Genomic DNA, 118,796 nt, shown 5'->3' with positions numbered 1-118,796 from the left:
ATAATGATTTTTTCAACTTATAAATAATTTGTTGCTTGTCTTCTTTAAAAAATCCTTAAAATTGATCAATGTAGATTTCTTCTTTTAAATTTCTATTTAAAAAATCTATTTTCACATCTATTTGATGTCAAGTCTATTGTTGTATCTATTATTATAATAGTTGTAATAGTGGGGAATTTGGCCATAAGAGCAAATATCTCATTGAAATCAATGCTAGCAACTTGTAAGAAGCATTTGGCAATTCATTAGCCTTATATCTCATAATATTATTCAATGAAACTTTTTTAATTATAAATATTCATTTACAACCAATTAAAGATTGATTTGATAGAAATTGAATCAATTTCTATGTTATATTATTTATGAATGATTTATATTCTTCTTTTATAGCATTCTCCTACTTCATAGCATTTGTGGACTTCATTGCATTATACAAACTATATTGATTAGCAAAGAGTGCAATATTAGCATGTTTTATACTTATTTGAAGAAAGATGTGGTTCTTCTATCATTCACCAAGTTGTTTTCTATCTTTCATAAGATATCTCCTTTCACTTCATGAAGATTTACCTTCATGTATTCTAAGATCTCTTGCAAGCTTCTTCTCTCTTAAAATTTATTTCTTCACATTCAAAGATTGATACTCGTCATCATCAATATTATTTTTAATATCTTCATAATTTTTTTTATTTTTTTTAGTAATTATAGACATACTTTGATCTATTTTTTTTAATTCTTCATCTTAATTTGTATTTCTATCATCTTTATTATTTTTATTTTTATTTTTATTTTTTTTCTAGAATTCAAAATGTGTCTACAAATACACCATTACTTTCACTTGATATATCTTCAAGTGCTTACAAGTACTCTTATTCTCCAAAAATTCTACATCACAATTCTTAATGATCTTCTTGGTTTCTAAACATATTAGTCTACATGTCTTAATACCTTCACAATATCCAAATAACAAACTTTTTGTATTTTTTGCATCAAGTTCACATCTCATATAATTTGTACTTTTGCATAAGAAATGCATCCAAAAATCTTCATGTATGAAACAAAAGTTTTTTTGCCTTTCTAAGCTTCTTATAGAGTCATTGATGTAAATACACTTATAAGACATTTATTCCTTGTATATATTGTTGTAACCACAACTTTTACCCAATATTTATGCCCAAGATTTTGTGCATGCAGTATAGTCCTTGTCATCTCTACAATGGTACAATTTCCTCTTTTAATAACTCTATTTTATTATGGAATGTAAAGAGTACAATTTTTTCTTATAATGCCTTGAATTTTCAAAAATTCATAAAAATGCTTTAATATATACTTCCACTGTTTATGCACAATATTTTGACATTACATTCATATTGCTTCTTCACAAGTATTTTAAATTTCTTAAAACTTAAAAAACTTTCCTCCTTGGTTTTAAAGAGGTAAATCCACAACTTTCTTAATAAATTATCAATAAATATAATAAACTACCTTATTTTTTTAATTCATTGCATCTCTATTGGTCTACAAATATCAAAATGCACAACCTCTAATAAATTACTAGAATGTATTGCAATTCTTTTTGGAAATAAAGTCTTTTATTGTTTGTCTTGTATACAACTTTTATAAATAAGTATTATGGCATTTTAGCTAAATTGACTAAGAACTTTGCCATTTACCATGGATTAGAATTCCTTCATGCTTTTGGCATTCAAATGACCAAGTTAATAATATCAAATTCTAACTTGTCTTGATTTTGTGAAAAATCAACAAATGTTGTCACTTCAATTCCATTCACCTTCTTATAATTGATGAAATAGAAGTTGCTATTTCTAAGGCCTTTGGTAAGATGTTGTCCATCCAATTTCTTCACAAAACATCCATTCAAGTCAAATTGAACCTTATAACCATATGATATAAGTTTCTTCATGGAAAAGAGGTTCTTCTTCATCTTTTGCATATGTAAGACTTCCTTCAATTTGATCTTCTTGATGCGGTCCTTCACAATAATGTCTACAATAATAGAGTCAATTCCAATCACTTGCACTATGCCATTATCTCTTAACCAAATTTTTGTTGCTGAAATTGCTTCATAAATGTCAAATAAATATTTTTATGATATTATGTGTTTAATAGTATCCAAATCTATATTCCACTTTGATATAGGAGCTATGGAGGCTCTTTCACTTGCTATTAAAGTATAATTGTTTCTACCAAAACTATCACAAGTATTGTTTGTATTCTCTCTATTGTCTTTCTTGGCCTTTTAATAATTTTTTGCGAAAATGCCTAATTTTTTATAAATATAGTAATCTTTTTTAATGAAATTTTAAATTATTATATTGGTGAAAATAGCTAATTTTTCTTTGTCTTGAAAATAGAGCCAAATCTTCACTTTGAAGTTTTTTTTTTTTTTTTTTTTTTTTTTTTTTTTTTTTCATGACTTTATATACAAATCTTGATGTGAGATAATTTATAGTAAGCTCTTTCATGTTGATAGACTCTAATGCCACAATGAAGTAGTTGTAGGATTCCAAAAGGCTCATGAGCAATGTTAATACAATTTCTCTATTATCAACTAATGTATCAACAATTTCTAATTAGTTTGCAAGTATTTCTATCTAGTTGACATGAGCCATGAGATCATCTCTTTCTTCCATCATTAACATTAAGAATTTCTTCTTTATCCATAGAATATTGGCAAGGTTTCTACTTTCATAGATGTTGCTAGACTAATAATAATGTAACTAATATTATCAAGGACAAGAACTCGATGAAAAAATAGTTCAGACAAGTAAGCCTTCACTCAAAGAAAAGTAACAAAATATGAATAATAAGTATGTATATTGAAAAGAGAAACTAGAATGGCTATTGCTAAAAGACAAGAAAACTAGAGACCCTTGAAACTAGACTAGAAGCAAGAAAGGACTTGACAAGAGTGAAGAAGCCTTCACTCTTGTCTCTATATATACTATCTAATTAGGAGCTACGTGGCGACGTTCTATAGGACCTCCAATATGTGTTGACTTTGTAGGACACATGCCTTGACTTACAAGATAAGTTTTTCTACGTGTGGGCCACATAGTTAGCTTGATCTTCAAGCTAACAACATGTGTGGCACATGGCCAACTTGTTGACCACGTTTCTAATCCAAAAAGTCAATTAAAGACACCTATGAAGTCAAAGCAGCATCTAGGAAGTTTCTAGGAAGCTTTTATCTTAAATATTATAGAATTAACTTACTTTTATCTACTTTTACTTACTTCTACCTATTTCTATATGTAATTATTAGCTTACATGATTATGGTCGTGACATTACCCCCCCTTCTAGAGACGAGTTCCACGAGGAGCGGTCATCATATGTTGAGGAAATCTATGATGCGACGAATTGTATTCGCCACATACTCTGATCTCTGTTCTCTTCGAAGATGATTGATAGGGCCTCTCAACCATCGGTAGTGTCCCATACCAGGGCGGGAAGACCACCCAGTTATTTGATCATTGTTGAGGCCTTCGTAACTTCCTTCGAATAGAATATTCGGAACACCATTAGGAGTTGTTCCTACCTCTAATAAAATCACCAAACATCGAGAGTCCCTTCCCAAATCGTAATACCAAACGCGTTGTATCTCACCATCTATTCGAGGAAGAACATGTCGTTCTTGAAGATCTTCATCTCGATTACGTCGTCTTGAAGGTTGTGACAATCGTAATGTCTCATCCGGTAGGTCAGCAAACGAAGGTTCTTAAGTTGAATCCGCTGGTTGTTGGCTCTCCATCTAATTAGCGTCACAAATGCAAAGAAGTTACAAACAAGGATAGAAAATTGAATGTTATCTTGCCTCAATCTTGTCTCTTTTATAAGAGAGATTTTCATCTTGGTTTTGATGGATGTCGTTGATGAAAAACTTTGACTTTAGCTGATGCATTTGCTAGATTCCTGGATGGCCCCCATGTGCGTTCACTAATATCATATCCACGCCAATGAACAAGATATTCCAGCTTATTTCGGCGCCGCCTTGAGTCTAATATCTCTTCCACCTCAAATTCTTCATTATTATCTACTTCTATAGAAGGCGGTGGCATTTGTCTTCTTCCTTGTATATCCACTGTCTTATATGGTTCAAGAAGAGACACGTGGAATATAAGATGGATCTTCATTGACTCCGGTAGATGTAACCGATATGCAACTGGGTTGATTTGTTCAGAAACAGAAAAGGGGCCAAGCCTACAATAGTCCAACTTGTCACAAGGTCGAGTAGTCTTGATATTGCGATGAAGTAACCATACCTTATCACCCACGTTGATTTGTGGTTGCTCCTTACGATATAGATCTGCGTTTATTTTTTGTCGTTCTTGAGCTTCCTTCAATTGCGTCTTCATTATTGCATGTAACTCTGACAACCGATTTGCCATATCTTCTGCTGCAAGATTATCAACTTTTGAAAAATCAAAAGTATCAAGTCGTGGATGATAGCCATAATTGGCAAAGAAAGGTGTTTGTTGCGTGGAAGAATGTACCGTATTATTATAAGCAAACTCTGCCAATGGCAGAAAGGTTGTCCAATCATCTTGTTGATAGTTGATAGTACACCTTAAATATTGCTCCAAGACTTGGTTTACGCGCTCTGTTTGTCCATCAGTTTGAGGATGGAAAGCCGAAGATAGGTTTATGTCCACTTTTAAAATCTTGAAAAGGGTCTTTCAGAATCTTGACACAAATTGAGTTCCCCTATCCGATATGATATCTTTAGGTAATCCATGATAGCGATAGATATTATCAATGAAAAGCTTAGCTGTTTCTTCACCTGTGATAGATTTTGTACATGGCACAAAATGTGCCATCTTGGTGAAATGATCTACTATCACAAATATAGAATCATAAGATCTTGAGCTTGGAAGATCTGTGATGAAATCCATAGAAACAGAAGACCATGGTTGTTCTGGGATAGGTAATGGCTGAAGAAGTCCGTAAGGTCGATGACGAGGAATTTTTGATCTTGAACAAATATCACATGATTGTACAAAGTCTTTGACTGACTTCCACATTTGTGGCCACCAAAAATCTCTTGATATGAGTTCCAAAGTCTTATTATATCCAAAGTGCCCTGCTGCTGGAAAGTCATGACGTGCTTGAAGAACACGTAAACGTGCTTCTCCTTCTGGAACATATAGGCGTCCTTCAAAATATAATAGATTATTCTTGAACTCGAACTTAGAAGGATCATGAGACTTGGAAGAATTATTCTCGATATCATAAACAAGAGGGTCTGAGGACATACTAGACTGGATTTGCTTGAGAAAAGTTGAATCAACCGTCAATGTTGATTTCATTGCTTGGAGATGAAATTGCTCCGGTTTCAAGAGGACCGTTCTTTGTTGCTCAAAAGCTACATCTCCTTCTTTTGGTGCAAAATAAGAACGTCTAGATAGGGCATCGGACAAACCTTGTTGTTTTCCTGGCCGATAAGTGATAATGAACTCGAATCTTGACAAAGACATACTCCAACGAGCTTGACGACGATTCAACACACGTGTTGACATGAAATACTCGAGGTTCTTGTGATCTGTATACACAGTGACTGGACTAGAAGCGCCTTCTAGATAATGACGCCATTCTTGAAAGGAATCCACGATCGCAAGAAGTTCTTTATCGTGGATCTCATAATTGATCTCGGCTGCTGAGAATTTTCTTGAATGAAAAGCTATCGGATGAAGTTTGTCATCTGTTCCTATTTGTGATAAAACTGCACCCAAGGCAAAATCTGATGCATCTGTTTCCATAAAAAATGCCTTGGAAAAGTCAACACGATATAAGACTGGTGAAGAGACAAACGATGTCTTCAAGGCTTCAAATGCTGCTTCGGCTTTTGATTCCATTGAAATTTATCTTTACTAGTCAAGCGTGTAAGTGGAGCTGCAACTCGTGAGAAATCTTTGATGAAGATCCGATAGTAATTGGCAAATCCCAAGAAACATTGGACATCTCTTACCATCCTTAGAATCTTCCAATCCATGATTGTTTGGACTTTCTTAGAATCCATCATGAGACCATCATTTGAAATGATGTATCCTAAAAAGTCAACTTGAGTAGTGTGAAATACATACTTTTCCATCTTGGCGTACAATCCTGCATCTCTAAGTTTTTGTAATACTTGACGAACATGTATTTCATGTTCTTCGACGTTCTTAGAATAGATCAGGATATCGTGTAGATAGCAGACAACAGAATTGTCTAAGAATTCACGAAATACATCATTCATGAGATGTTGAAAAGCAGCTGGTGCATTCGTGAGTCCAAAGGGCATGACATTATATTCGAAATGTCCATACCTGGTTCGAAACGCAGTCTTCCATTCATCTCCTTCTTTGATCCATACTAGATTATATGCTCCTCTTAGATCTATTATTGTATAGATCTTAGCTTGATTCAACTGGTCAAGGAGTCCTGATATCAAAGGTAATGGATACCTGTTCTTGATTGTGATCTTGTTGAGTCCTCGATAATCAACACACATTCGTAAAGATCCATCTTTTTTCTTTACGAATAGAATTGGAGCTCCTGCTGGAGATTTTGAATGGCGTAGGAAATTCTTTGCTAAATTCTCGTCAATATATGTCTTGAGTTCAGCCATCTCATCTTGCGATAAACTGTAAATTGGTCCAAATGGTGGCTGAGTTCCTTCCTTGAGGTCGATTGAACAATCATATGGGCGATGTTCAGGAAGAATATCTACATTTTTTTTCTCAAAAACGTCTTGATACTCCTGATATTGACTTGGAATGCCACTTGAAGTCTTTACGTTTTCAGAAATAGGTGCAGCATAAATAGCAAAAGTTGATCCTTCTTTTGCTGCGTGTATAAATGCTTTTGCACCTATCAGTACGGGTTTTATTATACTAGACTTATAGTTTTTTACTTGGTTGATAGAACTTTTAATAACGCTGTGGGAAAAGTCAAGTTTACGCGAATTCCAATCTATTCGAGGGTTATATTTTTCTAGCCAGGATAAACCTAAAATAACTGGATTGAACGGGGATTTAATTATGTTAAAAGCTATGTAGCTATCATGACCGTCTATTGTTACTTTTATAGGATGAGTTTCATGAGCGACATCTCCAGAAGACAAGGGACGACCATCTATGACTTCTACATGTACTGGTTTAGGTTTCTGTACAAAAGGTATTTTACGACTTTTAACAAATTATTCATCTAAAAAACATGCTGAGGCTCCCGAATCTAATAAAGCAGAGGCTTTGTAATTCTTAGGTCCTAAATATAAGTCTATTATAAAACAAGGAGAGGGTTCTGAGGAGAGGATAGGACCTTCATTAGGAATTGTACAAGGTTCCAGCTGCACGGTCCCTATTGTAGCTGGACGAATCCGTTTTCTGACATGTTGTCTTCTTTGACTGTCGTACCCCTCATTTTATAGTTGCGTCGTTTCTTTGGACAATGTTGAGCAGTGTGCTTAGGTTCTCCGCAATATAAACATAATCCTTCTTGACGACGACGAATCTTTTCTTGCTCAGTTAGGGGTTTAAAACGTACCGCGTGAATTTGCATGTCTCCTACTTTCGAATGTACGTTTGGCAAAGATGTTGATGTTGCCATTGAGTAATAACGTTGAGGTTCCCGTGAATGATTCTCAGATCAAAATTTGAAAAGTCGATTATCACATTTTATCGCAAAATCGATTGCTTGACTCAAAGTTTGAGGATCAGGTAAGTTGAGCATCAATTTCTTTACTTCGTATTGCAATCCATAAAGAAATTGACTAATGAGTGCAGCATCATCCCACTTGATGTTAATTGCAAGTTGTCAAAATTGTGAAGCATACACTGTTACTGAGCGATTTCCTTGTCGTAGAATTCGGATCTTATTTGTTGCAACACGAGTTGCATCGTGTTCACCATACATAGATCGAAACTCTGCCAAAAAAGCTTCCAAATTGTCCAATATTGGATTTCGTTGTTGAAGAAAAGACGAAAACCACGATAATGCAGAACCAGAAAGTAGAGTGCCAATAAACCTGACTTGTGATCCTAGAGTTGGATAGCTTTGCGGTTGAAGTTCAATTGCCAATTGTACTTGATTGATGAATCCTCGAAACTTTGATCACGTACCATCAAATTTCTCGGGTAAGGCAATTCTTGGTTCTCTAGTGCTTATAGGGTGTTGTACAATTGGAAAAGGAACGTGATTTGTTGTAGATGTTGAAGCAGCTCTGATCATCTCTATATCCCCACTTTCTGCTATTCTTGTTCTTTCATGTGTTGGTGAATTGAGTTGATGCATCGCAAGCATTAACTCCCTCACTTGCTCTTGCATTTGTGCCATTGCACTCTTCATTTCAACAAGCTCTGCCATAATGACACTAAGAAGAAAAATTTGTTTGATACTGCTCAAGACAAAAGAAAAGAAAGACTTGATAACAAAGAAGATACTAAGAACAATATCAGTTTAGAAGTGGATAATCCGTAAACTTCTAATACGCTTATGCCTTGTCAAGAGAAAGGGGTAATCCACTCTTACTCAAGAAAAACAAAGCTCTGATATTGTAAGTGCACTCTTGTCAATCTGTCAAGGACAAGAACTCGATGAAAAAATAGTTCAGATAAGTAAGCCTTCACTCAAAGAAAAGTAACAAAATATGAATAATAAGTATGTATATTGAAAAGAGAAACTAGAATGGCTATTGCCAAAAGACAAGAAAACTAGAGACCCTTGAAACTAGACTAGAAGCAAGAAAGGAGTTGACAAGAGTGAAGAAGCCTTCACTCTTGTCTCTATATATACTATCTAATTAGGAGCTACATGGCGACGTTCTATAGGACCTCCAATATGTGTTGACTTTGTAGGACACATGCCTTGACTTACAAGGTAAGTTTTTCTACGTGTGGGCCACATAGTTAGCTTGATCTTCAAGCTAACAACATGTGTGGCACATGGCCAACTTGTTGACCACGTTTCTAATCCAAAAAGTCAATTAAAGACACCTATGAAGTCAAAGCAGCGTCTAGGAAGTTTCTAAGAAGCTTCTATATTAAATATTATAGAATTAACTTACTTTTATCTACTTTTACTTACTTCTACCTATTTCTATATGTAATTATTAGCTTACATGATTATGGCCGTGACAAATATAAAACGTGAGTATAAAAAAATCTTTTTGATATATTCAAAAAAGCACAAACTTGATTTAAGATTATAAATAGAAAATATTTATATATTATAATATCAAGATCAATAAATCATAAGATAAGTTTTAATTAGAAGAATTTAAATTATATTTTTAGATATTATATTTAATTAAATTATTCAACTTATTCAAAGTATATTTTATTTTATAATTTATTTTTAAAATTTTAAAAAAATATTTATGTATTCCAAAAAGAAAATTCTTTTCTTTTTATTAAAAATATTCATTAATTTAAGAATTTAAAAAAAATAACTTGAATTAAAATTATTTATTAATTAAATTAAATTTCTTGTATATTTACATAAATATAATATTATTGAGTATATGTGGAAGCCATTCAAAATTCATGCAAAGGAGTCTAAATCAATCTATATATATATATACTTTAAAAAAATCATCTAAATAAGATCAAAAAGTAATTATAATAATAATTTGGTACAAATAAAAGAATAAAAATTAAAAATAATTTCTTATTTATGAATACTTATAAATTTTTAGTAGATTTTTTTTTAGTAAAATCAATAATTAATAACTAAAATGATTATTTCAAAAATTATAATTTGAATAATTACTAAATAAACTAATTACCTTGTTACAACCTTCACATTATTAAAATTAAAATAAAAACTTTAAAAAATAATTTATGTTTTTAATAGATGGTCAAATTTATTGTATTTGCTATTAAAACTTAGAATTAAATTTTTATGTAATTGTTGATGTTTATAGAAGCAGATGCTAAATTAAGTAATATAGTAAATATGTCATTATAAGATAGGAAATAGTCTTTTATTAATAATTAAAGAATCAAATGGTATTTTTTTCTAAATATGAAAAACTATTAATTTTTAAAAGACTTACTAAATACTCTAGAATATAAATTAAGATTAATTTAAAATATGATTTACTAGATTTTTAACTTTAGTAGTTTAATTAATAAATTAAAATCTAATTAATTTTAAAGAATTTCTTTTAAAATAGGAAAGAATATATTTTGAATACCTACTTTGTTTAAATAAATTAAAATAGATAATAATTTTTATTTTTTATATTTTTTATCAAATAATTATTTCAAAACTAAATTAGATATAAAACTAAGATATATGGCTATAATAAATTTTCTATAAAGCTTTTTATTTCTTAGAAGCTACTATATAAAAATCTTGTAATTAAATTATTTGTTTAACAAGCCTTGTGGTCCTTAAAAAGTTTACATATTGTCTTTTTATTAACTAGTATATATAAAAGTAACTTAAGGCCATCATTAGTCTTATATTTTTAAAATATATTACAATCTTAATTTAATATTTTTTAGTTTCATCTTACTTAGCAATAACAATTCTAATAACCTAATATTTTATAAATTATTTTAATCTTTTATTATATTTTTTACTTACATATTTTTATATTTTCTTTTCACATGTTTATCGCAATATATAATTTTGACTATACAAAATATTTTACAACTTGGATGCATGTTATACAAGCATTGTCATTATTAAAAAATATTCTATATGATGTTTTAATTAGATAATAAAAGCAAGTTGAGATCATCTTTAATTTTTTTATTACTTTTAATTGTCTTATTTTATATTTAAGATTTTTTTAATTTCTATGTATTTGAAAACACTTATTTGAATATAATATGAATATAGAATTATATGTCTTAGATATATATATATATATATATATAGATATATATATAAGAACATAAATCTATATAAATCTATTATATATATATATATATATATATATATATATAGCACATAATTATAAATAACAATAGAAAATATAAAAAAGTTTGTAGAATTAAAAGTAATACATTAAATTTGTGTATAAATTAGGGAGTTAATTTTTGACAAAAAAATATTTCCTTAATAATGCATTTAAGTTGGAACTACCATCCAAAGCTTAAGTTGATACTACAAAATTTTATTTATTTTAGAATAAATTATGTTTTTCTTCAAATTTCAAATATTATTTTTTTAAATAATTAGTTTATCATCAATTGATTAGATAATTAGTCAAAGACATATCAATTCAAATAAGAATAAAATAAATTGATTATAATTGGTAGAATGATTATTAATATTCTAAATATAAAGTGAATATAGAATAATTCTAAAGAATAATTTTTTACATTTCAAAGGTATCATGAAAAAATCTTCATAAGAATTTATTTATTTATTTATTATAGATTTTTTTAATAAAATGATTAAAAATATAGTTTCTTTGTATTTATTTGATAATTATACATTAATATAATAATAAATATAGATGCCATTGTACATTAAGTGACATTGAGAATTTTTTTTCTAAATTTTGAATGAAAATATGAAAAAATATGTAGATAATGTGGTTTTCTGTGAAATAAAAGCCTATTATTTATTAACATAAAAGACCATCAAATAATTTTTTTTTAGAATTCAAATTTTACCATAATAAAAATTATATATATACCAAAGGCAATTATTCACCCTTAAACAAGAATATAACTGTGTGAATTTTGGCCATAAATTAAAAATGTACTCATAGCTAATGGATTTATAAAACAACTACTATAATTCAATGTATTACTAAAGTTATCACAAAAGAAGTAAATGAAACTTGGATGGATATCATGTAAGTGCACAATGGGGGGATGAGAGAGAGAGAAAGAGAGAGAAATAAAGTAGGCATTGGTATGAATTTTGACATTTGTGATATAATTATACACATATAATTTATAGAGAAGAATGTTAAATAGGCCTAGGTTTTTATTAAATTTATTTATCCATGATGAAGAATATGGAAATCATGATGAATGTGGTTGGTTTTCATTGGTTTCAAATCTGGTAGTGGAGAAATGAATCTAGAGATAATTTTTTTCTCTCATGATGGTTAGGATGGATTGATCAATTTAATAAAAGCCTGAGTCTATGTAACATTCCATTTTAAAATATATATAATGAGAAACAACAGCTAGAAAGCTCAATGAGACAGAAATGAGACAGAAATAATGATTCTAGGAATATCGAAGAATAAGGTAATGACCTCCTCTATCCTCGTCCCTGATCCAGGGAACATGAGGAACGGGTGGGGAACCCTGGAGAGAACGAGGCTCCACAAGACTCCAGCACGGGAAAGAGCTTGTGCTACTGCTGAGGAGAGGCTGGAGGAGCACCATTTCTCGTCCTTCACCTCCATCGCCACTTTGCCTGCCGTGTTGCATGACTTGCCCTCATTCTGCCCAAGATCCATACCCTCCCGCTCCTCCCACCCTGCCTTCCCTGTGCTCATCGCCGAGACCATCTCCTTCTCGTCATTTCAAGGTACGTCTCTCGCCATTTGGTTTCGTATCGAGCTCACAGTGCGCACAACTCCACGCGGGGGTGTTTTCGCGGTTTTGGTATTGCGGATGCTGGGTGGGTGGAGAGCGGATTGAACTGATGAGACCTAGTTTTTGTGTTATGGTGACGGAGTAGATTTTCAGTATGTGCCCTTGGGTTTTCTGTGCTAGGGGTTAGGGCTTGCGGTGAGTGATGATGCACTGTTTCTACGGATCCTGGGAGATTTTTTGTGGAGAGGAGGTAGGGCTTGGTGTGAGGGGTTGAGATTTTAGGAGCAGTTTTTGAGGTATAATAAAGCTGGTATGTGTTTAAGGGTTGGTGTGATTGGAAGTTATTCTTGCTTGGAATCCTATTTGTTTCTTTTCCTTGAGGTGTTGTGTGTGCGAGTTACTTTAGGTCATGTTTAGGTCTGAGAACTCCTATTGTTTCCCTTGGCTGAGTTGGTACTCTGGACTTTACTTGGAGTCTGGCGTTCAGGATTACCAAGAAGGCTTGGTTTAGAAGAGACGTGGAGACCGACGAGTGATGCTTGTAATGTGACCTACCAGTGCTACAACACGCTCGCTGTCTCACTGCCAATAAGCAAATTTCAGCATTCAAGTGTATCAGACATGGCGAATGCGTACAATGAATATGACAATAAGATAGACTATGTGTTCAAGGTGGTACTGATTGGAGACTCGGCAGTCGGAAAGTCACAGCTGCTTGCTAGATTCTCTCGCAATGAGTTTAGTCTTGAATCTAAAGCTACAATTGGAGTTGAATTCCAGACGCGTACCGTTGTTGTGGACCACAAGACTATTAAAGCCCAGATCTGGGATACAGCAGGACAAGAAAGGTGCGCTCTTATCTCTCAACCTCAGAAATAATTCCTTGACTTATTGTAGTGACAAGGTCAATCGTGCGTTTCTTTGAAGGCATTGTTGCTTGTTCATTAGTTGTACGTGCAGGTACCTGTCTCAAAATCACTCTTATCCAGTGTATATCTGAAGCGTGTTGGAAATCTAGGACGAATGCAGCATGCAGTAGTTTGATCAGCTACTTACCAGACTTTTATAGAACTTGAATTTGTTGTCTGAATCGCTTGTACGTTTCGATGAATGAACTTAGAATCTTTTAGAACTACTCTGTTTACTCATCAATTACTGTGTGGAGCAGGTATAGGGCTGTCACAAGTGCCTACTACAGGGGTGCTGTTGGTGCAATGTTGGTTTATGACATCACAAAACAACAGTCTTTCGATCATGTACAAAGGTGGCTAGAAGAACTTAGGGCACACGCAGATGCTAACATCGTGATCATGTTGATTGGTAACAAGTCCGATTTGAGCAACTTGCGGCAAGTGGAGACCGATACTGCAAGGGAGTTCGCTGAGAAAGAAAGCTTATCTTTTCTCGAGACCTCAGCCATGGAATCTACGAATGTAGAGACTGCCTTTTTCACAGTTTTATCAGAAATATACAAGGTCGTCAGCAAGAAAGCTCTTCTTGCAGATGAGAATCAAGGAAACTCCCCACTTCTTCCTGGCACGAAAATCAAGCTTGCGGACAAAGACGATGTAATTGGAGCCAAGAAAGCAGGGTGTTGCTCAAGTTAATTGTCGTGAACATTGTCTTTTATTTATTCCAAGCTTAGCTTATGTACAGTTCACAAACTATAAGGATAATTTGTTTTACTGGCGTAGTTCGATGCAGCTGTATGAAATGCAATTCGGCTTCAGGAAGGCCTTTCGAGTGAGTGGCTAGTTTCTTCAATAGCTTGAGTGAGTAGGAGCCTTGTTGGATAGGAAGTAGTTTAGCAAGCCCAAGGGCATTGAAGTTGGAATGATGGCTTTCATTCAAGCAACCTGAATCAGGTTCACATCTGCGAATGTAGCGGAACAGCGGTGTTCAACAGGCAACGAATTCTGGTTCTCTCTCTCAGATTCCTGGATCATCTTCAACAACGATCTTTATTTCTCACATATCCTATTTGTCGAAGACACATTTGGATGTCTATCTTTGGCTTTTGGCTCCTTTTTAAGCACTTGGAATTTTCAATAACTATGTTTGCAGTGATTTTGGACGCAGTCAATGTTGTATCCCCTGATTCACGAGGATCGCTTCACGCCTTGTGTGATATAGTTTATGGGGTCCATCTAAAAATATCACAGAAATGTGGTTGACTTGTGAGATCTGTGTGCAAATGTCTTTCTCAAACTCAATGATGCTGCCCAAGGCTTGATACTGTCTTGTTTTGGGGATTTTCTAAGAGCCCTCTTAGTTGTATGGTCACTCATTTAAATGTTGTTCTTTGATGAAATACAAGAAGAACGTAAAATAATAGAATAGTTTGTTCTAAACAACCTAGAGACCAGATATATACATCATAAGATCCTTAAAATAAAAAATTTTGAACTAAATATATTTATGCAAAATATATATTTTAAATTTTGTAAAAATGATTTGAAATAAAATGCTTATAAAGATCCAAATTTGATTTAGGCACCTGAGTAACAAAAGATTACATTTTTTTTTTTTTTTTTTTTTTTCAAATTGATGTAAATAATTATATAAATGTATTTGATAAGCTGAGCATAATAGATTGTATCAATATAGCAAAATTTATTGTAATTTACAAAAATAATACCAAAAGCTTCAAATTAGTGCTCAACCAATCTATTAACAATACATGACATATGCAAATTGCACACAAAATAAGTAAATAAATATTTATAGAAATAGATGGGAAGTATATAATAATTATATATTTTGGTGTAAATACTAGAAACATCTAAGGTCAAATTTTATTATTTCTTTTTTATTACTTGTTTGTATTTATAAGATTACATATGTACATTGTGAAAATATATTTTACAACATCTTATGGTTTTTATTATATTTGTCTATTCTTAAAATATAATAGATTTAATACGAATAATAACTAAGTTTATATTTGAAACCTTAGATTTTATATTATAAATTTAACAATATATTTTCTCAAATATTTTATAGATTTAAAAATACATAAAATTAGTAAAAAAAAATATACTTAATTTGAATATTTTCTAGAAATTATCAAGAGCATTTAAAATTTTTAAATATAACCGTTCATATTTATGTGAATACATCAACATATAGTATCAATAATCATACATCTAGCATTTATTGAAAGACTCAACACTTCCACAAAAATGCATCAGAAAGCCATCCATCCATCCATCCCATCTTGGGTAATAACTTGGAAAGAAAACAACAGCTCTAGATACGTAACATTGCCAAATATACATAACAAATACCAATCGTGCTTAAATACGAAAATAATACATACAGGGTATCGAAGACGTCGAGACCTTTAAAAAGAGGGCCAACGCCTACCCTGAGATCGGGCCTCGCAATCGAAGGCTGGAACGGTGACACCTCACCTCAAGTGTCCAGGTTGTCAAGCGGGCCGGGTCAGAAATGTCCATCTGGCTCCGAGGTGGAGATCAGGCGATAGAACAGACGCACCGTCACAATCACATCCACAAGCTCATCATCTATTATCGAACATCCATCCATGGCCCTGCAAGGCGGAGTTGGCGCAGGGTTGGGCGGCGGCAGGGAGGCGGAGCGAGCGGGCGAGTGAGTGAGTTACCGACCACCGAGCGGAGGAACACCGCGTGGGGAGATGCGTAGAGTGCCACGATTCAGAGAGAGAGAGCGCGCGAGCGAGGGAGGGAGGGAGAGGTTGGTGCTTATTTGTCGCTCCGATCGGACCTGCACATCGATCCATCCATCCATCGATCTATCGAGTGCGTCTGCTGGCTCGGCTTGAAGTGTGTTGTGGAAGCGAGAGCACGGGGGATTGTTGTGGCGTGGGGATCGGTGATAGTCCGGCACACTGACTGCGCTTCTTTCGTTAGCTTTTTTGGTCCTCTCGTTTTCTTTCTTTTTTGATTAGAAGCGGAAGCGAGCGCTCATCCCTCCGTCCCCTTCCCTTTATTAGGAGCGCGAGCGTTGGAAGGATGTCGTATGCGTACCTGTTCAAGTACATTATCATCGGAGACACAGGTTTGTGATGCTTCGATGAGGTCCACTGTCGTTGTTAGTGGTGATCAAGTTTCTGTTTATATATATATATATTTTCGTGTAGGGGCGTTTGCTGTCGTTTTTGTTTTGTTTTTTTGTTTTTTTTTCATTTTTTATGTAGTTCCCTTCGCGCTGTGGAAACGAAGGTGGAAGTGCGTGGTTTTGTGCGTTGTAATCCGGATCTGATTTTACTGGGGTTTGTTAGAGTTTCTTTGGTTAAAGAGGGGAAAGTTTGGAGTCTTGTCCATGGGCTGCGAGGTTGAGGAATATTGCGAGCCGGCTACGGAGCATTTCATTTTGGTGGTTGCTTCTCGTTTGGGTTGACGAGATGCTCGTTTCAGATAATTTCTCAGAATTTTTAAATTTTGGGAGAAATTCGATAATTAGTCCGAGACATGTAATTGTTGTGTATGTAGTGTCTCATTTTTCACGCACCAACAATAAATGACGATGTCGTGACGTCCACACTAGCGTTGTTTTCACCCTACGAGTCCCTGCTATTGAGTTTAATGTGTGAAATTTGGAATTCGGATAGTTAATCTGAACACGGTACTTTAATGAAGCGTATACTGTACTACGTCAAGGTTCGGTGTTGTTTAATAGTAATTTGACGAAGAGTAGCATTCGGCCGAAGTTCTGTTTGAAGTGCTAATTCATCATGTCGTCTATCTTTATTTTTATTTTTATTTTTTAAAACTAATTAAATAAGATTACTTGGTTTTTTTTTTTTCCTTTTTTTTTTCCCCCTTTTTCGTAGCTTCGTAGTCACTAACTGCAGTGTTAGGTGCTTGATCAGATTTCAGGAAGACCGAACGAAGCCGTCATTGTCTTGCTTGGCTCTGACGATGGTGTCACTCTAACTAGTTCTTTGTTGGCGTTTTGGAATTTTGACCTTTCTCTTGTCTCTGAGGAAATTATCTTGAGTAATTTTGCCCCTAAGCATTGGTTTGTATGTGAAATTCAAAATGTATAGGTACTAGCCAGAGCAATGTTGACAAGTGGCTAGAAGTTTCGAACGTTATAAACCACTTTATGTACAGTTGCATTTCGCAAGTTTAGTTAATTGAATTCATAATTGATGCGAATTTAGAGTAAGGCGTTATGAGTCCATGTCACCTCTCGCCAGAGTGATGGCGCATTTTTTTTTTTTTTTTTTTTTTTTTTTTTTTTAGTTCCTTTCTCCTTTTTCTTATCATTGTAAGAGTGTGCCTGTTGGGTTGGTGAGGTTCCCAGTTTACTTTAGTTGCTTTTACAATGTATACTGTGCACATTTCATAGATTATGGATTTAGGCTGTAGTCGTTAATTTTTTTTGTCTGATGGTGCAGGTGTGGGAAAATCATGCCTGCTTTTGCAGTTCACTGACAAGCGGTTCCAACCTGTTCACGATTTAACTATTGGTGTGGAGTTCGGGGCTCGGATGATCACCATCGATAACAAACCTATCAAGCTTCAGATTTGGGATACCGTATGTGCATATCTTGGTTTTTTTCTCTGTTTTTGTCGGGAGTCTGATTACACACCTTAGTTCTGTATAGTTTGTAGTTTTATCTGTATAGAACTGTATACCCAAAGTAAAAAAAATATTACGTAGTATTTACATTTCACAACTCGTCCTACTTTACTTATGGAATCTTAAACAATTGTAAATGTTGCTTGAATTTATTCAGGCCGGTCAAGAATCTTTCCGTTCCATCACTAGATCGTACTACAGAGGAGCAGCTGGCGCGTTGTTGGTGTATGATATCACCAGGTATCATCTCAGTTGAATCAAGATTTATTTCGTTAGTTTGTTTAGATCATGCTTGCTACAGTTTACACCTACATCGTTGGCAGTGTGCAGGCTGGTGCATAATTTCTTAACTTGTTTTTGTAGGAGGGAAACTTTCAATCACCTTACAAGTTGGTTGGAAGATGCACGACAACATGCAAATTCTAACATGACTATCATGCTAATCGGTAATAAGTGCGACCTGGCACATAGAAGAGCTGTTAGTACCGAAGAAGGTGAACAGTTTGCCAAAGAAAATGGTTTAGTATTCATGGAGACATCTGCGAAGACTGCCCAAAATGTTGAGGATGTGAGTAATTTCTGCTGAAACACGTGGCATCTCGGTACCGTAGTATCTTATTATCATGTTTTACCGTGTCTTTCAATTGAAAATATCCTTATTATTCCATCTGGTCAATGTAACAGGCTTTCATCAACACAGCTGCTAAGATCTATCAGAAGATTGAGGAGGGAATTTTTGATGTTTCCAATGAGGTTAGTTCTGCCAAGACTGGACTACATCGAGCGACTTCTGTGCATGCACCTAAATTTTGAATATTTATTTGGTTGCACGCTGGAGCTGTAGTGTGAATATGTGTGCATAACATCCATGCTTGCTCACAAATTTTAGAATCAAACGTTAAGTGTACTTGAGCGAATTCAGCGGTTATGCATGAACTATATGGAAGAGGTCAGTAACAACTATGCGTGAGTAAAAAGAAGTTAGATCAATGTTTGAATTGAATTCACTCTTAGTTGGAGCTTGGCATCTGACATGACGGGTGGAATGGCAGTCGTATGGCATTAAGGTTGGCTACAGCACATGGACCGCTTCAGGAGGTACTGGTGGGGGGAATACATCTGCTCAATCGGGTGGTTGTTGTTCGTGAAGCTTTGTTTGACTGAGGTATTGACTGGTTGATAACTTTTGTTAGCCAGTCAATTTATGCACCGTTTGGGGATATCTAGTGAGAAGAATGATGAAACTGGAGCGTCACCTTGTTGTAGTGTCCAGGAGAAAATTCAAAAATCTCGTCTTACACTTCACACCAGACTTATAGAGGTTTCAGGAATTATAGAGTTAGCAGAAGATGGTTGTGTGGTATTGAAAAATAATGACTTAGTTCTAGCTTCACGTTTCAGTTATTTGTTTGAGTTTTGCGCCCAGTTTCTGAAACAGCAGATATCAACACTGTACAGTTAATTATCATTCTCACAAGCATATACGATTCTTTTTCTTATTTATTCTGAAAAGAATATATAGATTTGTTTGGTCTGATTTACTTATAATGAATCTTCCAAGTGAAGTGACTATATTTGTGATTTGCCTCGTACATCCTCAAATTTCAGCCATTTACCGTTCCAAGTCAATGGTTCATTCTTTTCTACAATATGTGCAGATTACACTAACTCATGATCAGCTTTCTCATCATACCAATAGTGCAGGATGAGACATATCAACTTGGAGTGGCTGGTGTGAATGTAATGTAGGCAAGTCCTTACATTTAGAAGTTCGAGTTAGGCATGTGGTATCCCTATTGGTGTTCAACTTGATTTTCACGAGTTTCGTTCTGTGAGGTACACGACGGATTTAGAAGAAAACAAAATGTGTGTGAAATGAAGTAATGAAGTCATTGTAAACGTTGTACTTTTTGTATTCACAATGATGTAGGGGCATTCTGTGGGCGTAATAGCGGTAATTGAGATCCAACGATATGTAGATGTGTTTTACAACGAGGCAACTTAAATAAAGTGCTGATGTGGGAGTGAACTCAATTAGTTAAAGGGGTGAATACTTGTTTATATGTGGGACCAATGACTCATGTCATTATCGTTGTGAACTGGACAATTTCATATTGTAATTTCAATTCTTCAGCTTTTTCATCTTCTCTGATTGTGCAATCTTGTTCTAGTTTGAGCACCTCGCGTGAAAGTTTTCGGATTTACCTGTAAGATTTCATTGTCAACAAGTCACAACTAAACTGTACCTCATCTATTTGATAACATGATGGTTGTGACTCATTACTTTTGCGTACGCAGTATTTTATGTCCCTGGAAAAAGGCTTGCGACCATGTTACTAAAGCACACAGCATCTATCACGGATTATTTACACGGGCTATTGCAGATATAGTTCTCACAGAAAGCATTCAGTCAAGACCAGCATCGAACAAGATCAAGATCGACAATCGAACTTAAAGTCATCAAGGAAAATTCCGATTCATTGGACAAAACAATGAGAATCAGAATACCAATTTTTTTTTGTTTAATTCAGTTTATTACAGATGAGTCAAATGAGACTCAGTCACAGTTCAGTACTAATTCTACAATATGGTATTCCATATCAGATCTCCGAGGAATCGCTATACAAGCGCAGAGCTTCAGAGACTGCTTCAAAACTCCAACATCACAATACGAGTCCTTCATATCCTCAAGTCGACAAAACCCAAGTCATCTACCTCCGGACGAAATGTACATAACACAGTCCACGAATGTCTCCAAACTCCAGAGCAGGAAATTGAGCTTAGATCGGGAAGCAGGCGGAAACACGGGGGTAGACAACAGCGGCGGGATGAGCCATGATTCGCCGTCCCTTCAAGTGACGGAAGCAATAAACAAATGCACCAACGGGCCACTCCACCACTGCAGCCACAGCAAAGGCAACAAATCCTACAGTTGGGCCCAGAATCCGGCAGTGGCAGGGGTTTCGGCGAGTGCCGCACTCGAAGCAGAGGGGCACAAACGGGCAGCAGGGAGGGTCAGCTGAGCCAGCTGCCTGAGCTGTGATAGTATCCATGGTGATAAAAAGAAAAATACACACCAAAACGACAACAAAATCTGACAACAAGGAGCTAGTGACAGCTGCTGAGTGATCAGAAAACCAAGCACCACAGATTTGCGATCACGAGCTTGGGATGCAAAGGGAAGGCAACTGACAGGACCTGATCAGCACAATCATCAATAACTGAGTAAGCACAGACACCGGCGATCAGTCCGACAGAGCTATATAGGCCTCAAAAGGGAGCAGGACTCGCTCTCGAAGCGCCACGTTGATGACAACACACAGGAGGAGTGCACCGGCAGGTGTAGAAGCCATTCGAAGATGTGGGTCACAGTGGAACTGCAAGTGTGCGGGTGTATGACCGGCTCAGCAAGAAAGGGTCTTGGATCATTTTCCCCGCCGGTGTAGCAGATGCGCTGGCACGCCGCACCTTTCGCTTCCTGTTGTTGCTCAACGTGTCGTCTATGGAGGATCCTCGGCGCCGGATGCAGTGTCGTCGTCGTCGTCTTCGTGGTGGTGGTGGTTGTATTGGTTGTTGTCGTTGTTGTGATGTGAGCGTGGTTTTCCCGCATTCAGATTCTGCTTTGCTTTGCTTTGCTTCGGTAACCGCCTCATCCCCACCGCCAGGTGCCATTACGTCGAGCACTTGCGATTTATCTCCGACTTCTACCGACTGTCGGTAGCGACGTTGAGTTCGCGGTTCAAGTGACCAGTTTTTGGTAATTAAGTTTTTTTTTATAAGGTTGAATTTCGGAATACCGAGGGATTAACCTCTTTGCTTTACGAAGTTGCATTGAAATTTAACATGGTTTTTGGGTCTTTATACACATCTTAATTCCCTTTAATTGAAATTATAATTAGCAACCACAATGGCAAGGATAAGAATGTTTTTATCTTTGGAAGCAATGAGCTCCAAAGAATTTGTTTTATAAACAAGTAAATATTTTTACACAAGAGTGATAATCAATTGAAAGTTTTAATCAACGTCTAAAGCCTATCAATAAATAAGAGACCTATCTACTAATATTATTTTTTCAAATATTTTTTTATAGATTAGCAAGGATCTCAATAAAAAGAAGATTTCTACTAATATACTTTAGAACTTTGAATGCCTTAGAATAAGACTCCATTGATTTAATTTGATCAATTATCTTTAATCTAAGAGACTATCATATAAAAACATATAATTAAACATGTGACAATAAAAATTATTATGTTTATTTCCTTTGTCATCAAATTTGTGTTTATCATAAAAAAGTATATATTTAATTTTCAAAAGTTAAGATGTAAATTATTCTTGCATGGTGTCAATATCATTAATTAAAGTTATACTTCTGTAATTGGGTTGTTGATGGATTGTGTAAATGCATCTAAAAACGATAAAATCATATCATTCAATTGATTATCTTAAAAAAACAGAAGTTTACACAACACTATTGAAATAACAAGTGTAAACAATATTATTTTTGTACCACATCTATATCTCTTTTTTAAGAATTGTTTTTGTAGTTAGAGCCTTAATGTCTCCAACTCCAGGTTTATTTGCAACATTGATAGTTTTTATCGCAAATTTTACAAAAACTACATCTTTGACAATCAGTACATTCTGATTCTTTGCTAACTTTTGGAAATATTTTTTAAATAGATTGTTGATAACAATTAAATTTTATCAAAAAATATATATGTTATTTTTATGGTAAATAGATATATTAAAAATTTAGAGAATGGCTAGGTGCACACTCTCTTCAAGCATGTGAACACCCCTTGCAAACACACAATCAAACTTTTATTCACACAAAAAAGTTGTATGGTAAATTTACAATAAAATATTTTTATGTAATGACTTACATTTTTTTTCTTTTTTCAAAATGAATTTAATAATATTCCATTATACATCTTATGTAATCGTTTAATCATCTTTAAAAAGTTTATTGATTTTATTTTTTTTAAAAAAATTATTGTAAATTTATCCTAAATCTTTTTAATGTAAATAAGAGTTTTATAATGTGCATGTGGGGGTGCATGACACTGGGGATGTCCACCCATAAATTCCCAAAATTTATTGAGACATATGTGCATATATGCACCATTTATTTATTTATTTTCCATTGAATATAAAGCTTTAGGAAAAAAGTTAAAAATATATGTACATTATGAAGCTTTTTTTTATCTTTTGTAGAATTGTTGAATGCTACTTACTTCAATGCCATCAGATTATCATTATCCTTCAAAAGAACTAAGAGATTAAATGTATGATTGAATAAAAATATTAACATGAATTTTTAATTTTTGTATGAAATTTTTATGTAATGCTGAAAAATTGAAAAAATATCCAAAAGAATTTGATCATCCTTTAATATTTAAAAAACAAAAAAAACAAAAACAAAAACAAAAACAAACTTTTTATCTTAGTGTTTATTTGTTTTGTAAATCAATGAATTATTTTGTGGTTTTTTTTGGTAGCAATGGTTAGATTTTTATATTGCCTAAATTATTTCTTTTGCAAATGTTTCATATTAAAAAAATAGAATATAAACACTTTATTTTTTATATAGTTTTATAAATCATAAAATGTGTTCTAGAACAACAAAAGATTTAAGTTTTGATAGAGTGAGGTTTTAACACTTTTATCATCTGAAGGTATCAGGTTTTAGTAAAGATCTTTTTTTATTTGATAGAATAATTGTTTGTATAAATAATCATTTTTCATTCATTCACATGTACTTGCAGTGAAAATTTTATACAAACAAATAAAATATTGCTATATTCCATTTTTTACAATTTTACATTATTTTTAAACTTTTTGATTTGATGTAACTTTTTTAAATGCTCAATTTTGGAAGTTTGCAAATTTAACATTTATTTTAATAAACACTGTTACATATAGTCATAGTATTATCTAAAATACTTGTAAAGAAAGATTATCCACAAGTTGTGGATGGATGAATAAAATCTTTTCCACATAAATAGCCAAGAAGACGAAACTAATTGTTCACCAACAGATCACACAAGTTGGATTTAGCTACTCCAAGGAATGAAAGAACCCAAACTAGAACGAATTGAGCTGAACTGAACAGTACCAACTACAAGATATTAATGAAACGTTCAGTACTAAGAGTTGTCACCATTATCGCACACAAACATGCTAAACTAGAGTGCCTCATGTACTAATTAATCCAGTAAATGAAAAAAAAAAAAATCTGTAAACATCTCATCATGAAGAAAACGCTGAGAACAACATCCGATTTTAAACATGCATGTCAAAGCAATAGAGCTAGTTATGGCGACATCCACCACACCGAACAAGAGTATTATCACACAGAATCTGTTGTTTACTGTACATTCAAAGTCATCTCAACTATATGTACCAGAATGTCGATGCATTCACAGACACAACGCTTCAAGCAACTCAGATGGAGGAGTTCAAGTGTTACACTTTCTTATTGTAAATCTGCTAGCAGGTGTTGCACAATTTGAGGTTCAGGCTCGTCTCCGCAACGTGCTAGTTTCTAAAATATCATACTTCTAGATATTGAGTACAGTATTTGGTCATGGGGTTTCGCTTCATGTACACTCGCTACGGAAATATACACACTGGGGTTTGTTACAAACGCGTAGCTTACAAGTTGAGAGAGTTGTGGATGAAGCCGAGCAACGGGCCCTTGAGGTAGATGTTCTCAGTGACGAGCAGCGCCACGAGCCCGATCATGGCCGCGCGCCCGTTCCATCGCTCGTTTTGCGCGTTGAAGGGGCCGCTCTCTCGGCTGTCAGGAGATTCCTTGTTGTACATGGGGATCAATGTGGCTCCGATGATGATGGGCGCCACAAACAGGAACCAGATCAAGCCCCGGCCCTCGGTGACTTGCTCCCACACACTCTGCCCAGTCAGGATTTCCGCGACCAAGGCCCAGGTAATGCCGAGCATGGCCAGACGGCTGTTGATGGTTTCGGGCGCGGGGCCGTCGAACTTCATCAGGCTACTGGTGCTGGTGTTACCGTCCTCTGGGCGGCGCTCCTCCTCGGGGCGGTAGAATTTCTCCACGGGAGAGCCCTCGAAGATACGGAGCGGATCATCCTTCTTCTCTGGCTCACGCTTCGTTCCGGGCTGCAGAAATTCACACAGACTTATCATCAACTGTTTCCACTCCCCAAATCGCAGCAACTATCTCACCCACAGCAAATGCCACCCATCACAACAAGTTCCAAAGTCCTAAAACCCATGACACATTCGTGTTTCAAGCAGTAAAACGTCAGACTTACAAGTGGAGTGTCATCAGTTTGCTTCGCAAATACGACCAAGTTTCGTCGTTCCTGGTTCAACCCCGGGGTCTTCACCCTCAGTCCTCCGAGGAACGCAGCGTTGGCATTCTTCAGCTTCGAAACTTTCAACGACGGAACCCCTGCAATGGTTCCAAGACAACTAGCTCGGCTCAACATTGTAGACACTGCCATCTTCAGAAAAACCAATATCTCTCTCTGTCACCACCTAAACGTCCACTAGAACAGTCCTGCTACAAGCTTGTTTTACGATAATCTCCTTTGAAAACCAAGTGTATTCGACGAATTCAGTTCACAACATGGGCACTAAGAATGTCGAAACCAGAGGTGGTACGCAAGAATTTAAGGCCAAATGAGAAGGGGAAAAGGCGATGTTGGTCTGTCGAGCTCGCGTGCAACGAAGCCCATGAGCCGCGAAGGCGGCTGCCAAGTGTTGCCGACGCTGTGGGCCTTACATCGCGACGAATTTGCACCCTCCGATCCTCGCCACCTAGTGACCGTTGGATTCCAAAATACTCAAGCCGTCCGATGGTGCGCTTTCTTCACCCCCTGGACCACGTCAGCTGGATTTTCACAGTCCAGCTGGCGAGTGGCGATTCTCGTTCACACTCTGTTTGCTCCCATTTGCTGCCATTTGGCCGAAAGTTTGATAATACTCTTTGGTGGATAAAGCAAAAAGTTTTTCTCAGTTCTACTGTTGGAAAAATGGGGCATGACTTCTCCGGTGGAGTGTAATTTAACCCACGAAGCCTTCTTGGTAATGAATGAATTGGTAATGTTTAATCTCTTTACTGATTTACTTGAGTGGAACTGTCAAATTTCATGAAGTTGCATCTGGTGTTTAGTGTTCTTTTTACTTTAAATTCATCAAACCATGATAAGCTCCTTACTTTGTCTTTTCTTTCTTTTTTATTAAGAATAAAACATTCACATTTGGGTCTATATAATGCTAAAACAATCTCTTATATAAAACATCTAAGGAGAGGGGGGGACAAACCAAGGGGATAGACAAGAGGAGACAAACTCCCTTTGTAATAGGCTGGCTGCATGTTTTGTTGTTTTTATCAAAAGTTTTCACAAAAAGTGAAACAAAACTAGAATTCATAGGGCCTTAAAAGCACCTTGAAATGTCTAAGAGCAATGAAGACACACGCTGCAAAACTTCATGATTGAAGTTGTTTTTAGTGAACTCCAGCTCAATATTTTTCTATAATACTTTGAAGGTCGTTCATAAAGCATAGGAAGGTGTCTAATTGTGACCAATCTATGTGGAGAGTTCATATTGTTGCAACATAATCCATAAAAAAGAAAAGAAGGATGTGTCAAGGATATGAACTAAAAGATGATGCATAAACCAATGAAATCCTTGTCAAAGAAAGAGTGAAAAAATAGAAATAAGAAAGTACATATATTAAAAGAAATAAGAAAGGCTTATTGCCAAAAGATAATAAAACTTGAGACTCTTGAAATTAGAGTAGAAGCAAGAAAAGAGTTGACAAGAATGAAGAGGGCTTCACTTGTGTCTTTATATATATTATCTAAATAGGGGCTATGTTGTCGTGTTGTGGTTTGGCTACCATGTGAAAATAATGTGAATATGTATTTAATGTACAATTTACTTAACAACATGGTGAGAGCTATGTTACTGGATTTTAGTTGGTTGAAGAGTATGATTAAATTACTACTTTAAAAGGAAGTTATTTAAAAGGATTATTATTAGAATTTATATAACTTTATTTTCTTTTGATACTGGCTTTTGAGATTGATTTTTTTGGTAGTAACTTTAAACATATAGGATCACCTTTATTAGACATTGGTGACCCTTGTTTTAGTTCTTTAATTTGGTGTTTAGGGCATATATTGAGTAAATCTTGTAAAGAAAAGAATTGAAGAGGGATTTTGGTAGCAAAAAGAGAGTTCAGGGCATCCATATAGATAAATGGAGATGGACAATGAAAATCTCAATTCCTATTGGTCAAAAATCATGAACAATGGACTTCAAGGAGGCTACCCAAGGCCATATTAGAGATTAGGATTAGTTTTTCGGGACCATTTGAACTTTGAAGACTAAGATTAAAGTGCTCAAGTTTTTGGCTATGGTTTTAGTATAAATCTTATATGATTTGGAGTTTATATGAAGGAGATAGAGGCACTCAAAGTTAAGGTGTTGATTTAGGAGCTATTGTCACTTTTTTTAATATAACGCATGTGTATGGAAGGAAATTGAGAATCGATGACCGCGGCTGGAGAGAGCACTTTTGTGGCTACACTTTTTGCATACTACTTGCTGGATTCCAAGTTGGAATGAAGGAGATATTGGATTTTGAAGTCAGTATATTCAATCTAAGGGTAGTAAGTGACCCGATTTACTAGTGGTTGCATCTTGAGTTATATTTTGAGTAGTTTGACAAGGTTTTGACTTAAAATTTCAACGAATGTGAATATTCATATTAATAAATTTTGTACATAAGTTTGATGACATTTGAGTATTATATTCTTGAGATATTAAGAAAATAGTGCTTAGGTGCTTGTAAATTAGGGTTTAGAGCATCTACTATGATTTCTTAGATGCCAAAAGATTGGGAGTGAATTTGTGGTTGGATTTTTTGTAGTAAAACTTAAAGGTAAATTTTACCTACTATATAAATTTGACACAAACTAAATGGTTAGATCAAGAGTAATGAATTTCTAAAGTTTGAGAAGAAAAAATCCTTCGCGGAAAAAATATGTTTTGAAGGGATTTTGCTATATCTTATATTTTATTTAAAATAAAGGGGTTTTGAAAGCTAAGATAAGATACATATAAATGTTTAAGCTAAAATCTCTAAAGTTAGATACCTGATGTATTCCCAAATAGCAAATCATAGAACACGACAATGTGACGATGTTCTATACGATCTCCAATATGTGTTGACTTTATAGGACACATGCCTTGACTTACAAGGCAAGTTTTTTTACGTGTAGGCTATATGGTTAGCTTGGTCTTCAAGCTAACAACATGTATAGCACATGGCCAACTTGTTAAGCATATTTCTAATCCAAAAAGTCAATTAAAAACACCTATAAAGTCAAAGTAGCATCTATAAAGCTTCTAGAAAGCTTCCATAGAAGATATTATAGAATTAACTTGTTTTTACCTACTTCTACTTACTTCTACCTATTTATACAAGTAATTACTTGCTTACATGGAAATATCCATGACATTACATGCGTATGTCCATGACATCATATGTTGAAAATTTTTATGATGTGACAAATTATATTCACCACATACTGAAATCTTTGTTCCCTTCGAAGATGGTTGATAGGGCCTCTCAACCATTGATAGTATCCCATACCAGGGCAAGAATGAACAACTAGCGGATTTGACTGAAGAACCTTTGTTTGCCGATCTGTCGGATGAGACATTACGATTGTCACAACCTTTAAGGCAATACAATCAAGATGAAGATCCTCAAGAACGACATATTTTTTCTCAAATAGATTGAGAGATACAACGCGTTTGGTATCACAAGCTTGGAAGAGACTCCCAATGTTTGGTAATTTTATTAGAGGTAGAAACAACTCTTGATGGTGTTTCAAATATTATATTTGAAAGAGGTTATAAATGCCTCAATAATGATCAAATAATAGAATCTAGAACTTCTTTCACTTCAAACTCTTTATTATTGTCCACTTCTATAAGAGGAGGTGGAGCTTGTCTTCTTCTTGATATGTCCATTGTCTTGTACGGTTCAAGAAGAGACATATGGAATATATGATGGATTTTTATTAACTTTGGTAGGTGTAAACGATATGCAACTAGATTAATTTGTGCAGAAATAGGAAATGGTCTAAGTCTATAATTGTCCAACTTGTCATAAGGATGAGTAGTCTTGATATTGCGACAAAGTAACCATACCTTGTCACCTGTGTAGAATAGTAGTTGTTCCTTTCGATAGACATTCACATTGATCTTTTCTTGTTTTGGAGCTTTTTTTAACTACGCCTTCATTGTTATATATAGCTTTGATAAATGATTTGTCAAATCTTTTGATATAGGATTATAAGCTTTTGAAAAGTCAAAAGTATCAAGTCATGGATGATAACTATAATTGGCAAAAAAAAATATTTATTTTGTAGAAGAATGTACCATGTTATTATAAGCAAACTTTATCGATGGTAAAAGAGTTTTTTAATCATCTTGATGGTAGTTGATGGTACATCTTAAATACTGCTTCAAAACTTGATTAACATGCTTTGTTTGTCCATCAGTTTGAGGATGGAATATCCAAAATAGTTTTATATCTACTTTTAGAATCTTGAAAAGAATCAGCCAAAAACTTGATACAAATTGAGTTCTCCTATCCAATGTAATATCTTTAGGTAATCCATGATAGCGATAGATGTTGTTAAGAAAGAGCTTAGCTATTTCTTTACTTGTGATAGATTTTATACATAGTACAAAATATGCCATCTTCATAAAACGATCTACTATCATAAATATAAAGTCATAAGAACCTGAGATTGGAAGATCCATGATGAAATCCATAGAAAGAGAAGACAATAGTTGTTTTAGAATAGATAATGGTTGAAAAAGTCCATAAGGTCGATGACAAGGAGTTTTTGATCTTGAACAAATGTTGCATGACTGAACAAAGTCTTTTACACCCTTTCATATTTGTGGCCACCAAAAATCTCTGGATATAAGCTCCAAAGCCTTATTCTATCCAAAATATCATGTTGCTAGAAAGTCATGATGTGCTTGAAGAATATGTAATTGTGCTTTTCTTTTTGGAACATATAATTGACCTTCAAAATAGAGTAGGTTGTTTTTGAACTCAAACTTAGAAATATCTTGGGACTTAAAAGAAGGATTCTTGATATTATGAACAAGAAGATTAGAAGACATACTTGATTGGATTTGTTTCACAAGGATCGAATCAATAGTCAACGTTGATTTCAATATTTGAAGATGAAAATGCTTTGGCTTCAAGAGAATTATTCTTTGTTAATCAAAAGATGCATCTCCCTCTTTTGGTACTAGATAAGAACGTCTAAAAAGGGTGATTGACAAACCTTGTTGTTTTTCAGGTCGATATGTAATCTTGAAATCAAATTTGGATAAGGACATGCTCCAACGGTCTTGGCGACTATTTAAAACATGTGTTGACATGAAATACTCTAGATTCTTGTGATTCGTACATATGGTGATTGAATTAGAAGCACCTTCTAGATGATGATGCTATTTTTGAAATGAATCCACAATTATAAGAAGCTCTTTGTTGTGGATTTCATAGTTAATCTCGGCTATTGAAAATTTTTTGAAATAAAAAACTACTACATAAAGTTTATCATCTGCTCCCATATGTGATAATACAATACTTAAAGCAAAGTCTGATGGGTCTGTTTCCATAAAAAATGCTTTAAAAAAGTTGACATGATACAAGATTGGTATAGAAATAAATGCTAACTTCAAAGTTTCAAAAAATGCTTCAGCTTCTTTAGTCCACTCAAGTTTGTCTTTATTAGTCAAACGTGTAAGTAGAGCTACAACTCAAGAGAAGTCTTTGATGGAGATCCGATAATAGTTGGCAAAGCCCAAAAAGTATTCGATATCTCTTACCATTTTTAGAATCTTTCAATCCATAATTATTTGAATTTTCTTAGTATCCATCATAAGTCCATCATTTGAAATGGTATATCCTAAGAAGTCGGCTTCAGTAGTGTAGAATACATACTTTTTTAACTTGGCATAGAGTCCCACATCTCTTAATTTTTGTAAGACACAACGAACATGAAGTTCATGTTCATCTGTATTCTTAGAATAGATCAAAATGTTGTCTAGATAACAAATAATAAAATCATCTAAAAACCCTCAAAAAATATCATTCATTAGATGTTGAAAAGTTGTAGGTACATTTGTAAGTCCAAAAGGCATGACGTTGTATTCAAAATACCCATACCTAGTTTGAAACGCAATCTTCTATTCATTTCCTTCTTTAATACGTACTAGATTGTATGCTTCCTATAGATCTATTTTGTGTAGATTTTAACTTGATTCAGTTGATCAAGAAGTTCGGATATTAAAGGTAGAGGGTACCTATTCTTGATGGTGATCTTATTGAGTCCTCCTTAATCAACACACATCTGTAATGATCCATCTTTCTTCTTCACAAATAAGATTGGAGTTCTTACTAGTGATTTGGAATGGCGTATGAAATTCTTAGGGATATTCTCTTCAATATATTCCTTGAATTTAGCCAATTCATTTTGTGATAAACTATAGATTGGTCCAAATGGTGGTTGTCCTCCTTCTTGAAGGTCAATTGAGCAGTCATAGGAGTGATGTTCTGAAAGAATATGTATATTCTTGTTTTCTTTTGAAATTCTTGATAATGGTTGGAATTGCTACTTGAAGTCTTTGCATCATTAGAAACAGATGTGGCATAAATGACACAAGGTGATATTTTTTTTGCAACATGCAAGAAAGCTCTTGCACCTACAAACATAGGTTTAATTGTACTAGACTTATGACTTTCTATTGGATTAATTTTAATCTTAATTATACTTTTAAAAAAGTCAAGAATACAAGAAATCCAATGTATGCAAGGATTATACTTTTCTCACTATGATAAACCTAAAATAATTGGATTAGAAGGAGATCTAATTATATTAAAGATTATGCAATTACTATGACCATTTATTGCTACATCTATAAGAAGTGTTTTATGAATAACATCTCCAAAAGACAACAAACAACCATCTATGACTTCTACATAAACAAGTTTGATTATTTGTACTAACGATATTTTATGACTTTTAACAAATTCTACATCTAAAAAACAAGCTGAGGCTCCTGAATCTATCGAGGTGGAGGCTTTATAATTATTATGTCCTAAATACACATCTATCATAAAATAAGGAGATGGTTGTGAGAAGAGGATAAGACCTTTATTAGAAATTGTATAAGATTCTATCTGCATGGTTTCTATTATAGCTAGACAAATTTGTTTTCCAACATATTGTCTTCTTTGATAGATGTGATCCTCATTTTGTGATTTTGTTGCTTCTTTAGACAATATTGAGCAATGTATTTAGGTTCTCCACAATACAAGCATAATCCTTCTTGACGACGATGAGTCTTTTCTTATTTGATAAGAGGTTTAAAATGTATCGCATCAATTTGCATATCCTTTGCTTCTGAATGTATGTGTTGAAGAGATATTGGTGTTGCCATTGAATTGTAGTAATGTTGAGGTCCATTTGTGTGTCTCTTTTTATCGAAATTCAAAAAATCGATTGTAGCATTTTACAGCAAAGTCAATTGCTTGACTCAATATTTGAGGATCAAATAAGTTGAGCATCAATTTCTTTACTTCATATTATAATCTATAGAAAAATTGGCTAATAAGTGTAATATCATCCTATTTGATATCAATTACAAGTTGTCAAAATTGTGAAGCGTATAACATTACAAATCAATTGTCTTGTTGCAAAACACAGATCTTGTTGATTGAAACATGAATTGCATCATGTTCTCCATACATGGACTGGAATCCTACCAAAAATGCCTCTAGATTATTCAATATTGGATCTCATCGTTCAAGAAAAGATGAAAATCATAATAGTGCTGAATTTGAAAGAAGTGTGCCAATGAATCTAACTTGTGATCTTGGAGTTGGATAGCTTTGAGATTGAAGTTCAATCACAAGTTATACTTGATTGATAATTCCTCAAAATTTGGATCTTGTACCATCAAACTTCTCAGGTAAGGCAACTCTTGGTTCTTTATCACTTGAAAGATGTTCCACCATAGGTAGAGGGATTTGATTTGGTGCAAATATTGAAGCAGCTCTAATCATCTCTATATCTTCACTTCTTGCCATTCTTGTTGATCCTTATGGTAGTAAGCTAAGTTCATGCATTGCAAGCATTAACTCCTTCAATTGCTCTTACATTTTTGCCATTGCACTCTTCATTTCAACAAGCTCTACCATAATAACACTCAAAAAAATATCTAATACCACTCAAGATAAATAAAAAAAAAAGGATTTGACGACAAAGAAAATACTAAGAACAATATCAATTTAGAAGAAGATAATCCGCAACTTCTTATATGCTTATGTCTTATTATGAGAAAGAGAAAATCTACTCTTAATCAAAATTAGATAAATTTCTAATACTATAAGTGTATTCTTGTCAATCTGTCAAGGACATGAATTAAAAGATGATGCATAAACCAATGAAATCCATATCAAAGAAAGAGTGAAAAAATAGAAATAAGGAAGTACGTATATTAAAAAAAATTGGAAAGGCTTGTTGCTAAAAGACAAGAAAACTTGAGATACTTGAAACTAGACTAGAAGCAAGAAAGGAGTTGAGAAGAGTGAAGAAGGCTTCACTCTTGTATCTATATATACTATCTAAATAGGGATTATATGGCGATGTTTTATATGAACTCTAATATATGTTGACTTTGTAGGACACGTGCCTTGACTTACAAAGCAAGTTTTTTTACATGTAGGCCACATAGTTAGCTTGCTCTTCAAGCTAACAACATGTGTGGCACATGACCAACTTGTTGACCACATTTCTAGCCCAAAAAGTCAATTAAAGACACCTATAAAGTCAAAGTAGTGTCTATAAAGCTTTTAGGAAGCTTTGATAGAAGATATTATAGAATTAACTTGCTTTTACCTACTTCTACTTACTTTTATCTATTTATACAAGTAATTATTGGCTTACATGCATATGTCTATGACAAGATGTTGGATTGGCTTTGTACTAGAGATGTGCAATAGAATTGTGATTGCATTAAGTTGCCAAGGTGCACATATATTTTGCAAACATACCATCTACTACTCTAAGTCTTTACAAAGATAAAGAAATCTCTCTTGTTTAGTAGTTGCAGGCTTTAACGTCGGATAATCAAACATCTCTTGATATGTATAAGGGATTGATTAGAAATTTTAATTTAGTTGAAAAAGAGAATTTGAAAGATAGTCCTAACAAAAGTAATTTGCAATTGGTAAAAAACTTTGTAGTAGTTTCTAAAACTTTTGTTGTGATGCTAGAACAATTGTACACCAGGAAAGAACTTATGTCAAAGTTACTTTATTTTAAGAATTGAGGTTAGTGTTTCTATATTGATGCATTTAAAATATTATTTTTTTATTAGAAATAATAGAAATATTATTTCTTTTATCAAAAATAAGAAAAATATTGGAATAACAAATAAAAACATGTATAGTAAGGTTTCATGCACTATCTACTACATTGGGCACCTAATCTTTTATTTTATTTTTGCAATGGCATTAGTACAATTGTTGTATTTTTGAGAAGTAGATATTGTAATAGGTATCTCACGTCTTGATTCACATACTATGTTTCCTAAGCTTAATAAGAACTCTTTATAATCAAAAATAATAAGTAAAAAGAGGAAATTATTACTAAATCTTAACAAAGAGCCAATGAAATATAGTGGTTCATGAATATAGTTATTCTTCTAGCTTTGCCATAATGCTACTATATAATTGATAATACTCTAGCACATATTCATTCTATTGAAAGAGCTTGATATATTTTCTTCTTATTTTTAATGCAAGATAACACATCGCAATGCATTTTGATAAGTATTAGAGTGAGGAAGCAGCAAAGAATATTGCAAAATTTGAAACTAAGATCGGCTTTGAATTTGGAGTAGGAGTAGCTTTTGACCTTCTATTAGGGAACAAGAAACTACTACCAAAGCAATCACTAAAGAAGAAAATGAGTAAAATTGTTTAACTTACTAAAGAGCCACCTTTCAAACTTGATCTTAAATCTTTAGAAGAAAAGAAAAAAAATAAGAAGAAGATATCTTTGTTTAATTTGGTCTTGATTTTGACAATAGTGAGTAATCTTCAATTGCTTAAGAACCTTGAACATAATGAAGTTCACAAGATCTATCCTTCTTTTTGTTTAGATGGGATGTCTTAGAAGAGATGGACTAAGAAGTGAAGTAGTAGAAGATGGTATGGTTGTTTCAAACATCACTCTACAAAAAAAAAAAAAAAAAAAAAAAAAAAAAAAAAAAACTTTAAGAAGTTGTGAAATTAGAAGAACCATGATAAGTAGAAGGTGAAGTGATTGTGGATTCATACACCATAGACTATGTACATGCATATGTTTTAAGATTCACCATGTATTGTAATTTTGTCTAAGAGATTATACAAAGAGAAGATTAGAAAAAGAGAAGATTAAATAAAAACAAAGGTAGTGAAATTGCTATGATATCTTCTTCCAAATGCTATTATACAATTTAATTGTTTGAATCTATTGTGTGTTTATTTTTCTTTTTGTTTGCTAATGTAGGTGAATTTTTTTAAAGCTATCAATTTTCTCTTATCTTTCCATATTAATATTATTCTCATTAACATGATTTTCTATTATAAAATAATTTATTGTAGAAAAACTAACATATTGTATTAAAACCAACATTAAATTGTATGCAATGACATGGATTCAGCTAGTTATGAAATAAAAAGAGAATGTAGATATAAACATTGAATTAAGCTTAATATACTTTTAAACAAATATAAGTGATTAACAACCATGATGCTTATATTAAGAAATTTTCAACTATTTTTATTACACACAATATGAGTACATATAAAGAAGGATTTTTTGCAATTATAATGAATAATCAAACAATTAAAACTATCCAATTAGTAGATTTTATTTTAAAGGTTTTTAGATGTAAAATTTCAAATTTTGTGATTTTAGTTATTTATTTATTTAAAAACTTAAAGAAATGAAGTGTGAACCCAAATAATGATTTTACATCAATAAAATGTGGTATGTAAAAAAAACTAATGCATAAATTGATTTTTTTGTTTGCAACTTTAATTGGAAAGAAATTAAATTTTATACAAGAATCTCAATACATATTTGATAAAATTTATAAAAAAATAATATAGATTGTATTTATAAATATTTTTTATATTTTATACATGGTTTTATATTTTAGAATTCAGAGGGTTTTTTGTGAATAAAAGCCCACTGTACAAAAGCCTTATAATAGTCTCCTGCTTGGTGAAGAAAAAACTCTTATTTAAATTTTTTAGCTTTTAGAAATAATATAAAGTAGGAAGAAGATAAATTTGAAACTCATCTCTTCTGAAAAATAGGTCAAATTACTTCTTTATTATTTGTCTAAATATATCAGCTTATATCTTGATTCTAACAATTGTAACAACACAATTAAGTTCTTATTTTTATTTTCATATATATTTTTTAGAAATTATTTGCACAATTTCTCAATTTTTTTTGTAAAGACCATATCTTAAGGTGGGCTTACTGAAAATTCTACAAACAACATTCTTCATGTGATGTAGAAAGAAAGAAAAAAATGCATTCTACTTCATCTTTTCTTTTCAAAACTATTGGAATAATTTTTCATAATAAAAAGACCTCATTATTCACTAACATGAACTCATTAAATTCTTGAGTAAAACATTTCAAAATTTATATTACTATAAAAATGCTAATAAGTTTTTTTAAAAAACATTGATAAATTATATATCCTATGTAATGATTTTTGTGACAACATGTACTAAATTAAAAGAGATGAGTTTCAAATACTGAATCTTAACCCCATCTAGAATTTTCAAACTCATATAGAAGATCTTTGAAATTCTCTAAACAATTGATAATAGAAAAAATTAAGAGAGCTCACAGGCGATGAAGAAAAACCTCCTTCATTCATCTAATCACAGAACCTATCCACGAGGATACAATCCCCCTCAGAACATCATCCACGACATCCATTCTCATCCTCATCATCCGAAAGAAGCTCTTAACGGGCGACGTGTCGACCTACCCACCCCCCCCCCCCCCTCGGAACTATCGACCTACCAGGCACACCGACCGCCCTAGCCAGAGGTGGAGCTGAAGGGAGGGTGGTTAAGATCGCCGTGAAGGAAGTGCTAAGGTCTTGTTGTTGATATTCATTTCGGTAGCAACACGGATTTTTGCAAGGGTTTATCCGCATCCGCATCTCGCTATGGCTGCCTGCACCGGAATTCTCGTAAGCTCCTATCCTCGTTTCTGCTCTTCACGCTGAACTCAATGCGGTTGCGCAGACACTGGCTCCTCTGGTTGTAGGGTTGTATTGCTCTTGTATTTTCTAGTTTCGTGGTTGAAGAGGCGTACTATGTTTTTGTCGCGAGGATTCGAAGTTTTTGAGGTGGGTTGTTTGAGTTTTCTAATGTGATTATTTGGGTTTTTGCCAATTTTCTAACTTTTGAGAGTTTGGCCCCTGTTGTGTAGGGCAATGTCGCCTCTCAAGTGTCCCTGCAGAGGACCAATGTGGAAGCGTGTGCCACCTCCGTGAACCCTGCGGGTTTGAGCGTCAAGCGCCATGTGCAAGTGGGATTCTCGGCCAGCGCCTTCGGAGCTTCCTGCCAGCGATTGCGCGTGGAGTCAACCCCAGTCTCGTCCAGGAGGCAGTTCGCTGTCAAGGCAATGGTACGCTGTTTGTGCTGTTGTGTTTTTGTGGGTTCGTTCTCGAATCCGGTGTTCTGCGGCATCGTTCTATCTCTCTTAGTTCATGGGCTACTTCTTAAGGATTTTTCCTTATTTTGAGCTGTCTTTGGTTTAACGTTCTCGAAGCCGATTTGGTTGGGTTATGGCAGGCTGAGGTGAAGACCCAAGCTAAGGTGACGAAGAAGTGCTACTTCGATATTGAGATTGATGGCAAGCCCGCTGGTCGCATTGTCCTCGGCCTCTTCGGTGATGTTGTCCCCAGGACCGTTGAGAACTTCGCCGCACTCTGCACAGGTCTGTAAGCTCCCCATGGTTAGTGACTGTCTGGTTCGCTCTTGTTTTCGAAGAAATTAGGATATGGTATCGTATCCTGAACTAGTTTCTTCCTTGTCTGTCCTGTAGCATAACGTTATCTAGTTAGTGGAATTTCCTCGCCACCTGGCAATGGCGTCACTGGTGTGGAGTGAATCTTAATGTCTCGTGCGAATTGAAGTCGACTTGCCGTGATATTGAACCCACCAGAACTGTTGATTGGTTTTTCAGGCGAGAAGGGATTCGGTTACCAGGGTTCTGCTTTTCACCGTGTCATCAAGAATTTCATGATTCAGGGTGGTGATTTTGACAAAGGCAACGTGCGTCTTGGCTCTCGTTGCTTTCATTCATCTGACATGGAAACATCCTCTTGAAAGCTTTGAGCACTGTTACGATCGATAGTATTTTAGTGACGTCTAATTTGATGTCTTTATATGCCAGAATAGTTCTCATGACTCGCCACCTTTTCGCGATGTCCGCTCTGGCGGCCCACTAACTCCGCATTTGCCTATCGTCTGCAGGGTACCGGGGGTTACAGTGTCTTCGGCACAAAGAACTTCAAGGATGAGAACTTCAAATGTAAGTCGTGGTTAAGTTATCTCACTGTTTTGTGTGTGCTTTCTAGTTTCGATTACACAGACCCTAATTTATTCTATGGTTTGAATCGATGTGCAGTGAAGCACACTGGAGAGGGAATCTTGAGTATGGCCAATGCTGGGCCCAACACCAACGGAAGCCAGTTTTTCCTCTGCACTGTCCCGGTACGCTAGTGTTCTTATCTCGTGTTGATGCAAGAGTAAAAATTGAAGTCCTATCTTAGTTGGATGCCTGATTTCGTAATCGCAGTGGGCAATACAAGGGGATTGTTAGATTATTCCATGTAGCTTACTTGTAGTTGTATAAGAAGTGACACCTGACGCAGTTTCTCCCAGCACATCTTTCCATACTCATGAAGTTGTGTTCGGCAGACTCCCTGGCTCGATGGCCGACACGTTGTGTTCGGACAAGTGATTGAAGGTATGGATGTGGTGAAGACCATTGAGGGTCAAGACACAGACCGCACCGACAGGCCGAAGAAGAAGTGTGTCATTGCCAAGAGCGGTGAGTTGTAGGTAAATTCAGGCGGTGAATCACTTTCTTAGCTACATTGGCTTCAGTTGCAATGAGCAGCTCTGGTAGATGTTCTTAGTAGAGGTTGAGAAGGTATCAGCAGAAGTTATTAGCATTGGACTGTCGGGACACCTTTTTCTGTGCACTGCTCCATTCAACTTCTGAGGGCGAAAAATGTACTGGATTCACTACTTTTCTTGGAGTATCATTTTCTTTCAGCTCCTTCTGTCATACTGTCTGAGTACTATTTTGTGACACGTTTTGCATTGGATCCCACATGTAAAATTATGTCCTTTTGTACAAGAACAATATATCTGGCATATACTGCGTCCATTTGATTCCATTAGGTTTTAAAGTTCTAGAACATTTAATGTCATAGCAACACGGGGACACATTTTAATGAAAACCTTAAATACACCTCTTATGTAACAGAAGGTGATGTTGCAAATACAAGTCCGATATGCTGTCAATTCAAGAAATATTGAGAGAAGTATATCAACTAGAAATGCAACAATCTCATAATGAACAAATAATCAAACCATACGTACAACGTTTGCATTCCAAGAAGAAATGATCTAATTACGATGATAGCCACAGGAATGAACTTCTGCGTGAGAGAACAGATAATAACTGCCATGGCGTTTAGAACGATAGAAAGATTACAGTGCATGTATTCACAATAAGTGTTGTATTTCAGGAATACAGAAAGTGTAACACACAGAAGAACTAAATATGACAACGATTAGAGGTGTCCAGCACTTCACTCCAGTGTCAGAAATAAATGAGTGACCATACAACTAAGAGGGCTCTTAGAAAATCCCCAAAACAAGACAGTATCAAGCCTTGGGCAGCATCATTGAGTTTGAGAAAGACATTTGCACACAGATCTCACAAGTCAACCACATTTCTGTGATATTTTTAGATGGACCCCATAAACTATATCACACAAGGCGTGAAGCGATCCTCGTGAATCAGGGGATACAACATTGACTGCGTCCAAAATCACTGCAAACATAGTTATTGAAAATTCCAAGTGCTTAAAAAGGAGCCAAAAGCCAAAGATAGACATCCAAATGTGTCTTCGACAAATAGGATATGTGAGAAATAAAGATCGTTGTTGAAGATGATCCAGGAATCTGAGAGAGAGAACCAGAATTCGTTGCCTGTTGAACACCGCTGTTCCGCTACATTCGCAGATGTGAACCTGATTCAGGTTGCTTGAATGAAAGCCATCATTCCAACTTCAATGCCCTTGGGCTTGCTAAACTACTTCCTATCCAACAAGGCTCCTACTCACTCAAGCTATTGAAGAAACTAGCCACTCACTCGAAAGGCCTTCCTGAAGCCGAATTGCATTTCATGCAGTGTGCCGTTTGCCGTTTTGCAAATACAACACGTTCAGGTACTTTTTTGGTAGTACTCACTTAGCATTTCACCTGTCTCGGGTCTGTACGCTTTATGCAACTCAATGATGCCGTTTGCAACTCAATGATGCGGAATGTGCAATAATCTGCTTTTCTGTGGCTACTGTGTGATGGTCTTACCTAGCACAATCCTTCTTCTGAAATCTACATACTCAAGTTTTAGGAGTTGAGATGCATTTGACATGCAAAGCTTGCAACATTAAAACAATCGATTCTCCAATGCAAACACATGCACTACTATTGTTTTATGTATTCTGTGTTTCATTTGTTGCATCTTTGATTATGAGATATTAGAAATATCCGCGCAGGTTAAGTTCCTAGCATGACGATGCTTCATCCTCTCGACAAAACAATTTTGTGTACATTTGTTCCAACGAAAAATCATATTTTCTTATCCAATATGTTTACTGTTTTTGAGATTATACAATAGATTAATTTTCATACAAAAATACTCGAAATTTTATTCATAATAAGTTATGGATGTACTTCAATCGTAAATAAAATGTAATGATCAAAAGGGATTTTAAAAGTGTACATATATTGAACATAATACTTATTTATTTATATTTGTTTGAAACCTGTTTATGTCGAAATCCATCAAGCGTGGTTAAGATTTGCAGCTAGAAATTAAACGATCATGTGATGTGTTTCATTGTTTTAGTCATGGTGCCTCTCCAGACAGATTGTTCGCCGTAAAGGCATACACCTAGTAATCAGAATCCCCTTCTCCACCAAGTGGCCAAGGTCTTGTGAAAAACGTCAGCATCGATATAATTGACAAAATTGAAGGAACTAAAATTGGAGAAGCCTGTTTCCCTGTGATTAAACTGCAAAACAACTTCTTGTGTAAGAACAGCATCAAAGTCCATGAAATAGGAAGAATTCAAATTGTAAATCATGTTCCGAACAAACAGAAATTTGATACGACGCTTTGAAGCGTAAGAGTGGGGTTCGTGCCAGCTGTGTCTAGAAACTTAGTTGGATGCAGGCTGGAACTGTACATTGAGGGAACCTTGCTCCAGTTCCATGTGTTCTAGCCGTTTTCGGAGCCCCAACTCCGTGATCTTCTGCAAGACACTGTCTTAGTCTGAGCTGTAAAGTTGACACGAACCTAAATATCTGAGAGATGATGTTCGAAGCAGTGACTTCTTGAGCAACATAAACCAGATCACTTACGATTCACAATAGTTCAAAATTGAAGCGGACATTATCACCGAAAGTTTAGTCCACAGAGTCGAGATACATAAGACCATTTCTCTTTGGTGACAATGATCGAAAAGCCTGCATCACAAACCCCCAAAAAAATTTAAAAATGAGGTTGCAGTGGCTACAAACAAGACTATCTCATTTGGATATTTTATGGCCATGATGAAATGGATACCAACACTAAGCAAAGCAACTAACTTGGACTATTCAGAAAATAATGAAGCATGTCCAGACTTCCTAGATGCCTTCTATAAAGCACTTGACGATACTTGAATCCAGCAAAATTACCGTGAATGCGGCAAGCCGTCTTGCAACAGTAGGTTCATAATGCTTAGAGTTGGCAACACAAATTTGGTTTATATAAACCCTAGCTTCCACAGCTCCTTCCAGCTGAATAGTTTGCAACTCCAGCTTGAGGTCTTGCTTGTGGCACAATGCCTCTAACAGGCGTCGTGGATGTCGCATCACTGTCTTAGGTGTGGCGAGGGGACTAAGCAATGGTTTAAGTACCTGTACGAATTTCGTAAGAACTGATGTAGAACTCAATCTATCATGCATGACACAGATACATTCAGAGCCTTGAAAAACACCGATGATTTCTAGGAACATCATAAGCAAATACAACGCTCCAGGTGGGCATCCACTTCTGAAGTATCAGACCGATTCTGCAAACCTTAAATGATACATTTGTTGCCTTACCTTCCAGACGAGGTCATGATCAAAATTTGAGTCGAGTAGTATAGAACCAGCCAAGGTCTGCATCAAATCCCCAATAGCCTGCATGTATACAATCCTCACCCGGTTCTCACAACATTCTTCCACATATCCGATGTCCGCAATAGAAGAGGAAAAAAGTTTTAAAAGGGAAATTGACTGAGATTTAGCACTCACTGAACATAAGAAACTAAAAGCCAACTTGTTAAAACCAAGTTTAACTCATAATACATACCTACAGTCACTGTAATCCACATGCAAGTTGAACTCGAACACACACTCAGTGCTCACATGTCAGAGATGTGCCCTGCGGGTGAGTAAACCAAGCAATAATTGGTCAACAAGAACCAAAGAGGTGACAAAACAAACTCACTTTGGGAGATGCTCGACTTGGTATACCAAAAGGGCTGCCACCTTCCCTATGAACTGAAGCTGCGTACAATTCAATTTCGTCCCGTAATATAGGGGACATCCTCTTTAAGTAATGATGAAATCCGTGACGAATCGCAGTGCATGCAAAGTTTTCACTGTTCACAGTTGCCTGTCGCAAATCATTCAGCTGCTCCGGATTAAATGCAGAGTAAAGCTGCACAAAGTGCCGCATAATCAAGAAATCAAGAACGGAATCTCCTGCAAAGAAATTCCGTCAAAAAGTCAAAAAGAGCAAAGGAAGGTGGTCATTCATCGATTTAGAAGATTTAGAAGATGTATTGTGAAGACATAAATTACTCGGTATGTCTCATTGCAGACTTGGTTTAAACTGCGACAACTTTTTTAAAGTCAACTTGAAATTACTACTCGTCACCTCGTTCAGATAACTCACATTAGCAACCGAGGACCAGAAAAGCACAAATGTTCAACTTTATGAAGAGCTCACCTAGGAATTCTAGCCTCTGAAACTGAAAACTTCCTCTTGGTACACCGCTCTGTGTGAAGGTGACTTCGTCACCATAATCAAAAGCTGATAGCAAAAGACTTTTGCATTTAAACTGGTAACCAATTTTTTTCTCAAGTGTTACTATGTCATGATCTTTGAAAGTATTCCTAGCTTCCATTAGCTCCTGTATGTCAGCAATAATCACTTCAGGAATTTTTTCAGGAAAAGGAATTGGCACTTGCAGCCAAACCATTGTCTTCACTGCAGAGTTTAAGTCTCCATGTAAAAACGTAACCCCTATCAGGGCCTCAACGACATCCGCAAGGGTTTTGAGTCCAATGACTTGCCCATCCTGCAATTAAAGGCGTCTGTCAATAAACAAGCATATAAGAATTCATTAGAAGATATGGTTCAGCAGAGGACTGCAATATTGGCATAAGTGGGTAGTCAAGTCGCCCAAGTAGACCAGCTTGGAGGTTATAAATTTTGCAGAGCTGTCTGAGATTATCCATCCTAGGAACTGAAAATTCAGGATACTGTGATCGCAACAAGAAGAATACATCACGACCAAATGCTCAAAGGATTCATCTCACAGGCGATTTTTGAGGGAGGTCTTCCAGAGCTGGACCCGGTGGCACCCACGTCTTGGTATTTAGCAGTTCAGCAAAGATGTATCCAGGAAGTCCACAAGCAAGTCCACACTTGTACAAATTCCTGTTACTGACTAAATCATGACGGTATGAATGAAGCAACTCGCTGGTACAAGAAGGGAAATCAATGTACATGTGGACGCCTCCAATAAAATTGAGAACACTGTCCCCCAAAAGTTCCAGAGTCTCGTATGAGTGGTTCCCTTCACATGCCCCCGATGTCAATGCTTCCTGGACCTGCGTAAGAGCCCCACTTTTAGGCCTTGAGGATTCGCTGTTCTGTGTGGGTGTATGCCAAAACGCACGAGTGAATTATACTGGGGTCCAATCACTGCTTAGACGCACGTTCTATACACTTTCACTTCACTTTCAAGTGCTTGAAGATGGTGGCATACTGATTCTCGTATAGAATTGTCCTAAAGATACACCAAACAATTCGAAGTGTAAAACAACCGTTACAGATTAGAGCCTAGAGCAGACAACATAAACAACAGCAAAGTGGAACGCATCAAAATCATTTTGAACCACTGTGCAAATCTACCTTAAAACAGGACAGAGGGGAACCTATGTTGTTTCGAAGCTCCGCAGCCACCAGTGACATTTCTAAACTGTGAAGTATAGATGGAAGACGCATACCCCCCCTGCAAAGCTTCCCTTTTAGCCCCACATGCAGTATGCAAACTTCAGGCGGAAGCTCCATTGTTTCCCATGGCTTCACCGAATCACCTGATAAGTCCAGATAAAGCATTCATATCCATTAGGACGAAGACAACCCACTGGAGTCGGAAGCCTTCGTGTCCCAGCATCCCATACGACATATCCTTTATGTTTAAAAGAATTTTTATTAGCTCCACAGAGTTCATGAATAAGGTCAGCATAAGTGCAATCGTCAACTTCTATGCTGCGAATGTTGTGAAGACGATAGACAACGATTCTCACTACGTTTCTAGAAAAAAGAGAACAATTCTCGCCCGTCGAAAGCAAATCATTGATTCCGAACCATTTGATACTGCAGATGTTCGCCGTACGTAGTTGCCAGCTCGTACCAGTCGATATCCTTTAAGGAGAGGCTGGTCGGGGTATTCTAGTTTGTATTTGCACCTGCCACAGCGAATTTTACAATATATGATCAGCACGTGTGATGCTCATCACAACAGATATATATCCTGAAAAAAGATAACAAGTAGGAATAGTGGAATTAAAAATTGTAAAAATAAGTAAACACTTAGCATAAAGGAAATAGTCTCGTTCTCTTTGTTTGTTTCCGAATGCAAAGTGACTAGAGATAGAGGTCAAACAACAAAGCCATACTCATGAAAGTAGTAATCCGAATAGCTGATCTGTTTGCGTCCGGCAGATTGAGAACAAAAACTGCTGCCCGAAAGATCGTGCAAGATACCAGAAACGAAGCAAGGTAAACCATTGTTAGCACATGTAACAACTGCATCCTCGAGGTCATGCTCCTGAAATATGCCGTTCCGCATCCTCAGCCCACCACCATCGAGTGCTTCGTTACTTTGAGTATTTTGACAGTCTAGAGTAGCGTATCCTCCGAAAAAAGGTACTTTTCTTCTGTACAGTAAGCTCGAAGTAATCGCTATCTCCACGACATGCCAATCAACCAGCTCTTCTGGGCTTGGAACCGTGTCACCTGTGATAGGCTTGCAAGGTAAAACATAGTAATTCTTTTTTCCTTCGCCGGACACTTTCGGTAAGGCGAAGCACTTTCCCATTGCTAAATGAAATAACCAGATGTTAAACTTCTTCACAGTCTCCACCTGTCCACAATCGTTCCGTGCACAATTCATATTTAGACAATGCTTAATATGTAATGTGATCGATTACTAAAGCTGACACTAATTTAGTCACTTACAACGTGTTATTCAGTGGAACACAGGGATTTGCACAAAACTGAGGATGTTCACATCAAGAGGTCGTAAACTTACTTTCTCAGGGCTAACATTTAACACTCCGCAGTAGTTTAACTTGGAGTCCACTGCAGCGAAGGCTGGAAGATTAAGATGCACACTAATACTCGACACCTCTTCGTCAAGCAGTTGGGGAGATAAAAGTAGAAATTCGGAGGCTGACTGCTGTATTGGATCCGTTCCTGCCTTGAAATTTAGAAATCGAATAGTATATGTAAAGCATGTCCATCCTGCAGAACCGTCCTCCGAAGTGAATGGCAGACGGAACTCCTTCGGTATTACACGCTTGTAGCGAACGTGTCTAGAATCCATGACCATACTCTTCAGATAGCCTTACAACACGAAGGAAAAGCTCGTAAGACATACAGGCCACAATTACTAAGAGAACCGAAGCTTTCCATACAGAGTCTTGAAAGTTGAAGAATGTCTGGAAGACTTGAAATATTCAATGATGATACAGGGGTGACAACGGGACACGATATCCGAATGCAGAAAAACTAATTCATCTCGCTCGCAATCGATGAATGTGCAAACGAGGAAGACAGAGTAGTTCGACATTACTGGATAGAATTGAGAAATACCGAATTACTTGTTTAAACTCCCGCATCGACCTCCGGCATCCCCGTTCCTGCCCTACGACGAAATCACTGTGGCTTCAGACTATTCAACAGAGCTATAAATCCAATGGGAAAAAACGAAATCCCGGACGTCAACAAGTCAGAGCGTCGTAATCTGTAGACTAACCCGAAAAGAAACTAACAGAGACCGAGACTAATAGAACCAAAAATCTCCACAACAGATAATTCCAGCATAACAAACAATGTATACCTCAGAGTCTACACAATCTTACACACAACCGCAAGCCAAGAAGCAGACTGCAACCAATACAACCTCGCTCCCAGCGTTCTTTCCACACTAAGGCTCCCAACCGCGACCAAATGCACAGCACGCGCGACTCACCGGAAAGGCAGAGAACGAGGCTCGAATGTGATCTGCAGAAACATAAGCGGTGCGAGAAATTCCAACAGCCGGCATTCCATAGCCCCTCGCAGAAGCAACAAGAAAGGAGAGCGAGAAGTGGCGTTCAAAAGACAAGAAGGACGGGGAGTGAGAGTTCAAGAGGCTGGGAAGGAAGGCAGGAAGGAAGGCAAGATTAGTTAACTAATTGATTAATCAGCACCCCTCCGACCCCCAAATTAGTTTGTTGCGACCTCACTAACCATGTCACTCATCCCGCCGCCAGTTCCCTATTCGCGGGTCCCGGATCCCGGGTCCTCCACAGTGTCCAGTTTCTATTGGCCCCCGGGGGTCACTGTCATCCTGCCCCATCCCTCGACCTCATTATTCCATGATGACTTCCGGTTTTGCAATTTCTGGCGGCTCTATTGATGTTCGCATTTATTGCGAACGTGCTGTCTGACCAATTCGTTAGCCACGGAAATTAGCGTTATGGGTTCAAATAGTGTTGGTGTAATTAATACACATCTGGCGTAGTTCTCATCTCGTTGGAGGTTTAGCTACTGGAATGCGGACATGATATCTTCGTAATTTGGATGCCTTTTTGTAATGTCCTCTTTTTCAAACCTAAAGGAATTGATTTCTGTGTTTATTGGATTGTGGTTTAGCTAAGGGATCTATTCTGTTTGTAGGCTCTTAAAAATTATACACAATTTTACAATCATATTCTTAAACTTATGCAAGGAATTATATATATATATATATATATATATAGAAAAATAACTAACAGTATGGAAACTTTTATACCACTCAAATTATGAAAAAATAATAAAAATAATAAATGGTTTTTCTTTAAAGATTCAAATTTTAAATATATTTAATCATAATAAGCATATATAAATGAGAAAAAATATCTGTGTTTCATAGTTTGAGAAGAATGTATGCACTCTTTTAATAATGCTATTAGAATATAAGGTAATGCTACCTATAAAATAGGATATATAAACATATTGAGGAAAAAATTATTCACATAAATTTAAAAATTATTTAGTAAAAAACAAGTAAAATTTCTATTATATAGTTAGTCTTGTCTTATTAGTTAATAAGATCAATGGAATAAATAAATTCAAATTAATTTAAATACTTTTGAATATATGTAAAGATTAATTCTTTATGTCCTATTATTATGAATTTTTTTCTTTATTTTTAGTTTATTTTAAGTGTTACTGAAAATCGATACTTCTTTAAAATATTCTGAATTTCTTTAATGTGTTTTTTTTAATTTATTTTAATTAGAAAATAAACAAATAATTATTAAGGAGTACTATTTATTCTGAGTAGGCTAAAAAGACCTAGACAAATCAATATCAACAAGTTGCAATTAAAATTTAGAAATAAATATATTCTTACTTGTAAATAATTTTAAAACTTACAGCCATTCAATAATTTTTTTTAAAAATCAATAAACACACGATCTCAATCTTCATAGAAGATATTTAATAAAAGTGAATACATAGAAAATCTTAAAGGCTATATTACTGCAACAACAACAAGAATTAAAAAGTGCAAAATTAAAACTTCTAGCCACTATTTTTTTATTTTATTTTTTATTTTTATTTTCGACATTCTTAAGCAATCTTGTATAGTATATTACAAAAATAATAATTTGGCATTTACAAGACTCTTTCAAGGATAGACTATTTTAGTTTGAATTTTTTCTAAAGTCCCAACTTCCATAAATCCTAGTTGCCATGTAATTTCTATCTTGTACTTGTTCCAATTGCCATAAACCATTGATGCCTTTTGCCCACAACCAATCTATCTTATAAAAATATCTATGTATTAACAAGACAAGAATCTACATCACATATTGAGTCTCTCTCTCTCTATATATATATATATATATACATACAAATAAATATATATATATATAATAAATTTATGCACAATCAATCCATGAAAATTTGACATTCAAATTGTGTATTAAAGTAGAATATATATATATATATATATATATATATATACAATCACTTGGATATGTTATTTGGACATTTCAGTACTCAATAATGTATAGTTCAAATTTCACATCTGCATTAGATCTAAATAAATCATTAATGAATCCATGTAAAAAAATGTGTATATACCCACAAACCTTGTAAACCATGTTAAAGTCGATTTTTAAAAACATTACACATTGTATTCCTAGTCTAAATTTAATGATTAATTTTTTAAAATTAAATTGTAAAACAAATTTTAAAATATTAATAAAATATAGAAACATCAAAGATCTTAGAGCATGCCATCACTTAGAATAAATAAATTCCATGAATACTTGTTTAACATATATTATTTGAAATTCTAATATATATGCCAAACATGTATTTATGAAGCCAAATACTGTTCAGGCATTTTAATCATGTGAAACTGTTTTCCATGACTACATCATTTATAACTTCATATTTCTTAATAACTCAAATAGATATTTATTTTATTTAATCTATTTTTATATTTTTATATTTTTATATTTGTAGACAAATAATAGAAGAGAGTTTTATTTATTTATTTATTTCATGAACAAGAATTTAAAATTCCAAAAATTAATCATTTATTGTGTTTGTAGGTGTAACTTCAAGAAACATGATAATATGATGTGGACTCTTGAACTCACAAGTATAGATAAAATTCTCATATTCAACAAAAGCAAAAAATAGTGTAAGCTAAAAAAATAGTTTTAAGATTTTCAATCAAGTATCTTGTTCATTTGCAATATTTTAATACTATGTGTTTTTTCTAGAGTTTTGCTTATTCTGATGTCCACTTGATTGTAACATTTTTTCAAATATAAAATAAAATATTTTGAATATGAATAATATTAATACTTGCTATAACAACGTGATAATTTAATAATTAGTATCTTCATGTGTAGTTTGTAAAGAAATAGATGCCCATTAGTAGATAGATGTTTTAATAGTACGATTATATATATATATATATATATATATATATATTTTAATTTCATTTATTTTCTTGCTTGATTATTTTTTCTTTTTGACTTCCTGTTATTCTACCAAATCTTCATGAAGCACTTGATCTATATATACCACATCTAATTCATTGTTTTGATATAAGTCATATACACTTATTAGTACAAATATTACTCAAAAAAAAAATATATATATATATATATGGAGATAGAGGTGTGACATTTGTACTCTCATTCTATACATAGAAATGATATCCACATTACTTTTGCTATTGTACATAAAGTAAAAATCAAAATCAAGTTCATGATGGATATTAGTACAAATTGGACTATTAAAATATAACAAAACTTGTGTACTATGGGCATTAAAAAGGCAAGAAAACAGAAAAATTGTCCCAACTAAAAAATGCAGAGTACTTTGATAATGTCAAAGAACAAGTGTTTGCATTAACTTTTCTAATGCAACTAAACATATTGCAAGTTAAGAGATGTGGCCTCAAATATTTCTAAAAAATCAAAACCAATTTAAAAATTAATCAAATAACAAATATATGAATGAATGAACAAAGCACATACATTGAATGGTGGTACTTCTTGAAGATATTAAAGTAAATATATAATAAAGTGATTATTGTGTTTGACATCTACTCTTCTTTGGGAAAATGTGTGTTTTTAATAATAAAATAAAATAAAATTTAATCTCTTTTACAATTGCATTTCAAACAATCATTACATTGCATTTACCAAAAGAAAAAACGTTTTCCTAATTACACAGCTTCAAATGAAAAATTGAATTAATTTTATAATATTACATGAAGAATTGTACATTTGTTTGTGATATCAATGCATACATGAATAATGAACCATAATTTGAAACATAAAAGAGAATATAAAAATCTGAACTCAAAAATGGATATAAAATTTGTAGAAACAACCCTGTGACATACAACAATTCATTTTTACCATACTAAAATGAACCAAATTCCACAAAGAACTTAATATTCTTGATAATACATTAAAAACACAAAAATACGAAAAAAAATAATAAAAAAAATCAAAACATAACTAAGATGACTGATAAGAAAAATAGAAAGGAAATTCATTCGTTTATTTATTTATATAATTTTTCAAAAACAACACACACACACACACATATATATAACTCAAAATTTATTTTAAGGTTTGAATTTTCTCTTTTATAAAAGTTTATGCACAGGGCAGAATTCAAAACTCAGAATAAATATGAATCAACACTTTTCACATGAGCAGCATAGTTGTATCTATGCTCCATGACGTTATCAAACACAAGTTTTCACATTTTTTGATGCCGTTTGGTAACACAAGGAGCATTGAGAAAAGTGTAACTTCTGGAAGATTGTGGGGTATGACATTCATATTACTCTCTTGTCCAGCCCAATGCCACCAATAGACAGACACCTCATCCACTTCACTAATGTATCCCTCAAAGCTTAAAAAGAAATCTAGCTCTGCATTCATTAATTGAGACCAGAGAATGGAAAGCAATAGCTTAGGACTGAGTTTACCGATACAGAGAGTCTAGTGAAGCTCCTGAACGCAGCTTGGTCAGAATCCTCTTAAACGTTTGCTGTGAATCTCGTAAGGCTAATTTCTCTGAAATGAGGGCTCTCAAGGCCTGCTTTCTTCCCCACGGCAATGTCTGCCACAATGTCCAACGAACATCAGACGTGTAAAAGCTGGAGAAAGACTGATGCACATAACGAGATCTGATATTATTTGTTTATCGTTTTAAAAATAAATAAGATCTGACCCATGTTGCAACTAAGACTTCACAGAAAACAGCGAACTCTCCACTGATGGTGTAGTGTGCAGAGGTTTGCATTACCAGGCCTGGCCTTGCCAACATATCCATGTCCTGCTCATACGTGGTTGGATACTTTTGCAACAGGAACTCACAAGTCGACAATAATCTTCGCAATACCTGTGTACAAAAGAGTGGAGCAGTAATAGTGAGCGTCAAAATGAGACATTTGACGAGTGATTGGGAACTAGGAGATTTCAGACTCTTTCTAAGATAAGACGACAGTCGCATCAGTGTGAATGCAGAGGTGAGGAATTCTCCATCTCTCAAGGAGGAAAATGGCACCATTATCCAGAAGTTGCATGTGCTGAACTACTACGTACGATAACATTGTCGTAAGAAAGCTACATCGAAGCTGTGAGAACACGAGCGATTTGGGGGAGTTGGACCTGTCACTACCTCACTTTCATTATCACGATTAATGGGAGTTGAGAATCGGAACATCACTGTGGCTGCACTAGGATACCCTGCTGCTCTTTCCCGGATACCTTCTTTCCAGCCTGCATCGTAGAGCTCCTGTCTTGTGGCAACTGCAACCCTTGTCCATGCCATCACGCTCTCGTCGACCCCAGCAGAGGTCAAAGAGAAGATTGCTCCATCTGCATCACATGGCGAGGCATGTCTTATCCAATATAGTTTGACAGATTGAAGGTGAAATCACTGTAATCAGTATCTTCGGTATTCAGCTATCTATCTATTTATTTATCTACCTATCTATATATCTCAGATTCAATGCATGATTCCTACAATTTTGAGTCTAGGAGATGGTTGAGACTGTGACTGGATTGAGAGGTTCACCTAAAGGAAGCCCCATTGCCTCCAGCAACAACTCGTTTGCTTTGCTATTTACAGGCCCTAATACGGACGCCTGTAAGAGTAAAGGCTGTATGATTAGTTTCACGACGTGCAAGAGTTCAATCTGCAGGGATCAATGCTTCCTATACAAACAGAGAGATAGGGAGCTTCTTCTTACCGGCAAATCCACGGAGTGATTCGTATTCTCTTCATCAACAAAACCGTAGTCAAGAAGTAGCCTCGAAGGTGAACAACTGGGTCCGTAAGAATCGAAAACTTGCTCGCCTTCTGAGTATGTACGATGAGCCTGTAGAGTAGCCACACCTGATTTTTGGTCGTATACCAGGCATGACTCCCTTCCAGCTGAGCTACTGTGGTTCAGCATATCTGCCCACGGGACCAGTGCAATTGTATCCTCTGCAAAACTTCCTGGCCGCAATTTCTGCAACATAACGCCGACAGATGGAGTAAGGACGCTGACTTTCAAAGTGATAAAAAAACGGAAGCCGTTGCAACCAAGAACTGAGAACAAAGAATTGGGCACCTGAGTTTGAAGATTCAGAGAAAAAGACCGACTCAGCAACATGGTGGCTGCCCATTGAACCGCTGTCTCTGTGATGGATATTGGCTCGCCCTCATTTCCCCTTGGAGTCAACCTTCCCGCCCCTGCCAGAAGCATGGCTTCATAGTCCTCCCTAAAAACTGCAGCCACCTGCTTAGTCCTTCGCTTTTGGGTTACATCTCAAAATATGATTGTTTCCTTTTCTATATTATATTAATTGCTAGATATATGTGACCGAAAATGTCAAACTTCATCAAAACGCCAGAGCAAGGAAAACAAATATATAGAAGTCTTCTTCAAGTGAAATGCAAGAACCTGCAGATGGCCAGCCTCCTCTCTGTGACGTCCAACATGGGGGAGCCCTCCAGCCACTCCCGCCTCATTTTCTGCCCAAAACCAGGATTTCATCAATGCTTCACATCGGCAGATATTGAGTACATCACCATTTGTCGAGAGAGCGATTTCGTGAATAGCACCGAAAGGATGAGGACAAGTTCTAACCTGCGACCAAAGCATTGGATGTATACCAATAAGTTCAAGCTCTTTAGGAAGAACTGCAATATAAGGGTACCAGAAACTCGTTTCACCGCGAGCCCGCTCGTAGAGCAAATGTAAGCACATGGCCTGCCATGGCGTTAAGTCACTCTTCTTTACCAGTGGTCCGACGTCCTGACATAGCCTTGCTGTCTGTGTCACAATGCGAACGATGTAAAATGTTCTCAAATTTGTGTAACCGGGGAATTCCAAAGAGATTGCGAAAGATTAGTTACCTCTTCAGTCATCAAAGCTTTCCTCGGCACCTTGACAATTGTACTGCCATTCCCAACACCGCCTGGACCTGCGAAAGCTCCATAGCCAGACCCTGAGCCTCCCTGAGGACACCGCTCCAATTTGAGGTTGCAATCGTCGTGATTCAATTTTTTTAGCCAATTCCTAAGTCTCTCCACCTTCGTGTTGCTAATCGATACATTGGACTCTTTTGTGTGAGTGCTTCCGTTGCTTTGAACCCATCGGCAACCAAACCTGAAACCAACCCAGAATACAGTTGCGAGCTCTTACTAGAATTGAGAAAAGTTCCGCAAAATCCAGGATATAACGAGCATAAGCAAAACAAAACTTGGTATCTAAAAAATTGATGATTTCAATGCAACAGCATTCTGACTCTCATTGCACAAAACTTCTGCAACGAATTACAATAAAGTTGAGCTTCTTGACAATAAAGCATGGTATGAAGGAATCTGATTCAAGTAGCTCCTATCCAAAATGTGAAATTGAGCGCTTAGAGTGGATTGACGCGTCAGGGTTTAGTGTAAAAACTCATAGGCGTCCGCGCTCTACCGAAGGACATATTCGACTTAAATTGGTGGTGAAATTGTATTCCCGGGGAACCGCATTGTCAACCAAAATATGCTCAACTTCAAGTTGAAACGAATAAAGTAGGCTTTGCTCACATCCTACCAACCCAATCATGCTACCAGACCCACAAACGCTCCACAGTAACACAACCCACTCACCTCTTGTGCGTGAAGGCTCGGAATCCAGAGGTTACAGGAGAAACCCTGAGGTCCCGCACACGGTGCTGAATAACTTGGGAAGAGAGGAATCCTAATTTCGACTCAAATTCTTGCCTACCCACGGCATGCTCAATGCGGCACTGCATGGTGAGGTCGGGGGAAAACGCCGCAGCTCGGAAGAAGTGGAGCTGAAATGGTTCCTCCGTCCACAACTCTCCTGCCTATCAACTGGGTCCGAGAGGTATTCTACCATAACGTTGTTCCGACGACTGCGCTCGTAAACTGTGAGCTATCATAACTGAAAAGTTTGCGAGGTAAAAATGTAATGTCAGGAACTCAAGATTCTCTGGGACTGAGTTCGAATAGAAAGTCTAAAAACCCGGAGCATTATGGTCGTGGAAGGGTAGGCAATACTGGGGGGAGATGTGGGCACAAGCAATAGTTGTTTTTGCATGCTGTGAAAGCATGTCTGATTAACTTGCATTACTTCATTCGTTGCCTGGTCATCAGCTCATAAAGGCCGCATTCGATGAACAAGTCCAGGATGACTTTCCCTGTGATTTCTTAGAGGCCTGAGATTTGAACTACGGAGACCGAGTTGTCGTGATAGCCGTGCAAGGTCAAGTATATTGTTATTTGCAGCTTGACAACTCAAATTTAGGATGTTTTTTTACAACCGAAGCAGTTGTCTCTTTCAGCAAAGATACAGTTGCGTCCTTCAACCGTCACACAATCTGGCGGCATCACAAAACACAAGAGGACAGTAAAAACCTGGAACACAGCAGCAACTGCCATGATTACAGCGCTATTTTGACCTCACAATGGTGGAGTTGAGCAGTGAATTAAACCTTGCATAAAAGTTTAGAGTTCCATTTCACGGGCACTCCTTCAGAATGATCCGAATAGCATGCCGAATACCTCGCCTGCAACTTCTACAGTAAGTTCGTCAATGAAGAAGATAAATATGTAGCACCTCTAACACAATCATATCGGAAAGACAGAAGAGGAAACAGTTTCTCTTGTGTGGATCAAGGATTCCTTTCTAAGCCCTAAACCCTGAACTTGGTCACATCAGGAAGATTACTTTGAAGATGCTCGAGCAGAGAAAGAACTCCGAGCGGTGAGTGGAACGCAGATCACATTTTCCCTTTTGGTTTGTAATCGAAGATTTCAAATTTTGGTAAAATCACCACCAGAATTAGACGACAATTCTCAATGAATAGGACAGCCACGCAGTAAAATAGCTCTGTGGTGATGTGGACTGTGAGATTGTTTATAAATAGTGATGCAAGTTCGATGTTGAAGCAGATAATGGCAAAATGCAGCTCAAGGGAAATAAGTGAACTCTTATGTTGCAGAGACACGACAACTTCGAGTAACTGATTGAAACTATATACTGCTCGGTGCTTCTCAAAACCAGATTGTTGCAGGTGTCCGAATCCTCAGTTCGCAGACGGGTAGATTCTAACGATATTCTATTCATACACTGTCATGCTCATTCATAACTTTTTTGGACCAGGGTATCAGTACCTCTTGGCTTGGTCCCTCAGCTTGGTGGAAGATACCCTCCCTCGACCGACGTAGGTCCGACAATTTCATACAATAGCCCAACACAGCTCGAATTTTATGCTTGAAATCGCCGTCATCAAGGTGGGATTCTTTCTTTCATTGGATCGCAGGTCATATTTGTGTGCTTTTGCACTCGTGGGTAGACCTGGAGCAGCTGAATCCCTTCTCTCGTGACCAGTAAGTGCCATGAATCTCTCACCGTGAGCTTGGCTGCAGTTGAAGTTTGTGCTGCACTTGGGTGCGCGGGTCTTGGTGGGTTTTGCGCGCTGGGTAATTTTCTCTCTTTGTTTTTTTTAGTGAGGTTTTGTTCTATAATTTGAGAATGAGTCGCAGGAGAAAGGGGTGTTGCCGTGTTGACCATCACGCGATGATTTATAGCGCCCACATTCTTTAACGACGAGTTTGATTTCTTAGATGAGTCAATGTGGTGCTGAATTTGGGGGGTAGAAGAAGCGGGGCAGTTTTAGGTTGCTGGTTCATTGAAGAGAAGTACACATGTTTACTCTTGTAGTTGATTCTAATGGGTACCTTGGAGTCATTTTTGCCTTTCGACATTGGGGTCCCTGCTACATTGCCATATTAGGGTATTGCCCGTCGTTTGGGGGTTTTTAGTTTCTGTCTTGTGAGACTGATGCTGGAAGTGTTCATTACTTTTTGAATTCTTTTTGAAATACTTAGACTTCACGATAGGTACACCTGTAGCTTATTGGAGTTCTTAAACTCCGTGGCTTTTAGGTTTTCGGTTTTGCATATTATAAAAATCACGTGGTAATGAACTCTCTGTAACGGTGAGCTGCAATCTACATATTGTATCGGAACCAGGTGAATAGTATCTGCCATGACGGGCGAAGACTCGGCCGATATCGCTCATGAAGCCTCAGAAGTGAAGGAGAAAAATGAGGCAATTGAGAAGAATGGAAGTGTCTCCGCTGTCGGAGAGGAGCCAAAGGCTTTTATAAAGGGCAAAAGGAGGTCTGAGCAAGAGGCGCAAGTCAAGGCAGGAAAACAGAAAGGACAATTACCCAAGAAGAGGTTTTACAGAGCCCGGGCGCACAGTAACCCTCTCAGTGATTGTCAATTCTCTGTGTAAGTGTCTGGTTGCTTTGACAATTTCGTGCTACATTTTTTATCATAATTTACCAGCTCCTGCTTTGAATAATAACTTAAAATCAAAGTGCCAATATGACAACGAGCCTTGCTCGAACTATTCTCAATACTTCTCTGTAAAAATCTCAAAAACTAGAAAGCTGAATTTTTCGCTCCTTTTGCTTTCTGGATTGGAATGAAAGGCTGAAGTTTAAATACTATAAATTACTGGCAGGCCAACCACGCCCAGCGAATTCGACTGGTCAGAAAGCTTTCCAGAGTTTTTTGCTCAAGAAGAAACTACAGGTGAGGAAGACATTGCAAATGCGGAAGATGTGACTCTTTTAGTGGTTCGGTTTTTGGATGTTAACAGTCCCTTCGGAGGCAGTTAAACAGTGGCGGATCGCAATCCGTGCAGGGGACAAAGATCTGAAGGTTCGATTTGCCGACATTGGTTGCGGCTTCGGTGGTCTCATTGGTAAGTGCATCTAGGAAATGTCTGTTTCTGCTCTATGAGCTCCACATCCAATTTTAAGATTTGTTTCTTCTTATCTTGATGCTGTGTTGGTTTATTTTTTGGTTTACTACTTGTAGTGTGACACCTCTCCAGCACTATCTTTAAGCTTTTCGTTTGTTGGTTTACGGCATACTTGAGTACTTATTGTATTGTTGTACATTTCACTTCAGCTTATCATTGCAGCGACGCCTGGGTGGTTTCAATTCACGTGGTTTTTTGCTCTATGGAAAATGGTCACACCTTTGTATTTGTAGTACCTGACGGTTGTCTTGTTGAACCCCCCAGTTCAGATGTCACCGTTGTTTCCTAAAACTTTGATGGTTGGGATGGAGTTGAGAGACAAGGTGTGTTTCTACAATTCTGCACCTTGGATCGGTATAACCTTTTTATGATCAGAGTTATTATATTTGAAATGTGATCCATTTTTAGTCGGAACATTAATAGGCTATTGTAATACTAATGTTTGAGTTTTTCCAGTATTGATGCAAGACTTAACCGGAAAACTTTAGTCTCAGTAGTTTTGGCGAAGACACGAATAGGCAGGGTATTTCAATAACTTTGTGGCATCTGAGGTCCTCTCTATTAATCGTAGTAACATGTCAATTGTCAGGTGAGCGAGTATGTGAAAGAAAGGATCGTCGCATTACGTGAACAACATCCAGGACAGGTATGAGTTGGCTTCGTTAAGTGTATTCCGCTTATGTATGTTTGTTAGGAGTTCGGTATATGTGGTATTCAATACATTTTTATTGAAACTGTTGATAGCAATGTATCGGCATTTAGTTGCAGGTTCTAGTGACAACTTCATACGCTGATATGCTCAACAGACATGCCATCTTCCCTATTATCTTTCTGTTAGATAGTATTTAAACTTCAGGGATTGTTGAAGGGTTAAGGGTTTGATGTTATGTGTGGAATATGTATTGTACAGTACGAAAACATATCAGTTTTGAGGACCAATGCTATGAAATACTTGCCAAACTACTTTGAGAAAGGCCAGGTATGCTTTATCATAAGCCTGCTTACTTGAAGTACTCTTACCACCATCTTTTGGTCATTGACTCTTAATTCACGTCATTTTTCATGCTTCTAATGCTAACATGTGTTTCATGTTTGCAGCTTACAAAAATGTTCTTTTTGTTTCCTGATCCTCATTTTAAGGAGAAAAATCATCGACGACGTATTATCAGGTATAGTACACTAATTCTTGCATGCCATTCCTTAGGCGGAAACACATCTGTACCGTTAATATCTCGTTGGAAGTGTTTACACATCTAAACAAGATGCTGGGTAGCTTTTTTAGAGTTCAATGGTGTTTTTTTATTTGATCAGCCTCTCATTCGTAGTGCACTATATGATTAATTTCTAAAGAAGGTTGCAGTGCTTATGTCTAACTCTTGATCTCACTCAAATGGAAATTTTGTACAGTACCGCCTTGCTAGCCGAGTATGCGTACATCATGGCTGTTGGAGGTATGACCATTTTGAACTTAGGTGTCAAGGGAGTCGCGACGTGTGTTGATTACTCTTTTTAAGATTCTTCTCGCATTGATGTGCATAATCATTTACTAAAATAACATGAACGTAGGTTTTCTTTGCGGCTGTCGTTGTAGAGATGCCCACTTAATCTATTTCGTTTGCTTTTGAGGTTCCTCTTGCGTAACTTCTTGCTAATTATGTGTAAATTTTCCTTGGCAGGCATTTTGTACACAATAACGGACGTTCAGGAGTTAGGAGAGTGGATGAAAGCACATTTAGATGCTCATCCCCTCTTTCATCCGTTAACTGATGAAGAGCTGGTAAATTGGACACTCCTGCTATTGATGATTGACATTAAGTAAGAAATAGTACATTTTTGTGTGGAATAGCGTTTTTTCCAGAGCAAACCGCTGGGCAATTTAACAAGTTAGTATGGAGATAGGCATAGGAAACATTGTGATGTCATGGACATCTTGATCGATAATCCTACAACATAACGTTGTTTTTTCAGGAGAAGGACGTGTGTGTTCCACTTTTGATAAATGCTACCGAAGAAGGCCAAAAGGTAGAGTCATGTGTAACGCTTGCTATATTGCTATCGATTGTCATGAGTAGAATGCTCTCAAGATCCCGTTTATGTTCTCAAAATTCAAGATGGTGTCCATAATAATTCTCTTTGTGTCCTTGTTGTGCAGGTGGAACGAAACGGAGGCTCCACATATAAGGCCATATACAGACGGATAGCAGGACTAGGGAACATCGGGGCCTAGATTTTACGTATACTCCAGTGAGAACGTGTTGCACCCTAGGAAATACAGAGAATCAGTGATTGGACTTCACATTATTTGGCTTGCAAAGCCAGGAGCTTCTTGCTTTCGGTTGACCCGTAAATGCTTAAGCAAGCAGATGTTTCCATATCTTCTTGAGTCCTTCCTGTAAACACCTCGGCATGTTTTCAAAGGGTTCTGATGTTCTGATAATGCTTCGAAATGCTTGGCCTGAAATGTCTGCCATGTCTTCTCTGAACGTTAAATGCATGGTTTCAAACGCATGTTAGTTTCGGGCTTGATAGTCCAGACTCTTGAGTATATCAAGAAGACCACTCACCCCTTCATCAATTTTCTGGAACAATACAGATGGCAGTACTCAAAATCGAATTACAGCTCGTAATGATATCCTGACTCGTGGGCATGTTCCATAGCCTGCGGTTGGCAGATTGAATGGACCGGTCTTATAGAAACTTCGTAATGAGGGCACTGTCGGAGGTACAATTGTCACACCCACCTTCCAATTCCCACTCGGTGAGTGAATCCCAAGGCACAGTTCCTCAGCTGAATTGTGCGAATCACAGCCTCGGTTCACATAAATAGCAAAAGCAGGAAAACCCATATCTTTCCACAATCCCAAGATGACAAAGGCGGTAGCCTCCAACCGCGAACTCAACCCACGAGGCGAAGAAATTGGTGTTGGCTTGGATTACATGTTGGGAGTTTTGCCTATTGTGAGGTGGATCAGGTACACCCCATCTCGGGCCTCGTTCTGTATAAAATTTCTTTAGTAATTGTGAAGAAAATGCAGAGAAAAAGTAGGTATTTCTGTGTATGCGGAACAGTAGAAGAATCTTTATTAAATCGGATTTATAATTCAAATAACCATTGTTTGTGTTTAAACTGTATACCATGAGAATTGTTGATGAGAAGAATGCTCAAGTATTTGCATTCTTCAAATTTAGATTTTATTAAATCTTATGAAATTTCTTTAATTTGGTCAAAAAGTTGTGGAAAACAAATATTGGGGGAGATGAATTTCAATGACTCAATTTGTAAATCTTTTTATTAACGGATATCTCTAATTAAAGGTCAACTGATGTTTAAGAACAGTAAAACATAATTGCTAATTCGTACATAACAGTAATAAAAATCACTTCCTCCATTTGATTAATGAGAAAACAACCATACAATCTATGCCTACAAGCTACTAAAATTTGACATGTGTTTGGTTTAAAAAAGTGCCTTAAATTTGCATTATTTGCAGGGGAATGTGGAACAGATCCAGATTTTTACAAAATCGACCTACTCATGATGAAGAATATGATAGTCATGATTAGTGGGTCAATTTAGTAAAAACCTGGGTCTATTTAACATTCCCCTATTTATAATGTGGAGATTTGGATGATTGTATTAATGGGTGTTAATTACTTCAATATCTAATAACAAGAAATGAACTATCAAAAGATACTTGTGCAACTACTTTTCTTCCAAGACAAAACACTGAGGAAACTTCCCGAACAGAACCCATAATCAGAGTGATGAATTAATTTACATTGAATTTATTGCATTGAAATTTTGAAAAGAGTTGTCAGTTTTCATTAAAAATATAGAGGAAACACTACCACGGAAGCATGTCAACAGCACTAGCTATTGTTAAGCAAAGATAAATTTTGCCTTCGGGCTGGGAAGGTATCTCATAAGAAATGATTAACGGTCAAACAAAAGATAATATACTGGCAGCTAAATTCAACCAATTAAATGGTACAGTAAAATCGAAATACTCGAATGTTCTGTTTCATTTCGGCGATCCTCTGCTGGCAGAATCTGAATGTTACGCAACCCTGGCGTCGTCGAAATTCACGCTGGCAGAATCCATGTCCATACTTGTAAAGATAATACGATCGCTAAAGCAAGTGCCAGTTCCGACAATGCACGTGAACCCATGGGACACGGCAGGGAAATAACTGGAGGCAGAATGATAAATGCCATTAGTTGGCACTGAACAAATACAGGTGGATACATACATAGTACCTCCCAGAACATCAATGATATCCCCCAAATAGATGTAATGAAGAAACGTACAGGCTCGGTTAGCAACGTGCACGCAGAATTTGCGCAAGTCAAAATTGTTACAATTTAAACTGCTTTATAATAACAACGTCATAAACGAATTTGTGACACTATCCGAGATGAGAGCAAGACAACCAACAATATTGCTCGTCCAAAAAAATATAAGATGATTGATTTAAAAACCGAACACCGCAAGCATACCAGACATGCATACTGGCATAATTTCAGTTTTCAAAAAAAGAGGAATCACAAAATTGATGTCCTTCAGCTAACTTCCCAAAATGACTACACAACAGAGAGCGGCAAGTAGGGCACACCACGCTACAATCCCTTCATAACTGCCGTTTGTCAATATCACTGCACAGAGTTCCAGATCTAAAATCTACTGAACCTTGGACTTAGACGGCTGCTTCCTTCTGTTCTGGCGGGAAGTGGAGTTCTTCATACCCAAGAAGAACAAAAGGGCTCCGAAAAGTGCCAAATTCTGCAAACGCCAAGACCAATTACTAAGAAACTTCCGTGTAGAAAATTCTTCTAGATTTTCCAAGAAGCACACAAAAAGACCCAATTTAAGTACGATTGAAGCATCGTGAAATATTCTAACCTTCAGAAATTGGTTGAACTGGTGGACATACTCTGGGCTGGAAAGCTCATAGTTGTAGAAGTCGTGAATAATGGGGGTGATGGCGGCCAAGAAGATGAGCTAGAAAAAAAACACACAAGCACAGTCACAAGGTTTAACAGACATCTACAAGTAACAAAATCTAAGAGCACGTGCATGATGGTTGTGAAATTCCAATTACAGAATGAATACTATCTTCTTTAGGATTTCAAGTGAAGGTACTGACCAGCAAATATGCACCGACACTACTCCCCACTGTGAAGAGAAGTCCGCCAAAACCCTCCAACGCGATAGCTCCCATCAACAAATGCTTGGTCTGTGGCAAGGAACCACTTATAATAAGCACGCTAGACTGAAGAAGAAAAAGAGGGTACAAAAGAGAGAGAGAGAGAGAGAGAGAGAGAGAGAGAGAGAGAGAGAGAGGAAAAGAGAGATGTGTGGGCTCATTCAGACCTCACTCCAACTTATACAGCTTCTTAATGTTGTATATGATAGCGACTAAGTAGTTAAAGAGGGAAGCAGGAACCAAGCAGCAAGATATCCACCTAAAATGTAAGCAGGATTTCACGACATACGGACCCGAACAAATACTACACAAAAAATAGATCGAAGGAAACATGTGTTAACACACCTCAACAGGTGGAACCTTGAAATGAAGTGTCTCGAATATATGACCCTTGAACAGATCCAACTTGGGTTCCAACGTCTTCAAAGCAGAGCCTCCGTCATCTCCGAAGTCTTGGATTCTGATATCAACGACCCAGGTTACACCGTTACTTCATACTGCGTACATGACGTATGACGAGAAAAATTGGGGCGGCACATTTTGACTACGTTCAACAAAAGAGGCATCCGTTTCGTCACTTCATGAAACAGAACATGTTGTCGTAATGTAACAAAGATAAAACAAAACCAACGTTGCTTTTGTGACACAACGCGTAAAACTAGAAAAAAAAAACTAAAAACTAAAAATTACAAAAAATCAAAAGGCAAATGCAATCCTCGTGTACAAAATAAATTCAGTTTCAAAAATCACAACACATCACAATGTTGACTAAAAATATTCCACGTCTTCCTACTCATGATAAGGAAATACACAACAACCGTCAATCCCTTCCAACTGAAGAAAAAAACACAATAAGGAAACTTACTTTTGCCAGGCAGCCAAAATAAAGATCGCAGAGAACGTGACCCTCCCGACAAAGGATATAAACCCCATGGTTGTCTACATAGAGAAACAACACGCCACAACAATGTAAGAAAAGCTTCTGCAAAAATATTACTCTCCGAAGCGAAAAAACAGGAAGACTCAAAACGAAAGGGTAATTCCGTACATCGGATTATGAGTAAAAATTCCATTAAGTCCGTGTAGCAAACAGGATACAGAGCGGTGTGAACCACGAAGTAATCAGCCGCTTACACTCAGCAAGCCCACACCTTCGGCTACTCAAACCCAACCTAGCACCTCAAATCTAAGCACTAATTGCACCACGATCCTCTTGAGAGTTTACCACGATCCTCTTGAGAGTTTGCCCGAGAAACAAAGCCTAGCTTATCATAAATCAACTTCACGTGTCGATACGTTACAAACCAAGACTGCATCACTGCACACGTGCATTGGTGGGTACACTCGACACGCTCACAAGTATACACCAACCACAGAAGGGGACTCACTCCAGATCAAAACCAGAAACGAAAAACCGCAGCCACGCCAGGACCCCTAGTGGAAACATCCCAAAACAAGCCCAAATGAAACACTACAGAGATCCAGAAGAAGCGCGAGAGGGAGGGAGGCAACGTACACTGGAGAAACGAGTTGTGGATGGTTGCGCAACAGCAGCGCCGCGATCGATGGATCGATCGAGGAGATGTTGATCGCAGACACACAAACACAATGCTCGGGTGCGGCGGGAAAAAGCTTAGATCCTCACCTTGGCGACTTCATGAACGCCCCTCGCGGACCCCGGTTTAGGTTGCTCGGAGATGCATATACCTGGGAAAGCATTAGCACCCTGACGTCCTGCCCGATCCTCTACCATAGTATAAATACCTCCCCATGTATCCAGTGTCACCCGTGTATCGTCCCTGTCTAAAAAAGATATCCTGCTTATACTCAGGTGAGTTGTAGCTAACTGGATATTACTGAACCGCTGTCGTTGCTCTCATTTCACAGTACTGGGTTTAACCTCCTGCAACGATGGTTTGAAGATGAATTTCATGTCGATTAGCTCTACAGTATTTTGTGATTGTTGATACAAAGTAAGTTATAATTGGTTTGATTTTTGAACAGAGAAAAAGTCAGGTCTGTGTGGTATGCATCAAAGGATGTGCGTCAGATTATCTGTTTTATTCCTGATTTTTACCAACTGGGATAATGATTTAACTCTGCGTGAACTATTTCCACAAGAAAAATAAGTGTGGAAATTGGATAGAGTTTGTGAAAGCTGTTTCTTTAACTCAAAAATAAAAACAATATGAAAGCAAGGATGACAGTTGTACTTAACTTATATAACTATTTAATGAGAAAGCTTGGGTGTAACATAGAGACAAAGAAGTCTTTTGATTTTCCATGAAGCAGGAAGTGAGGAACCAAGGGAGCACAAGGGAACATGTGGATGTGCTAGAGATCATAGTATCCAATGGCATGGATTATACAGATATATATATATATATATATATAAACAAAAAAAGTTTGTTCCATCTGATGTTGTAGTTGAGTGAAAAAAGAGAATAAATAATATAAAAATAATAATGTGTACAAAAATCAAATAATTTGTATAATCGTGTAATAATTATGCTTAAGCCAAATCCTGTAGTTGATAAATTTATGATTACTTACAACAATTATGTATCCTATATTAATTGTAATAGTGAACAGGCTTGGTTACAAATCTTTCAACTTTAAATTCTTATGATCACATTTAAATGAAATAACAAGTGTGATAAAAACTTATAGATTTTTTTGTAAAAGTGAATACCAAAGTAAAATTAAAAATATAAAATAATACAAATCTATATTTATTTAACTGAAGATTCACCTATATCATAAACTCTTTCTATATGTATGCATGATAAAAATACCAACTCTTTTAGGTTCTCAATAATTGGTTATCATAAAAAACAAGGTGTGACAAGTTGATTATGATAACATAATACATGCAAATAAAGTTCAAACTAAAAAAAATAAAAATTACACACTGGTTAAAATTAACATTAAGGGAGAAATTAATAAAGAATCCAAGCTGGCAAGATAACATGGTTATTATACTAACAACTGAAAACAAATGTACATTGCAACAAGTTGGACAATTAAAGACATCATATATTTATACCCATATCTATTCCTCAACGGTTGCAATTACTCAAACAAGTACACATTCATGTTGTATTTGAGATAGTTTGTAAATTGTACAAACTATTAACAGAAGTAAGAAATAAGTAACAACCATCTATTCCTATCAAAATTAAAAAGTACCTCTAAAATTGAAGTTAAGGAATTCTTATCCGATCGAGCTCACAGTTTCCTGATGCTCAATGTGCTGGTCTGCAGGTTACAACATCAGATGCACAATGGCCTTCGTTGATGTCTGGAGTCTACCTACTCAACCACCCAACTACCGTAAAATGGTGTGGCCACATGGTGGCTCTGGGAGGTAATTACAATTGCAGCTTGCGCTGTTGTACCCACTATTACATACACAAGTGAACCCACTGCTCCTTTCCATGCCACATTGAGTATTTCATATCTCACCTCATTCCTCTTTACACTGGTCGGATTCACCATCCACGTCATGGTGTTTTAATTGGCATGCAATCGTCCATGCATATCTCATGAGATCCTCCACATTGAACCTCCAATGGACTTTCAAAGATTGGAACGAGGTCGAGGAGTGGGTGGCTGGAACCTTCAAACCCTACACTTTTTAAGGCGGCAGTGAATCTCTCTAAGGTCCATCGCCTCATACTCATCAGTGAGCTTAACATTTGATGAGTCCATAGGGTCCTTCCTTCCTCGAGAGCATGACAAAGTCATCCTCAAAACGAAGCAACTCTGATCTTGTGCAACGCACAGACTATGCTCGGCGTCTCTGCACCTGGAACCCAACCCTTCGATTGTGAGGACTAACTTTTGGTTACATGGCCGTGTCCAATTCCTAGTCGAGGCATCTAATGGATCTCGAGTAACGCTCACAGTTCATTGTGTGATATTGCACCGTCGGGCACAGCAAGGATTAAGTCTTCGATTTGATCTTTCGGATTTGCACTCCGATTCTCTCTTTCGAGGTAACAATGCAACCCCGGATGACTTATTGCAATATCTCCTGTCCAACCTTTCACCCCTATCTTTAAGTAGGATGGCCCTTGTTCATTTGTGAAGGAACAAAGGTTGTGCAAATCAGCAATAATCACATCTCGAGATTTTAACCAGCAATCCATCTGAAAGCAAACAATTCGTAAAAATCTACGTATCCACAGTTAAACCATGCACGAGCCTGCTCGGCTGAGAGAATAATCCCCACATCCGTCATCAGCTCTCAGGAAAATACTCTTAAGATATTTATTGCGTGAGCCTTTCCATACTGTTCAATTACTCAGATTGCACTCATGTAGGTTATGGTTCAGATTTATTGGAACCATTCGATGAATCCTTGTGTTACTGCTACATGTTGTTAGTTTCAGGGTTGTCTTGGGGGTGCTATTCCTCCACACCTCCGTTCATGTGTTAGGCTGCAGTGAAATAGACCAAAAGATTCTCTCCTCCAACCTCGTCACAATACAGTTCACCCTTTCGCCACACATATAAACTACACATCAGCCGCCTTCACTGTCGGCATACTTAAGATTTGCACACGCAGCTTCGCGATGCCAACCACCCTCATACACGACAACCCCAATGCTCAGACAGCCAAGAGTGGTTTCTTCAATGCTGGCTACTACCCCAGATCAGAAACTCTAGTCCGAAACACTTTGGTATCATCACAGCAACCCCCATCCATCCGACCCTAATTCCAGCCCCACACATGCCTCCGCACCTGCCCGTCCATCATTCCACGCCCAACTCTTCCTCACAACCTTCTGCACCTACCGCTCCCACACCCCGCAAAACGAAACTCCTAAAACCCCCCTACTGCCCAGAAGTCCATGTCTCAGTGATTCTTATGGTGTTATTGTCATCTCAGCACAGTTAACTCAGTGTGGTGCATGACATCAATCTCCTCACCGACACAATTTCCCTCCCCCCACACTCACCCTCACACACTTCATTTTCACGCTGTTCACGGAAGCTTCTTCCTGCGCAGGTAGATTCTTCAGGGTCAGGTCGAACAGCTGCCCGTGACATCGTTCTCGGCAACTTTCAGCGCTCTATGTGCTATTGATCACCAGCACACGAGTGACTCTAGTCAGATTGCCTCCTAACCATCCTTCGCAACACCCACATCCGCTCAGACCCTTAGATGTTCTGTATGTTTTTTTATGGAAGTTTCAGCCAGCCGGCTGATTACCAATTCTAATCATTGCGGTCCTCCAACACATTATGTCCACACAGACACCAGCGCACAATGACCCGACCACACATCCAACCTCCACATCCACAACGCACGCCCCACCCTGTAGGCGCTCCGGGGCCAAGAAAAACCGCAGCTCCGACTCAAGGAAACATGGGCGCCACACAACAATCAACAATCAACCCTGGGCTAACCATACCAACACCAGCCAAACACCGGTGCCACTCTACGTACACCCGGTCCGGTGCCGAGATTGAGAATCACACACTCCCGCTGTGGTTCGCTGGGCCTGCCGATGGCACAACTTATAGGGTTTCGGCGCCACTCACCCCGCTGAAGACACAAACCCTAATCCGCCACATGTTCCCGCAACTCCCCACCCTTGGGAACGTCACCCCTCCGCCCTCTCCCCCAGGCTCTCCTGCACCCGCTTGAAAGCTTGTCACCGTTGCCAACGGGGATCGGTGACTGAACATCTTCTTCTTTTTTTTCTAAATTAAATGTTTACGGAGATCTTTCTTATTTGGATCCATGTAGCAACAATCCCCCTACAGCTAGGGAAACTTTCCAAACAGGATGCCAATGTTTCTGTCATTCTACATGGCACCCTACATAAGAATTCAAGCTTTATATTTTGGGTAATAATTCACCATCCATATCAATGGCAAAGCCTTAAAGTTTTTGCAGAACACATCCATATGCTTGAGACAACTTGCATGGTGGTTACTTGTGCTTGAAGAATTTTCCTTCAATGTTGAATATTGATCAGAGAAATCTTATTGCAATAAGGATATCTTGTCTTGCATACAAGAGCCTATTTTTATTGAAATTGATTGCCACAAACTTTGCCTTAATAGTCTTCTTTTTTGTTTCTATCTTTTGCAACCAAATCATGCACTATCACTACACCAAATAGTGTCTAGTTGACATTTCTATTTTTTTTTTCCTTAAGTCATTTTGTTACACCACTATCTCTTATATGTTTGTCAATAAGACCTTATATGATTTCAACATTGACAACATATTGTGAAGATGTATCACACCTAAACAAATTTTTCTTTTTTATAAAGTATGTCATATAAATCACTTAAATGGCTAATTTAGAGTATTTCTTATAACAAAAAAAATCTATTCTCACAAGTATTGATAATTTAAAATTACTTAGGGTACATTCTAATTTGCAACTGTCACGGCCATAATCATGTAAGCTAATAATTACATATAGAAATAGGTAGAAGTAAGTAAAAGTAGATAAAAGTAAGTTAATTGTATAATATTTAATATAGAAGCTTCCTAGAAACTTCCTAGACGCTGCTTTGACTTCATAGGTGTCTTTAATTGACTTTTTGGATTAGAAACGTGGTCAACAAGTTGGCCATGTGCCACACATGTTGTTAGCTTGAAGATCAAGCTAACTATGTGGCCCACACGTAGAAAAACTTGCCTTGTAAGTCAAGGCATGTGTCCTACAAAGTCAACACATATTGGAGGTCCTATAGAACGTCGCCACGTAGCCCCTAGTTAGATAGTATATATAGAGACAAGAGTGAAGGCTTCTTCACTCTTGTCAACTCCTTTCTTGCTTCTAGTCTAGTTTCAAGGGTCTCTAGTTTTCTTGTATTTTGGCAATAACCATTCTAATTTCTTTCTTAATATACATATTTCTATTTTGTCCTATTTCTTTGAGAAAAGTCTCACTTACTCTTAAGCTTTCATCGAGTTCTTGTCCTTGACAGATTGACAAGAGTACACTTACAATATGAGAGCTTTGTCTTTTCTTGATTAAGAGTGGATTACCCCTTTTTTTTGATAAGACATAAGCGCATTAGAAGTTGCGGATTACCCTCTTTTAAACTGATATTGTTCTTAGTATTTTCTTTGTTATCAATTCCTCTCTTCTATTTGTTTTGAGCGTTATTAGACATCTTCTCCTTTCTAAGTGCTACTATGGCAGAGCTTGTTGAAATGAAGAGTGCAATGGCACAGATGCAAGAACAATTGAGGGAGTTAATGCTTGCGATGCATCAACTCAATTTACCACCACAAGGAGCAACAAGAATGGTAGGAAGTAAAGATATAGAGATGATTGGGGCTGCTTCAACATCTGCACCAAACCATGTTCCTTCTCCCAGAATGGAACACCCTTCGAGTGTTAGAGAACCGAGAGTGGCCTTGCCCGAGAAGTTTGATGGTACCAGATCCAAGTTTCGAGGATTCATCAATCAGGTCCAATTAGTAATTGAACTTCAACCCCAGAGCTATCCAACTCCAAGGTCACAAGTTAGATTCATTGGTACACTTCTTTCAGGTTCAACATTGTCATGGTTTTCATCTTTTCTTGAACGACGAGATCCAATATTGGATAATATGGAGGCTTTTTTGGCGGAGTTTCGATCCATGTTTGGAGAACATGATGCAATTCGTGTTGCAACCAACAAGATTCGTATTTTGCGACAAGGCAATCGATCAGTAACATTATATGCTTCGTAATTTCGACAACTTACAACTGATATCAAGTGGGATGATGCCGCACTTGTGGGTCAATTTCTCTACGGATTACAATATGAGGTAAAGAAATTGATGCTTAATTTACCTGATCCTCAAACATTGAGTCAAGCAATTGACTTTGCTGTGAAGTGCGACAATCAACTTTTTGAATTTCGATCCGAGAGTCGCACAAGTAGGCCTCAACGTTACTACAATTCAATGGCAACACCGACGTCTCCTCAACACATACCTTCAAAAGTAGAGGATATGCAAATTGATGCGGTACGTTTCAAACCTCTTACTGAGCAAGAAAAGTCTCGTCGTCGACAAGAAGGATTGTGCTTATATTGTGGAGAACCTAAGCACACTGCTCAACATTGTCCAAAGAAGCGACGTAACTACAAAATGAGGAGTACGGCTGTCAAAGAAGACAGTATGTCTGAAAACGAGTACGTCCAGCTACAATAGGGACCGTGCGGCTGGAATCTTGTACAACTTCTAATGAAGGTCCTATCCTCTCCTCAGAACCATCTCCTTGTTTTATAATAGATGTGCGTTTAGGACCTAATAATTACAAAGCCTCTGCCTTGATAGATTCAGGAGCCTCAGCTTGTTTTTTAGATGAAGAATTTGCTAGATGTCATAGAATATCATTAATACAAAAAACTAAACCTGTACACGTAGAAGTCATAGATGGTCGTCCGTTGTCTTCTGGAGATGTAACTCACGAAACACTTCCTGTAGATGTAGTAATAAATGGTCATAGTAGTTGCATAATTTTTAATATAATTAGATCTCCCTCTAATCCAGTAATTTTAGGCTTATCATGGTTAGAAAAGTATAATCCTCGAATAGATTGGATTTCTCGTAAACTTGATTTTCATCGGAGCATTAGTAACAGTTCTATTAATCAAGTAAAAAACCATGAGTCTAGTATAGTAAAACCCGCACTTATAGGTGCAAAAGCATTTATACACGCAGCAAAAGAAGGATCAACTTTTGCTATTTATGCTGCACCTATTTCTGAAAGCGTAAAGACTTCAAGTGGCATTCCAAGTCAATATCAGGATTATCAAGACGTTTTTGAGAAAAAGAATGCAGATATTCTTCCTGAGCATCGCCCATATGATTGTTCAATCGATCTCAAGGAAGGAACTCAGCCACCATTTGGACCAATTTACAGTTTATCGCAAGATGAGTTGGCTGAACTCAAGACATATATTGACGAGAATTTAGCGAAGAATTTCATACGCCATTCAAAATCTCCAGCAGGAGCTCCAATTTTATTCGTAAAGAAAAAAGATGGATCTTTACGAATGTGTGTTGACTATCGAGGACTCAACAAGATCATAATCAAGAACAGGTATCCATTACCTTTGATATCAGGACTCCTTGACCAGTTAAATCAAGCTAAGATCTATACAAAAATAGATCTAAGAGGAGCATATAATCTAATACGGATCAAAGAAGGAGATGAATGGAAGACTGCGTTTCGAACCAGGTACGGACACTTTGAATACAATGTCATGCCTTTTGGACTCACGAATGCACCAGCTGCTTTTCAACATCTCATGAATGATGTATTTTGTGAATTCTTAGACAATTTTGTCGTCTGCTACCTAGACGATATCCTGATTTATTCTAAGAATGTTGAAGAACATGAAATACATGTTCGTCAAGTATTACAAAAACTTAGAGATGCAGGATTGTACGCCAAGATAGAAAAGTGTGTATTTCACACTACTCAAGTTGACTTTTTAGGATACATCATTTCAAATGATGGTCTTATGATGGATTCTAAGAAAGTCCAAACAATCATGGATTGGAAGATTCCAAAAACTGTAAGAGATGTCCAATGTTTCTTGGGATTTACCAATTACTATCGGATCTTCATCAAAGATTTCTCACGAGTTGCAGCTCCACTTACACGCTTGACTAGTAAAGATTAATTCCAATGGAATCAAGAAGCGGAAGCAGCATTTGAAGCCTTGAAGACATCGTTTGTCTCTGCACCAGTCTTATATCGTGTTGACTTTTCCAAGGTATTTTTTATGGAAACAGACGCATTGGATTTTGCCTTGGGTGCAGTTTTATCACAAATGGGAACAGATGACAAACTTCATCCGATAGCTTTTCATTCAAGAAAATTCTCAGCAGCCGAGATCAATTATGAGATCCACGATAAAGAACTTCTTGCAATCGTGGATTCTTTTCAAGAATGGCGTCATTATCTAGAAGGTGCTTCTAGTCCAGTCACTGTGTATACAGATCACAAGAACCTCGAGTATTTCATGTCAGTACGCGTGTTGAATCGTCGTCAAGCTCGTTGGAGTATGTCTTTGTCAAGATTCGAGTTCATTATCACTTATCGGCCAGGAAAACAACAAGGTTTGTCCGATGCCCTGTCTAGACGTTCTTATTTTGCACCAAAAGAAGGAGATGTAGCTTTTGAGCAACAAAGAACGGTCCTCTTGAAACCGGAGCAATTTCATCTCCGAGCAGTGAAATCAACACTGACTGTTGATTCAACTTTTCTCAAGCAAATCCAGTCTAGTATGTCCTCAGACCCTCTTGTTCATGATATCGAGAATAATTCTTCTAAGTCTCATGATCCTTCTAAGTTCGAGTTCAAGAATAATCTATTATATTTTGAAAGACGCCTATATGTTCTAGAAGGAGAAGCACGTTTACGTGTTCTTCAAGCACGTCATGACTTTCCAACAGCAGGGCACTTTGGATATAATCAGACTTTGGAACTCATATCAAGAGATTTTTGGTGGCCACAAATGTGGAAGTCAGTCAAAGACTTTGTACAATCATGTGATATTTGTTCAAGATCAAAAATTCCTCGTCATCGACCTTACGGACTTCTTCAGCCATTACCTATACCAGAACAACCATGGTCTTCTGTTTCTATGGATTTCATCACAGATCTTCCAAGCTCAAGATCTTATGATTCTATATTTGTGATAGTAGATCGTTTCACCAAGATGGCACATTTTGTGCCATGTACAAAATCTATCACAGGTGAAGAAACAGCTAAGCTTTTCATTGATAATATCTATCGCTATCATGGATTACCTAAAGATATCATATCGGATAGGGGAACTCAATTTGTGTCCAGATTTTGGAGGACCCTTTTCAAGATTTTAAAAGTGGACATAAAGCTATCTTCGGCTTTCCATCCTCAAACTGATGGACAAACAGAGCGCGTAAACCAAGTCTTGGAGCAATATTTAAGGTGTACTATCAACTAACAACAAGATGATTGGACAACCTTTCTGCCATTGGTAGAGTTTGCTTATAATAATACGGTACATTCTTCCACGCAACAAACACCTTTCTTTGCCAATTATGGCTATCATCCACGACTTGATACTTTTGATTTTTCAAAAGTTGATAATCCTGCAACAGAAGATATGGCAAATCGGTTGTCAGAGTTACATGCAATAATGAAGACACAATTGAAGGAAGCTCAAGAACGACAAAAGATAAACGCAGATCTATATCGTAAGGAGCAACCACAAATCAACGTAGGTGATAAGGTATGGCTACTTCGTCGCAATATCAAGACTACTCGACCTTGTGACAAGTTGGACTATCGTAGGCTTGGCCCCTTTTTTGTTTCTGAACAGATCAACCCAGTTGCATATCGGTTACATCTACCGGAGTCAATGAAGATCCATCCTGTATTCCACGTATCTCTTCTTGAACCATATAAGATAGTGGATATACAAGGAAGAAGACAAATGCCACCGCCTCCTATAGAAGTAGATAATAATGAAGAATTTGAGGTGGAAGAGATATTAGACTCAAGGCGACGCCGAAATAAGCTGGAATATCTTGTTCATTGGCGCGGATATGATATTAGTGAATGCACATGGGAGCCATCCAGGAATCTAGCAAATGCATCAACTAAAGTCAAGTTTTTCATCAACGACATCCATCAAAACCAAGATGAAAATCTCTCTTATAAAAGAGACAAGATTGAGGCAAGATAACATTCAATTTCCTATCCTTGTTTGTAATTTCTTTACATTTGTGATGCTAATTAGATGGAGAGCCAACAACCAGCGGATTCAACTCAAGAACCTTTGTTTGCTGACCTGCCGGATGAGACATTACGATTGTCACAACCTTCAAGACGACGCAATCGAGATGAAGATCTTCAAGAATGACATGTTCTTCCTCGAACAGATGGTGAGATACAACGCGTTTGGTATTACGATTTGGGAAGGGACTCCCGATGTTTGGTGATTTTACTAGAGGTAGGAACAACTCCTGATGGTGTTCTGAATATTCTATTCGAAGGAAGTTATGAAGGCCTCAATAATGATCAAATAACTGGGTGGTCTTCCCGCCCTGGTATGGGACACTACTGATGGTTGAGAGGTCCTATCAATCATCTTCGAGGAGAACAGAGATCAGAGTATGTGGCGAATACAATTTGTCGCATCATAGATTTCTTCAACATATGATGACCGCTCCTCGTGGAACTCGTCTCTAGAAGGAGGGGTAATGTCACGGCCATAATCATGTAAGCTAATAATTACATATAGAAATAGGTAGAAGTAAGTAAAAGTAGATAAAAGTAAGTTAATTGTATAATATTTAATATAGAAGCTTCTTAGAAACTTCCTAGATGCTGCTTTGACTTCATAGGTGTCTTTAATTGACTTTTTGGATTAGAAACGTGGTCAACAAGTTGGCCATGTGCCACACATGTTGTTAGCTTGAAGATCAAGCTAACTATGTGGCCCACACGTAGAAAAACTTGCCTTGTAAGTCAAGGCATGTGTCCTACAAAGTCAACACATATTGGAGGTCCTATAGAACGTCGCCACATAGCCCCTAGTTAGATAGTATATATAGAGACAAGAGTGAAGGCTTCTTCACTCTTGTCAACTCATTTCTTGCTTCTAGTCTAGTTTCAAGGATCTCTAGTTTTCTTGTATTTTGGCAATAGCCATTCTAATTTCTTTCTTAATATACATATTTCTATTTTGTCCTATTTCTTTGAGAAAAGTCTCACTTACTCTTTAGCTTTCATCGAGTTCTTGTCCTTGACAGCAACCTATTGTGATACTTAATAACATTGTGAAAAATTACTTTATTGTTACCACATACTTCTTCAATCACTACTTACTTGACATCTATATTTGTCGTGATGAGGTTTATATATATTTATTATAATTATTACCTAAATAATATGAATAAGTAGAAGTAGTTAAAAATATATTTATTTCATATTATCTTCTAGGATAGCTTCTTAAAAGCTTCATAGATGCTATTTTGACTTTACATGTGTTTGTAATTGTTTAGTATATTAGAATCTTAGTCAACAAGTTAACCACATGCCATGCATATTAGTAACTTGTATAACAAGTTAACTATGTGGTGTACATATAGAAAACTTACTTTACAAGTTAAGATACATGTTGTGCAAAAATACATTTTGGAGGTCCTACAGAATGTATCACATAGCTCTTAGGTAGATAGTATATATATGAGCAATACTAAAGCCTTCTTCACTCTTGTTAATTCCTTTCTTGCTTTTAGTCTAGTTTGAAGAATCTCTAATTTTTTTTTTTTTTTTTTTTTTTTTTTTTTGATAATTTCCATTCTGATTTCTTTTTAATAATTTCCATTCCGATTTCTTTTTAATATACATACTTTTTTAGTTTAATTTTATCATATTTCTTTATAAAAGTCTTATTTGATTATTTGCTTTCATTGAGTTCTTGTCTTTGACAAATTATCAAGAGTACATTTATAAAATTAAAGCTTTGACTTTTCTTCATTAAGAGTGGATTATTTCTTTCTCTTCATAGGACATTAGTGTATTAAAAGTTACAAATTATCCTCTTCTAAATTGACATTATTTTTAATATCTTTTTTATTCTCAAGTTCTTTTTTTTACTTATCTTGAGCAATATTAGATATTTTTTTTTTCTTCTTTTAAGTGTTATTATGGTAGATTTTGTTGAAATGATGAATGCAATGGCATAAATACAAGAACAATTACGGGAGTTAATACTTGCAATGTATCAATTCAATTTACAATTATAAAAAAGAATAAGAATGGAAAAAAGTAGAGATATAGAGATGATTGGAGGTGCTTCAACATCTGTACCAAATCATATCCCTTATCGTATGGTAGAACATCATTTAAGTACTAGAGAACCAAGAATTGCCTTACTTAAGAAGTTTGATGGTACAATATCAAAGTTTCAAGGATTCATCAATCAACTACAATTAGCAATTGAACTTCAACTCTAAAGCTATCCAATTTCAAGATCATGTTAGATTTATTAGAACATTGTATTTAAATTTTGCATTATCATGGTTTTTATCTATTCTTAAATGATGTGATCCAATATTGGACAATTTCAAAGCTTTTTTGGTAGAATTTTGATCTATGTATCAAAAAAATGATGTAGTTTGTGTAATAATAAATAAGATCCATAATTTATATAAAAAAATAGAATATTAAATACTTTTTAATTTAAACAACTTAAAATTGATATCAAGTAGGATGATATTGCATTCATCAGTTTATTCTTTAATGGATTATAATATGAGATAAAAAAAATTAATGCTTAATTTACTTCATTCTCAAATATTGAATCAAGCAATTGATTTTGCTATAAAGTATAATAATAAATTATTTGAATTTTGATATAAGAATCACATAAGTAGGCCTCAACATTACTACAATTTAATGGCAACACCATCATCTTCTCAACACATATCTTTAGAAGTAGAAGATATATAAATTGATATAATATGTTTCAAATTTCTTACTAAGCAAGAAAAAACTTGTCATCATCAAGAAGGATTATATTTATATTATGAAGAATCAAAGCACATTGTTTAACATTATCTAAAGAAGCGATGCAATCATAAAATAAAAAGTATGACTATCAAAAAAGATAATATATCAAAAAATGAATTTGTCTAACTACAATACAAATCGTGTAGTTGAAACCTTGCATAATATCACACAAAGAATCTATTCTCTCTTCAAAATCCTTTTCTTATTTTATAATAGATGTTAGTTTAAGACCTAAATATCACAAAGCCTTTGCCTTGTTAGATTCAGAAGCTTCAACAGATTTTTTAAAAGACATAACATACATTTAGTAAAGAAAATAAAATTTATTTGTATAAAAGTAGTGAGTATAAAATTCACTACTCAATCCCAATTATAAGATGGCTTCAATTAAGAATTTCCTATAATTGGTAGTGTGAAGTGAAGTATAAAATTGGCAAAAAATCAAAGAAGGACAACCACAATACAAGTGAAAGAAATGAAATCAAGTAATTACAACATCCAAAACTAAGTTACAATCTGTTCAATACGTTTCTACCCAATAAAAAGTATAATTTTAAATAATTAATTTTATTATCTTTCCAATGACATGAGAAACATGTAAATCCAAATTACTATTAGTAAGTTATGAAGTTTTAAAGATAAGAAGTAAATAATTAAAAAGTGAAGAAAAAATATTTTTTTTCAAGGATAACTTGCATATAGATCAAGGATTTGAGCCTCACCAAGGCTCACATATAGTGTATAAAGGTGTCTAAGAAAGGCCACGAGGCCTTAGTCTTATCCTCCTAACTACCTTCAAGGTGCTACAAACCATATGGGACTTGTGCACCTACCTTTCTACAAGGACTACACTAGCTGCTGGTCCTCCTATTTTCTACTAGAAGGACCAACATTTTTGTATTTTTGACCTCACCATAGTGTTCAAAAACACCCAATTAGCTCAAGAACCTTTGGTGGCCTTCAATTCTTACTTCATTTCTTCATAAAGGCTCCCAAAGTTGTAAAACTCATTTTTATCAAGATCTTAAAAATTACTCTAAAAATTCCTAAAAAATACCATATAAATTATAAATAAATTTTGAAAATTTTTATAATGTTTCTATAATGCTATTATCCATCTAAGGCTACATTTTCCTACTTTTAATATTTTTATAATAATAAAAATTAATTTAAATCCATTATAAAACTTATTTTTTTATATCAATAACTAAAATGATATGAGGTTCTTTTTCATGCTTTTTCTAACTACTAATATTTATAGTTATTATAAGTATTACATATAGATAGAAGACCAATATAAATATTGGTTTTAACAAATAATCCTATATATATAATAATGAATAAAAAATAATAAACCAACAAAGATAATTGCTTCAAAGACTTACTAAGACTCCATTTCCACCACTAACATTCTAATTTTCTATTTCTATAAAGATTTCTATACTACTCACCTATATATTATGATTTAAAGCATTCTTAATGCATAATTTTATCCTAAAATAACAAGAAAGTCATTTTAATGACTTATAGTTTCAGTTTCTAGCCTCCAATTGTTAATAAAACCACTCTTAGATATCTTATTTGCTAGCTAAAAGAGCAACTTGTCTTCTAAGTATTTATTAGCTACTTTTAAGAATAGCCTTATATTCCTTGTTTTTAATAGTTGCTTCTCTTGCTATAGTAATTATCCAAACTTAGTCTCAAATTTCCTAATAAATTTATTTAGATTCATTTGATTCCTTAGCCTTAGCTCAATTTACTCCAAAAAAAAGTTTTTTTTATTAGTCTTTTTGAGTTTTCTTCAAAAAGTTCATCTTTGATGAATTCTTCAAATTTCTTCTATGATATAGTCTCATTATGTATCTCTTGCACTTTCTCTGATTTCTAGTACCACTACCAAATCAAAGGTGGTAATCATCTTTATTTCCAAAACTTGATGCATCTCTATTGCACATGTATAAATCTTGAAGAACTTAGTGATGTTTCTCTCATCAAATCTTCTAACTTTATCTACCACTATTGAAAAAGCTTTGATGGTATTCCTATCCTTTCCATGTAACTTGTTGCTTTTTTTCTATAAATTAAGCAAATGCCTTAAACAAATCTTCGACATCCGTTCTATCTAGTAATGCAAACCATAGAATTTGATCTCCCATTTTAACTTGTTGAAAAATTTAGTGCCTTAAAGCTCTCTCAATGGAAGTACTAATATGATGGAAAGGAGAGAGTTTGCCTCAAGAAAGTGTTGGACTTCTAGCTGCCACTAAATATTCAATTAATTTTAAGATATTAAAGTTCCAAGTTTATATGTATAATTTTTGTTTTTTTATAATATTTTTTGATTCTGCCTAAGTAATGCAAACAACTAATTTATTATCTTTAAATTACATGTGTTGTCTTCAACACCTTACAATTCCTTCTTTTAAACTTAGAATTCATCAAATAGTATATAAAAAGTATAATTAAAAAAGTTTTCTTTTCAATCTCAATTGCCGATCCTTTATTGCTCTCTATAAGCATATATTATGCTCCAAAGAGTAACAATAGGTACAAAATTGACACCTTAACTTTAAGCACCTATAACTCCTTCATAAAAACTCCAAATCATACAAAATTTGCATCCAAACTATATCTAAAAACCTAAACTTACTGATCCTAGCTTGCAAAGCTTAATTGACTTCAAAAAAGAAACTCTATTTCCTAATTAGACCTCGAGCAGCCTCCTTGAAGCCTATTGGGTATGACATTCGTCCAATTGATATGAAGATCTTCACTCCTTGCCTTCATCCAACCATACCTTGCTTTCATTGTTTTTAATAAGCTTCTTAATAATTTAGACTTTCATCTTTAGACTTCAACCTTCTCTTAAGCTTTATACTAAATATCTAAATCTTACATAATATAAACATTATAATCAAAATAGATAAATCTCCAAATAAATTTTCTTGTATTAAATCTCTTTAAAATTACTTATTAACTATTGTAATCTACATCAAGACTTATAAACATAACATATATTTTAATTAATTTTTTATATACTATAAGCAAGTACAATATGAGAACGTTGTATCTTGCCATCTATTTGACGAAGGACATATCATTCTTGAGGATCTTCATGTCAATTTTGTCATCTCTAAGGTTGTGACAATTGCAATATCTCATCTAGTAAGTCCGCAAATAAAAGCTCTTGAGTTGAATCTATTGGTATTGATTCTCCATCTCATTAGTATCAAAATTATACATAAGCTACAAAGAAGGATAGAAAGTAGAGTACTATGTTCCTTTGATCTTCTTTCTTTTATAACAAAGATTTGTTATTCTTCATCTTGATTTTAATGGATGTCATCAATAAAAAGCTTCAACTCTCTTTGCTACATTTACAAGATTCTTTACTAGGTTCCATATACATTTACTAATAATATACTATCAAGGACAAGAATTTGATAAAAATAACTAAATAAGTGAGACTTTTTTCAAAGAAAGATGATAAAATAGAAATAACTAAATATGTATATTAAGAAAGAAACTAGAATGGCTATTACCAAAAGATAAGAAAATTAAAGATCTTTGAAATTATCATCTCGATTGCATCATCTTGAAGGTTGTGACAATCGTAATGTCTTATCTGATAGGTCAACAAATAAAGGCTCTTGAGTCGAATCCATTGGTTGTTGGTTCTCCATCTCTTCAGTATCAAAACTACAAAGAAGCTACAAATAAGGATTGAAAGTAGAATGTTATCTTGCTTAGATCTTATTTCTTTTATAATGAAGGTTTTCATCTTGATTTTGATGGATTTCATCGATGAAAATCCTCCACCACTTTTTTTGCATTTGCAAGATTTTTTATTGGCTCCCATGTGTATTCACTAATATCATATCCATGCCTATGGACAAGATATTCTAATTTATTTTGGTGCCGCCTTGAATCTAAGACTTCTTCCACTTTGAACTCTTCATTATTATCTACTTCTATAAGAGGAGGTGGACCTTGTTTTCTTCTTGGTATATCCATTGTCTTGTATGATTCAAGAAGAGATACATGGAATACAGTATGGATTTTTATTAACTCTAGTAGGTATAAATCATATGCAACTGGATTGATTTGTGCAGAAATAGAAAATGGTCGAAGCCTTCGATAGTCAAACTTGTCACAAGGACGAGTGGTCTTAATATTGTGACAAAGTAATCATACCTTGTCATCCATGTGGAATGGTGGTTGTTCCTTTTGACAAACATCTGTATTGAAGTTTTGTTGTTCTTGAGATTCTTTTCATTAAACCTTCATTGTTGCATGTGGCTTTGACAAATGATTTGCCAAATCTTTTCTCGCAAGATTATCAGCTTTTAAAAAATCAAAAGTATCAAGTCGTGGATGATAATCATAATTAGCAAAAAAAGGTGTTTGTTTTGTAGAAAAATTTACCATATTATTATAAGCAAACTCTGCCAATGGCAAAAGAATTGTCCAATCATCTTGTTGGTAGTTGATGGTACATCTTAAATAATGTCCAAAAACTTGATTAATATGCTCCGTTTGTCTATTAGTTTAAGGATGGAATGTCGAAGATAGTTTTATATCCACTTTTAGAATCTTCAAAAAAAGTTTGCCAAAAGCTTGATACAAACTGAGTTCCCCTATCTGATATAATATCTTTGGATAATCCATGATAGCGATAGATATTATCAAGAAAGAGCTTAGCTGTTTCTTCACAAGTGATAGATTTTGTACATGGTACAAGATGTGCAATCTTTATAAAATGATCTACTATCACAAATATAGAATCATAAGAACATGAGATTGAAAGATTCATGATGAAATCTATAGAAACAGAAGACCATGGTTATTTTAAAATGAATAATGGTTGAAGAAGTCTGTAAGGTCAATGACGAGGAGTTTTTGATCTTAAGCAAACATCATAAGATTGTACAAAATCTTTGACTGCCTTCCACATTTGGTGCCACCAAAAATCACTGGATATTATTTCCAAAGTTTTATTGTACCCAAAATATCCTCCTGCTAGAAAGTCATGATGAGCTAAAAGAACACGTAATCGAGCTTCACTTTCTCGAACATATAGGCATCCCTCAAAATATAGTAGATTGTTTTTAAATTCAAACTTGGAAGTAACATGAGACTTTGAAGGGTTTTTCTTAATATCACGAATAAAAGAATCAGAAGACATACTTGACTGAACTTGCTTAATAAAAGTTGAATCAATAGTTAGTGTTGATTTTATTACTTAAAGATGAAGATGCTCTAGCTTCAAGAAAATTATCCGTTGCTGATCAAAAGCAACATCTCTTTACTTTGGTACAAGATAAGATCGTTCAAAGAGTACATCTGACAAACCTTTTTGTTTTTTCCATCAATAAGTGATCTTGAATTCAAATCTTGACAAGGACATACTCCAACACGCTTGGCGATGATTCAAAAGATGTCCTTACATAAAATATTCAAAGTTCTTGTGATCCATATATATGGTGACTAGACTAAGAGCACCTTCTAGATAATGGCGCCATTCTTGAAACGAATCCACGATTGCATGAAGTTTTTTGTTGTGGATCTTGTAGTTGATCTCAGCTGCTAAAATATTTTTAGAATGAAAAGCTATTGGATGAAGTTTATCATTTGTTTCTATTTATAATAATATGACATCCAAAGCAAAGTTTGATGTGTTTGTTTCCATAAAAACTGGCTTAGAAAAATTGATGCGATACAAGATTGGTGCAAAAACAAAGGTTGTCTTCAAAGCTTCAAATGTTATTTCTACTTTTTGATTCCATTGAAGTTTGTCTTTACAAGTCAAATGTGTAAATGGAGCTGCAACTTGAGAGAAGTCTTTGATGAAGATTCGATAGTAGTTGGCAAATCCCAAAAAGCATTAGACATCTTTTACTGTTTTTAGAATCTTTCAATCTATAATAGCTTGAACTTCTTTAGGATCTATGATAAGACTATCATTTAAAATGATGTACTTTAAGAAGTCGACTTGAGTAGTATAAAATACATATTTTTCTATCTTGGCATAGAGTCTCGTATCTCTTAATTTTTGTAATATACGACAAAAATGAAGTTCATATTTTTCTATGTTCTTATAATAGATTAAGATGTCATCTAGGTAATAAACAATAAAATCATCTAAAAACTCTCCAAAGACATCATTCATTAGATATAGGAATACTGTTGGTGCATTTATAAGTCTAAAAGGCATGATGTTGTGTTCGAAATGTCCATACCTTGTTCAAAATGCAGTCTTCCATTCATCTCTTTGTTTAATGCGTACTAGATTGTATGCTCTTTGTAGATTTATTTTTGTATAGATCTTAGCTTAATTCAACTGATCAAGGAGTCTAGATATCAAAAGTAGCAAGTACCTATTTTTGATGGTGATTTTGTTGAGTCCTTGATAATTGACATACATCTATAATGATCCATCTTTTTTCTTTACAAATAAAATTTGAGCTCCTACTAGAGATTTGGAATGGCCTATGAAGTTCTTGGCCAGATTCTCTTCAATATACTCCTTGAATTTAGGTATTTTATTTTGTGATAAATTATAGATTGGTCCGAATGGCGGTTGTACTGCTTCTTAAAGGTCAATTGAGTAGTCATAGGAACAATGTTTCAAAAGAATATCCGCATTCTTCTTCTCAAATACATCTTTAAAATCTTGATATTGGCTTGAAATGCCACTTAAAATCTTTTGACTAGTAGAAACAAGTGCGGTATAAATGACATAAGGTGATTCTTCTTTTATATCATGCAAGAAAGCTCTTGCACCTATCAATACATGTTTAATTGTACTAAACTTATGACTTTCTACTTGATTAACTACGCCCTTAGTTATACCTTGAGAAAAGACTACGAAAAGTCCAAACTATTTTAAGATTATATTTTTTTAGCCATAATAAACCTAAAATGACTTGATTAAAAAGAGATCTAATAATATTATATATTACAAAGCTACTATGACCATTGGTTGCTACTTCTATAGGAAGGTTTTTATGAGTAACATCTCCTGAAGACAACGAACAACCATCTATGACTTCTACATGAATAAGTTTAGTTTTCTTCACTAAAAGTATACTATATCTTTTAGCAAATTCTTCATCTAAGAAACATGCTGAGGCTATTGAATCTAATAAGGTAGAGGCTTTATGATGTTTAGGTCCTAAAATAATATTTATCATAAAACAAAGAAAAGATTTTGAAGAGAGAATAAGACCTTCAGTAGGTTTTGTACAAGGTTCCAACCGCACGGTTCTTATTGTAGCTGGAGAAATTCATTTTTCGACATACTATCTTCTTTAATAGCCGTACTCCTTATTTTATGGATGTGTCACTTTTTTGGATAATGTTGAGCAATCTATTTAAGTTTTCCACAATATAAGTATAATCCTTCCTGACGACAATGAGTCTTTTCTTGCTCAATAAGAAGTTTGAAACATACCACATCAATTTGTATATCCTCTACTTCCAAATGTATGTGTTGAAGAGATTTTGGTATTGCCATTGAATTATAATAATATTGAGGTCCACTTGTATGGTTCTGTGGTTGCTCATTTTATTTATTCCAAATTAATCTAATGGGAATAAACCCATATAAAGAGATTTGAACATGGAAAATGACTAGTTGCTTAAGTGTTCACGTTAGGGTCACACAATCAATTACCTCCTGAATGTATCGTCTCTATTTCCAATATTTGAACACACAAAGAAACTATAATCTCCTCCTTCACCTTATCGGTCTCTTCCTTACAACAATTCAGTCATACCAATAACTGCTATTTCTACCAATATATTCACCCTCATAATCTCCAACTGTAATACTTCGCCCTCACAGCTTTTAGCACAAAATTACCCTCATTCCAATCACTGGAATTCTTCACACAGAATTGCCATTCACATTACGGTGTTTCATACAAATATAGACTCATTCTCTTTGCTGAACTACAAACAGATTTCAGCATTCAATCTTTGTTCTTTTCAAATAATACCAATCACATTTCCATTCCATAATTCACTTCACAATTTTCAGAAATTCTCAGTCCTCTTATTCAAAGAAAATAACAAACAAAAGAAAAGAGGTAGCACCAAGCTTACCACAGTTCACAACTATCACAGCGATGGCCCTCGGCTCATGACTATCACAGTCTGGCACCCTAATTAACTTCTACAACTCCTATATACTTTCCCTCAATTCTCCAAATTCTAATCGTAATTCTGTAATTAACCGCTTTTAAGAACTAAATCACTCATCCGTCCTCCTAAATTTCCTATTATATGGACTATTAATATATTTTATCAATATCTTTTAAAAATGAATTAATATCTATTCTATAGGTTCTTAGATTGAAATTCAAAAAGATGATTGTCGCTCTTCACAACAAAGTCAATTGCTTGACTCAATGTTTAAGGATCACGTAAGTTGAACATTAATTTTTCACCTCATATTGTAATCTGTAGAGAAATTTGCTAACAAGTGCAACATCATCCCACTTGATATCAGTTGTAAGTTGTCGAAACTGTGAAGCATATAACGTTACTGATCGATCGCCTTATTGCAAAATATGGATCTTGTTGGTTGCAATACAAATTGTATCATATTTTCCATATATGGATAAAAACTTTGCTAAAAAAATCTCTAGATTATCCAATATTTGATCTTGTCGTTCAAAAAAAGATGAAAACCATGATAATGTTGAACTTGAAAGAAGCGTACCCATGAATCTAACTTATGATCCTAGAGTTGGATAAATTTGGAGTTGAAGTTCAATCACAAGTTATACTTGTTTAATAAATCCTCTAAACTTCGATCTGGTGCCATCAAACTTCTTGAGTAGAGCAATTCTTAGTTCTCTAATATTGAAAGGGTGTTCCACCATAGAAGAAAGAACATGATTTAGTGTAGATATTGAAGCAGCTCCAATCATTTCTGTATCTTCACTTCTCGCCAAACTTATTGCTCCTTGTGGTGGTAAATTGAATTGATGCATCGCAAGCATTAACTCCCTTAATTGTTCTTACATTTGTGCCATTGCACTCTTTATTTCAGTAAGTTCTACGATGATAACACTTAAAAAAGAGAAGATGTCTAATATCGCTCAAGACAAACACAAGAAAGGACTTGAGAACAAAAAAAATACTAAGAACAATATCAGTTTAGAAGAGGGTAATCTGCAACTTTTAATATGCTTATGTCTTATCAAGAAAAAGAGATAATCCATTCTTAATCAAGATTAGACAAAGCTTTGATATTGTAAGTGCACACTTATCAATATATTAAGGACAAGAACTTGATAAAAATAAGTAAATAAGTAAAACTTTTTTTTAAAGAAAGATGATAAAATAGAAATAATTAAATATATATATTAAAAAAAATAGAATTGCTATTGCCAAAAGACAAGAAAACTAGAAATCCTTGAAATTAGACTACAAGTAATAAAGGAGTTGACAAGAGTGAAGAAGGCTTCACTTTTACTTCTATATATATTATCTACATAGGAGTTATGTTGTGACATTCTATAGGACCGCCAAAAATGTGTTGACTTTGCACAATACGTATCTTAATCTACAAGGCAAGTTTTCTATGTGGGTGCCGTATAGTTAGCTTGATCCGCAAGCTACCAACATGTGTTGTACGTGGTTAATTTTTTGACCAAGTTTCTAATCTATCATTCAAGTATAAACACATGTAAAGTCAAAGTAGCATCTATGAAGCTTCTAGAGAACTTGTCTAGAAGATATTATGAAATTAATCTACTTTTATCTACTTCTACATATTCATATTACATAGTTAAAAATTATAATAAATATATGTTTGTGACATATATCTATACCAATGAATAAGATATTTCAACCTATTTTGGTACCACCTTGAATTTAAGACTTCTTCTACCTTGAATTCTTGATTATTATCCACTTTTATAAAAACAAATGACACGTGAAATACACAATGGATCTTCATGAACTCTGATAGATATAATTGATAAATAAGTAGTTTTCATATTACGATGAAGTAATCATACCTTGTCACCTATGTTGAATTGTAATTGTTTCTTGCAATAAGCATCTGTATTATTTTTTTTTTCATTCTTGAGCTCCCTTTAACTACACCTTTATTATTACATATAGCTCAACAAATAATTTGCCAAATCTTCTATTGTAAGATTATTAAATTTTGAAAAGTTAAAAGTATCAAGTTGAAGATGATAACCATAATTGGCAAAGAAATATATTTATTGAATAGAAAAATGTATTAAAATATTGTATGCAAACTCTGCCAATGGTAAAAGAGTTGTTCAATCATCTTGATGATAGTTTAAAGTACACCTCAAGTACTGCTCTCAAACTTAATTTACTTATTATATTTATCTATCAGTTTGATGATGAAAAGCTGAAGAGAATTTTATATCCACCTTTAAAAACTTAAAAAGGATTTTACAAAATCTTCATATAAATTGAGTCTTCCTACCTAGTATAATATCTTTAAGCAATTTGTAATAATGATAGATGTTGTTAAAAATATCTTAGTTATTTCTTCGCTTGTGATAGATTTTGTATATGGTACAAAATATGCCATGTTGGTAAAATAATCTACTACTATAAATATAGAATCATAAAAACGTGAAATTTAAAGATGTATAATAAAATCCATAGAAACATAAGACCATGATTGTTTTAGAATAGGTAATGGCTGAAGAAGTCCATAAAGATAATAGTAAAGAGTTTTGGATCTTAATCAAATATCACATGATTGTACAAAGTCTTTGACTACCTTCTACATTTGAGGCTACTAAAAATCTCTTGATATTAGCTCCAAAGTCTTGTTATATCTAATATATTTGGCTACTAAAAAATTATGACAAGTTTGGAAAATACGTAATCATGTCCCACATTCTAAAATATAAATTGTCCCTTGAAATAGAGTAGGTTGTTCTTGAACTTGAACTTAGAAGTATCATAAGACTTAGAAGAATTATTCTTGATATTATGAATAAGAAGATAAGGGAATATACTTGATTGAATTTGCTTGAAAAATGTTGAGTCAACAATCAATATTGATATTGTTGTTTGAAGGTGAAAATGCTCTAGCTTCAAGAGAATTATTCTTTATTGATCAAAAGATGCATCTCTTTCTTTTGATGCAAGATAAGAATGTTTAGAAAGGGCGTCTAATGAACCATGTTATTTTTTGGATCGATAAGTAATCTTAAAATCAAATCTTTATAAGTACATGCTCCAACAAACTTGGTAATAATTTAAAACACGTTGTTATATTGTGGTTTGGCTATCTTATAAAAATATTATGTTTATATGTTTGATATATAATTTACTAAGTAATATAGTAAAAGCCACATTAGTGGATTTTAATTGATTGTAGAATGTAGTTAGATTACTACTTTAAAAAGAAGTTGTTTAAAAGAACTACTCTTATAATTTAAATATATATATATATATATATATATATATATATATATTTTGATAATGGCTTTTAAGATTAATTTTGATTGATAGTAACTTTTATATATTTAAAGTCATCTTTATTAGACATTCGTGACCCTTGAAGTCTAATTTTATTTCTATTATTTGATGTTATAGATATATATAATATAAATCTTATTACAAAGATTTGGAGAGGAGTCTTGGTAGCAAAAAGAGAAGTTAGGGCATCCATATAGATAAATAGAGATAGGTGATGAAAATCTCTATTCCTATTGGCCAAAAATTATACCTAATGGGCTTCAAGAAGAATGTCTAAGGCCTTCTTAGGGATTAGGATTATTATTCTCAAGTAATTTGAGCTTTGAAGGCTAATTTAAGTAAGTTTAGGATTTTGGCTATAGTTTTGGTATAAATTTTGTGTGATTTGGAATTTATATGAAAGAAATATGAGTACTCAAAATTAAAGTGATGATTTTGTACCTATTGTCCCTCTTTTGAATATAATACATGTACATAAAAAGAAATCAAGAATCAATGATCAAAATTAGAGAAAACACTTTTTTAACTTCATTTTTTGTATATTGCTCGATGAATTCTAAGTTGAGATAAAAGAGATATTAGAAGTTGAAGTCAACAATTAAAATCTAAAGGTAGAAATTGACCCGATTCACTAGTCATTGTGTTTTGAACAATATCTTAAGCAATTTGATGAAATTTTAGCTCAAATTTTCTAAAAATATATATGATCCATTCATAAATTTTTATATAAATTTTATAGCATTTGGTTTTTGTGTTTTTGAGATATGAAGAAAATAGTACTCAGATACTTATAATTTAGGATTTAGAGTACTTGCTAGGATTTCTAAGATGCTAGAAGATTGATAGAAAATTTATAGTTTATTTATTTTATAATAAAGCTTAAAAAATAGCTATATTATATAAAAATTTGAAAAAAATTGAAGAGTTAGATCAAAAGATATGAATTTCTAAAGTACAAGTAAAAGAAATCCTTTGTAGGATAAATATATTATAAAGGATTTTGCTACAATTTAGACATTGTATATAAAGTGAAGAGATTTTAGGAGCCAAGACTTTGTATATAAGTTAAAGGTGGAATAAATCACTTATTGGAGCTTAGTTAATAAGTTAAAATTAAACTCTCTACATCTAGATATCCTATATATTTTCAGATTATAAATCATGTTATATGACAATGTGTTGATATGAAATACTTGAGGTTCTTGTAATGTGTGTATACACTAATTTGACTCAAGTTTCCTTCTAAATAATGATGTCATTCTTAAAGTGAATCTACAATTGTAAAGAGTTCTTTATCATGGATCTCATAATTAATCTTAGTTGCTGAATTGTTTTTGAATAGAAAGCTACTAGATGGAATTTGTCATCTACTCTCATTTTTTATAATACTACATCCAAGGCAAAGTCTGATGTATTTCTGTTGATAAAAAAATACCTTAGATAAGTTAATAAGATATAAGATTAGTGCAAAAATAAATTCTTTTTTTAAAGCATCAAACAATGTTTTGGCTTCTTTATTCTACTTAAGTTTGTCTTTACAAGTCAAATGTGTAAATAGAGCTACAACTTAAAAAAAATTCTTAATGAAGATTTGATAGTAATTAACAAAGTCTAAAAAAATATTGTACATTTCTTATTATTCTTGAAATCTTCTAATCTATGATAGTTGGACTTTCTTCAGATCCATTATTTGCCCTTCATTAGAAATAATGTATTCTAAAAAGTCAACTTGAGTAGTGTAGAATATATACTTTTTTAACTTGGCAAACAATCATGCATTTTTAAATTTTTGTAATATATGTCAAACATGAATTCCATGTTCTTATGTGTTCTTAAAGTAGATTAAGATGTCATCCAAATAAGAGACAAAAAAAATCATAAAGTAACTCATAAAAGACATCATTTATTATATGTTAAAAAATAGTTGATACATTTGTAAATCCAAAAGGCATAAAATTATACTCAAACTACAATTTTTCATTCATCTCTTTTTTTAATGCATATTAAATTATATACTCCTCTTAAATCAATTTTTGTATAGATTTTTATTTCATTTAGTTGATCAAGAAATCTTAAAATCAAAGATAGAAGATACCTATTGTTGATTGTGATCTTATTGAATCCTCAATAGTCCACACAACTCCATAGAGATCCATCTTTTTTCTTTAGAAATAAGACAGAAGCATCAATTGGAGATTTAGAATGACGAATGAAATTCTTACCCAAGTTTTATTCAATATATTTTTTGAGTGCAATCAACTTATTTTATGATAGGCTATAAATTGGTTTAAATGATAGTTAAGCTTCTTCATGAAGATCAATGGAATACTCATAAGAACGATACTCTGGAAGAATATTTGTGTTATTTTTTTCAAAAACTTCCTAAAAATCTTGATATTAGCTAAGAATATCTCTTGACGTCTTTTTACAATAAAAAATGGATGTGGCATATAATACAAAAAAAATCTTTATATTGTGGCGTGCATAAAAGCTTTTGCATTTATCAGTAAAGATTTGGATGTACTAGACTTATGTATTTTTCTTTAACTAACAAGATTTTGGATTAAACTATTCAAAAAATTAAGGTTATGAGATATCCAATCTATCTAAGAATTATATTTTTCTATCAAAGATAATCTTAAAATAATTAGATTAGATAGAGATCTTATTTTATTAAATATTACTATATTATTATGATTTTAAATTGCTACATTTAAAAAAATAGTCTCATGTATGACATGTCAAGAAGATATTGAATGACCATCTATAACTTCTACATGTACATGTTTAGTTTTTTGATTAACAATATCTCTTATTTTTTGACAAAATATTTGTCTATAAATTAGGCTAAGGCTCTTGAATCTAACAAAGCTAATACTTTGTGATTTTTTAGTCCTAAATAAACTTTTATTATATAATAAGGTGAAGGATTTGAGGACAAAATAGGACCTTTACTAGGAGTTATGTAAGATTCTAGTTGCATGGTCCCTATTGTAGCTGAAAAAACTTGTTTTCTGATACCTCGTCTTCTTTGACAACCATGCTTCTCATTTTGTGATTGTATTTTTTTTAGACAATATTAAGCAATATGTTTAGCTTTTCCACAATATAAGCATAAGTTCTCTTGACATTGTCAAGTCTTTTCTTACTCTATGATAGATTTAAAATATATTGTATTAATTTACATTTATTTTGGCCTTGATGAATAAGTTTTTGAAAACTTGAAAGCTGCTGCTATTATTTGATTTCTTCCTTTTCAGCCAAATCTTTATTTTTGATATCTTTCAAATAATTGATTATCGCATGCAATGGCTTCAGTAATAAATTGTTCCAAAGATTTTACCTTAGGTATTATTAGTAACAAATCTTTGAAATTATTCTTTAATCCATATCAAAATTGATTGTTAATGGCTTTGTCATTCCAATCCATGTCACAAGCAAAGTTTTGGAATTCAGCAGCATATATGGTGGATGACTGTGATCCTTGCCATGAAGATAAGAGTTTGATTTCTACTATTCTTTCTTGATCACTTTCTTCCAATGTCGTTGTAAATACTTCTAAGAATGAATTCAAATCGTAAAAGAATTATAAATCTTTTTCTATAAAAAGTAAAAATAAAGAGAGAGCACTTCATGATAGAAGTGCGCCTATGAATTTATCTTGAGTCAATCCATTTGAGTATTAGAAAAGATGCAATTTTAAATAGAGCTTGATTTGTTGCAAAAAACTTCAAATTTTTTATCTTCTTCTATCAAACTTCTTATATATACTGATCTTTGTTCCCATTATACTTATAGAAGCAAAAGTCCTTAGATTTAGTTGCAAGGTCAATCTACTTGCTTCCTTCAATTGCACGACTTCTTGTCTCAAACTCTGAACTTCTTCCATAGTCGTTGGCATAGTACTTCTATGATTTACCTTAAAACATATGAAATTTCCACTCTTAGGATGTTAATAAGGACATGAAGATTTGTAATAGTTGTAAATCTATTCTTACTTTTGCTAAGAGTAGCATCCATAACCTTTCTTTCTATAGACAACTCAAACAAATTCAAAAACTTAAATTAGAGGAAGACAATCAACAACCACTAATATCAAATGATTTTTTTTACAAAGAAGGATAATTCACTCTCTTTAAAAAAAAATTAGTGTTAGAAAATAAGATTTTTTTGTTTAAAAGTGGATAGTCTACAACCTTCAAAATACAACAATAGAAGTGAGATAACTCACTCACTTTTAAAATAAGATAGAAATAGTAAGTTAGTACTCTTGTCAAAGTGTGAAGGAGATGAATCTTGGAGAAAGAAAATCCTCTATAGAGTCTTGTGTCATTGAATGAAACTAAAAAATCACTCAAAGATGATATAATATCAAACTAGAATGGCTATTGCCAAAAATAAGAAGACTAAAAAGTCTTGAAATAAGACTAAGGACTAGAAAGGTATTGACAAGAGTGAAGAAGGCTTCACTCTTGCCTCTATATATATGCTTAACTAAAAGCTACATAGGAATATCCTATAAGACCTCCAAAACATGTTGACTTTGTAAGCCACATATTTTAATTTGTAAGGCAAGTTTTTTATATGAGCGCCATATAGTTAGCTTATTCAACAAGCTATCAATATGTAGATAATTTGTTGATTAAGTTTTTAATCTATCAATAAACTAAAAATACATATAAAATCAAAGCAACATCTACAAAGCTTCTAGGAAGCTTCTCTAAAAGATATTATGAAATTAATCTATTTTTATCTACTTCTATCTAATCGTATAGGTATTTATTAGAATATGTATGTATATCTATAGTACAAGTAATATTTTTAGCTAATATTAAGATTTCTAGGATATTTTTGAAAATAAAAATATTGATATTCTTCTAAAGCATTGATCTTATGATTATTCAATTGATCTATAAGAAAGAACTCAATTACCATTTGAACCAATCTTCATATTATTGCAAAATGAATTGATTGTACCAAAGGAGTACATTAATGAGAACTTACTTAAAAAATTTATATCCTATTCAAAATCTCCAATAGGAGCTTCTATCTTATTTGTGAAGAAAAAAGATAGATCTTTGTAGATGTGCATAAACTATTAAGGACTTAATAAGATCACTATCAAGAATAGATATTCCCTATCTTTGATTTCAAGACCTCTTAAATAATTCAATCAAATAAAGATCTATACAAAAATAGATCTATAAAAAGTATACAATTTGATTTCTATTAAAAAAAGAAATGAATAAAAAATTATTTTTCAAACTAGGAATGGATATTTTGAATATAATGTTATGCCTTTTGGACTCATGAATGCACTAGCTCATTTTTAATATCTCATAAATGATATATTTCTTGAATTTCTTAATCATTTTATTATTTGGAATGTAGATGACTGTCAAGGACAAAGACTCGATGAGGGAAAATATACACAAAAAGGCTATCTCGATATAATAAGTCAAAATATAAAGAAGTAGGTATATTAAAAGGAAACGGGAATGGCTATTGCCACAAGACAAGAAATTAAAGACTCTTGAACCTGGACTAGAAGCAAGAAAGGAGTTGACAAGAGTGAAGAAGCCTTCACTCTTATCTCTATATATACTATCTAACTAGGGGCTATGTGGCGACGTTCTATAGGACCTCCAATATGTGTTGACTTTGTAGGATACATGCCTTGACTTACAAGGCAAGTTTTTCTACGTGTGGGCCACATAGTTAGCTTGATCTTCAAGCTAACAACATGTGTGGCACATGGCCAACTTGTTGACCACGTTTCTAATCCAAAAAGTCAATTAAAGACACCTATGAAGTCAAAGCAGCATCTAGGAAGTTTCTAAGAAGCTTCTATATTAAATATTATAGAATTAACTTACTTTTATCTACTTTTACTTACTTCTACCTATTTCTATATGTAATTATTAGCTTACATGATTATGGCCGTGATATTATCCCCCTTTCTAGAGATGAGTTCTACGAGGAGCGGTCATCATATGTTGAAGAAATCTATGATGCGACAAATTGTATTCGCCACATACTCTGATCTCTGTTCTCCTCGAAGATGATTGATAGGACCTCTCAACCATCAGTAGTGTCCCATACCAGGGCGGGAAGACCACCCAGTTATTTGATCATTATTGAGGCCTTCATAACTTCCTTCGAATAGAATATTCAGAACACCATCAGGAGTTGTTCCTACCTCTAGTAAAATCACCAAACATCGGGAGTCCCTTCCCAAATCGTAATACCAAACGCGTTGTATCTCACCATCTGTTCGAGGAAGAACATGTCATTCTTGAAGATCTTCATCTCGATTGCGTCGTCTTGAAGGTTGTGACAATCGTAATGTCTCATCCGGCAGGTCAGCAAACAAAGGTTCTTGAGTTGAATCCGCTGGTTGTTGGCTCTCCATCTAATTAGCGTCACAAATGTAAAGAAATTACAAACAAGGATAGGAAATTGAATGTTATCTTGCCTCAATCTTGTCTCTTTTATAAGAGAGATTTTCATCTTGGTTTTGATGGATGTCGTTGATGAAAAACTTGACTTTAGCTGATGCATTTGCTAGATTCCTGGATGGCTCCCATGTGCATTCACTAATATCATATCCGCGCCAATGAACAAGATATTCCAGCTTATTTCGGCGTCGCCTTGAGTCTAATATCTCTTCCACCTCAAATTCTTCATTATTATCTACTTCTATAGGAGGCGGTGGCATTTGTCTTCTTCCTTGTATATCCACTGTCTTATATGGTTCAAGAAGAGACACGTGGAATATAGGATGGATCTTCATTGACTCCGGTAGATGTAACCGATATGCAACTGGGTTGATCTGTTCAGAAACAGAAAAGGGGCCAAGCCTACGATAGTCCAACTTGTCACAAGGTCGAGTAGTCTTGATATTGCGACGAAGTAGCCATACCTTATCACCCACGTTGATTTGTGGTTGCTCCTTACGATATAGATCTGCGTTTATTTTTTGTCGTTCTTGAGCTTCCTTCAATTGTGTCTTCATTATTGCATGTAACTCTGACAACCGATTTGCCATATCTTCTGTTGCAGGATTATCAACTTTTGAAAAATCAAAAGTATCAAGTCGTGGATGATAGCCATAATTGGCAAAGAAAGGTGTTTGTTGCGTGGAAGAATGTACCGTATTATTATAAGCAAACTCTACCAATGGCAGAAAGGTTGTCCAATCATCTTGTTGTTAGTTGATAGTACACCTTAAATATTGCTCCAAGACTTGGTTTACGCGCTCTGTTTGTCCATCAGTTTGAGGATGGAAAGCCGAAGATAGCTTTATGTCCACTTTTAAAATCTTGAAAAGGGTCCTCCAAAATCTTGACACAAATTGAGTTCCCCTATCCGATATGATATCTTTAGGTAATCCATGATAGCGATAGATATTATCAATGAAAAGCTTAGCTGTTTCTTCACCTGTGATAGATTTTGTACATGGCACAAAATGTGCCATCTTGGTGAAATGATCTACTATCACAAATATAGAATCATAAGATCTTGAGCTTGGAAGATCTGTGATGAAATCCATAGAAACAGAAGACCATGGTTGTTCTGGGATAGGTAATGGCTGAAGAAGTCCGTAAGGTCGATGACGAGGAATTTTTGATCTTGAACAAATATCACATGATTGTACAAAGTCTTTGACTGACTTCCACATTTGTGGCCACCAAAAATCTCTTGATATGAGTTCCAAAGTCTGATTATATCCAAAGTGCCCTGCTGTTAGAAAGTCATGACGTGCTTGAAGAACACGTAAACGTGCTTCTCCTTCTGGAACATATAGGCGTCCTTCAAAATATAATAGATTATTCTTGAACTCGAACTTAGAAGGATCATGAGACTTGGAAGAATTATTCTCGATATCATGAACAAGAGGGTCTGAGGACATACTGGACTGGATTTGCTTGAGAAAAGTTGAATCAACAGTCAATGTTGATTTCATTGCTCGGAGATGAAATTGCTCCAGTTTCAAGAGGACCGTTCTTTGTTGCTCAAAAGCTGCATCTCCTTCTTTTGGTGCAAAATAAGAACGTCTAGATAGGGCATCGGACAAACCTTGTTGTTTTTCTGGCAGATAAGTGATAATGAACTCGAATCTTGACAAAGACATACTCCAACGAGCTTGACGACGATTCAACACGCATGCTGACATAAAATACTCGAGGTTCTTATGAACTGTATACATAGTGACTGGACTAGAAGCGCCTTCTAGATAATGACGCCATTCTTGAAAGGAATCCATGATCGCAAGAAGTTCTTTGTCGTGGATCTCATAATTGATCTCGGCTGCTGAGAATTTTCTTGAATGAAAAGCTATCGGATGAAGTTTGTCATCTGTTCCCATTTGTGATAAAACTGCACCCAAGGCAAAATCTGATGCATCTGTTTCCATAAAAAATGGCTTGGAAAAGTCAACACGATATAAGACTGGTGAAGAGACAAACGATGTCTTCAAGGCTTCAAATGCTGCTTCCGCTTCTTGATTCCATTGAAATTTATCTTTACTAGTCAAGCGTGTAAGTGGAGCTGCAACTCGTGAGAAATCTTTGATGAAGATCCGATAGTAATAGGCAAATCCCAAGAAACATTGGACATCTCTTACCATCCTTAGAATCTTCCAATCCATGATTGTTTGGACTTTCTTAGAATCCATCATGAGACCATCATTTGAAATGATGTATTCTAAAAAGTCAACTTAAGTAGTGTGAAATACACACTTTTCCATCTTAACGTACAATCCTGCATCTCTAAGTTTTTATAATACTTGACGAACATGTATTTCATGTTCTTCGACGTTCTTAGAATAGATCAGGATATCGTCTAAATAGCAGACGACAAAATTGTCTAAGAATTCACGAAATACATCATTCATGAGATGTTGAAAAGTAGCTGGTGCATTCGTGAGTCCAAAGGGCATGACATTATATTCGAAATGTCTATACCTGGTTCGAAACGCAATCTTCCATTCATCTCCTTCTTTGATCCGTATTAGATTATATGCTCCTCTTAGATCTATTTTTGTATAGATCTTAGCTTGATTCAACTGGTCAAGGAGTCCTGATATCAAAGGTAATGGATACCTGTTCTTGATTGTGATCTTGTTGAGTCCTTGATAATCAACACACATTCGTAAAGATCCATCTTTTTTCTTTACGAATAGAATTGGAGCTCCTACTGGAGATTTTGAATGGCGTATGAAATTCTTTGCTAAATTCTCGTCAATATATGTCTTGAGTTCAGCCATCTCATCTTGCGATAAACTGTAAATTGATCCAAATGGTGGCTAAGTTCCTTCCTTGAGGTCGATTGAACAATCATATGGGCGATGCTCAGGAAGAATATCTGCATTCTTTTTTTCAAAAACGTCTTGATACTCCTGATATTGACTTGGAATGCCACTTGAAGTCTTTACGTTTTCAGAAATAGGTGCAGCATAAATAGCAAAAGTTGATCCTTCTTTTGCTGCGTGTATAAATGTTTTTGCACCTATCAGTACGAATTTTACTATATTAGACTTATAATTTTTTACTTGGTTAGTAGAACTATGAATAACGCTCTAGGAAAAGTCAAGTTTACGCGAATTCCAATCTATTCGAGGGTTATATTTTTCTAGCCAGGATAAACCTAAAATAACTGGATTGGACGGGGATTTAATTATGTTAAAAGCTATGTAGCTATCATGACCGTCTATTGTTACTTTTAAAGGATGAGTTTCATGAGTGACATCTTCAGAAGACAAGGGACGACCATCTATGACTTCTACATGTACTGGTTTAGGTTTCTGTACAAAAGGTATTTTACGACTTTTAACAAATTGTTCATCTAAAAAACATGCTGAGGCTCTTGAATCTAATAAAGCAGAGGCTTTGTAATTCTTAGGTCCTAAATATAAGTCTATTATAAAACAAGGAGAGGGTTCTGAGAAGAAGATAGGACCTTCATTAGGAATTGTACAAGGTTCCAGCTACATGGTCCCTATTGTAGCTGGACGAATCCGTTTTCCGACATGTTGTTTTCTTTGACCGTCTTACCCCTCATTTTATAGTTGCGTCGCTTCTTTGGGCAATGTTGAGCAGTGTGCTTAAGTTCTCCGTAATATAAACATAATCCTTCTTGACGACGACGAATCTTTTCTTGCTCAGTTAGGGGTTTAAAACGTACCGCGTCAATTTGCATGTCTTCTACTTCCGAATGTACGTTTGGCAAAGATGTTGATGTTGCCATTGAGTAATAACGTTGAGGTTCCCGTGAATGATTCTCAGATCAAAATTTGAAAAGTCGATTATCATATTTTATCGCAAAATCGATTGCTTGACTCAAAGTTTGAGGATCAGGTAAGTTGAGCATCAATTTCTTTACTTTGTATTGCAATCCATAAAGAAATTGACTGATGAGTGCAGCATCATCCCACTTGATGTCAATTACAAGTTGTCGAAATTGTGAAGCATACACTGTTACTGAGCGATTTTCTTGCCGCAGAATTCGGATCTTATTTGTTGCAACACGAGTTGCATCGTGTTCACCATACATAGATCGAAACTCCGCCAAAAAAGCTTTCAAATTGTCCAATATTGGATTTCGTTGTTCAAAAAAAGACGAAAACCACGATAATGCAGAACTAGAAAGTAAAGTGCCAATAAACCTGACTTGTGATCCTGGAGTTGGATAGCTTTGCGGTTGAAGTTCAATTGCCAATTGTACTTGATTGATGAACCCTCGAAACTTAGATCTCGTACCATCAAATTTCTCGGATAAGGCAATTCTTGGTTCTCTAGTGCTTACAGGGTGTTGTACAATTGGAGAAGAAACGTGATTTGTTGTAGATGTTGAAGCAGCTCCGATCATCTCTATATCCCCACTTTCTGCTATTCTTGTTCTTTCATGTGTTGGTGAATTGAGTTGATGCATCGCAAGCATTAACTCCCTCATTTGCTCTTGCATTTGTGTCATTGCACTCTTCATTTCAACAAGCTCTGCCATAATGATACTAAGAAAAATTTGTTTGATACTGCTCAAGACAAAAGAAAAGAAAGACTTGATAACAAAGAAGATACTAAGAACAATATCAATTTAGAAGTGGGTAATCCGTAAACTTCTAATACGCTTATGTCTTGTCAACAGAAAGGGAAAATCCACTCTCACTCAAGAAAAACAAAGCTTTGATATTGTAAGTGTACTCTTGTCAATCTATCAAGGACAAAGACTCGATGAGGGAAAATATACACAAAAAGGCTATCTCGATATAATAAGTCAAAGTATAAAGAAGTAGGTATATTAAAAGGAAACTGGAATGGCTATTGCCACAAGACAAGAAATTAAAGACTCTTGAACCTGGACTAGAAGCAAGAAAGGAGTTGACAAGAGTGAAGAAGCCTTCACTCTTATCTCTATATATACTATCTAACTAGGAGCTACGTGGCGACGTTCTATAGGACCTCCAATATGTGTTGACTTTGTAGGATACATGCCTTGACTTACAAGGCAAGTTTTTCTACGTGTGGGCCACATAGTTAGCTTGATCTTCAAGCTAACAACATGTGTGGCACATGGCCAACTTGTTGACCACGTTTCTAATCCAAAAAGTCAATTAAAGACACCTATGAAGTCAAAGCAGCGTCTAGGAAGTTTCTAGAAAGCTTCTATATTAAATATTATAGAATTAACTTACTTTTATCTACTTTTACTTACTTCTACCTATTTCTATATGTAATTATTAGCTTACATGATTATGGCCGTGACAATGACATATTAAGTTATTCTAAAAATATAAAAAATATGAATTTTATATTTGTCATGTATAACAAAAACTTAGAGATGCAAGATTATATGCCAAGATGAAAAAGTGTCTATTCTATACTATTCAAGTTGATTTTTTAGGATTATTTATTTTTAATGAAGGAATAATAATGAATCCTAAGAAGGTCCGAACTATCATAGTTTGGAAGGTCCCAAAAAAAATCAAAGATGTACAATAATTTTTGACATTTGTCAATTTAATCAAATATTTATCAAAAAATAATTTCAAGTTGTAGCTCCTCTTACACATCTAGCATATAAAGACAAACTTGAATAGAACAAAGAAGTTGAAGTATCTTTTGAATCCTTAAAGTTAACATTTATTTTTATATCAATTTTATACTACGTCAATTATTTCAAGGTATTCTTCATAGAAACAAATGCATTAGACTTTGCTATAGATGTTGTTTTATCACAAATGGAATTATATAATAACCTCCATCTGATATCTTTTCATTCCAAAAAAATTTCAACAACCAAGATTTATTATAAGATCTATGACAAAGAACTTCTTGCAATTGTGGATTCATTTCAAGAATGGTGTCATTTACTAGAAGGCATTTTTAATCCAATTACTGTATATATGAATCACAAGAATCTCAAGTACTTCATGTCAACATGTATTTTGAATCATTGCCAAGCTGGTTAAAATATGTTTTTATTAAGATTTGATTTAAAGATCACTTATTGATACAAAAAATAATAAGATTTATTAGATGCCTTTTCTAGATGTTTTTACTTTGAATCAAAAGAAAGAGATGTAACTATTGATCAACGAAGAACAATCCTTTTGAAGCCAGAGCATTTTCACATTTGAGCAATAAAATCAACATTAATTGCTGATTCAACCTTTGTTAAGAAAAATCAATCAAGTATATCTTTTGATTCTCTTATTCATAATATCAAGAATAATTCTTCTAAGTTTTATAATACTTCCAAATTCAAATCCAAAAACAACCTATTCAATTTCGAAGGATGATTATATATTTCAAAAGGCGAGGCATAATTATATGTTCTTCAAGCTTGTCATGACTTTTCAACAACCAGACATTTAAGATGCAACAAAATTTTAGAGCTAACATTAAGAGATTTTTAGTGGCCTCAAATATAAAAGGCAGTCAAAGACTTTATACAATCATGTGATATTTGTTCAAGATTCAAAACTCCTTGCTATTGACCTTATAGACTTTTTTAGCCATTATCTATTCTAAAATGACCATGGTCTTCTATTGCTATGGATTTTATCATGGATCTTCTAATCTCAGCTTGAAAATTACATTTTGAAGCTTTAAAATATTTAGAAGAATCTTATAAATATTACAAAGAAAGTTGAGATATTTTATTGATGACATTTATTAAAACTAAAATAAAAAAAGAAAATCTTTACTATTAAAGAAACAATATCCAAAGAAGATAGTATTCTTCTTTCTATCTTTGTTTGTAGCTTCTATGTATTTGTGATACTAATAAAACAGAAAACCAACAATCAGTAGATTCAATCTAAAAGCCATTATTTGTTGACTTATTAGATGAAACATTGCAATTGTCATAACCTTCAAGACAATACAATCAAAATAGAGATCATTATGAATGACATGCCTTCTTTTGAATAGATGGCAAGATACAATGTGTTTAATATCACGACCTTGGAAGAGACTTCCACTGTTTAATGATTTTATTAGAAGTAGAAATGACTCCTAACAATACTCCAAATATTTTATTTGAAGGAAGCTATGAAGGCCTTAACAACGTTTAAATAACATGGTAGTCTTCTCAACCTTGTAAGAGACACTATTGATGGTTGAGAGAACCTATCAACTATCTTCAAAGAAAGCAAAGATCAAAGTATGTGACAAATATAATTTATTTCATATTAGATTTTTTTCAACAAATAACAATTGCTCCTTAAGCAACTTGTCTCTAAAAGAGAAGATAATGTCACAAGCATATGTAGTTACTCTAATAATTGCCCATATAATTAAGTAAAAATAAATAAAAGTGGATTGATTTTAAAATAACTTTTAGAGAAGCTTTCTAGAAGCTTTACAGAGGTGGTTTTGACTTTTAATATATTTGAAGTTGATTAATATGTTAGAAACTTAGTCAACAAGTTAATCATATATTAATAGCTTACAAAATAAATTAATTATGTAGTACATATGTAAAAAACTTGCTTTCTAAATTAAAATACATATCTTGCAAAGTCAACATGTATTAGAGGTCCAATAAAACATTGTCATACAACTTCTAATTAGATAGTATATATAGAGGTAAGATTGAAGTCTTCTTTCTTCTTGTCAATGTTTTTTTAGTCCTTAATCTTTTTTAAGACTTTTTAATCTTCTCATTTTTGGCAATAGCCATTCTAATTTAATATCATATCATCTTTGAGTGACTTTCTAGACTTTTCAAGTGACACAAGAATATATTCATATTTTAGTTCTTTAAGGTTCATGTCCCAAACAATAAGTATGATCATGCAATTTTTATCTAAATGACCTCATATTTGAATTCATAGCCTCATGACTAATACATAAGCAACAATTAAAATCTCCAAAACTCCATAAGTGGATTATGCTCTTAGTAGTGTACTTATAAATTAATATATATAGATTTGTTTTTTCAACTATATTTGTTTTACCAAAGCACAATGATATATTGCACACATTTGGAGTTTGTTATGATATTTTGGCATGTTGAGGAATTCAATAATGGCAAGTCTTGAATATTGACAAATAAAATAAGATAATGTAAAGTAAAATTTGAAGTTTATCCTTGTTTTGCTATAACTCTCAATCGAAGTTCATACAATTGGAAATTGGAAGAGAAGAGGAATAAAAGAGATTAGGATAAGAATTGAAAGAGAAGAAACAAAGGAAGGTAGTGAGAATGTCCATGGTTGTAATATTGGTTACAATAGAGTGGGTTGATGTAGTAAAAAAATCTGATCACTTTGTTATTAATTTAATACTGTATATTATATATATATATATATATATATATATATATATAAATCAATTAATATGACTAATATGGTATTTATAATATCATACTCTTCTTTATAAAAAAATATATTAAAATATAATACAGGAAAGAGTATTAATTCAATGCCACTAGCAATACATTAAAGACACCTATTAAGAAATTTGTTTAAAAGTGTATCATTATTTTATTACTACAATATGCATGTGAATAGAAAATCAAAAAGTATATTGAAGAGCTGTAATTTTTCATTATAACATCATTGGAAGAATAATTGGATTAATCATAGTTCATATATGTTTGAAAATTGTACATTTGGCGAAGTATGATTGATGAGAATGCTTCTTGAAAATGCATACATACTAGATCTTCTACCCGAGAAGTCAATTAACATATATGAAGATATGAACCGTTTTTAGGACCGATTTACACACATTTAAGACTATGCACTTAGCTGACGTTGCTTTGACTAAGTGTGACAAGTTCCATTACTAATCAAGTCATTTAATGAATCCCGTATAATCCTCTCAGCACAGTCTCAGACATTCCAATGCCGACCCCGGTAGGGTTCAACTCTTTGAATCGATCTTCCGACATTACACTCCGATTAACTCATTCAGAACATCACAAAACGACGTAAATTCCTAGAACGTCTCCCGCCCACAATCTGCACTCATTTCTTCATGAATGACGGGCATTGTTTATTTCTAAATAACAAGGTTTAGCATGTGGGCCATGCTTAACTCTCGAGATTTAAAAAGGCAATCCATCTGAAAACAGGCAATCTTAACGGATCTGCGCACCCACATGTGAACAATGCACGCACAAGCTCAGCTGTAAAATCAAATCCCCACATTGCATAGCAAGTACGTAGAAGATTCTCATTGGTCAATCGTTACGTGTGCCATACCAATCCAGTGGATTAATCAGATTGCACTCATGTAGGTTATGGTTCAGATTTATTGGAACCATTCGATGAATCCTTGTGTTACTGCTACATGTTGTTAGTTTCAGGGTTGTCTTGGGGGTGCTATTCCTCCACACCTCCGTTCATGTGTTAGGCTGCAGTGAAATAGACCAAAAGATTCTCTCCTCCAACCTCGTCACAATACAGTTCACCCTTTCGCCACACATATAAACTACACATCAGCCGCCCTCACTGTCGGCATACTTAAGATTTGCACACGCAGCTTCGCGATGCCAACCACCCTCATACACGACAACCCCAATGCTCAGACAGCCAAGAGTGGTTTCTTCAATGCTGGCTACTACCCCAGATCAGAAACTCTAGTCCGAAACACTTTGGTATCATCACAGCAACCCCCATCCATCCGACCCTAATTCCAGCCCCACACATGCCTCCGCACCTGCCCGTCCATCATTCCACGCCCAACTCTTCCTCACAACCTTCTGCACCTACCGCTCCCACACCCCGCAAAACGAAACTCCTAAAACCCCCCTACTGCCCAGAAGTCCATGTCTCAGTGATTCTTATGGTGTTATTGTCATCTCAGCACAGTTAACTCAGTGTGGTGCATGACATCAATCTCCTCACCGACACAATTTCCCTCCCCCCACACTCACCCTCACACACTTCATTTTCACGCTGTTCACGGAAGCTTCTTCCTGCGCAGGTAGATTCTTCAGGGTCAGGTCGAACAGCTGCCCGTGACATCGTTCTCGGCAACTTTCAGCGCTCTATGTGCTATTGATCACCAGCACACGAGTGACTCTAGTCAGATTGCCTCCTAACCATCCTTCGCAACACCCACATCCGCTCAGACCCTTAGATGTTCTGTATGTTTTTTTATGGAAGTTTCAGCCAGCCGGCTGATTACCAATTCTAATCATTGCGGTCCTCCAACACATTATGTCCACACAGACACCAGCGCACAATGACCCGACCACACATCCAACCTCCACATCCACAACGCACGCCCCACCCTGTAGGCGCTCCGGGGCCAAGAAAAACCGCAGCTCCGACTCAAGGAAACATGGGCGCCACACAACAATCAACAATCAACCCTGGGCTAACCATACCAACACCAGCCAAACACCGGTGCCACTCTACGTACACCCGGTCCGGTGCCGAGATTGAGAATCACACACTCCCGCTGTGGTTCGCTGGGCCTGCCGATGGCACAACTTATAGGGTTTCGGCGCCACTCACCCCGCTGAAGACACAAACCCTAATCCGCCACATGTTCCCGCAACTCCCCACCCTTGGGAACGTCACCCCTCCGCCCTCTCCCCCAGGCTCTCCTGCACCCGCTTGAAAGCTTGTCACCGTTGCCAACGGGGATCGGTGACTGAACATCTTCTTCTTTTTTTTCTAAATTAAATGTTTACGGAGATCTTTCTTATTTGGATCCATGTAGCAACAATCCCCCTACAGCTAGGGAAACTTTCCAAACAGGATGCCAATGTTTCTGTCATTCTACATGGCACCCTACATAAGAATTCAAGCTTTATATTTTGGGTAATAATTCACCATCCATATCAATGGCAAAGCCTTAAAGTTTTTGCAGAACACATCCATATGCTTGAGACAACTTGCATGGTGGTTACTTGTGCTTGAAGAATTTTCCTTCAATGTTGAATATTGATCAGAGAAATCTTATTGCAATAAGGATATCTTGTCTTGCATACAAGAGCCTATTTTTATTGAAATTGATTGCCACAAACTTTGCCTTAATAGTCTTCTTTTTTGTTTCTATCTTTTGCAACCAAATCATGCACTATCACTACACCAAATAGTGTCTAGTTGACATTTCTTTTTTTTTGTTTTCCTTAAGTCATTTTGTTACACCACTATCTCTTATATGTTTGTCAATAAGACCTTATATGATTTCAACATTGACAACATATTGTGAAGATGTATCACACCTAAACAAATTTTTCTTTTTTATAAAGTATGTCATATAAATCACTTAAATGGCTAATTTAGAGTATTTCTTATAACAAAAAAAATCTATTCTCACAAGTATTGATAATTTAAAATTACTTAGGGCACATTCTAATTTGCAACCTATTGTGATACTTAATAACATTGTGAAAAATTACTTAATTGTTACCACATACTTCTTCAATCACTACTTACTTGACATCTATATTTGTCATGACGAGGTTTATATATATTTATTATAATTATTACCTAAATAATATGAATAAGTAGAAGTAGTTAAAAATATATTTATTTCATATTATCTTCTAGGATAGCTTCTTAAAAGCTTCATAGATGCTATTTTGACTTTACATGTGTTTGTAATTGTTTAGTATATTAGAATCTTAGTCAACAAGTTAACCACATGCCATGCATATTAGTAACTTGTATAACAAGTTAACTATGTGGTGTACATATAGAAAACTTACTTTACAAGTTAAGATACATGTTGTGCAAAAATACATTTTGGAGGTCCTACAGAATGTATCACATAGCTCTTAGGTAGATAGTATATATATGAGCAATACTAAAGCCTTCTTCACTCTTGTTAATTCCTTTCTTGCTTTTAGTCTAGTTTCAAGAGTCTCTAATTTTTTTTTTTTTTTTTTTTTTTTTTTGATAATTTCCATTCTGATTTCTTTTTAATAATTTCCATTCCGATTTCTTTTTAATATACATACTTTTTTAGTTTAATTTTATCATATTTCTTTATAAAAGTCTTATTTGATTATTTGCTTTCATTGAGTTCTTGTCTTTGACAAATTATCAAGAGTACATTTATAAAATTAAAGCTTTGACTTTTCTTCATTAAGAGTGGATTATTTCTTTCTCTTCATAGGACATTAGTGTATTAAAAGTTGCAAATTATCCTCTTCTAAATTGACATTATTTTTAATATCTTTTTTATTCTCAAGTTCTTTTTTTTACTTATCTTGAGCAATATTAGATATTTTTTTTTTCTTCTTTTAAGTGTTATTATGGTAGATTTTGTTGAAATGATGAATGCAATGGCATAAATACAAGAACAATTACGGGAGTTAATACTTGCAATGTATCAATTCAATTTATAATTATAAAAAAGAATAAGAATGGAAAAAAGTAGAGATATAGAGATGATTGGAGGTGCTTCAACATCTGTACCAAATCATATCCCTTATCCTATGGTAGAACATCATTTAAGTACTAGAGAACCAAGAATTGCCTTACTTAAGAAGTTTGATGGTACAATATCAAAGTTTCAAGGATTCATCAATCAACTACAATTAGCAATTGAACTTCAACTCTAAAGCTATCCAATTTCAAGATCATGTTAGATTTATTAGAACATTGTATTTAAATTTTGCATTATCATGGTTTTCATCTATTCTTAAATGATGTGATCCAATATTGGACAATTTCAAAGCTTTTTTGGTAGAATTTTGATCTATGTATCAAAAAAATGATGTAGTTTGTGTAATAATAAATAAGATCCATAATTTATATATAAAAATAGAATATTAAATACTTTTTAATTTAAACAACTTAAAATTGATATCAAGTAGGATGATATTGCATTCATCAGCCAATTCTTTAATGGATTATAATATGAGATAAAAAAAATTATCTCACACATCCAACCTCCACATCCACAATGCACGCCCCACCCTGTAGGCGCTCCGGGGCGAAGAAAAACCGCAGCTCCGACTCAAGGAAACATGGGCCCACACAACAATCAACAATCAACCCTGGGCTAACCATACCAACACCAGCCAAACACCGGTGCCACTCTACGTACACCCGGTCCGGTGCCGAGATTGAGAATCACACACTCCCGCTGTGGTTCGCTGGGCCTGCCAATGGCACAACTTATAGGGTTTCGGCGCCACTCACCCCGCTGAAGACACAAACCCTAATCCGCCACATGTTCCCGCAACTCTCCACCCTTGGGAACCCTCGTCAAGCCCATCCCTTGTTCCACGTTCCCTTGAAACTGTCCATGGATTTGTCTGTTTACATCCATTTTCTGTTGTCTGATTGCAGTCAATTGATTACCGCAAGCTGCAGTAAATGCATTATTTGTTTCAAATGAGCATGTTTGTATGAATATGTGTACTTGTATACTAAAACTTCTAAAATTATATATATATATATATATACATATATATATATATTTATATTTAAGAGAATGTTAAAATGATCCACCTATTTACTAAATTGATCCATCCTATTACAACCATTATCACAATCATGGCCTTCATCTTTACCCTTAATTTTCTTAATTCCCACTCCTTCCATTTTCAACTCTCATCTAAGCCCCCTCTATCCCCCCTCCCTCCCCTCCTATAGTTCTTTTTTATTCCTAGCTCTCATCATGACTTCTTTTGTTTCTTCTTTCCCTTCCTCTACTTCCAATTGCATAAACCTTGATTTATAATTGTAGCAAAATAAGGATAAGATGTAAAACTCACTTCACACCACCTTATTGTGTTTGCAAATATTCCAAAGGCTTTTCTAGTTAGAAGAACAACAAAGTCTTGTGAATGTGATTGATACAATGAAGTGGTGTTTTGATTGATATTCTATGAAGAAATCTATAGAAAACAATAACTATACATGTTCTTGAGTGACTAGATAGTAGCAAATTTAACAACTATAACAAAAGAATATTTCATTAACACAATTCTTCAAACTTACAAATCTAATTTTTATTAAAATCTAACATTATAAATTAAAATTATATTTAATAAGAATATATATATATATATATATATATATAGACCATACAATACAAGTCCAGACTATTTGAAACTATTTAGCTTTTAAGCTATTGTTATATTGACAAGAATCATTTTGTATTGTCCAAGGATTGTTATATTTTCATGCCTTACAAGATATTTTTACTTTCTTTTCATTTTATTTATTTTGTCTCAAGACAACCTTGAACTAAACTTGTGGCATTGATGCCCATTTCCATGACTTCTTTTATTATCATTTAAATGGAATTGAGACAAAAAAGAAACAACCAAAATTTGAAGGGAGGTTGTATTTTACTAATTCAATATTGCCATATGTCATGATAAAATTCGTCTAAAAAACTCTATGCCATGATTGATAATAATAAAACTAAAAAGATATCATTCTTATATAATTATAATTTGAAAGTGTATTTTTTTATTTTCAATTGATACCATGATATTGATGGATTTGAGGTACTATGGAAGTATGTCCAACTTTGATTCAAAAGTTTTTGTTTGGCCTTCTTGACTACTGAAACATCTTTTCAAGGAGAATTGATCTTGTCTTATTTTTTGTGTTCTAGCTTGATTGTTGAAACTTAAATTTTTTGTAGTGATTGGTATTTAAAGACAATGAATTTTAAGTACAAGATCTCTTTAAAGTAAATGTGATTGTGGACTTAGCCATTATAAAAATGAGATCTATTATTGAAAATGATAATGAATAGTAAAACATCCCTTCTTCTATAGTAAAACATCCTTCTAAAGTTAAAAAATCTATAGTTACTTTATTTAAGAAGTTTCATCACTTAAGATCCAAATTTTAAAGATTTATCAATCAAGTACTACTTACGATTGAACTTCAATCCTAAAGCTATTCAATGCTAGGATCACAAATTAGATTCATTAATATATATTTTTTTAGATTTGACATTATTATGGTTTTCATCTTTTCTTAAATAACGAGATTCAATATTAGATAATTTGGAGGTTTTTTTGGCAGAGTTTTGATCTATGTATGAAAAATATGATGCAATTCATATTGCAACCAATAAGATTTTTATCTTACAATAAGGTAATTGATCAGTGACATCATATGCTTTAAAATTTCAAAAATTAGTAATTGATGTTAAGTGGGATGATATTACCCTTATTAGCTAATTTTTCTACACATTTCAATATGAGGTAAAGAAATTGATGTTCAATTTACTTGATCATCAAACATTGAATGAAGAAATTGACTTTATGTGAAAGGTGACAATTAGCTTTTTGAGTTTTAATTTAGAAATTGCACAAGAGACCCTCCAGATTATTATAATTCAATGACAACACCAACCACCTCTAAATCTAAATATTTGAAAATAAAAGATGTACAAATTGATGCTGTATATTTTAAACCTTTTACTAAATAAGAAAATACTTGTTATCATTAAGAAAACTATGTTTTTATTGTAGAGAAGCTAAGCACACTGTTCAACATTGTCCAAAGAAATAATGAAACTACAAAATGAGGAGTACAACTGTCAAAGATGAAAAAATATTAGAAAATAAATTTATCCAGCTATAATGGGGATTGTGTAGTTGGAATCTTGTACAAATGAAGGTCTTATCTTTTTGTCAAGGACATATACTAAGAAGTTGTAGAAGATTTTAGAAGATTCTAGAGAAGCTTTGTAGTTTGTAGAAGCTACTTGAGAAGCTTCCTAGTTTGTGGAAGCTACTTGAGAAGCTTCCTAGCTTGTAGTATATATAGGAATCGAGACTGAGGGGATCCTCAGTCTTGACAACATACCTCTTGCAGTTCTAGCTCACTCCTCTAGTGTTATTCTTGTATTCATTTGATTAATATAGTTCTCGTTGATTCTTCTTGAGCTTCTTGTTTAGATTTCCAGTCAGTATTCTAAATTCGTAAAACTTTTTTTCAAAACCCTCTACTTCTTTTACAATAGATATTTATTTAGGACCTAATAATCACAAAGCCTTTGCCTAGATAGATTCAAGAGCCTCAACTTGTTTTTTAGATGAAGAGTTTCTTAAAAACCATAAAATATCATTAATACAAAAAACCAAATCCGTTCATGTAAAAATCATAGATGATTGTGTGTTATCTTTGGAAGGTATTATTCATAAAATATTTCCTATAGATAAGCAATAAATGGCCATAATAGTTACATAATTTTTAATATAATTAGATCTTCTTCTAATCAAGTCATTTTAGATTTATTGTAGCTAGAAAAGTACAATCGTCTAATAGATTCGAGTTTTTGTAAACTTGATTTTTTTCAAAGTATTATTAAGAGTTTTATAGAAAGCCATGAGTCTAGTGTAGTCAAATATATATTTGTAGGTACAAAAGCTTTTTTATATGTTACAAAAGAAAGATCGTCTTTTATTATTTATACCACATCTATTTTTAATGATAAAAAGACTTTAAGTGGCATTCAAAGTCAATATCAAGATTTTAAAGATATTTTTAAGAAGAAAAATGTAGATGTTCTCTCGAAGCATCATCCATATGATTGTTCAATCAACCTTTAAGAAGGAAGTCAGCCACCATTTGGTCCAATCTATAGTTTATCACAAAATAAATTTGTTGAACTTAAAAAATATATTAACAAGAACTTGGCCAAGAATTTCATACGCTTTTTGAAATTTTTTGCAAGAACTTCTATCTTATTTGTGAAGAAAAAAGATGGATCACTATGAATGTATATAGATTATTGAAGACTCAATAAGATTACCATCAAAAAAATGTTCTCTTTATCTTTGATATCTAGACTTCTTGATCAATTAAATCAAGATAAGATCTATATAAAATAGATCTACAAAGAGTATATAACTTGGTCCGTGTTAAAGAACGAGATGAATTGAAGATTGCATTTTAAATAAGGTATAGATACTTTGAATATAATGTCATGCCTTTTGGACTCACAAATACATCAACTACTTTTCACCATCTTATGAATGATGTTTTTTGTGATTTTTTAGATGATTTTATTGTTTGTTTCTTAGATGATATTTTAATCTATTCTAAGAATACTAAAAAGCATGAAGTTCATGTTTGTCATGTGTTATAAAGACTTAGAGATGTGGGATTGTATGCCGAGTTAGAAAAGTGAGTATTCTACATTATTTAAGTTGTCTTATTAGAATATATCATTTTCAATGAAGGACTTATGATGGATCCAAAGAAAGTTCAAAAATATTATAGATTAGAAGATTTCAAGAACAGTAAGAGCTATGTAATGCTTTTTAGGCTTTATCAATTACTATAAGATCTTTATTAAGAATTTTTTTCAAATTACAATTCTTCTTACATGTCTTACATGCAAGGTAAATTTTATTGGAGCAAAGAAATTAAAGTAACTTTTGAAGCCTTGAAGTCAATATTTATTACTGCATCAATGTCATATTGCATCAAATTTTTTAAGGCTTTTTTTATGAAAATAGATGCATCAAATTTTGCTATAAGTGCTATTTTGTCACAAATAGAAGAAGATGATAAGCTCTATTTAGTAGCTTTTCATCCCAAAAAATTCTCAACAGTTGAAATTAACTATGAGATCCATGACAAAAAATTTCTTGCAATCAAGGATTCTTTTCAAGAATAGTATCATTATTTAGAAGGCACCTCTGGTATCATAGACATACGCATGTAAGCCAATAATTACATGTATAAATAGATAGAAGTAAGTAAAAGTAGATAAAAGTAAGTTAGTTCTATAATATTTGATATAGTAGCTTCCTAGAAGCTTCATAGATGCTGTTTTGACTTTATAGGTATCTTTAATTGACTTTTTGGGATTAAAAACGTGGTCAACAAGTTGGCTATGTGCCACACATGTTGTTACCTTGAAGACCAAGCTAACTGTGTGGCCCACACATAGAAAAACTTGCTTTGTAAGTCAAGGCATGTGTCCTACAAAGTCAACACATATTGGAGGTCCTATAGAATATTGTCATGTAGCCCCTAATAAGATAGTATATATAGAGACAAGAATGAAGACTTCTTCACTTTTGTCAACTCTTTTCTTGCTTCTGGTCTAGTTTCAAGGGGCTCTAGTTTTCTTGGCTTTTGGCAATAGCCATTCCAGTTTCTTTCTTCATATATATATGAAGTTATTTCTATTTTGTCATCTTTCTTTGATAAAAGTCTCACTTGTTTATTTATCTTTATCATGTTCTTGTCCTTGACAGATTGACAAGAGTACACTTACAATATCAAAGCTTTGTCTAATCTTGATTAAGAATGGATTACCCTTTTTTTTTATAAGATATAAGCATATTAGAAGTTGCGAATTACCCTCTTCTAAATTGATATTGTCCTTAGTATTTTTTTTATTCTTAAGTCCTCTCTTCTATTTGTCTTAAGCGATATTAGACATCTTCTCTTTTCTAAGTGTTATTATAGTAGAACTTGCTGAAATAAAGAGTGCAATGGCACAAATGCAAAAGCAATTGAGGGAGTTAATGCTTGAGATGCATCAACTCAATTTATCATCGCAAGAAGTAACAAGATTGGTAGGAAGTGAAGATTTAGAAATGATTGAAGCTGCTTTAACATCTGGACCAAATCATGTCCCTTCTCCTATGGTAGAACGCCCTTTAAATATTAGAAAACCAAGAATTGCCCTACCCAAGAAGTTTGATGGCACTAGATCAAAGTTTAGAGGATTTATCAATCAAGTATAACTTGTGATTGAACTTCAATCCCAAAGCTATTCAATTCTAGGATCACAAGTTAGATTCATTGGTGCGCTTCTTTCAAATTCACCATTATCATGGTTTTCATCTTTTTTTGAACGACGAGATCCAATATTGGATAATCTAAAGGCTTTTTTGGCGGAGTTTTGATCCATGTATGGAGAACATGATGCAATTCCTGTTGCAACCAATGAGATCCATATTTTGCAAGAAGACAATCGATCAGTAACGTAATATGCTTTACAATTTCGACAACTTACAACTGATATGAAGTGAGATGATGCTGCACTTATTAGCCAATTTTTCTATGGATTATAATATGAGATAAAAAAATTAATGCTCAATTTACCTCATCTTCAAACATTGAGTCAAGCAATTGACTTTGGTATGAAGTGTGACAATCACCTTTTTGAATTTCAATCTAAGAACCATACAAGTGGACTTCAACGTTACTATAATTCAATAGCAATATCAATATCTCTTCAACATATATATTCGGAAGTAGAGGATATGTAAATTGATGCAGTACGTTTTAAACCTCTTACTGAGCAAGAAAAGACTCATCGTTGTCAAGAAAGATTGTGCTTATATTGTGGAGAACTTAAGCACACTGCTCAATATTACCCAAAAAAATGATGCAACCATAAAATGAGGAGTACGGCGATCAAAAGAGATAGCATGTCGGAAAACAAATTTGTCTAACTACAATAGGGACCGTGCGGCTAGAACCTTGTACAATGCCTAGTGAAGGTCCTATCTTCTCCTCAAAACCTTCTCCATGTTTTATGATATATGTTATTCTAGGACCTAAACATCTCAAAGTCTCTGCCTTGCTAGATTCAAGAACCTCAGCATGTTTCTTAGATGAAAAATTTGCCAAAAGATATAGTACATTTTTAGTAAAGAAAACTAAACATGTTCATATAGAAGTCATAGATGGTCGTCCGTTGTCTTCAAGAGATGTTATTCATGAAATCGTTCCTATAGAAATAGCAACTAATGGTCATAGTAGCTTTGTAATATTTAATATCATTAAATCTCCTTCTAATCGAGTCATTTTAGGTTTATCATGGCTAGAAAAATATAACCCTAAAATAGATTGGACTTCTTGTAGTCTTGACTTTTCTGAAAGTATAACTAAGAGTATAGTTAATCAAGTAGAAAGTCATAAGTCTAGTATAATTAAACCTATATTTGTAGATACAAGTACTTTCTTACATGCTGCAAAAGAAGAATCACCTTACGTCATTTATGCCACACTTGTTTCTACTAGTAGAAAGACTTTAAGTGGCATTTTAAGCCAATATCAAGATTTTAAAGATATATTTGAGAAAAAGAATGTGGATACTCTTCTAGAACATCATTTCTATGACTACTAAATTGACCTTCAAGAAGGAGCACAATCGCCATTTGGACAAATCTACAATTTATCTCAAAATGAGTTGGCTGAATTCAAGGAGTATATTGAAGAGAATTTGGCCAAAAACTTCATACGCTATTCTAAATCTCTAACAGGAGCTCCAATTATATTTGTGAAGAAAAAAGATGAATCATTGTGGATGTGTGTTGATTATCAAGGACTCAACAAAATCACTATCAAAAACATGTATCCGCTACTTTTGATATTTGGACTTCTTGATCAGTTGAATGAAGCTAAGATCTATACAAAAATAGATCTATAGGGAGGATACAATTTGGTACGCATCAAAGAAGGAGATGAATGGAAGACTGCATTTTGAACAAGGTATGGACATTTTGAATACAACGTCATGCCTTTTGGACTTACAAATGCACCAGAAGCATTCCAATATTTAATGAATGATGTCTTTCGGGAGTTTTTAGATGATTTTGTTGTCTGTTACTTAGACAACATCTTAATCTATTTTTAGAACTCAAAAGAATATGAACTTCATGTTTACTAAGTATTACAAAAATTAAGAGATGCGGGACTCTATGCCAAGATAGAAAAGTGTGTATTTCACACTACTCAAATTGACTTCTTAGGATACATCATTTCAAATGATGGACTTATGATGGATCTTAAAGAAGTTCAAACTATTATGGATTGGCAGATTCTAAAAATGATAAGAGATGTCCAATATTTTTTGGGATTTGCCAACTACTATCGGATCTTCATCAAAGACTTATCTCAAGTTGTACCTCCACTTACACGTTTGACTTGCAAAGATAAACTTCAATGGAATCAAGAAGCAGAAGTAGCATTTGAAACTTTGAAGACAGCCTTTGTTTCTACACCAATCTTGTATCGCATCTATTTTTTTAAGCCATTTTTTATGGAAACAGACACATCAGACTTTACTTTGGATGCCATATTGTGACAAATGGAAATAGATAATAAACTTCATCCAATAGCTTTTCATTCTAAAAAATTTTCAGCAGCCAAAATCAACTACGAGATCCACGACAATGACTTTTTACAATCGTGGATTTGTTTCAAGAATGGCGCAATTATCTAAAAGGTACTTCTAACCTAGTCACAGTATATACAAATCACAAGAATCTTGAATATTTTATGTCAACACGTGTTTTGAATCGTCACCAAGTCCATTGGAATATGACTTAGTCAAGATTCGAATTCAAGATCACTTATTGACTAAAAAAACAATAAGGTTTGTCAGATGTACTTTCTAGACGATCTTACATTGCACCAAAGGAAGGAGATGCTACTTTTCATCAATAACAAATAATTCTCTTGAAGCTAAAGTATCTTCATCTTTTAGGAATGAAATCAACACTAACTATTAATTCAACTTTCATTAAGCAAGTTTAGTTAAGTATGTCTTCTGATCCTCTTCTTCGTGATATTAAGGAAAATCCTTCAAAGTCTCATGATACTTCTAAGTTTGAATTTAAGAAGAATCTACTATATTTTGAAGGACACCTATATGTTCTAGAAGGTGACGCTCGATTACATGTTCTTCAAGCTCATCATGACTTTCCAACAGCATGACATTTATGGTACAATAAAACTTTGGAACTAATATCCAGGGACTTTTGGTGGCTACAAATGTGAAAAAAATTGTTAAAGATTTTGTACAATCTTATGATGTTTGCTCAAGATCAAAAACTCTTCACCATCGATCTTACAGACTTTTTTAGCCATTACCCATTCTAGAACAACCATGGTCTTCTATTTCTATGGATTTCATCACGGATCTTCTAATCTCATGTTCTTATGATTTTATATTCGTGATAATAGATCATTTTACCAAGATGGTACATTTTATATCATGTACAAAATCTATCATAGGTGAAGAAACAACTAAGTTCTTTCTTGATAATATCTATCGCTATCATGGATTATCCAAGGATATTATATCAGATAGGGGAACTCAGTTTGTATCAAGCTTTTGGCGGATTTTTTTTGAAGATTCTAAAAGTAGATATAAAACTATCTTCGATATTTCATCCTCAAACTGATAGACAAACAGAACATATTAATCAAGTTTTGGAGCAGTATTTAAGATGTACCATCAATTACCAACAAGATGATTGGATAATTCTTTTTCCATTGGCAGAGTTTGCTTACAATAACACAATACATTCTTCTACAAAACAAACACCTTTCTTTGCCAATTATGGTTATCATCCACGACTTGATACTTTTGACTTTTCAAAAGTTGATAATCCCACTGCGAAAGATTTGACAATTCATTTATTAGAGCTATATACAACGATGAAGGCACAATTAAAAGAAGCTCAAGAACAACAAAAGGTCAATGCGGATGTCTATTGAAAGGAACAACCACCATTCTACATGGTAATAAGATATGATTACTTTGTTGCAATATCAAGACTACTCGTCCTTGTGACAAGTTGGACTATTGAAGGCTTAGACCATTTTCTATTTCTACACAAATCAATCCAGTTGCATATCATTTACACCTACCGGAGTCAATGAAAATCCATCTAGTATTCCACGTATCTCTTTTTGAACCATATAAGATAGTGGACATATCAAGAAGAAGACAAGTTCAACCTCCTCTTATAGAAGTGGACAATAATGAAGAATTTGAAATGGAAGAAATCTTAGATTCAAGGCGGTGCCAAAATAAATTAGAATATCTTGTCCATTGACACGGATATGATATTAGTAAATATACATAGGAGCCTGTAAAGAATCTTGCAAATACAGCAAAGGTAGTGGAGGCTTTTCATCGATGATATCCATCAAAATCAATATGAAAACCTTCTTTATAAAAGAAACAAGATCTAGGCAAGATAACATTCTACTTTCAATCCTTGTTTATAGTTTCTTTGTAGTTGTGACGCTCAAGAGATGGAGAATAAACAACCTGCGGATTTGACTCAAAAATCTTCGTTTGTTGACCTATCAAATGAGACATTATGATTGTCACAACCTTCAAGACGATACAATCGAGATGAAGATCTTTAAGAACGACA

General features: G+C 34.6%; 9 protein-coding genes, 2 long non-coding RNA genes and 2 other non-coding genes across 39 annotated transcripts; 5 read left to right on the top strand and 8 right to left on the bottom strand.

Moving 5' to 3' along the window:
- The first annotated feature begins 12,360 nt into the window (after positions 1–12,360).
- On the top strand, positions 12,361–14,486 carry LOC112276309 (ras-related protein RABA4d). Of its 2 annotated transcripts, none has more exons than XM_024507490.3 (3): positions 12,361–12,505; positions 13,294–13,361; positions 13,682–14,486. In XM_024507490.3, exons 1-3 carry the CDS (start codon positions 12,404–12,406, stop codon positions 14,118–14,120), a joined length of 609 nt encoding a protein of 202 aa, XP_024363258.1. In that variant the 5' UTR covers positions 12,361–12,403; the 3' UTR covers positions 14,121–14,486. The 2 variants fall into 2 exon arrangements, with proteins under 2 accessions (XP_024363258.1, XP_024363257.1); XM_024507489.3 differs by having other exon boundaries at positions 13,001–13,361.
- A 1,869-nt stretch (positions 14,487–16,355) lies between these two features.
- Positions 16,356–19,665, top strand: LOC112276876 (ras-related protein Rab-2-B). The gene is made up of 6 exons (XM_073531017.2): positions 16,356–16,554; positions 17,900–18,039; positions 18,242–18,324; positions 18,448–18,652; positions 18,769–18,837; positions 19,137–19,665. The coding sequence occupies exons 1-6, from the start codon at positions 16,509–16,511 to the stop codon at positions 19,230–19,232; spliced, it is 639 nt and encodes a 212-aa protein (XP_073387118.1). The 5' UTR covers positions 16,356–16,508; the 3' UTR covers positions 19,233–19,665.
- Positions 19,666–20,686: 1,021 nt separating this feature from the next.
- Positions 20,687–21,309, bottom strand: LOC112276877 (uncharacterized). The gene has a single exon (XM_024508660.3). The coding sequence runs from the start codon at positions 21,135–21,137 to the stop codon at positions 20,865–20,867; it is 273 nt and encodes a 90-aa protein (XP_024364428.1). The 5' UTR covers positions 21,138–21,309; the 3' UTR covers positions 20,687–20,864.
- A 3,229-nt stretch (positions 21,310–24,538) lies between these two features.
- Positions 24,539–25,702, bottom strand: LOC112276467 (early light-induced protein, chloroplastic). The gene is made up of 2 exons (XM_024507832.3): positions 25,383–25,702; positions 24,539–25,227 (listed from the first exon to the last, which is right to left on the bottom strand). Exons 1-2 carry the CDS (start codon positions 25,572–25,574, stop codon positions 24,742–24,744), a joined length of 678 nt encoding a protein of 225 aa, XP_024363600.1. The 5' UTR covers positions 25,575–25,702; the 3' UTR covers positions 24,539–24,741.
- An 11,671-nt stretch (positions 25,703–37,373) lies between these two features.
- LOC112276657 (peptidyl-prolyl cis-trans isomerase) lies at positions 37,374–39,560 on the top strand. Its single transcript, XM_024508158.3, has 7 exons — positions 37,374–37,449; positions 37,692–37,889; positions 38,057–38,201; positions 38,451–38,539; positions 38,741–38,798; positions 38,895–38,980; positions 39,188–39,560. The coding sequence occupies exons 1-7, from the start codon at positions 37,426–37,428 to the stop codon at positions 39,329–39,331; spliced, it is 744 nt and encodes a 247-aa protein (XP_024363926.1). The 5' UTR covers positions 37,374–37,425; the 3' UTR covers positions 39,332–39,560.
- A 1,733-nt stretch (positions 39,561–41,293) lies between these two features.
- On the bottom strand, positions 41,294–47,263 carry LOC112276655 (endoribonuclease Dicer homolog 1). 21 transcript variants are annotated; one of them, XR_012216690.2, is made up of 14 exons: positions 47,089–47,263; positions 46,690–46,756; positions 46,147–46,460; positions 45,512–45,978; positions 45,201–45,301; positions 44,742–44,926; positions 44,144–44,437; positions 43,551–43,902; positions 43,047–43,303; positions 42,659–42,736; positions 42,248–42,469; positions 41,930–42,034; positions 41,711–41,830; positions 41,294–41,580 (listed from the first exon to the last, which is right to left on the bottom strand). XR_012216690.2 is itself a non-coding variant. In XM_024508148.3 (13 exons), exons 1-12 carry the CDS (start codon positions 47,161–47,163, stop codon positions 41,975–41,977), a joined length of 2,472 nt encoding a protein of 823 aa, XP_024363916.1. In that variant the 5' UTR covers positions 47,164–47,263; the 3' UTR covers positions 41,617–41,820; positions 41,930–41,974. The 21 variants fall into 21 exon arrangements, 4 of the variants coding, with proteins under 4 accessions (XP_024363916.1, XP_024363917.1, XP_024363914.1 ...); XR_002968109.3 differs by having other exon boundaries at positions 41,755–41,830; XR_012216688.2 differs by having other exon boundaries at positions 41,711–41,820.
- Positions 47,264–51,305: 4,042 nt separating this feature from the next.
- LOC112276885 (fructose-bisphosphate aldolase-lysine N-methyltransferase, chloroplastic) lies at positions 51,306–55,199 on the bottom strand. 3 transcript variants are annotated; one of them, XM_024508680.3, is made up of 10 exons: positions 54,780–55,199; positions 54,036–54,288; positions 53,767–53,952; positions 53,581–53,651; positions 53,248–53,398; positions 52,882–53,145; positions 52,707–52,776; positions 52,308–52,507; positions 51,933–52,028; positions 51,306–51,746 (listed from the first exon to the last, which is right to left on the bottom strand). In XM_024508680.3, the coding sequence occupies exons 1-10, from the start codon at positions 54,923–54,925 to the stop codon at positions 51,609–51,611; spliced, it is 1,575 nt and encodes a 524-aa protein (XP_024364448.1). In that variant the 5' UTR covers positions 54,926–55,199; the 3' UTR covers positions 51,306–51,608. The 3 variants fall into 3 exon arrangements, with proteins under 3 accessions (XP_024364448.1, XP_024364450.1, XP_024364449.1); XM_024508682.3 differs by lacking the exon at positions 53,767–53,952 and having other exon boundaries at positions 54,780–55,168; XM_024508681.3 differs by lacking the exon at positions 53,767–53,952 and having other exon boundaries at positions 53,248–53,415; positions 53,581–53,766; positions 54,780–55,061.
- Positions 55,200–55,377: 178 nt separating this feature from the next.
- LOC149986375 (uncharacterized) lies at positions 55,378–56,005 on the bottom strand. Its single transcript, XR_016500660.1, has 3 exons — positions 55,864–56,005; positions 55,628–55,702; positions 55,378–55,513 (listed from the first exon to the last, which is right to left on the bottom strand). It is a non-coding gene; the product is annotated as an uncharacterized LOC149986375 (long non-coding RNA).
- Positions 55,580–56,436, top strand: LOC149986374 (uncharacterized). Its single transcript, XR_016500659.1, has 3 exons — positions 55,580–55,716; positions 55,855–55,899; positions 56,299–56,436. It is a non-coding gene; the product is annotated as an uncharacterized LOC149986374 (long non-coding RNA).
- LOC112276886 (tRNA (guanine-N(7)-)-methyltransferase) lies at positions 56,168–60,419 on the top strand. 3 transcript variants are annotated; one of them, XM_073531055.2, is made up of 13 exons: positions 56,188–56,429; positions 56,565–56,618; positions 57,171–57,434; positions 57,670–57,740; positions 57,853–57,912; positions 58,237–58,295; positions 58,562–58,618; positions 58,883–58,951; positions 59,071–59,141; positions 59,380–59,423; positions 59,649–59,749; positions 59,941–59,994; positions 60,125–60,419. In XM_073531055.2, the coding sequence occupies exons 3-13, from the start codon at positions 57,187–57,189 to the stop codon at positions 60,197–60,199; spliced, it is 909 nt and encodes a 302-aa protein (XP_073387156.1). In that variant the 5' UTR covers positions 56,188–56,429; positions 56,565–56,618; positions 57,171–57,186; the 3' UTR covers positions 60,200–60,419. The 3 variants fall into 3 exon arrangements, with proteins under 3 accessions (XP_024364451.1, XP_073387156.1, XP_024364453.1); XM_024508683.3 differs by lacking the exon at positions 56,565–56,618 and having other exon boundaries at positions 56,168–56,525; XM_024508685.3 differs by lacking the exon at positions 56,565–56,618 and having other exon boundaries at positions 56,308–56,429.
- A 1,993-nt stretch (positions 60,420–62,412) lies between these two features.
- LOC112276408 (uncharacterized) lies at positions 62,413–64,798 on the bottom strand. Of its 2 annotated transcripts, none has more exons than XM_024507692.3 (6): positions 64,694–64,798; positions 64,043–64,116; positions 63,523–63,637; positions 63,118–63,207; positions 62,874–62,972; positions 62,413–62,753 (listed from the first exon to the last, which is right to left on the bottom strand). In XM_024507692.3, the coding sequence occupies exons 2-6, from the start codon at positions 64,108–64,110 to the stop codon at positions 62,652–62,654; spliced, it is 474 nt and encodes a 157-aa protein (XP_024363460.1). In that variant the 5' UTR covers positions 64,111–64,116; positions 64,694–64,798; the 3' UTR covers positions 62,413–62,651. The 2 variants fall into 2 exon arrangements, with proteins under 2 accessions (XP_024363460.1, XP_024363461.1); XM_024507693.3 differs by having other exon boundaries at positions 62,905–62,972.
- Positions 64,799–67,784: 2,986 nt separating this feature from the next.
- On the bottom strand, positions 67,785–67,881 carry LOC112277068 (small nucleolar RNA Z157/R69/R10). The gene has a single exon (XR_002968249.1). It is a non-coding gene; the product is annotated as a small nucleolar RNA Z157/R69/R10 (small nucleolar RNA).
- Positions 67,882–105,236: 37,355 nt separating this feature from the next.
- Positions 105,237–105,333, bottom strand: LOC112277067 (small nucleolar RNA Z157/R69/R10). The gene has a single exon (XR_002968248.1). It is a non-coding gene; the product is annotated as a small nucleolar RNA Z157/R69/R10 (small nucleolar RNA).
- Between the last annotated feature and the right edge of the window lie 13,463 nt (positions 105,334–118,796).

The sequence above is a fragment of the Physcomitrium patens genome, chromosome 24, assembly GCF_059467195.1.
Source record: "Physcomitrium patens ecotype Gransden chromosome 24, ASM5946719v1, whole genome shotgun sequence".
NCBI lineage: Eukaryota > Viridiplantae > Streptophyta > Bryopsida > Funariales > Funariaceae > Physcomitrium > Physcomitrium patens.
This window is presented reverse-complemented; position numbering and strand designations above follow the sequence as displayed.

Bases quoted from the DNA above. Each gene is read 5' to 3' on its own strand.
- LOC112276309 (XM_024507489.3), top strand. From the start codon at position 13,135: ATGGCGAATGCGTACAATGAATATGACAATAAGATAGACTATGTGTTC. The intron at 13,362-13,681 runs GTGCGCTCTTAT...TGTGTGGAGCAG, and splicing joins GATACAGCAGGACAAGAAAG to GTATAGGGCTGTCACAAGTG.
- LOC112276657 (XM_024508158.3), top strand. From the start codon at position 37,426: ATGGCTGCCTGCACCGGAATTCTC. The intron at 38,799-38,894 runs GTAAGTCGTGGT...ATCGATGTGCAG, and splicing joins CAAGGATGAGAACTTCAAAT to TGAAGCACACTGGAGAGGGA. The intron at 38,981-39,187 runs GTACGCTAGTGT...TGTGTTCGGCAG, and splicing joins TTTTCCTCTGCACTGTCCCG to ACTCCCTGGCTCGATGGCCG.
- LOC112276655 (XM_024508146.3), bottom strand. From the start codon at position 47,163: ATGCCGGCTGTTGGAATTTCTCGCACCGCTTATGTTTCTGCAGATCAC. The intron at 43,304-43,550 runs GTGAGCTCTTCA...ATTTCTTTGCAG, and splicing joins TCAGAGGCTAGAATTCCTAG to GAGATTCCGTTCTTGATTTC. The intron at 42,035-42,247 runs GTAATTTTGCTG...TTTGTGATGCAG, and splicing joins GACGGCTTGCCGCATTCACG to GCTTTTCGATCATTGTCACC.
- LOC112276885 (XM_024508680.3), bottom strand. From the start codon at position 54,925: ATGCAGTGCCGCATTGAGCATGCCGTGGGTAGGCAAGAATTTGAGTCG. The intron at 52,777-52,881 runs GTAAGAAGAAGC...TTACTCTTACAG, and splicing joins ATCACTCCGTGGATTTGCCG to GCGTCCGTATTAGGGCCTGT. The intron at 51,747-51,932 runs GTAATGCAAACC...ACATTGTGGCAG, and splicing joins TGTTGGCAAGGCCAGGCCTG to ACATTGCCGTGGGGAAGAAA.
- LOC112276467 (XM_024507832.3), bottom strand. From the start codon at position 25,574: ATGGCAGTGTCTACAATGTTGAGCCGAGCTAGTTGTCTTGGAACCATT. The intron at 25,228-25,382 runs GTAAGTCTGACG...GAATTTCTGCAG, and splicing joins AAACTGATGACACTCCACTT to CCCGGAACGAAGCGTGAGCC.
- LOC112276876 (XM_073531017.2), top strand. From the start codon at position 16,509: ATGTCGTATGCGTACCTGTTCAAGTACATTATCATCGGAGACACAG. The intron at 16,555-17,899 runs GTTTGTGATGCT...CTGATGGTGCAG, and splicing joins CATTATCATCGGAGACACAG to GTGTGGGAAAATCATGCCTG. The intron at 18,838-19,136 runs GTTAGTTCTGCC...GTGGAATGGCAG, and splicing joins TTTTTGATGTTTCCAATGAG to TCGTATGGCATTAAGGTTGG.
- LOC112276408 (XM_024507692.3), bottom strand. From the start codon at position 64,110: ATGGGGTTTATATCCTTTGTCGGGAGGGTCACGTTCTCTGCGATCTTT. The intron at 63,638-64,042 runs GTAAGTTTCCTT...CGTTGATATCAG, and splicing joins ATTTTGGCTGCCTGGCAAAA to AATCCAAGACTTCGGAGATG. The intron at 63,208-63,522 runs GTGTGTTAACAC...TCCTTGCCACAG, and splicing joins TCAAGGTTCCACCTGTTGAG to ACCAAGCATTTGTTGATGGG.
- LOC112276877 (XM_024508660.3), bottom strand. From the start codon at position 21,137: ATGGATACTATCACAGCTCAGGCAGCTGGCTCAGCTGACCCTCCCTGC.
- LOC112276886 (XM_024508683.3), top strand. From the start codon at position 57,187: ATGACGGGCGAAGACTCGGCCGATATCGCTCATGAAGCCTCAGAAGTG. The intron at 58,619-58,882 runs GTATGAGTTGGC...TGTATTGTACAG, and splicing joins GTGAACAACATCCAGGACAG to TACGAAAACATATCAGTTTT. The intron at 58,952-59,070 runs GTATGCTTTATC...TCATGTTTGCAG, and splicing joins ACTACTTTGAGAAAGGCCAG to CTTACAAAAATGTTCTTTTT.